The 144,179-nt window shown below is 43.7% G+C and overlaps 4 protein-coding genes across 4 annotated transcripts; 2 read left to right on the top strand and 2 right to left on the bottom strand.

Moving 5' to 3' along the window:
• Positions 1-53,582: 53,582 nt before the first annotated feature.
• On the bottom strand, positions 53,583-63,236 carry LOC149454763 (serine/threonine-protein kinase SBK1-like). The gene is made up of 6 exons (XM_089687085.1): positions 63,169-63,236; positions 58,536-58,652; positions 55,326-55,501; positions 54,681-54,753; positions 54,553-54,619; positions 53,583-54,164 (listed from the first exon to the last, which is right to left on the bottom strand). Exons 1-6 carry the CDS (start codon positions 63,234-63,236, stop codon positions 53,583-53,585), a joined length of 1,083 nt encoding a protein of 360 aa, XP_089543211.1.
• Positions 63,237-63,625: 389 nt separating this feature from the next.
• LOC149454762 (serine/threonine-protein kinase SBK1-like) lies at positions 63,626-64,693 on the top strand. The gene is made up of 3 exons (XM_089687083.1): positions 63,626-63,785; positions 63,909-64,111; positions 64,202-64,693. Exons 1-3 carry the CDS (start codon positions 63,626-63,628, stop codon positions 64,691-64,693), a joined length of 855 nt encoding a protein of 284 aa, XP_089543209.1.
• Positions 64,694-95,403: 30,710 nt separating this feature from the next.
• LOC149454761 (E3 ubiquitin/ISG15 ligase TRIM25-like) lies at positions 95,404-97,131 on the top strand. Its single transcript, XM_089687082.1, has one exon. It carries the CDS (start codon positions 95,404-95,406, stop codon positions 97,129-97,131), a length of 1,728 nt encoding a protein of 575 aa, XP_089543208.1.
• A 30,684-nt stretch (positions 97,132-127,815) lies between these two features.
• LOC149454760 (uncharacterized) lies at positions 127,816-139,796 on the bottom strand. Its single transcript, XM_089687081.1, has 3 exons — positions 139,584-139,796; positions 138,624-138,792; positions 127,816-129,132 (listed from the first exon to the last, which is right to left on the bottom strand). Exons 1-3 carry the CDS (start codon positions 139,794-139,796, stop codon positions 128,375-128,377), a joined length of 1,140 nt encoding a protein of 379 aa, XP_089543207.1. The 3' UTR covers positions 127,816-128,374.
• Positions 139,797-144,179: the final 4,383 nt, after the last annotated feature.

Here is a 144,179-nt window from a genome sequence, read left to right as displayed (position 1 = left end):
CTGCTTGTTTTCTGACTTTGGCCAATCTACTGGATTTCCTGTTGTTGTACTCTACTCATGTGAGTGGTCTCTGCATCCTCAGCTGGGTGTACCTGGGGGCTGTGACCTGGTTCCAGCTTGCTGCAAGTCCATCCCCACCATCAGGGGCCCTGGTGAAGAAGTAGGCTGGGGCTTAGATTCCACACCCTGGGGAACCCTGAGTCTGATCTACAAGGGCTCACTACCACTGATGCATGACAGAAGGTACAGATGGATTCTTGCTCTGTCTTCACTAATGGAATCTTTGTTAACTTCCCAACTTGTCATTTCTTGAAATAATTGCAATATGACAGTTGATCCCCCAACTCCCTTTTGGTTCACACAAGATCTCTGAAAGTAAGGACTGGAGGTCTGGTATAATGAGGGGAGAAAATGGATTTATTAATTGATGGGAGATTCTGATTGGCCAACACAGGAGATGGAGACTTTGGCATGAGCTCTAGAATGGTGGAACAGGTAGGCCCATATGGATGGGGTCTGTGTATTCTGTTGTGCTGAGGGTGGAAACTTCACCCTGAAACCATGGGGTGCAGGAAAGTGAATTGTTCAGTGTTGGAGGAATCCTTCCCACAGAGCCATAGTGTATAGCTGCTGGCAATAGTCACATGTACAAATCTGACATGCTGGTTGTACCCAACTGTGACCCTCTGATGTGGCATTTAGAGGGTTTATACAGGCAGTGAGGAGGCAACATATTGTCTTCTCATTATCAAATCCCTCTGAAAAGTGAGCTGAGTGTGGATTGCTTTTCAGAGGAGCAGGACTTAGTTGTCTAAATGAGCCCCTAAGGAAAAGCCTCTATGTTGTATTTATTGCAGTGAGGACTAAGTCCATTCCTAAAGTTTTTTTTTTTTTTTTTTTTTTTTATTAGTATTTTTCTTCTCACCTACTCATAATATTTTTGTGCCTGACTTTTAAAGTTGTATAAGTGGTTCAGTTTACATGTTGATCACAATTACTGAAGTCACAGGATAGCTGCAATTTGTTAATGCTGTTTGGAAAAAAATAGCTCTCCCCAAAAAAGTGTCACAATTTTATAAAAAAAACAAGGGGAAAGATTTCCTAAATCTGGTGCAGCTGTGCATAGTAACCAATCAGCTTCTTACTTCAACTTGTTCAGTGAAGCTTTGACAATAAAACCTGGAAACTGATTGGTTACTATGCAGAGCTGCACCAGATTGTGTGCTCCTGCTTTAGTCTATCCCCCAATGTTATAATCTACCTAAACCCCTCACATCATACTTTACATATGTCCGACTTTGCTTCAATCTATTGATTGCCCTAGATCAGCCAAAATGGATTGAAAACCTAAATATCCAAAGCTTGGCAATTGCCAAAGGTGTGACCTGGGGACAGTGGAGGAGATGAAAGGGGAAGACATGGATCTCTCCAGCATAGCTGTCCTGTCACCATATCCTAGAATCCCATTATGATATCTCACTTTTCCATCACCAAACATTCTATACTGAATACTTGTTGGGTCTATAGGAGCCCAGAACCCCTGTAGGAGTGACCACCATGCTCCATTATACAAATATAAATAAGGGAAGATATGTTCAGTGCTTCTATGTTATCGGGGACATAATTTAATCCTACCAACTCCTTTTCCCCAGACAATGACCAAACTTGTAATTGAAGAAAGCAAAGAAAGCTGATCCAAGAGACTTTACTGAATCAGCTGTAGCAAATTAAAAATTTGCCATGGAGGGTTGATCCAGAAGTTGGTGCAGCATGATCAGATCAGTGTTTCGGAACTTATTAGTGGACTGTAATTAGGATCCATGTTTGTTTTTATGTATGTGGACTTCAGATGCTGAGGTCCAAAAATCTGGACTGTGCAGACCATTAGGTGCCTAAACGGTCTCTTCAGAATACACTACCAAAAGCCCCAAATATTAAAGGAAATTACATATAAACCATTGTGTGTCCTAGTCTCACCGAGACCATGAGGTTATGTGATATCTCCATTAACAGATGTAAATTATCCTGTAATTAGAAATATATATTTTATTTAGTTTGTGGGTGTGTAATGTCTCCTTATCTGTTCATGTTCTGAGAATAGTTGGAAATGGTTTGATTTGTCTGTAAGCTGCCAAGCAGGGTATTCTATTCATTATGGGTGGTACTGTTTCATGAATGGCATGACAATAGGCTGAGGGCAATCTGGTGCCAGGATAGTGCTTATCTGAACAATGGATTTGAAGCAGATATCTGGAATTGATTCCTATTCAGAAACACTAAAGGTGGCTGACCTTTATCACACCCACACATGTATGATTTTCTCCAAAGGGGCCCACCTGCTGGACATAGAGTAATGGAAATTTAAATGATTCAGCAGGGACAGCTGAATTTTGATCTGTGTGACCCCCCTCCTGCTTCATAGAAGTTGATTTAATGATTGACTTCTGTTGGGTGGTTTTCCAAAATTCCCATTCAAGTTCCATGCAACGTGGTACTATGAGACAGCAAGTGCAGAGGTGCTGAACCTGCCCAATCTACTCTGGCTCACAATCCAGTATACCCTCTTCAATTGCTCATCCTTGCACATTTCATTATCACCAACATCTTCAGGGGTATGGAGGAAGGGGAATATAAGTGTATTTGTGTGTGTTGGCCCAGCTGTATGAGCGGCATCTGCATAACTGACTCACTGCTCAATCATCCAAGTGTAGATAGAAGCATATCTAGAGGACCATAGAGACAATATACAAAATAACTAGACTGTAAAAGTTAAGACAATGCATTGAGTGGTAGAACCTCCAACTCTAGAACAACTCCATATTTCCATTACTCTTGTAAATATATGAAATGTGTAAAACATTTAGACCAGAAAAATGTGTATATACAGTGCATCCAGAAAGTATTCACAGCGCTTAACTTTTTCCATGTTTTTGTTACAGCCTTATTCCAAATTTGATTCGATTCCTCAATTTTTAATGACAATGTGAAAGGTTTGTTTTGAAGTTTATTAAATAAAAAACCCCATGTACATAAGTGTTTACAGCCTTTGCCATGACACTCATAATTGATCTGTGGTGCATCCTGTTCCCACTGGTCTTCCTTGAGATGTTTCCACAACTTGATTGGGAGTCCACCTGTGGGGAATTCAGTTGATTGGACATGATTAGGAAAGACAAACATGTCTATAGAAGGTCCCACAGTTAACAGTGCATGTCAGAGCACAAACCAAGCCATGAAGTCCAAGGAATTCTGTATATCTCCAACACAGAACTGTATCAAGCCACAGATCTGGGGAAGGGTACAGAAACCTTTCTGCAGCATTGAAGGTCCCAATAAGCCAGGGAGGTAACCAAGCACCCGATGGTCCCTCTAAAAAGAGCTTCAGTGTTTCTCTGTGGAGAGAGAACATTCCAGAAGAACCCTCTCTGCAACACTCCACCAATCAGGCCTTTATGGTAGCGTGGCCAGACAGAAGGTAAATGGCAGTCCATCTGGTGTTTGCCAAAAGGCACCTGAGGGACTTGGGCCATGACCAACAACTCTCTGGTCTGAAATGAAACAAAGATTGAACTTTTGCCTAAATGCCAAGCGTCATGTCTGGAGGAAACCAGGCACCACTCACCACCTGGCCAATACCATCCCTACAGTGAAGCATGGTGGTGGCAGCATAATGCTGTGGGGATGTTTTTCAGTGGCAGGAACTGGGAGGTTAGTCAGGATCGAAGGAAAGGTGAATGCAATGTACAGAGACATCCCTGATAACCTGTTCCAGAGCACTTTGGACCTTAGACTGGGGCAACAGTTTATCTTTCAACAGAACAACCCTAAGCACACAGCCCAGAGTGGATACATGCCAATTCTGTGAATATCCTGGAGTGACTCAGCCAGAGGCAAGACTTGAACCCGACTGAACATCTCTGGAGAGATCTGAAAATGGCTCCCCTGACATTCCCATCCAACCTGAAGAAGCTTGAGGTACTGAATGGGAGAAACTGGCCAAAAATGTTGTGCTAAGCTTGTAGCATCATACTCCAAATGACTTGAGGCTGTAATTGGTGCTAAAGGTGCTTCAACAAAGTATTGCGCACAGACTGGGAATACCTATGTATTTTTAACTAATACATTGCAAAGATTTTAAAATTAACTTCTTTGACATTGTCATTATGGGGTATTTGTAGAATGTTGAGGGGGAAAAAAATAATCAATTTTGGAATAAAGCTGTAACATAGCAAAATGCGGCAAAAGTTAAGGTGAATTGTGGTTTAGGAGTAAGAATAGAAGTGGAGTTTTTGTGAATTTCCTCTAGTCAGCCAGTGAGGCCTAATTGGAAGACATACTGCAATATAGGAGATCGGACAAAACACCAAGTGTATGCTGGAATGGTTTCCATTTATTACAGATGTGACATAAGTATATAGAAACAGAAGATGCAAGGCATCCAGTCTTTGGTCAGTAGTCAGTGACAATGTTAAGATGCTGGTGACAATCAGGTGGTGGTGACTATCAGTGGTCATGTTTGACAGCTTTTGGGTCTTAATGGAATTTTTAATTTCCACGTTCATGATGTAATGTCTTGAGACTTGGCGCTGATGTTTGTGGTCCTCAGTTGTGACTCTCAAATGCATATTAACAATAAAACTAAGAGCTGAGATTAACTTGGGGGCTAGCTTATAAAGTCCTCAGTACATAAAATCATTAGTAATTTTAATGACATACAAAAACATATCAAGGTATGGGAGGAGTGAGGATGAAGATTATGGAAGAGGATAATATTTTGGGGCACCTTTTTGGAGGGGTCTTTTATTTCTATAAAAGAGTGCCATTTTTGGTTTATTTTAAAACAATTTTCTCAATGTGTATGAAAAATAGTCCTTGATCAAATAGTTTTGAATGTGTGAATTGTCCTTAGGACAGTGAGCCCTCCCCCCATGCTGTTCTTTTATAACCCTTTTACCTATTAACCCAGAAAATGGCTATTTTGATTCAGCTACCATTGATTTCAATGGGGTTCAAGTTCACCATCTGGTTTTCTTTGTAGTTTCCCAAACCCTGCTAGAACATATTCCAGGCTAGTTTGACTCCTCCCTAAAGCTGTTGCTCCCTTAAAATATATAATAAATGACCATAACAATCAAGCTAAAAAGTACAAGAAAGTGAGAATAAAAAAAAACTCCTACCCAAAACATTAAACCAAACTAACACCTTTTTTTGGCTTTGTGTAAAGGATTAAAAAAACTAACTAGTATTGACATAATGCTAAACACCCCAAACCAATCAGGTTAACCTCTTGCCGACCGCGCATAGCCGAATGACGGCTTCACCGCGGCTGGCCAGTTCTGGGTGGACGTCATGACGTCCTCCCAGAACGCGCTCTCCTGCGCACCCCAGGGGGCGCGCACCCGGCGATCTCCGTGATCGCTGTGTCCTACGGACACAGCTGATCACGTGATGTGGTAAAAGGCCAATCACAGCGGCCTTTTACCACGTGATCAGCGGTGTCCAATGACACGCTGATCACAGGGAAATGCAAGTGCCGGTTCTCGGCTGCACTTTCCTCACGCTGTCAGATCGTGAGGAAAGTACTGCCGAGAACCAGCAGTTGTCAGAGCGGGGATCAGCACTGATCAGTGCCCTGATGATCGGTGCCCACCAGTGCCGCCCACCAGTGCCGCCAGTCAGTGCCCAGGGGTGCCGCCTGTCAGTGCCGCCTACCAGTGCCCTTTAGTGCTGCCTCATCAACGCACATCAGTGAAGGAGAAAAAATACCTGTTTGAAAAATTTTATAAAAGAAACAAACTTTTTTTTTTTCAAATTTTTTGCACTTTTTTTATTTATAGCGCAAAAAGTAAAGCGCCCAGTGGCGATTAAATACCACCAAAAGAGAGCTCTATTTGTGAGAAAAAAATGATCAAAATTTCATATGGGTACAATGTTGCATGATCACGCAATTGTCAAAGTGCGGCAGCGCTGAAAGCTGAAAATTGGCCTGGTAAGGAAGGGGGTATAAGTGCCCGGTAGGCAAGTGGTTAAGGGGACTTAAGCTCAGATCTTCCTAGCCATAGATGACCATTCACTGCAAAAGTATCAATAGAAAAATATATACAGCACACAATATAGTAATACATATAGCAATGAATGCAGTTTATAGCACAATACTGGAAGCACATGACAATAACCGGTCTTTCCCTTCAACAAATGTCGCTCACACTAAATCCACCCACACTGGCAAATGGGTGCTGTGAAAGCAGCCTTAGTGTGGGGTGCAAACTTTACAGTGACCAACATTGGCCAATGTCTTGCTCCTAACTAGAGGTCAAGTATGACCTTGGCCAACGATGGCCCAAGCAATGCATTGTGGGACATTTGGTCAGGGGATTTTCGCCAAACAAAGTTCACGTTTTCTATGAACAGCCAAACTGCAAATGTTCAGTTTGAACCTATGCTAGGACCAAATGTTATTCTCCTCTCTACTTTTCATAAAGATTTGTCCACTATTAATTCCTAAAGCCTATCACTTCCAGGGCCATCTTCATATTATGATACACTGATCTATAATTCTAAAGACTGTAAACCATGTAAGCAAAAAATCAACAGTGTTCTAAGATGTAAGTGTTCAGCTAGGACAGGAGGCTTGTACAGTTCCCCAGAGTGGATTCAACAAGTTGTCTCTTGATTATTAGGTGGTTGAAAGGACATATGCAATTTCTACCTCAGCTCCAATAGTCAGGTTGTCTCATGGTCAGGTATAAGACATGCGGAAGCACTGGCTGTAGCTGTGGAATGGACATCACTTGCTCTATATGCCATATGTTCTGTATAACCGTACTTGTAAGGTCTTCTGAAAGCAATTCATCTTTCTATGGCAGATGAAGATATTAGAATGTCCCTGGATGAACACCTTTTGCTAGCTTTATATTCACAAACTAAGGGTAAACAATTTGTGTACACATGGCTTCAAAGTCGTCCTGTTTGTCTACAGGTAAGCAATTCTATTGATACCTCCTTGCTGCAGAGGTTCTGCTAGATCTGTAATTTCATTCACATGTGTTGCTGGTGTCTCTTTCCCTATGGGCGCCGCCTGCTCTACTGTGGATTTATATCCTTTTCCCTTCTATTACTTCCTGGGTCACTCCCAGTTTACTTCTATCTGTATGTATGTTCAGTGCAGTTAGCTTTGCTTGAGCAATGGCACAGTTTGAGCTCCTGGGTGGTTGCTGGTTCTGTAGCGGGTCATCTGTGTACAGATCCTGCCTCTGTCTGCTTGTTTTCTGACCTTGGTCAATCTACTGGATTGCCTTCTGTTCTACTCTACTCATGTGAGTGGTCTCTGCATCCTCAGCTGGGTGTACCTGGGGGCTGTGACCTGGTTCCAGCTTGCTGCAAGTCCATCCCCACCAACAGGGGCCCTGGTGAAGAAGCAGGCTGGGGCTTAGACTCCACACCCTGGGGTACCCTGAGTCTGTGATCTACAAGGGCTCACTACCACTGATGCTTGAACAGAAGGTACAGATGGATTCTTGCTCTCTTCGCTAATGGAATCTTTGTTAATGTCCATACTTGTCATTTCTTGAAATAATTGCAATCTGACAGTTAATCCCCCAACTCCCTTTTGCTTCACACAAGATCTCTGAAAGTAACAATTGGAGGTCTGGTATCAAGGGAGAAAATGGCTTTGCTAACTGATGGGAGATTCTGATTGGCCTACACACAGGAGATGGAGACTTTGGAATGAGCTCTAGAATGGTAGATCATGTACCCCCATATGAATGGGGGTCTGTGTATTCTGTTGTGTTGCCTGTATAGAGCCTCTGAGGCATTCTATACAGGCAGTAAGGAGGCAGCTCACTTTTCAAATCCCTCTGAAAAGTGAGCTGTGTGAATTTTCAGAGAAGCAGCACTTTTTAGTTTAAACGAGCCTCTAAGGAAAAGCTTCTATATTGTATTTATTGCAGTGAGGACTAAGTCCGTTCTAAAGTGTTAGTTTTTTTTGTTTTTTTTCTTCCCTCCTACTTTTAAATGTTTTTGTGCCTGACTTAAAGTTGTATAAAAGTGGTTCAGCTTACATGTTGATCACTATTACTGAAGTCACCGGATAGCTGTCATTTGCTAATGCAGTTTGGAAAAGCGAGAACCCTCCCAAAAAATTGTGTCAATTTATAAGAAAACGAGGGGAAATATTTACTAAAACTGGTGCAGTCTCTAGTGCAGCTGTGCATAGTAACCAATCGGCTTCTTACTTCAGCTTGTTCAATAAAGCTTTGACAATAAAATCTGGAAGCTGATTGGTTACTATGCAGAGCTGCACCAGATTGTGTGCTCCTGCTTTAGTATATCCCCCCCAATGTTATAATCTGTGCCTAAACCCCTCACATCATACTTTATACATGTCAGACTTTGCTTCAATCTATTGAGCAAAATGGATTAAAAACCTAAATATCCAAAGCTCGGCGATTGCCAAAGGTCTGACCTGGGGACAGTGGAGGAGATGAAAGGGGAAGACATGGATCTCTGCAGCATAGCTGTCCTGTCACCATATCCTAGAATGTATATAATATGTGCCATTGTTTACCTTCTCATTATGATATCTTACTTTTCCATCACCAAACATTCTATACTCCATACTGTGTCTATTGGAGCCCAGAGCCCCTGTAGGAGTGACCACCATGCTCCATTATACAAATATAAATAAGGGAAGTTATGTTCAGTGCTTCTATGTCAATGGGGACATCATTGAATCCTACCAACTCCCCTTTTTTCCCCATACAATGACCAAACCTATAATTCAAGAAAGATGATCCAAATGTCTTTACTGAATCAGCTGTACCAAATTAAAATTTTCCATGGAAGGTTGATCCAGAAGTTGGTGTAACATGATCAGATCAGCATTTTGGACTTTATTATTGGACTGTAATTAGGATGTGTGTATATGGATAGATATTACATCTAGAGTAAGTGATGGTCTTAAGATACTGAGATACAAAAATCTGGACTGTGCAGATCATTAGGTGCCTAAAGGGTCTCTTCAGAATACACTACCAAAATATATTAAAGGAGATGACATATAAACCATTGTGTGTCCTAGTCTCACCGAGACCATTAGGTTATGTGATATCTCCATTAACAGGTGTAAATTATCCTGTAATTAGAAATATATTTAGTTTGTGGGTGTGTAATGTCTCCTTATCTGTTCATGTTCTGAGAATAGTTGGAAATGGTTTGATTTGGCTGTAAACTGCCAAGCAGGGTATTCTATTCATTATGGGTGGTACTGTTTCTTGAATGGCATGACAATAGGCTGAGGGCAATCTGGTGCCAGGATAGTGCTTATCTGAACAATGGATTTGAAGCTGATATCTGGAATTGATTCCTATTCAGACAAGCACTAAGGGTGGCTGACCTTCATCACACCCGCACATGTGTGATTTTCTCCAAAGGGGCCCACTTGCTGGACATAGTAATGGAAATTTGACTGATTCGGCAGGGACCAGCTGAATTTTGATCTGTAACCTCTCCTGCTTCATAGAAGTTGATTTACAGATTGACTTCTGTTGAATGGGAATGTTGGAAAACCACCCAAGTTGCATGCAATGTTGTACTATGTAACAGCAAGTGCAGAGGTGCTGAACCTGCCCAATCTACTCTGGCTCACAATCCAGTATACCCTCTTCAATTGCTCATCCTTGCACATTTCATTATCACCAACATCCTCAGGGGTATGGAGGAAGGGTAACAGAAGTGTATTTGTGTGTTGGCCCAGCTGTATGAGCGGCGTCTGCATAACTGACTCACTGCTCTATCATCCAAGTATAGATAGAAGCATATCTAGAGGACCACGGAGGCAATATAAATAACTAGACTGTAAAAGTTGCTTATACAAAGCATTGAGTGGTAGAACCTCAACTGGGGAACTCCATATATCCATTACTCTTGTAAATATATGAAATATGTAAAACATTTAAATTTCAATGCTCTGAAGACCAGAAAAAACATATGAAATTATTAGAAAAATGTGTATATACAGAACATCCAGAAAGTATTCGCAGCTCTTCACTTTTGCCACATTTTGTTATGTTACAGCCTTATTCCAAAATGGATTAAATTCATTTTCCTCAACAATTTGACAACATGATGTAAACAATAAAAATATGAGCGCTGGGTGACAATGAGCAAGATACAGACGGGAGCAGCCAGTATAGGAGAGGAAACAACCTCAAATCCTCCAAGAGATGCCAAGAATAAAAGTACAAAATGCGGCGCTCTCTGATAATATTTACAATATGCAGATGGTATCAGAGTATTCAAACTTATTAGGTATAATACATATGAATTAATGTGACTGTTGTGATACAGTGAGCAATAATAAAACTTTTTGTGACTGTGGTACTAAATACCAGCAACAAAGCTTATTGGATATAGTTCATGCACGGTGATTGGACTATAGGTACACCAAAAATAAAGGCTGATATTTGCGACTGCTGTGGCTAGAAGCAAAAAGCATACTATGCACCAATTAGTGTCCCATAATAACAAACTTGTAGGATATAGTTCATGCGGAATAATGTGACTGTGGTGACACAGAACAGCGGATAACATTTGTGACTGCTGTGGCTGGAAACAATGAGCATACTATGCACTAACCAGATAGCACAGATTAATGTGCGTTGGAGTATATAAGACCTACTCCTCGGTACTCTGGGGATGGGAACTCGGCATGCGGATGTGATCATCAGGTGGAGGTAATTCACCAGCTGTCATCTCTCCAATGCAGGATTCCACATCTCAGGTCAACCGTGTCCAGCAGTACAATTTCCAACCATCAGGGGGATCATACAAGCAGGTGGGAACCTGGGAAGGATCCTTCAGGATGAGGACTCTCAGTGCCAGATAAATGAGCCCAGAGAAAAGAACTCCAATAGTGTAGTATGTTTAATGGTAATATGAGAATAACATCAAGGTACATGTAAATAAGCAGAGCCAGCACTTACCCTCTCTCATCGAATATTAAACTACATTACCTGCCAACTACCTCGGATGTATCTCCCTAACGCGTTTCATGTAATAACACATTTTTAAAGGGAGAGAACCCTGTCCCAAGAGCATCCTTAAATAGTAACAGACCAAATGAGTTCATTCTATGAATCTGCGGCATTGCGGGCTTCCCGCGCATGCGCACTAGCGCGAGTGGCTGCCATGTTTTTGGCTATATTGTCTAGAGGACAAATAGCAGTCGCGCATGCCCAGGGACCTCCGGCGGCCATTTTTCTGTGGATTAGAACAGCACAGTGATACAGGATACACACTTGAAGCAGAGAAAATATTCCTGAGTGTCAAAAGTTTGTCCGGGCATGTGGACATATAGCAATTACTTCTGGGTGGTGCAATAGAGCCTCTAATGCTAAAAGTATGATCTTTAATATTATACTGCAATCTAAATTGCTATGTAGAGATCTAATGAGGGCCGCAGCAACATCCCCACCTAGTGACCAAATGTGGAATAGATGGTATAGGAAAAGGATCTCTCCTTATAAAGCCATAATTCATATGTAAAGCAAAACCTCTGACACAATAAATAAGGTTTAGCGAAGAGATCTGATAATGACAACATTAAAAATAAAATACCTCGTGATGGCTGGATTAATAATAAGTTAAAAACAATTCAAAAAACAAGTATGATAAAAACATAAAAATTATGATAATCGTATTCCATAATGGTGAAACATATATAAAAAAGGTAAGAAGATGATGATCTATATCATAATGCTTAAAAAAACCAACAAAAGGCCATTAGAGCCCAATATGTATTAGATAGTGACATAGATGAATAATAAGAATATAATATACATGATAAGAATATAAACTAAAAAACACTCCTACGAGGGGTGAAAGGGATAATGATGACCATAAAAATCAGAAGAAAGGGCGTACTCTATTAGGGGATATGGGATTGTGTGATGTTGTTAACTGGTATCAATGAAGCAGTTAATATCAAGATCGATATTCAGGCCAGATGGTGACAGCGTTTGTAATAAGTAAATCCACTTTGTTTCTAGCTTAGATACAGCTCTTTTACTATATGTACCTCGCCATTGTTTTTTGATAACATCTATTCCTGTAAATTTCAGACAATGTGGGTTTCTGTGATGATGTTGTCTGAAATGCATGGATACAGAGTGTTCCCTAAACCCCTTTGTGATGTTCTTCAAGTGTTCACGCAACCTGTCTCTCAGCCTTTGGGTTGTTCTCCCAACGTATTGCTTCCCGCAGGAACACTCTAAGAGGTAGACCACATGTGTAGTGTTACATGTGATGGTATTTTCGATGTGGAAAGTTTTACCTGTGGTATTCGATCTGAATGATTTTACAGTACTCTTGTGTATGCCGTTATAAACGCACAACATGCATCTGTTACAGGGGTAGAAACCACTGCGGTTAAAGAAAAAGCTAGGTTGTTTGGGAGGGTTAATTATATTAGGTGCCAGTTTGTTCCTGAGTGTTGGTGCTCTACGGTAGGTGATTTCTGGTAAATCCGGTAACGTGTTGCCTAACACTGGGTCATTTTTGAGGATGGTCCAATTCTTCCTGATAATTTTGGCAATATCTTTGTATTGTGTTAAAGTTGGTGATGAAAGGACAAACTCTTTCAACTTGGACCTTTTGGTTTGATGGTTAAAAGGTCATTCCTATCCATATTGATTTTGTTAATTTCACTCTCTAATGAAGTGGCATTGTATCCTTTCTCTATAAACCTATTTTTGAGAATGTTGGATTGTATGATAAAATCTTCACGATTAGTACAGTTCCTGTGTATGCATAAAAATTTGTCCTCTAGGTATATTAGCTAGCCATCTTGGCAAATGGCAGCTGTCTTTGGGAATGAAGCTGTTCCTATCCGTTGGTTTAAAATAAGTCTTTGTAGAGATGGTGTTACCGGTGTTAAAGTGTAAGATCTAAAAAATTGATAGTAAAATAATCATACTGAAAAGATAACTTTATGTTTAATTCATTATAATTTAAAGTGGTAAAAAAATTCATTAATGTAAACTTGTCCCCCTCCCATAAAAGCAGGATGTCATCTATGTATCTGCGGTAAAAAATTAGTTTGGGCCAATCGCGAGAATAAATCAGGTCTTCCTCCCATCTTGCCATAAATAAGTTGGCATGGCTGGGTGTGAACTTCGCACCCATAGCAACTCCGGTCCTTTGCAGATAGTACTTATTGTTGAACCAGAAGTAGTTGTGACTCATAGAAAAATCAAGTAACTCCAGGATAAAGTGCTTTTGTATTAAAGGGATGTCATCAGCAGTGTCTAGATAGAACTCAACAGCTGCGTGGCCATCAGTATGTTTAATGTTGCTATATAAAGCTTCTACATCCGCTGTTACAAGATATGTAGGATTGCCGAGTGTGATGCTCTTAATGTCTCTTAGAGCTTGTTTAGTATCTTTTAGATAAGATGGTGTGTTACCAACTCAGCTGTGGTGCATTCTGTTCCCACTGATCATCCTTGAGATGTTTCCACAACTTGATTGGGAGTCCACCTGTGGGAAATTCAGTTGATTGGACATGATTAGGAAAGGCATAAACCTGTCTATAGAAGGTCCCACAGTTAACGGTGCATGTCAGAGCTCAAACCAAGCCATGAAATCCAAGGAATTGTCCGTAGATCTCTGAGACAGGATTGTATCAAGGCACAGATCTGGGGAAGGGTACAGAAACATTTCTGCAGCATTGAAGGTCCCAACGAGCACAGTGGCCTCCATCTGTAAATGGAAGAAGTTTGGAACCTCCAGGAAGCTTCCTGGAGCTGGCTGCCCAGCCAAAATGAGCGATCAAAGGGCCTTAGCCAGGGAGGTAACAAAGCACCTGGCGGTCCCTCTGAAAGAGCTTCAGTGTTTCTCGAGAAAAGAGAACCTTCCAGAAGAACCCTCTGCAGCACTCCACCAATCAGGCCTTTATGGTAGAGTGGCCAGACGGAAGGTAAATGGCAGCCCACTTGGTGTTTGCCAAAAGGCACGTGAGGGACTCGGGCCATGAGAAACAACTCTGGTCTGAAATGAAACAAAGATTGAACTCTGGCCTGAATGCCAAGCGTCATGTCTGGAGGAAACCAGACATCACCTGCCACCTGGCCAATACCATCCCTACAGAGAAGCATGGTGTTGGCAGCATCATGCTGTGGGGATGTTTTTCAGTGGCAGGAACTGGGAGGCTAGTCAGGATCAACTGAAAGATGAATTCAGTAATGTACAGAGACATCCTTGATAACCTGTTCCAGAGCACTCTGGACCTTTAAACTGGGGTGACAGTTCATCTTTCAACAGGACAACCTACGCACACAGCCCACATAACAACAAAGCAGTGGCTACATGCCAATTCTGTGAATGTCCTGGAGTGGCCCAGCCAGAGCCAAGACTTGAACCCGATTGAACATCTCTGGAGAGATCCAAAAATGTCTGCCCTGACATTCCCATGCAACCTGATGAAGCTTGAGGTACTGCATGGAAGAATGGGAGACATTGCCCAAAAAATGTGATAAGCTTGTAGCATCATACTCAAAATGGCTTGAGGCTATAATTGGTGCTAAAGGTGCTTCAACAAAGTATTGCGCAAAGGCTGTGAATACTTGTGTACATTTTTTTAAATTTGCCAAGATTTCAAACAAACTTCTTTCACATTTTCGTCATTTTGGGGTATTTTTAGAATGCTGGGGGGGGGGAAGAATAATCCATTTTCAAATAGAACTGTAATATCAAAATGTGGCAAGTTAAGGTGTCTGGATTAGTAATGAATGACTCGGTGCTCTCACCGTTAGTGGCTTATTCGGGACCCAAGATTTTTGGAGGTACAGAGTGATGTTTAGTGGAAAAGGACCTCCACTCCTGACTAGAGAGATTGGAGGACTAAGAATGGAAGAGGACTGAGACATGAGAATTGAGGTTTAGGAGTGAGGATAGAATTGGAGTTTTGTGGATTTCCCCTAGTCAGCTAATGAGGCCTAATTGGAAAACACATACCACAGTATAGGAGATCTGACAAAACACCAAGTGTATGCTGGAATGGTCTCCATTTATTACAGATGTGACGTGTATATAAAAACAGAAGATGCAAGGCATCCAGTCTTTGGTCATCAATCAGTAGTCTGTGACCCTTTTGATAGGGTGGTGGTGACTATCAGTGGAAATGTTTGACAGCTTGTGGGTCTTAGTGGAATTTTTCATTTCTACATTCATGATGTAATGTCCTGAGACGTGGCACTGTTTGTGGTCCTGGGTTGTGACTCTCAAATGTATCTTCAAAATAAGAAAGTAAGAGCAGAGGTTTGCTTAACCCCTTCACGCCTAAAGGGTAAACCAAATCTAAAGGCCTAAGCACAATTCTGCACCGTTGACATGTGATAGCAAAACCGTACATATCATCACAACTACTCTGCACATCCAGGTGGATTATACCTTGATTTTTTCAGGACAAATTGGGCTTTCATTTGGTGGTAAATGGTAATGGATATCTCCTGTTTTTTTTTTTTTTTTTTTTTCTTCAAAGGAAAACTGGCCAAAAATAGTAAAAAAAATGCTTTTTTTTTTTTTTATTTAGTTATGTGTTTCTTGTTATGACCATAACCTACCACCAAAGAGAAACCCAAAATAAATTCTCCAGCTCTTGACGATCGCAGTGATACCATATATGTGTATGTTATTTGTTGTTTGTACCCGTAGTACAGCCCAGAAACCATAGTGCGCATTTTGTTTTTTTGTTTTTTTTTACCTAAAACACACTAACACTAACTGACATTAACACTAACTGACACCAATTTTTCTAAATCCTGACCTTGACCTTTGACCCTGACCTAAACACTAACCCTGGCACTGAACTAGATCAAACCTTGATCTAGGTATTTTTTTTTATTTTTTCTTTTCTTTTTTTTTAATATTTATTTATTTTTTTACAAACTTTTTTTTTTTCTTCTCTCTGACAGGAGTTCGAGAGATACAATGTATCTCTCTTCTCCATTCATAGAGAGAAAAAAAACAAGGGCTCCGGGCTGCACAGTGACTGATCACTGTGATAGCCAATCAGAGGCGATCATGTGACCCGGGAGTCCCGGGTCCCGATCGTTAGAACGGGACCCGGTGCTCTCAGTGACACCGCGGTCTCGGTGCTGGGAGCGCGCTGAGGGGCGCGCTCCCAACACAAAGACAGGTACGCAAATATGCGGCCCCACGGAAAAAAGCCCAGGTCCATGAGGCCGCATATTTGTGTTACGTCGGCCTCAAGGGGTTAAGGAACTGGCTTATAAAGTCTTCAGTAAATAAAATCATTAGTAATTATATTAAAGACATGCAAAAATATATTCAGATATAGAAGAAAGGAAAATGGAGTGCTGAGAATGGAAATAGAGGAAGAGGATACTGTTTTGGGGGACATTTGGAGGTGTGTCCTATGAATGGTCCCTAGGACAGTGCCCCCCTCTCCCCCATGCTGTTTTTATAACCCTTTACCTATTAACCCAGAAAATGGCCATTTTGAGTTGGCTACCATTGATTTCAATGGGGTTTAAGTTCACCATCTGGTCTTTGTAGTTCCCAAAACCCGGGTTGTGACTCAGATCTTAAATAAGAGCAGAGGTTGGCTTCAGCAACTAGCTTATAAATCATTACATAAAACCATTTGTAATTTTAATGGCATGCAAAAATATATCCAGGTATAGGATGGGAGTGAGGATGAAGATTATGAAAGAGGATAATATTTTGGGGGACCCTTTTGCTTCATATAAAAAAAAATACCATTTTCCCTGAATGTGTATGGTAAGTCCTTGATCAAATAGTTTTGACTGTGATTGTCCTTAGCACAGTGAACTGCCCCCCCCCCCCCCATTGCTGGTGGGTTTTTCTTTTTTTTTTCCCAGAAAATGGCCATTTTGATTCAGCACAGGTTTTTTTCTTGTAGTTTCCCCAAACCCTGCTTGAACATACTCCAGGGTAGTTTACACCTCCCCAACACTGCTGGTCCCTTACAATTATATATGACCATAACCATCAAGCTAAAAACTACAAGAAAGTGGAAATAAAAATGTAACTCCTACCCAAATCATTAAACCAAATTAAAACCTTTTTGGCTTGGTGTAAAGGATAAAAAAACTACCTACTATTGACATAATGCTAAACACCCCAAACCAATCAGGTAAAGGGGGCTTAAACTCAGCTCTTCCTAGCCATAGATGACCATTCACTGCAAAAGTATCAATAGAAAAATATATACAGCACACAATATAGTAATACATATAGCCATGAATACAGTTTATAGCACAATACTGGAAGCACATGACACTAACCGGTCTTTCCCTTCAACAAATGTCACTCACACTAAATCAGTGTTTCTCAACTCCAGTCCTCATGGACCCCCAACAGGTCATGTTTTCAGGATTTCCATTATTTTGCACAGGTGATTTGATCATTTTCACTGCCTTGGTAATTACCACAGCTGTTTCATCTGAGGGAAATCCTGAAAACATGACCTGTTGGGGGTCCATGAGGACTGGAGTTGAGAAACACTGCACTAAATCCACCCACACTGATAAATGGGTGCTGTGAAAGCAGTCTTAGTGTGGGGGTGCTAACTTTAATGACAAACATTGGCAAATGTCTTGCTCTCCTAACTAGAGTTCAAGTATGACCTTGGCCAATGATGGCCCAACCAATGCATTGTGGGACATTTGGTCAGGGGATTCTAGCCAAACAAAGTTCACATTTTCTATGAACAGCCAAACTAAATGTTCAGTTTGAACCTATGCTAGGATCAAATGTTATCCTCATCTCCTTCATGAAGTTTTGTCTGCTATTCCTGAAGCCTCACTTCCAGGGCCATCTTCATATTATGATACACTGATCCATAATTATAAGGACTGTAAACCATGTAAGCAAAAGTTCAACAGTGTTCTAGAATTTTAGGTGTTCAGGTAGGACAGGATGCTTGTACAGTTCCCCAGAGTGGATTCAACAAGTTGGTCTCTTGATTAGGTGGTTGAAAGGACATATTCAATTTCTACCTCGGCTCCAATAGTCAGATTGTCTCATGGTCAGGTATAAGACATGCAGAAGCACTGGCAGTAGCTGTGGAATGGACATCACTTGCTCTATATGCCATATGTACTGTATAACAGTACTTTTCAGGTCTTCTGAAAGCAATTCTGCTTTCCAAGGCAGATGAAGATATATTAATGTCCCTGGATGAACACCTTTCAGAGACCCCAGGTCCCAGAACATTTATTTAGCTTCAAGACTTCTTCGACTTTGCTTGGTGGCAAGTCAAAGGATTTCACATTAGCACCAGAAAAGTCCCTATACATTGGGTCACAGCCCTCTACTCCTTTCCAAGGGAATGACCTAGTCATAGCTGTGTAAATGACACCAAAGGTCCATGCATTGAATACTTGGTGTAGATACAACTCTTCTCCTTGTTTAAGGCTACATTATTATAGAGCTGTGTACGGTATGAACCAGGACATAGATGATGCTTGCGTACATTGAATGTAATATGATCAAAGAGGCAGATTTTGGACTGGTGAGGCTCCAAAGTCCATTAGCAGAATAATGTCCAGCTTGACACGGATCATCCCTTTGCTGTTCATGTATTCCAATGTACTCGCTATCTGAGGAATGCATAACTTTACAGTATCTTCATTTAAACAACCTATTAAAAAAAGACAATTAGTCAAGATGCCAACATGACAAAGTATGGATAGCAACATGGAAAATGTAATCCAATAAATCCATCGTACCATCCTGAGACATAGAATATTTGCTCAAAAGGATGATTAAAGGAAACCTGTTTGTATACAATTGTGAGCCGCCATTGATGGTGCAAGATCCTCAAATACTTTAAGGACAGATTTAATTCTTAAAGATTATTCTTTTCATACAATTTACATTTGGCTTGGCCTCCTGGACAAACATATTCTCTGCTTATATGAAAGACAACTTCATGAGTCCTGATTATGTTTGGGTGGCTACTGAGGCTGACAGGCATCCCATATTCAACTAGTCCATTAGCAGAATATTGTCCAGCTTGACACGGTGGATCATCCCTTTGCTGTGCATGTATTCCAATGCACTCACTATCTGAGGAACACATCGCTTCACAGCAACTTCATTTAAAGCACCATGTAAAAAAACAGGACAAAAATTAGTCACAAGATGCCAACATGGCAAAATATGGACAGGAACATGGAAAAATGTAGTAATCGTACCATCATGAGACATAGAATATTTGAGGAACACATCGTTTCACTAGATCTCAATTTCAACCAACCTATGAAAAGTAAACTGGACAATTAGTCACTAGACACCATATGTACTGTATAACAGTACTTGTAAGGTTTTCTGAAACCAATTTTGCTTTCCATGGCAGATGAAGATATATTAGAATGTCCATGGCTCTGCACCTTTCAGAGGCAGAGGGCCAAAAGGTCCCAGAACATTTGCCTGGCTTTAAGAGAACTTCCACTTTTTTCTGGTGCTAACGTCAAGCCCTTTGACTTGCCACCAAGCAAAGTCCCTATACATTGGGTCACAGCCCTCTGCTCCTTTCCAAGGGAATGTCATAGCTGTGTAAATGACACCAAAGGCCCATGCATTGATGCTTGGGTGTAGATGCCTGAAACAAGAACATTTGCTACATTATTCTAGAGCTGTGTACAATATGATCCAGGACATAGATGGTGCTTCCGTACCTTGGAGCCTTGCCAGTCCAAAATCTGCCTCTTTGATCATATTACATTCAAAGTCCATTAGCAGAATAATGTCCAGCTCGACACGGATCATCCCTTTGCTGTTCATGTATTGCAATGTACTCGCTATCTGAGGAATGCATCGCTTCACAGTATCTTCATTTAACCACTAGCCTACTGGACACTTTCACCCCCTTCCTGCCCAAGCTAATTTCCAGCTTTCAGCGCTGTCACACTTTGAATGACAATTGTGCGGTCATGCAACACTGTACCATATGAAATTTTTATCATTTTTTTGTGACTAAGCTTTCTTTTGGTGGTATTTAATCACCTCCTGGGTTTTTTATTTTTTCTTAAACCAAAAACCACTGAATTTTGAAGAAAAACGTTTTTCTTAGTGGTTATAACATTTTGTAAAGTGATTTTTCTCCTTCACTGATGTGTGCTAATGAGGCTGCAGTGATTGGCACTGATTGGCATTGATGGATGACACTGAAAGGCAGCTCAGATGGGCACTGATAGGTGGCATTGATATGCACTGATGGGCACTGGCACATGGCACTGCTGGGGCTACACTGATCATCATTGCCCTGATGATCAGTGTACATGTCCCCTCCACAGAAAGCAGATTACCGGCTCTCCTCTCAAGCTGTGTCGAGGTCCTACCTTTTCCCTGAGGTTTTGTTACTCCATGTGCTGGCGTCCATCTTGGATTCTGCTGTGCATGGTGGGAATCTTTTTATGCCTTCAGGTCTCTGAGGTCCTTCCCCCAGAGGGGTGTGGCTGATGACATAAGCCTGTGACCCGCACATGCTCTTTGCACTTGTGTCTTGTGTCTTTGTCTTGCTACAGCTCTGTGTATACGCTCGTGACTCTTCTGGTATCTGACTCGGCTTGTGATTAAGACCATTCTCTGTGTTTTCCTTCGATCTGACCTTCCGTTGCTGAACCTGGCCCGTGACCTGTGATTCTGTCTACTGTTCTGTACCGTTTTGTCCCGTTGTTGTCGACCCGGCTTGCCTGACTACGCTATTGTCATTCTCACCAGCTACACGCCATTGGCGGCGGCCATTACCGCAGCCGGGGTGTCTCTGGGGCCGCGACCTGGTTCCTGGCTGCGTCAAGTCCATCCCCACCATCAGGGGCCCTGGTGAAGGGCAGCCTGGGACTTGGACTCCGCGCCCTGAGGGACTTCGGTCTGTTGGTGGTGGTTGTCATCAGCCAGTGCGTTACCCTGCCACTAGGCCTACCTGTCCATTCCACAGCCCTGCCCTGACAAGCTGTCAGCATGACAGCTCGAAAGGAGAGAAATGCTGATAACTGTCATTTCCGTGTTTACATGTGATCAACTGTGATTGGACACAGCTGCTCACATGACCGAGCCAACATCTTCGGCTCTTTCCATGATTGGTGATCCGCTGTGTCCGAGGGACACAGCGCATCGCCGCGCATGCGTGGCGAGAATGGGAGGACGTCATACGACGTCTTCTCAGAATGAGAGAACCACCTTGCACCCGTCATTGGACTATATGGTGGGTGGGAGGTGGTTTAAAGAGCCTATAAAAAAAGGACAAAATTAGTCAAGATGCCAACATGGCAAAGTATGGATAGGAACAGGGAAAATGTAATCCAATAAATCCATTGTACCATCCTGAGACATAGAATATTTGCTCAATACACTCAAAAGGATGATTAAAGGAAACCTGTTTATATACAATTGTGAGAGCCGCCATTGATGGTGCAAGATACTCAAATACTTTAAGGACACTAAGAACAGATTAATTCTTAAAGATTATTTTCATACAATTTACATTTCTCTTTATTAGAGTGCAGAGTTCCAGCTGTTGCCACCTCCTGGACAAACATTCTCTGCTTATATGAAAGGCAACTTCATGAGTCCTGATTGTTTGGATGGCCTCTGAGGCTGATGGACATCCCATATTCAACCAGGAAGTTGTACATTGGAACCTTTTCCTTGCTAAACAACTTTACAGCCACTAACTGAACTCTCAGAAGATAATTGGCAACATAAACCAGATGCAGAATCTTACTAAAAGCCCATTGAAGTGTGCTGAAAGCTTGATTAAATCAACAGCAGTGACCCATTAAGATCCATAATCATCACACCAAAACTGGAAGCGCGGGGGGGGGGGGGTGCTATAAGAACCTACAAGAATGCTGCTTAAAGGAAGGTTAATGCTTTGTAAATGCTTCCTGTACACAATGCTGAGGCTAAAGCTGTTCATAGATGGTTTGATTCTTGACCAGTTCAGCAGGGACCAGCCAAGATTCAAACCATGTATAGGCAGGCTGAATGTACCCAAGTTGATCAATCATTCAACTTGCGTACAACCAACCTGTCTAATTTTACATTTGATTATTGCTGGTGGTTATAGCTTCTAGAAATAACTGCTCCTGGGGACGGCACCCCCTGACCCCCACTGGGGGAGCTCAATGGCTCCACAGGAAGGAAATCAAATGATTGTGAATATAAAGCTGGCAATTTTCTCCTTGTAACAAACTAAGGGTAAACAATTTGTGTACACATGGCTTCAAAGTCACCCTGTTTGTCTACAGGTAAGCAATTCTATTGAATCTTGGATGTCAGATTCTGCATAATTTTTTTTTTTTTTTTTTTTCCCTTTTCCATAACAAACCTGCCTCTTCCAGAGACCTGCTGGCAATTTGGAATTAGAAAAATTTAATTATGAAATATTCACGAAATTATAAAAGCGTGAAATGATTTATATAATTACGGGCTTCACCCATGATGGGTGAAGAAGTATGGAGTGCTAGCAAAATGAGAGGAATGACTCCATGCGCTCAACATTAGTAGTGGCTTATTTGGGACCTGAGATTTTTGGAGGTACAGAGTGATATTTAGAGGAAAAGGACCTCCACTCCTGACTAGAGACTGGAGGAGGACTGAGACTGGAGGAGGAGACTTGAGGAGTAAGAATATAGGTGGGAGAATTGAGTATGCAGAGAGGAGAATGGAGGATTAGAAGTAAGAATAGAGGAGTTTTGTGGATTTTCCCTAGTCAGCCAGTGAGGCCTAATTGGAAGACCTACTGCAGTATAGGAGATCAGACAAAATGACAAGTGTATGCTGGAGTGTTCTCCATTTATTACAGATGTGACATAAATATATAAAACAGATGCAAGGCATCCTGGCTCTGGTCATCAGATGTTTGACAATCAGGTGGTGGTGATGATCAGCGGACATGTTTGACCGGTTTCGGGTCTTAGTGGAATTTGACTGTTTATAACATAATTTAACATGAAGACTGTTTATAGCACAAGTCACTAACCAGACTTTCCCTTAACAAATGTCATCCGTCCTTCACCCACACTAAATCCACCCACAGTGACAAATGGGTGCTGTGAAAGCAGACTTGGTGTGTGGGCACAAGTTTTACAGTGGCCAACACTGGCCAATGTCTTGCACCTAACTAGAGGTCAAGTATGACTTTGGCCAATGATAGCCTGAGCAATGCATTGGGGGACATTTGGTGGGGGGAATTCTAACCAAACATCCTTAAAGTTCACATCTTCTATGAACAGCCAAACTGCTAAGGTTCAGTGTGAACCTATGCTAGAACCAAGTTTGCCTCAACTCTACCTACAATATAAAGATTTGGCCACATTTTATTTTTGAAGCATATCACTTCCAGGTCCATCTTAAACTTGATACGTTGATCCATAATTATCAAAACTGTAGATAAGAAAAAAAGTGTTCTAGGTTTTAAATATTCATTCTTTCAACTAGGACAGGAGGCTTGTACAGTTCCCCAGAGTGCATTCAACAAGCTGATCTCTTGATTATTAGGCAGTCGAATGACTTATACAATTTCTACCTCAGCTCCAGCAGTCAGTGAGGTTGTCTCTTGGTCAGGTAGAAGACATGCGGCAGCTCCAAAATGGACGTCACTTGCTCTGTATGCCATTTGTATACCAGTACTCCATTTTTGTAAGGTTTTCTGAAAGCATTTCTGCTTTCCATGGCAGATGAAGATATATTTGAATGTCCATGGCTGAGCACCTTTCAGAGGCATTGTGGGCCAAAAGGTCCCAGAACATTTGCTGGCTTCAAGCAAACTTCCTCCACTTTTCTGGTGCTAAGGTCAAATCCTTTGACTTGCCACCAAGCAGAGTCCCTATACATTGGGTCTTGGCCCTCTTCTCCTTTCCAAGGGAATGTTCCAGTTATAGCTGTGCAAATCAGGACACCAAAGGCCCACACATCAGTGCTTGTGTGTAGAAGCAATTGTTCTTGTTTCAGGCTACAGTTCTGGAGCGGTATGAACCAGGACATGGGTGGTGCTGCAGCTACATTGATGCTTGCCAGTCCAAAATCTGCCACTTTGATCATATTACATTAAACATTCATTAGAGTTTTTTTGTCCAGTTTGCTGTCACGGTGGACCATCCCTTTTGCTGTTCATATATTCCAACGCACTCACTATCTGAGGAATTCATCGCTTCACAGTATCTACATTTAAACTGAAAAAAGAAATCTGACCAATTGGTCACTATGCGTCAATATGGCAAAATAGACACCGACATGGAAACATGTCATCAAATAAGAAGCCTCTTATCCATCATATAAACATATTAGTCACCATTGATGGTGCAAGATCTAGGACTATTGTCCATAACATTGCTTCACGGCTGAGAAAGTTACATGTCTATAAATCAAACCATCTCACCAACTTACTGTAATGAGTGGGGAGTTCTTAAAGCTCAAAAATACTTCCAGTCCGGACACTTCCCCCCCCCCCCCCCCCCCCCTTCCTGTCCAGGCCAATTTTCAGCTTTCAGCGCTATCACACTTTGAATGACAATTGCACGGTCATGCAACACTGTACCCATATTAAATGTTTGGATTTTTAGACTGATAAAACTTTATCTTTGGTATTATTCACCACTGGGATTTTTATTTTTGCAAATCTCATCATAAATCTTGGCCAAAATGTAATTTTAGTTAAACAAAAAACCCAAATTAGTTTATAACCAGAAATTTTGTAATTTTTTAAAATTTTCATATACCTTTTTAACAGTCACCCTAGCAGTACAGTGTAACCATAGTGACACTGTACTAATGGGTGATTTTTACTGCAAAAAAAAGCTATTCATCCATGGCTACATTCTTGCAACCATTTGAGAAATACTGAGAGCTGTGATTGGTCACAACTTATCACATGGTACAAGGCTGTTGATAGCCCTGTACCATGTGACCTCTGTGATCATTCACAGATTTCACTAGTAAGCAATGATGTCAGAAGTGATATCTTGCTTACTACTATTCATGTGATCAGTGACTGGGACCTCCCACAGAGGTTCCGTACAGCGAGCCCAGGGAGCACAGAACCTGAGAATGCAGGCACCATTTATGAATGGCAACCTGCTCCTGCACTTGTCCCGTCTGGCCATTTATGTACATGGGCCAGATGGGAAGTGATTAAGCACAGACATTAAATCTTTCATAACTTTTTTTTTTTTTTTTTTTTTTTTCTTTCTTACAAACTTACATTGGGCTTTATTAGGGAGTAGAATTCCAGCTGGTGCCACTTCCTGGACAAACTGTTTAAAGATCCAGCCGAAGTTAAAGGGGCACTCCACATAGGCTGCTGGTTCCAGGTGTGAGGCTTGTCCGATTTCAGCAAATTGAGACAAGAACTCACTGGTGAGCAGAGCTGATACAGATGACAGCCAGGTAGGCACTCAAACCAGATGCCATATGTACTTGTAAGGTCTTCTGAAAGCAATTCTGCTTTCCAAGGCAGATGAAGATATTAGAATGTCCCTGGATGAACACCTTTCAGAGACCCCAGGTCCCAGAACACTTGCTTGACTTCAAGAGACTTCTTCCACTTTTCTGGTGCTAATGTCAGATCCTTTGACTTGCCACCCAGCAAATTCCCTATACATTGGGTCACAGCCCTCTGCTCCTTTCCAAGGAAATGACCTAGTCATAGCTGTGTAAATGACACCAAAGGCCCATGCATCGTTTACTTTGGTGCAGATGCAACTGTTCTCCTTGTTTCAGGCTACATTATTCTAGAGCTGTGTACAGTATGAACCAGGACATAGATGGTGCTTCCGTACCTTGGAGCCTTGCCAGTCCAAAATCTGCCTCTTTGATCATATTACATTCAAAGTCCATTAGCAGAATAATGTCCAGCTCGACACGGATCATCCCTTTGCTGTGCATGTATTCCAATGTACTCGCTATCTGAGGAATGCATCGCTTCACAGTATCTTCATTTAAACAACCTATTAAAAAGACAAAATTAGTCACTAGATGCCAACACCGCAAAGTATGGATAGCAACAGGGAAAATGTAATCCAATAAATCCATCGTACCATCCTGAGACATAGAATATTTGCTCAATACACTCAAAAGGATTAAAGGAAACCTGTTTGTATACAATTGTGAGAGCCACCATTGATGGTGCAAGATCCTCAAATACTTTAAGGACAGATTTAATTCTTGAAGATTAATTCTTTTCATACAATTTACATTTGGCTTGGCCTCCAGGGCAAACATATTCTCTGCTTATATGAAAGGCAACTTCATGAGTCCTGATTATGTTTGGGTGGCCGCTGAGGCTGATGGACATCCCATATTCAACCAGGAAGTTGTGCATTGGAACCTTTTCCTTGCTAAACAACTTCACAGCCACTAACTGACCTCTCAGAAGATAATTAGCAACATAAACCCGATGCAGAATCTTACTAAAAGCCCATTGCATTGTACTGAAAGCTTGATTGAATCAACGGCAATGACCCAATAAGACCCATAATCATCACACCAAAACTGGAAGCGGGGGGGGGTGCTTTAAGAACTTACAAGAATGCTGCTTAAAGGAAGGTTAATGCTTTGTAAATGCTTCCTGTACACAATGCTGAGGCTAAAGCTGTTCATAGATGGTTTGAATCTTGGCCAGTTCAGCAGGGACTGCCCAAGATTTAAACCATGTATAGGCAGGTTGAATGTACCAAAGTTGATCGATCATTCAACTTGGGTACAACCAATCTGTCTAATTTTACACTTTATTATTGCTGGTGGTTTCTAGCTTCTAGAAAAAACTGTGCTCCTGGGGACAGCACCCCCTTCTCCCTGCTGGGAGAACTCAATGGATCCACAGGAAGGAAATCAAATGATTGTTACAGGGAGAAAATTGCTTCATCTATTGCCAGTTCTATATTCACAAACTAAGGGAAAACCATTTGTGTATACATGGCTTCAAAGTCATCGTGTCGGAATACACTACCAAAAGCCCCAAATATTAAAGGAGATGACCTATAAACAATTGTGTGTCCTAGTCTCACTGAGACCATGAGGTTATGTGATATCTCCATTAATGGATGTATATCTTGTAATTAGAAATATATTTAGTTTGTGAGTGTGTATGGTCTCCTTATCTGTTCATGTTCTCTGAATAGTTGGAAATGGTTTGATTTGGCTGTAAGCTGCCAAGCAGGGTAATCTATTCATTATGGGTGGCACTGTTTCATGAATGGCATGACAATAGGCTGAGGGCAATCTGGTGCCAGGATAGTGCTTATCTGAACGGATTTGAAGCTGATATCTGGAATTGATTCCTATTCAGACAAGCACTAAGGGTGGCTGACCTTCATCGCACCCGCACATGTGTGATTTTCTCCAAAGGGGCCCACCTGCTGGACATTGAGTAATGGAAAGTTGACTGATCCAGGAGGGACCAGCAGAATTTTGATCTGTGTGACCCCCCCCCCCCCCCCCCCCTCCTGCTTCATAAAAGTTGATTTACAGATTGACTTCTGTTGCATGGGAATGTTGGAAAACCACCCAAGTTGCATGCAATGTTGTACTATGTAACAGCAAGTGCAAAGGTGCTGAACCTGCCCAATCTACTCTGGCTCACAAACAAGTATACCCTCTTTAACCTCTTACTGCTCATCCTTGCACATTTCATTATCACCAACACCCTCAGGGGTATGGAGGAAGGGTAACATAAGTGTATTTGTGTGGGGTGACCCAGCTGTGTGAGCGGTGTCTGCATAACTGACTCACTGCTCTATCATCCAAGTATAGATAGAAGCATATCTAGAGGATCAAGGAGGCTATATAAAAAATAACTAGACTGTAAAAAAGTTGTTTAGACAATGCATTGAGTGGTAGAACCTCCAACTGGAGAACAACCCCATATATCCATTACTCTTGTAAATACATGGAATATGTAAAATTTTCAACTTCAATGCACTGAAGACCAGAGAAAAATATGAAGTTATTAGAAAATGTGTGTATACAGTGCATCCAGAAAGTATTCAGAGCTTAACGTTTTGCCACATTTTACGTTAGCCTTCTTCCAAAATGGATTAAATTACATTTTCCTCAATTTAATGACTTATGTACTTTATTTTATTAAATTGCAAAGATTAAAAAAAAGTATTTACAGCCTTTGCCATGACGCTCAAAATTGAGCCATGGTACATCCTGTTCCCACTGATCATCCTTTATGTTTCCACAACTTGATTGGGAGTCCACCTGTGGGAAATTCAGTTGATTGGACATGATTAGGAAAGGCATAAACCTGTCTATAGAAGGTCCCACAGTGAATGTCAGAGCACAAACCAAGGAGTTGTCTGTAGACCTCCGACAGGATTGTATCAAGGCACAGATTGCTAGGACCAAATGTTATCCTCATCGCTACTTATAAAGATTTGCCCCCACTATTTATTCCTGAAGCATCACTTCCAGAGCCATCTTAAAGATGTTCTAAGATTTAAGTGTTCAACTAGGACAGGAGGCTTGTACAGTTCCCCAGAGTGGATTCAACAAGTTGGTCTCTTGATTATTAGGTGGTTGAAAGGACATATGCAATTTCTACCTCAGCTCCAATAGTCAGGGAGGTTGTCTCATGGTCTGGTATAAGACATGCGGAAGCACTAGCGGTAGCTCTGGAATGGACATCACTTGCTCTGTATGCCATATGTATTACAGTAGGTCTTGTAAGGTATTCTGAAAGCATTTCTGCTTTCCATGGAAAATGAAGATATTTTAGAATATACATGGCTGAGCACCTCTCAGAGGCATTGAGGGCCAAAAGGTCCCAGAACATTTGCCTTAGAACTTCCTCCACTTTTCTGGTGCTGAAGTCAGATCCTTTAACTTGCCACCAAGCAAAGTCCCTATACATTGGGTCATGGTCCTCTGCTCCTTTTCAAGGGACTGATTCAGTCATGGCTGTGTAAATCATGACACCAAAGGCCCACACATCAATGCTTGGGTGTAGAATCAATTTTTCTCTTTTCAGGCTGCACAGTTCTGGAGCTGTGTAAAGTATGAACCAGGCCATAGATGGAGCTTCGGTACCCTGGAGCCTTGCCGGTCCAAAGTCTGCCACTTTGACCATATTACAATAAGTCCATTATTAGAATATTGTCCGGCTTGATGTCACGGTGGACCATTCCTCTGTTGTGCATGTATTCCAACGCACTCACTATCTGAGGAACACATCACTTTACAACATCTTCATTTAAACCAACCTATAAAAAAGAAACCAGGACAATTCGTCACTAGACACCGACATGGAAAAATGTAATCATATAAATGCCCATCTTGTCCATCATACAGGCTAATAGAATATTAGCTCACTACACTCAAAGATGCTTAAAGGAAACCTGTTCATATACAAACAGAGCTGCTGTTGGTGCAAGATCCTTAAAGACTTTAAAGAAACTAAAAATGAAGTCTCTTCTTAACTTAACGATAATTATTCTTTTCAAACTTGCATTTGGCTTTATTAGAGTGCAGAGTTCCAGCTGTTGCCACCTCCTGGACAAGTGCATATTCTCTGCTTCTATGAAAGGCAACTTCAGAGGTCCTGATGTTCGGATGGCCACTGAGGCTGACAGACATCCCATATTCAACTAGTCCATTAGCAGAATATTGTCCAGCTTGATGACACTGATCATCCCATTGCTGTGTATGTATTCCAACGCACTCGCTATCTGAGGAACACATCGCTTCACAGCAACTTCATTTAAAACAACATATAAAAAAACAGGACAAAATTAGTCACAAGATGCCAACATGGCAAAATATGGACTGGAACATGGAAAAATGTAGTAAAATCAATCATACCATCATGAGACATAAATTATTTGAGGAACACATCACTTCACTAGATCTTCATTTAAACCAACCTATAAAAAAGAACTGGACAAAATTAGTCACTAGTCGCCATATGTACTGTATAACAGTACTTGTAAGGTTTTCTGAAACCAATTCTGCTTTCCATGGCAGATGAAGATATATTAGAATGTCCATGGCTCTGCACCTTTCAGAAGGCATTGAGGGCCAAAAGGTCCCAGAACATTTGCCTGACTTCAAGAGAACTTCCTCCACTTTTCTGGTGCTAATGTCAAGTCCTTTGACTTGCCACCAAGCAAAGTCCCTATACATTGGGTCACAGCCCTCTGCTCCTTTCCAAGGGAATGACCTAGTCATATCTGTGTAAATGACACCAAAGGTCCATACATCCATGCTTGGGTGTAGATGCCTGAAACAAGAACAGTTGCTACATTATTCTAGAGCTGTGTATGGTATGAACCAGGACATGGATGGTGTTTCAGTACCTTGGAGCCTTGCCAGTCCAAAATATGCCTCTTTGATTACATTCAAAGTCCATTAGCAGAATAATGTCCAGCTCGACACGGATCATCCCTTTTGCTGTGCATGTATTCCAATGTACTCGCTATGAGGAATGCATCACTTTACAGTATCTTCATTTCAACAACCTATAAAAAAGGACAGGACAATTAGTCACTAGATGCCAACATGGCAAAGTATGGATAGTAACATGGAAAATGTAATCCAATAAATTAATCGTACCATCCTGAGACATAGAATATTTGCTCAAAAGTATGATTAAACCTGTTTATATACAATTTGTGAGAGCTGCCATTGTGCAAGATTCGCAAATACTTATAAGGACAGATTAATGCTTAGATTATTCTTTTCATACAATTTACATTCTGCTTTATTAGAGTGCAGAGTTCCAGCTGTTGCCACCTCCTGGACAAACCTATTCTCTGCTTATATGAAAGGCAACTTCATGAGTCCTGATGTTTGGGTGGCTACTGAGGCTGATGGACATCCCATATTCAACCAGGAAGTTGTGCATTGGAACCTTTTCCTTGCTAAACAACTTCACAGCCACTAACTGACCTGTCAGAAGATAATTAGCAACATAAACCCGATGCAGAATCTTACTAAAAGCCCATTGAAGTGTGCTGAAAGCTTGATTAAATCAACAGCAGTGACCCATTAAGATCCATAATCATCACACTAAAGCTTGAAGCGGGGGGGGGGGGGTGCTTTAAGAACTTACAAAGCGTTAACCTTCCTTTTTAAGCAGCTTTCTTGTAAATGCTTCCTGTACACAATGCTGAGGCTAAAGACGAACATGGTTTGAATCTTGGCCAGTTCAGCAGGGACCGGCCAAGATTCAAACCATGTATAGGCAGGCTGAATGTACATTGTATTTGTATGACATAGAAAACCTCCCTGCTACTTACAGCTTTTAATACACATTTTTAACATCTTTTTTTAAAGTGAAACTATATAAAATGTCTAAAGGAAACAGAGAAAAGTACTAGTTACACTTGGCAGTAACTGTTCCTGGGAAATCTTGCATGATGGCACACATGAGATGACGAGCTCCTCCTGACAGGATCATATTACATTCAAAGTCCATTAGCAGAATATTGTCCAGCTTGGTGTCACGGTGGACCATCCCATTGCTGTGCATATATTCCAACACTCTCACTATCTGAGGAACACATCGCTTTATAGTGCACTCTTTCAAACAAACTAAAAAATCACAATTAGTCACTAGACACCAACATGGGAACATGTAATCAAATACGCCTGTCTTATCCATCATATAGAGTAGACATATCAGTCACCATGGATGGTGCAAGATCTAGAACTATTGTCCTTAACATTGCTTCACAGCTGAGTCACATACCTAAAATCAATCTCACCAGTTTATAGTATTTGAGCGTTACGGGACTCCCCACTCATACAGTAAGGAAATTAAGAACCTATTAGATCTTTTCTAACCTAACTCCACATAGGTGCTGGTTCCAGGTATGAGGCTTGTCAGTTTACAGCAGACGTGAGACAAGAACGCACTGGTGAGCAGAGCTGATACAGATGACAGCCAGGTAGGCACTCTAACCAGATGCCAGAACAGAGCAAGGAACAGAAGAATGGTCACAGGGATAGCCAAGGTCAGCTGCAAGTTGGCAGCGAGGTACAGAATCATAAGGCAGAGATGTGGTCAGGAATGGATCCAGGGTCAAACTGGTGACAAGGCAGAATCCAAGTTCAGGACAGAGGCAAGCCGGATCTTCAAGGGAACTGTATATAAGAAATAATGTGAGCAAAAAAAATCTGTTCTAAGATTTACATGAGGTCAGGTAGAAGACATGCAGCAGCACTTGCTGTAGCTTTGGAATGGGCAACATTTGCTCTGTATGCCATATGTATAACAATACTTGTAAGGTTTTCTGAAAGAATTTGTGCTTTCCCTGGCAGGTGTATGTATGTGCCGCTCTCAGCTTGGGAGTGAGGTAGTGAGTTTACCTCAGGAGAGGCTGGGAGGCTTTACAGTTCAGGGCTTCTGGGGCCCTCCCACCCCTCCAGAAACCCAGAGAACTTTCTGAAAGAGGGGTGGAGGGGAGAAGGACCAAATCTGCATGTTTGCGGAAACTTGGTCACCATGCTCAGCCCCATCTGGGGATTGGCCAAGGACAGTCTTTAAATGTGTCACTCTGCAGCAGGGAAGTCAGGTGGAAGATGGACAGAGAAGGCTGGAGTGTGGAGCCTTGGATGCCCCAGGGAGGGGAGCCTACCTACAGCAGTATGCTGGAAATGAGTATCTCCACTGTCCAAGGTCTCTTGGGAAAGACATCCTGTGCAGTAGCAAATGAGCCAGCCTAGTGAAAGGCCTGAAAGCAGCTACTAACCCACCATGCTGACAGGACAGTGAGGACTTTTGCACCCCCTGCAACAGATGGAGGGAGAGGGTGGTCAGGTGCAATACCCAGCTAGTTCTCATCCAGGACTACTTCATTGGTCTTTACATTCCTTGCCCAGGTATACCCTCAGTGCAGCTGGGTGAAAAGGAAGATTCATCTGTGGTCTGAGGAGGTACACCAAGGGGACTATAGTGCTCCTAAGACAGTGCTATGCCATTTCTCTGGACCCACATGTTTGTACACTGTACAGATTGCAAAGTGTCCAGGTTTTCAGCTCATTGGGCATCCCATATACCCCCTAGACCCCATCAAAGTTGTTAACTCTTTAAGAAAAGCTAAACCCCAGCTCTAGTACTGTTTTACAGACTTGGTGTGGATATGTGGAAAATCCATGTTGCCTGGCCATGCAGAGCTTAGGGCAATCCAAACAAATCCAGCAGCCCTCAAGAGGGTAATGCTACAAATGTGATTGTTTACTTGGATTAAGCTACATTTACCTGAACCCCAATGTTGGGACAGGTTCATATGGAAAGGTTCTCCTATCCAAAGTTCTTGGATGGGGTCAAAGTATAACCATCTCCATCTTCAGGTTTGGAGGTCTGGGAGAGAGGTTTACTTGCCTTGTGCTGTATTTGGTCAATTTCTGGATGTTAGAATTCTGAAATCATGGCAAAGAATATTAGTTTCTCTTGACATTGTAATTCTGGAACACATTAAACATCCCTTTGAATATCTCTCAGCATCTAGGGTCAGGTTTTTAGAAGTATACTTATCCAAGTTATTAACATCTGACAAAGGTCACAAACCAGAAATGGGCTTAGTTGGAGCTGGTCTGTATACTACAGCACTTGTAGAGTTTCTGGTCAAAATAATCAACATTCTAGCCAGAAATAGAGGTGCTAATGTGTTATGGTCATTGTGAAAAAATGTATGGCAAGAGATTAAATAATGCTTTCATATAAATTAAAAATAGAAGGGAATGGTGGAATTTGGAACCCAAGCTACTGTTAAATGATTGGATTGTACTGTCACATCCAAGTGTTGGATCATGGAGAGGGCACAGTTTGATTTTACTTCTATAGATATGTGAAGACAGAACATCTCCATGTATAAAGTTTTTTGAAAATTAAGTGTAGGAAGATAATGTGGATGGTAAACAAATGGCAAGAAATCAAACACCCTAAATATAAAGAACATTAGTTTGTCCATTTAACTAGCTTATCTGTTCCAAAAAGAGTAGACTACTATTTTTAAACTATATATTTTTTTTTTTTAAAGAAACTGTTTTAAATGTGTTAAGTAACCTCAGAAAATGAAGGTGTCCTGGTCCATCCTGCAGAGTTTGGTTTGTATTTCTTACCTCCTTGCTGCAGTGGTTCTCCTAGACTTGTGATTTAATTCACATGTGCTGCTGGCTTCTCTGTTTACCTATGGGCGTCACCTGCTCTACTGTGGATTTATAACCTTTTCCCTTATATTAATTCTTGGGACACTCCCATTTTGTGTGTTCAGTGCAGTCTGCTTGAGCAATGTCAGTTCTGATAGCCTGGATCAATACATGGGAAGTCAGTCAGCCACCCAGGCATTGTCCATGGTCTGTGTGCTTTTCTGCCTGTCCTGATCCCAGCTTGTCTACTTGATTTCCTGTTTCCTGCTGTTGTACTCTGCTCACGTGAGTGGTCTCTGCATCCTCAGCTGGGTGTACCTGGGGGCCGTGACCTGGTTCCAGCTTGCTGCAAGTCCATCCCCACCATCAGGGGCCCTGGTGAAGAAGCAGGCTGGGGCTTAGGCTCCACGACCTGGGGAACCTTGAGTTGGCCATTGACAAGAGCTCACTACCACAGATGATTGACAGAAGGTACAGATGGCTTCTCAGCCAGTCTTCACTTATTATTATTATTATTATTATTATTATTAATTGAGTTTATATAGCGCCAAAGGGTTTGCTCAGCGCTGTACAATAGGGGGGACAATACATGGCACAGTACAACAAGAACAGACAGCGTATGAGGGGTAAGAGGGCCCTACTCTTTCAAGCTTACAATCTAGGAGGGAGGGGGTAGTGGAACAATAGGAAGTGGTGGGAGGAATGAGGGAGGATGGCTGTTAGGTGAGGGTGGGGTAGGCTTCCCTGAAGAGATGGGAATCTTTTGTAAACTTCCCAACTGGTCAGTTCTTCTTGAAATAATTGCAATATGACAGTTAATCCACCCACATGCTTGTATGCATGCCTGACCATATCTGGGTATGCTTCTGAGATGGTGTCTTGGGGTTGTTCCTCCCAGATCTGGACCAGGGCATCACTGAGCTCTTGGCCAGTCTGAGGCGCAACCTGGCGGCTTCAGTTGGACCTAAACATATCCCAGAAATGTTCTATTAGATTTAGGTCAGGTGAGCGTGGGGGCCATTCAATGGTATCAATTCCTTCATCCTCCAGGAACTGCCTGCATACTCTTGCCACATGAGGCCGGGTATTGTCATGCACCAGGAGGAACCCAGGACCCACTGCACAAGTGTAGGGTCTGACAATGGGTCCAAGGATATCATCCCGATACCAAATGGCAGTCAGGGTGCCACGGTCTCACCTGTAGAGGTCTGTGTCCCATGGATATGCCTCCCCAGACCATCACTGACCCGCCACCAAAACAGTCATAATGGATGTTACAGGCAGCATAACATTCTCCATGGCTTCTCTAGACCCTTTCATGTCTGTCACAATTTTTTTTCTCCCAGGGTGGGTAAACTTTTGAGCACAACTTTCATGTACCTGACCAGATCAATATCACAAGTTTAATTGACCTGATACTAGACTGATTAAAGTTCCTTAACTTTTTTGAGCAGTGTATATTTTTATATATGAGAGGGTAAGATCTAAAATTCTAAAAAAGGGGGAGATTTACTAAAACTGGTGCACACCATCTCTGGTGCAGCTGTGCATAACCAATCAGCTCCTTTCTTCAACTTGTTCACTGAAGCTTTGATAAAACCTGGAAGCTGATTGGTCTCTATGCAGAGCTGCTCCAGATTGTGTACTCCAGCTTTTAGTAAACCCCCAAATATTATAATCCATACCTAGAGTAAAACTCCTCACAGCCTACTTTTTTACATATATCCAAAGCTTGGTGATTGCCAAAGGTCTGACATGGAGGGGATGAAAGGGGAAGACCTGGATCTCTGCAGCATAGCTGTCCTGTCACAATATCCTAGAATGTATATACAATTACCATCCCATTATATCTCACTTTTCCATCAAACATTCTATATTCAATACTTGTTGTTTATAGGAGCCCAGAAACACTGTTGGAGTGACAACCATGCTCCATTATAGAAAACAAAAATCAGAAGGAAGATATGTTCTTCAGTGTTTCTCGTCATTGGTGACATCCATTTAATCCTACCAACTCCCCTTTTTCCCATACAGTGACCAAACCTATAATTCAGGAAAGCTGATCCAAAGGTCATTACTGAATTGGCTGTACCAAATTAAAACTTGAAATGGAAGGTTGATCCAGAAGCTGGTGCAGCATGATCAGATCAGCATTTTGGAATTCATTATTATTGGACTGTTGAGGATCCTTTTTATAACTTGTTAAATTTAGAGCCAGTAATGGATGTCAGATACTGAGATCCAGAGATCTGGTCTGTACAGATCATTAGGTGCTTAAAGGGTCTTTTCAGAATACACTACCAAAAGCTCCAAATGTTAAAGGAGACGACATATAAACCATTGTGTCCTAGTCTCAGACCATAAGGTGATCTGAAATCTCCATTAACAGATGTATTTCTTGTAATTAGAAATATTTTTTGTTTGAATGTGGCTGTGTAATGTCTTGCCTTATCTGTTCAATCCATTTCCAACTATCCCCAGAACATGGTTTGGCTGTAAAGCTGCCAAGCAGGGTAATCCATGATACTGTTGAATGGCATGACAATAGGCTGAGGGCAATCTGGTGCCAGGATAGTTTATCCAAACAATAGGAACCAACTCCAGATATCGGCTTAAAGGAATCCATTGTTCAGATAAGCACTAAAGCTGGCCATAGACGGGCCATTTATAGGCTGAATTGTCGGCCGATAAACAATCAGTTGTTGCCACCAATGCTTATGAAAAACTGATGTTTTATTCATGGATTTTCCAGCATGACCGATAAGAAAAACGAGAAGATGTATGAAAAACTGCCAATGGCATTGGCCCACTAACAGCGTGAATATCAGCAGATTTTTATTTTTTTTTCTTTAATACTTTATTTTTTACATAAGTATATAAAAGATCCTTTAGTTGGAGTATCTCGCCTGTACTGGATGCAGAGCTTAATGTACCACATGACAACACAGTTCCAATCGTACAATAAATACATTCACTCAGCAGTGTGATGTGCACAGCAAATTCCCCGGACCATGTGGTGGTTTATGTAATTTATTCTAAATACGTAGGGCGGTGTCCTCTCCCTTAAACAAAATATCACAGTGCCTCCAGCCGTTAAAATACGGCAAATATTTAATGAACCAATAATTTGGACACCTTAATAATTTGATCACCACTTATTATACCTTGAGTCCTTTTTAGCCAGTATGATTTCGTACCATATACACAAATTGTATTAATTTTGATACATTTATGTACAAAATGTATATATAAGGCAAACGCAAAATACTGGTGATAAATGTATTCTTGTACATATAATCAAAAATATAACAGGCTAATTTTCTATGATCCAATAATAGTAAAGAGATGGAAAAAAAAATCAAATTTCTGTATAAGTTGTAACCTTATAGTGCTTCAGAAATTATTTCTCACATTCTGTGGCCATAGAAATGTTAAAGTATTCTCTGATAAATTGCACTCTAACAAAACTACAATCAGTTACTATGTGATATCTAATTTCAATATCAAAATCCGTTTTTAGCGATAATTATATATAGATCCTAATATTTCTAAACACACAATACAAATGCTATCAGTCTTTGATAAAATCAAATACAATATCCTAGCAATCTCACCACTCCTAGAACCTTGATTTTGAGGTATTCCCCAGTGGAATGCAGTTGGGCCTTCAAATGGTCCACAAGACAAAATGGCAGCTGGACTCCTTCAGCAAAAGGGCCGCAGGTAGCAAGTGAGTGCAGTCTGGATTGTAGTGTTTAGAGTGGAGTTATTATGAGCAAAATAGATCAGAAGTATCATAGAAGTGTAGAAGTTTAGAGGTTCAGAAGTTTCAAAAGATTTAGAAGATCTTTAAGTTTCTCAGATGGTTCAGATTTCCGCTTCTTCAGTGTCCCCCCCGATCTCACCCTCTTTCAAGATTTTTCTCTATTTCAGCTTGATTTTTTTAGCTTTTTTTTTTTTTTTTTTTTTTGTGAGGTGCATGGCTTTTTATACCATCCAACCCTTATGTTTTAAAAGACCCTCCCAACAGGCTTGTTTGGCCGGTCGAGGTGTGTGTGTAGATAAGATATCTCTCACCTGTCCACTGGGGGACAGCTGGGGATCAGAAAACAACTTGTAGTAATGATGACTCATCCTTTGATTGAAATAACATGTCTTTAGGTATCAAATATATATGTATCCTATTCAAGTATAGTTGATATTACTCTTGAACGAGAACCACAAAGATTTTGGAAATGTATAATTGACACCAATTCACGAATCATCTTCTTCATCATTTCACACTTAATTGAGTGGTATGCAATACCTAATCTTCTCAAATTTCCCTTGATAAAAATTGTTAGTAATATGCCTTTGATAATGTCTCTGTGGGTAGATATCAAGTTCTTGGCTTTAGAATACCTAAGCTTCACCTTTTTGCTTAAGGAATGATGTTCCCATGAATAGGAAAGACCCTCTGTTTACCTGTTGATTGTGGGGGAGCTAGTGGAAACAGCCAGTTATATTTTTACCTCAGTGGATAATAGTGTATTGTCACATTTCAAGAAGTCTCCTCTGGGAATCCACACTTCCAAGGTTTTGTGTGAGCTCTCAGACAATCAGGTTTGGTTACCCTATTGTCACTTCCATACTTCCTATATGTTCACCTGCAGAAGTCCAAATAGTAGTGTCTGACTACCTATAATAGGGTTTCCTGCCATTGAAGTATCTCCTAGCTTTCCATAGACCATGGCATTTGTTTAGGAAACCTATATCTGCCAGGTCTTAGACTAACCAACATCAGATCCCCCATTGTCTTTTCTGGGACTTTGTTTGATCACCTGTAGGAATTTCAATAGTAGTGTGTGTCTCATTGTCTTTCAAACCAGTTTCTTTCACTCACTGGTTTTTGTGATAACCTCTTGAAATATCCCTTGAAATTCACTCTAGACTGTTAACCCCTAACAGTCAGCTGGGATTCCCAATTTTGGAATAAAATCCTTTTTTTTATACTCCCCCCAAAAGTCACTACAACCATCATAACATGCATGACACCACTTACCCCAAGACTGTTTGTGGCCCCCTAAGGGTCCACTGGAGTATCCTGGTTGTGCGTTGTCAGATGTGCAGTGCTTGGGTCAGACCCCTGTCCCACACATCCTACATGGCACCGCCACATAATCACAACATGTAGAAACCTTACTGAATAAACCAGTTCAAACAAGCATCAAGTGTGTTTTGGGGGGGAGGGGGGGCAGAGCTCACAGGCCCGAAGCTTTGTTTAAAGGACAAAGACACGCAAGGGAGAGTAAGGAGAGAGTATGTCTGAGGGTCTCCCCTTCCCCCTAAAGTCCAAGGTAAACTGAGGATCAGTCCTCAATGGACATCTCCTCCCACTGGTGGATGAGGCACTTCCTGGCACACTATAAAACTGCTTTGTAGGCCTTAAATTGTGTGCCAAAGTCAGCCCACTATACAGCCAATTCCTAATGCCGTGTGGGCTAAATATGTAATAGCCGTATTTGTAAGTGTTCTAAACATATGTATGGTTCTTGGCTGTCATTTGCAAAATATTTTGGTTGACAAATACACAATACTGTTATGTTAGACTGATATGTGATCTTCCATCACATAACTTCATTATTTTTAAAACCGGTTCAACCTTCAATTTAAGGACAGCATGCATAAACATAATTGAGAATATACTATCACACTATTCCTAACTAACTATATGACATTTCTAAGCTATAATATAGTTGGTTATATTCTTTATAAAAGACATATTGCTTGGCTCTTTACTGCATTCCAAGTGATATTATTTTATTATAAAGTATTTATATAGCGCCAACAGTTTGCTCAGCGTTGTACGTTATAATGGGAGACAGTACAGTAACAATTCAATACACGAGGGTTCGAGGGCCCTGCTCCTTGGAGCTTACAATCTAGGGGGGAGGGGATAGTGGTACAGTCATGTTGTGGAGGTGAAGTCTACATGAGTTTGCCAGCGATTGGGGCTGGAAGGACAGATTGGAGTCTAGGATGACACCTAGTACTCTGGCTTGAGGGGTGGGACTGATGGTGTTGGTCTTGATGGAGAAGCCGGGGGGGGGGGTGCAGGCTGGGGGGAGATCTAGCTCTGTTTTGGAAAGATTTAGTTTGAGGAAGTGGAGTGACATCCAATATGTCTCAGTAGGCTTGTGATACGGGAAGAGACTGAAGGGGTGAGGGGTAGAGATTTGCATGTCGTCGGCATAGAGATGGTGGTTGAAGCCGTGAGACTGTATCAATTGGCTAAGGGTGGAGGTGTAGATGGAGAAAAGGGGCCCAAGGACAGAACCTTGAGGGACCCCAACAGGGGGGGAGAGAAGAGGAGGTGGCAGCATTATAGGTAACACTGAAGGAGTGCTGTGATAGAATGGAGTCTGAGGCCAAGAGTGGTTTTTTTGAGGGGGTTGTTAACGTGTTGAAAGCCACGTAGAGGTTACGGAGTAGGAGCACTGAATAGTAGCCATTAGTTTTGGCGGTTAGCAGGTCGTTGGTGAGTTTGAGTAGGGTAGTTTCGGTGGAGTGTGGGGGGTAGAAGCCGGACTGTAGGGGCTCAAGGAGGTTGTCGGTGAGGTGGGAACTCAGGCGATTATAGACTAAGTGCTCAAGGAGTTTGGATGTAAATACAGCAGGGAGATGGGTCTAAGGTTGTTCAGGTCGGTGGGGTCCATGGAGGGTTTAAGTATGGGAGTAATGTGTGCATGCTTTAGAGGGGAGGGGAATGTGCCAGTAGAGAGGGAAAGATTAAATATGTGAGTGAAGGAGCATAGGATGGAGGAGGGTGATCATAGGAGTTGAGGGGACAGGGTCAAGAGGGCAGGTGGTGAGGAGGGCTTCTGAGAAGACTTTAGTGACCTCTTCAGTAGTAGCGAGGTCGAAGGAGTGGAGTGTTGAGGGGGTTTTAGTGTGAGGGATGCTAGGTGGGGCGGAAGTCTGAGCAGTGGCGATGTCCCTACGAATTGCGTCAATCTTGTTTTAGAAATGGTTGGCAATCTTGTGGGCGGTGAGTGAGGTACTGGGTGGAGGTGGGGGCAGAAAGTTAAAAGTAGAGAAGAGCCAGCGAGGACTGGAGAGGGTATTGAGGGTTACAAAGTAGTCTTGCTTGGCAGCGTGAAGGGAGGAAGTGTAGGTTAGGAAGGCAGGTTTATATTTGGTGAATGTTTGTGTAAGGGACCACCTGGCAGCACCTCTAGCAACCCACTGGTCAGGCCTCCCCGGAGCGCAGAGTCTAAGTCCCGGAGCACTTGTTCACCAGAGCCCCTGATGGTGGGGATGGACTTGGAGCGCTCTGAGACCAGGTCACGACTACCAGGTATACCCACCAGTGGTAGAGGAGTCTGCCAGAGGCTCCCGCTGGGTGAGAGTCTGATGTGAGGGGACCAGAAGATCCCAATTGGATGGATGAGCTAAAGCTAAGTCAAACAAGCCGAGTCAGTAACGGGGGTCGGTGCGGTGCAAAGAATGGTCGGGTCTCACGCTAGGTCAATAACAGGAGATCAGATCTAAAGGGGAACATCCAGGAGCGAAGTCAGAATAGCCAGAGGTCAGGCCAGGGAGAAGGCAGCAGAAGTCAAAACAATCCGGGTAGCAGTACTCAAACACAGGTAACAGGAATCGCAGACCATTTGGTAACAAGTGACAGCACAGGGCGATTTAAATACCGCGCCCTGCGCTGTCATTGGTGCCAGGCGTGCACTAGCGCACAGTGTGCATGCTCAAACTTCGCAGCGGGCCGGGCCCTAGCGCCCGCATCCCCGCCTGAGACGGCCTAATGCGCATGCGCCAGGACCAGCACCATGGCGATCCCTGACATTGCCCCCCCCCTTACGGGCAACCTCCGGATGCCCAACTGATCTCTCCACCGCAGATGGCTATGAAAAAACTCCCGGACAAGTCTCGGGGCATGGACATTTTGGGCTGGTTCACAAGAGTTTTTTCCTCTGGACCATAGCCTTTCCATTTTAACAAGAACTGGGTCTGGCCCTCTTTCGGCAATTTAGGATTGCTTCCACTTCGAATTCCTCTTGTTCCTCAATAGTGATGGCTTCAGGAGGTCTGGATTCTCGGTCCGGGAATGGGTCTGGTACAACTGGTTTTAGCAGAGAAACATGAAATACCGGGTGAATCCTAAAGGTTTCCGGAAGGATGAGTTTGTATGCCACCTTGTTAATCATGCGTTTCACATGGAAAGGGCCCAAAAATTTGGGGCCTAGTTTCTTTGAAGGACACATCTTCAGATTTGTTGTTGCCAACCAGACCTTATCCCCCGGTTGCAGCACCAGTTCCCCCCTACGCGTCTTGTCAAAGGCCTTCTTGTTGTCTTCCTGGGCCTTAGCCATGGCTTCCTGAAGCAATTTATTATTGTCTGAAAAAAACTGATAGTGCTTTGGGTAGCTGGGACTGCACTCTCAGCAACCAGATAGGGCAAGAAGGTGGGGTGAAACCTATAATTTGCAAAAAACGGGGATTGTCCTGTGGTTGAATGGTTTGCATTATTATAGGTGAATTCCGCCAAAGGCAGAAGCATCAGCCAATCATCCTGTAGGAAGGACGTGTAACCTCTTAAATATTGTTCTAAAGTCTGGTTGGTCCTTTGTCTGCCTGTTGGTCTGTGGATGAAATGCAGAGGAGAGAGACAATTTGATACCAAGTGCCTTACATAATGCCTTCCAGATTTTGGAGGTAAATTGAACTCCCCGATCTGAAACAATATCTTCCGGGACTCCGTGTAACCTAACCACTTCTCGAATGAAAATCTGAGCGGTTTCAGGCGCCGATGGGGTACTCTTCAGGGGTATGAAATGGGTCATTTTTGACAGGCGGTCAATGATCACGAATATCGCCATGTGTGGTCCAGGGAGGGAGAAAGTTCAACTATGAAGTCCATAGCAATCATTTGCCACGGTCGAACGGGTATAGGTAGTGGGTGTAGTAGCCCCCAGGCCTTGCTTCTAGGTGGCTTGTTCCTTTGGCAAGTAGTACATGACTTGACGTACCGTTCTCAGTCTCTGGCCATGTTGGGCCACCAAAAGGTGCATCTGAGCAGCTCAAGGGTCTTTGCTAGTCTGAAGTGTCCTACCATCGGATGATCATGACAATGTCCCAGGACCAGCGTCTGGACTTCCCCTGGCACCACGATCAACCCCTCTTTCCATATCAGTCCCCCTTTGTTCAAGAGTGGTAGCCCAGGTGGGGTGGGCATAGTTACTAATGCATCCTGCAGCTTAGAGCATAGTTCTATCTGGAGAGCCAGAAAGTTTCCTGATGAAAGGATGGTATTGGGCCTTGGTTCTTCCTTAGGGTCCTCAAACATGCACGAGAGGGCATCAGGCTTCGTGTTCTTGGAGCCTGGTCTGTAGGTGATGTGGAATTAGAATCGGGAGAAGAGTGCCCATCTCGCCTGGCGTGGTCGTAGGCGCTTTGCCGTTCTCAAGTACTCCAAGTTTTTATGGTCTGTGAAAATCAAGATTGGGTGCGTGGCCCCTTCTAACAAATATCTCCATTCCTCCAAAGCTGTCTTGATGGCCAATAATTCTCGGTCACCAATGTCATAATTTCTTTCGGCTGGAGTAAGCTTCCTTGAAAAGAGTGCCACTGGGTGCAGAAGTTCCTTCGCGCCCTTCCTCTGGGACAGGATCGACCCTACTGCATTCTCAGATGAGTCTACTTCTAGGACATAAGGTAGTACAGTGTCCGGACGGCCCAAAATGGGTGCCGTGGTGAACAAGCTCTTTAGGGACTCGAAGGCCGCCTAAGCCTCCGGCGTCCATTAAAGCGGATTCCTTGTTTGGTTATTTGCGTAATGGGGGAGACCAGACCTGAAAAGTTCCTGATAAATTTGCTATAGAAGTTGGCAAATCCAATGAACTGCTGGATGCCCTTATCGGTAGGAATTGGCCAATCGAGAGTTGCTGAGACTTTTTTGGGGATCCTTCGTGACCCCCGCGGTGGAGATGATCAAACCCAGAAAGGAGATACTGCGTTGTTCGAAGCTGCATTTGTCAGCCTTGGCGTACAGGCCATGCAGGCGTAAGCGTTCCAGGACCCTTGTCACATGATCCCTATGAGTCTCCAGTGAGGGTGAGAAACAATATGCTGTCCAGGTACACAATGACTAAAATGTCAAGGTAGTCTCTGAATATGTCATTGACAAAATGTTGGAAAGTGGCCGGGGCATTGCAGAGTCCGAAAGGCATGACCAAGTATTCGTAGTGGCCAAAACGAGTGCGAAATGCCGTCTTCCACTCCCCCTCCCTTATGCGAACCAAATTATATGCCCCCCTCAGGTCTAACTTGGGAAAGCAGGCTGCGGACTTTAAACTTTGAAAGCTCTGGGACCAGAGGCAAGGGATAGCAATTCTTAATCGTGATTCTATTCAATTCGTGGTAGTCGACACAAGGTCTTAGGGATTTATCTTTCTTTTCCATGAAGAAAATTCCTGCCCCTGCTGGTGAGGTGGAAGGGCGGATGAACCCCTTTTGAAGATTCTCATCAATATACTCTTTGAGAACCCCCAACTCCAATTCAGATGGGGAAGATTCGGGTGAAAGGAATTTTGGAACTGGGTAACAGATCGATGGGACAGTCGTATGGGCGGTGGGGAGGCAAGATGTCCGCCCCATGCTTGCTAAAGACATCCAGGTAGCCATGGTAGGCCGCCGGAATGACTTTCCTTAGACTGGGGTCTTCTGAGCACAGGAGGATCTAGGAGGTTCCGGGGCCCGGAGCGTGACAGTGTTCCTGGCAAGATGTCGAAAGGAACCTTATTGACCCGGTCTCCCAGTCGACTTTGGGGATGTGTGCCTGTAGCCATGGAAGCCCCAAGATAACTGGGAAAAGGGGTGACGCGATGGCGTCAAAACGTAAAAGTTCCCGGTGTTGACCTGCTATGGTGGTAAGGATAGGAGGGGTTTCCTGATCAACTACCCCTGATCTAATCTGGGAACCATCAGCTAGAAATTAAGACCCCACTTTCTGAGCTGTAGAGAAATCTCCTGTCGTGCGAAGTCAAGATCCAAAAAACTGCATGCCCCTGAGTCAATTATAGCCGTCGTTTCCACAGTTCTTCCTGGGAGCTGGAAGAAGGGTACAGCTAAGTAACTGGACTGACTAGTATTCCCAATAGAACAAGAAGGAAATAAAGAGGTTGCCTTCAGAGGACAGGACCGTACCATGTGACCGGCTTCTCCACAGTAGAGATTTTTTTATAGTCTTCCTCAGGAGACAGGGCATGCCGAGCCAGACCCAACTGCATGGGTTCCTGGGTGTCCACAGGAACAGGAGATCGGTTATCTCTTGAAACGGGCTGACCTGCCCCTCTGACCGGGGCCCATGTCATTACCTGACCCTGGCCAGACCTCTCGAACCTGCGTTCCCACAACCTGTGATCGATCTGGATCGCCAGGCCGATAAGATCTTCCTGGGACTCTGGTAGGCCCACTCGGGCCAATTGGTCTTTCAGGGCCTCCGAGAGTCCGACCCGGAATTGGTAACGCAGAGCAGCATCATTCCAGTGTGTCCCCCATCCATCGCCTAAATTCAGAAGCATATTCTTCTGCCGCCCGACGACCCTGTCTCAGAGAATATAGGGCTGATTCAGCAGAAGCTGCCCGCTGCGGGTCGTCAAAGTATGGCCATTGCTTCAAAAATTGTTTACAGATTTCAGATGGGAATCATGGTTTTCCATCAATCGATGGGCCCAGTCCTGGGGTTCGTCCTGAAGCAGTGAGATTATAAATCCCACTTTAACCGACTTGGTAGTGAATGTGCGGGGCTGTAAAAGTAAAGGAGGCATGAATTCTGTAAAGCCCGGGAACGTGCACGGTCTCCAAAAAATCGTTCCGGTAGAGGAACACGGGGTTCAGTCAGAGGGAGTGCAATGGCAGCTCCCATAGCGGGCTCAGGGGTCTCCCCGGATGTGGCGGTAGTGACCGGGGCCTGGGAGGTGGTGTCAGACATGGTCAGGGTCTCAAAACGGTTCTCTAGATGGGTGTATTTATCTTGTAATGCTGTGACGGCTTGTGTCAGGGCCAATAAGTGCCTGCATATGTCCTCCAGTGGGGAGGGCCCTCCAGACTCCGTCATGGCCAAATGGTACTGTAATAGACCACCTGGCAGCACCTCTAGCAACCCACTGGTCAGGCCTCCCCGGAGCGCGGAGTCTAAGTCCCGGAGAACTTGTTCACCAGAGCCCCTGATGGTGGGGATGGACTTGGAGCGCTCTGAGACCAGGTCGCGACTACCGGGTATACCCACCAGTGGTAGAGGAGTCTGCCAGAGGCTCCCGCTGGGTGAGAGTCTGATGTGAGGGGACCAGAAGATCCCAATTGGATGGATGAGCTAAAGCTAAGTCAAACAAACCGAGTCGGTAACAGGGGGGTCGGTGCGGTACAAAGCAGCAGGCAAAGAATGGTCGGGTCACATGCCAGGTCAATAACAGGAGATCAGATCTAAAGGGGAACATCCAGGAGCGAAGTTAGACAAGCCAGAGGTCAGGACAGGGAGAAGGCAGCAGAGGTCAAAACAATCCGGGTAGTAGTACTCAAACACAGGTAACAGGAATCATAGAAGACCATTTGGCAACAAGTGACAGCACAGGGCGATTTAAATACCGCGCCCTGTGCTGTCATTGGTGCCAGGTGTGCACTAGCCCACGCACAAACTTTGCCGCGGCGGGCCGGGTCCTAGCGCCCGCATCCCTTCCTGAGATGACCTAATGCGAGTGCGCCGGGACCAGCGCCGTGGCGATCCCTGACAGCTTGTTGGGATCTGGTTTTGCGCCATAGTTGCTCCAGCGCACGACTGCATCGTTTGAGATTTTTGGTATGGTCAGTTTGCCAGGGTTGTAGCGGTGGGGGTCTGATGCTTCGTGTTGGGGGTGCTAGCGAGTCTAGGGCGGCTGATGGCGAGTTGTTATAAACAGTAGTGGCCAGGGCAGGACAGGGGAAGGATACTGTCGTAAAGTTGGTCAGCTGCAGAGTGGAAGGGGCAGGGTTCAAGTTGTGGAGGATTCTGCTGGTGATAGTTTGATGTTTGGAAGGGTAGGTGTTTGATGATGAGGAGACTGAGAAGGTAATGAGGTTGTGATCAGAGAGAGCAAAGGGGGTGTTTGTGAGGTTGTGGGGAGTGCAGATGAGAGGACAAGGTCCAGGGTGTTCCTGTCGGAGTGGGTGGTGGACTGTATACACTGTGCGAGTGCAGAAGAAGAGGTTAAGTGGAGGAGTTGGGATGTTGAAGTCTCCAAGGATGATCTATTTTAGGATGTGAAGTCAATGACCTGCTGACCTCTTAGCCATGAAATACTATGGTACACTTGAACACCGGCTTACAGAGCCATTCACACGCACGGTTCATTTTAAGCTAGCTAATGCTGAGTTTCAATGTGGCTTTGGGGAGTCGGAAATATTAAAGAATACAGATGTCTGTTATGAGCGAAATTTTTAATTATATTCTATAATATTCCCCTAAATATAATGTATTCTATACATTCATGGCCCAACTACACACGCTCTGAATCAGTTGTTCCAGATGCACCACTTTCCATAACCAGGTCCATTAAGCCAGAGAATTCTCTGCCTAAAAATACCTGACCTGATTTCTTCACCGTTCATTAGTTTCTTGATCCATTTGTAAAATAGCTTCATTCTAATCACAATACAGATTTGAAATAAAATCATAATAAAAATTAATGGATGTAGTAATTTTCCAGGAGCTGCTGTTACTGAGGTTGTTTTCCCCACATTGATACAGTATTTTTAAACTTTGTCCACCGTGATGACCTGAAAATTCAGACCAATGTTTTATCTCTAGTAGATTTCCCTGTTCATGCTTGAATATAATTTCTGCTTTCTGAAGTTATTCAGGCAAAACATTTATCCCTTATCCTTTTGTATGTCTGCCCATTCTTTCCATGGAAACTCCTCTACTTGAGATATTATATTGTATCGGTGGAACACTTACATTTTTCATAAGCATATTAGTTAAATTTACTCTAATCCCATTTCTCCTGATTCCTGTAAGATCTCCTTCTATACAATACAAGGCCTCACTCAGGATATCTGTGTGCAGGATAGGAAGAAAGCTTTCAGTGTCTCATGACTTGAAAACAGACCTTCCTTTTACCTACAAGAGTGACTAAGTCAAATGAAGTCACTTTTTCTATTCTTGCTGTACATAATGAATGATGGAACCAAGAATGAAAAATACCTTTTTGTCCTGTTTAGGCAAACAAATTACAATGAATAGGAAATGTAAACACATCTAGTTCTAGATCAGATCTATTGGTATCCAAAGCAAAGTCTGCAAACTGTAGCTGATCCTATAACTGAGTATTACTAACTGGCAGTCCTAAGACTGTAATTGGAACTAATATTTGTTTCCCAGGTTATTACCCATAAATCTGTATGGGTGTTTTTTTTTTTTTTTTTTTTTAAATACATATTAATTGGGTAAACTTTGCAAAACACTTGGGCGTTCCACTTTGGAATGCTTGTGCAATTATTTTAAAATTGGTAGAATACGCTGCATCTCTAGACATGTCCTGGCTATGTGGGAATGTTCTGTCCATTAAATTTAAAGTAACATCTTGTAAATGGAACACAGATGGTCCTATAACTGTAGCTTTCTTAAAATTTTCTAATATTTGATTTAAATTTCTTTGAACTTTACTTTTACTTCCTACTAAGCCTGCTGTTTCCTGATCAATGTCGTCTATCAATGTATTAAAATCCATACTATTGGTAATACTTCCAATAGTACTAACTCCTCCTAGAATTCCTTCTACGATACCTCGCTTATTCCTGTTTTTTAATATTGGTTCCAAACCATTTATCCATACCCAATTCCATATTAAATATTCTTGACATTTTTGTAAATGTTTTGGATTCTATACTAGCTTGTATTCCAATAGTTACTATGAAAAAAATAGTTGTATACAACAAGTAGCTCCATAACCTATACAAACAAGTCCATACAAGTCTACGGCTGTCAGTGTCACTATCTTGGAAAATGTCTGGATAAAAGCAAGTCTTTTGTAGGGTCTTAGACTTGTTCTCTGCTGGGCTGGAAAAAGTCATACATTTTTATAAATAATGTCAATGAGAGCGTCCTGTGATCACAAAAGTTCTCCCTTTTTTTTTTTTTAATTGTTTATACTTTCTTTCTGTTCTGATATCAATATTTCTTCTTTGTGTTTGATGTTTCTCCATGTTTGTGCCAAAGTAATAATACTGCATTTCTTTGCCAGAAATGACATCTAAAACAAAACCGTTTACATTATCCTGGTATATTATTTTTTTTTTTTAACAAATGTTAATTATGGGACAATAGTTTTATGAATTTGGAACACTATGTGAAGCAACATTTCTTTTCACAGAAAACTTCTATATATCAAAGTACTGTCCTTGTCCTGTCTAAGATGACCTAAACTACAAAAGTGTGAAATCTAGGTATGACGGGACGCAACATCTTTTTGGACATGACTCAAAACTGTTTTTGCAAACAGTCCATTGTCATCTCTGGGGTGATACAAAACCTATGTCTTCTCTATAAAAATTAGAAATATGCGTAACTGTTTTCTGTGCTGATGTCATTCTGGTGTTGGACTGTTCTGAAGTAATACTGACTGGTTCCACACCACCTTCAGTTCTTGTGCTAAAAATGTGAGGTAAAGACTTTTCTGATACAGCCACACAAACATGTCGGTATGTGGGTTGTGTTTTTTTTTGTTTTTCCTGAAAATGTCTTCCTGTTATCTCTCAATGTGTTTGGCTGACATAGAGTACCTTTCATGACATTTTCTGAAATTGTATTTCTCACAAATTCCTCCTTGATGAGCAGTCAGTCTGCAATATAATCCTGTTTGACTTCACTAAGCTCTGATGCTTTGATTGCATAATAAACACTTAGCAGTTGTTGTACATTTGACACAAGGTTTTTCCAATGATCACTCTGGAGAAGTAGCTAATTATTTTTTCATTACTTTTTTAATTGAGACAGTTACTGAAATTGCATTCAGATGCATGAGTTTTCAAAAAAAGGGGCTTCAGAACAAACCTATTATATCTAATGTTGGAGCCTTCTGCAAATCTTTTTTTTTTTTTTTTTTTTCCCTCAAGAGTTCTAAAACCTTATTTGGACAATTTTGGTCAACTATATTATCTTTACTCCTCAAAAGATTAAATGGTTTAACTTTCTTAGCAAAACTCATGTATTAACTCTTTGCACTCTTTTTTTTTTTTATTCAAAAATTGCTGCAATGCTTTGAGTTGTTGGAATGGAAGTGATGGAGCTGACTGTTTATTACAATTTTCTCTTTCCTTGACTAATCTGCATGTGAAGGTTTTTCAACAGTTGAACTTTCTGTGTTTACTTTTGGGCCTTACACAACGCAGACAAAAGAGCAATATGTTCATCAATGTTCTGCATACTCAGCATAATCCTATCTACATGCTGAAAAATACATTGACTTTGATAGTATTTTCGCTATAGACTCATGGACTACACCATCACTGATATCTAGGCCAGCTATTAATCGAGTGAATGTATAGGTCTTTCTGGAACTTGAAAGCTAGCTTGTACTGACAACTGTTAGCTAAGGGGATGGAAGAATGGCTGTTAGCAACTTCCAGTACTGAGAACACTTTGGCCTCGGCATCCAAATGTAACTTCATATTAGAATGATCGGGAACAACTGATTTTTATTTGTAATATATATTCAGTGTCCTGAAGTCAATGGACAATATGAATTGTCAGCTTTTTTGATAGGCCAAATACAGTTATTTGCTGCTCACTGTGCTTTCTTTAACATGCCAAGTTGTACGAACTCTTGAATAATGGCAGAAAGCGGTCCAGTTGATTCTAGTGGTAACTCATACTGACTAAGAGGTATTGGTGCTTTTCCCTCCAATATTCAATTCTGTATTTTGAAAGTTCCTATGTCATTTGTAAACTTTGAGCACAAACTTGGAAAACTTTGTACCACTTCCTTTTTAAAGCACAATTACCATCAGTATCAGGCCATTTTTGTGTTGTAGACTTATTAGTCAGGGAAACATTACTGTATACAGAGGGATCAATTAACACTATTATTGATTACATCAATGCCAAGAATATTCTCTGCACCGTGACAAAACCAGATGTCAGTGTTGTCACTAGCCCAGGTACTTCTAATGTTACATTAGACACCTGTCTAGCAGTGGAATGACCTGTAATAAACCCTTTATATTACACATGGGTGAGTTAGGTTTCACAGGTATGATTTCTCTGGTTAGACTGATCTCAGATCCACTATCAACCAAAAATGTCATCTTTTTACCATTTAGTAAACCTTGTACATATGGTCTTCCAATGTCATCCAATACAATTGGAGCAACATATTCCAATGGTATTGGGGATGAATCTCAGTGTGTTTCTAATTTTGGCAATGGTAATAAACTATCGGTTAGTGACAGCCTTTTTCACCACCTTGAACCAGCAAACACAAATGCTCCTGCGCTTGGGGATGGACTCTATGCAGGCTACAACCACATTAAGAATGTCCTGGAACATGCACACCTTGCTGCCCTCAAATGGACCGGGGGAATCCAAATATACTGAATGAGGAAAGAACAAAGAGCCAGGCTCTGAGGAAGAGGCAAGTCCTTGAAACGTGTCACCCTATTGGATGTCTACACTCCCCAGAGCAGACTTACTCAGTGCGGTGTTGACCCAGCTGTTATTTTATGATGTGCCTTGACTTTATTCTCCTTTGTGAGTACAACACCTATTTTATTTCACACTTTTTTTTATGGTAATGTGCTACACCTGTTTCCCTTTGTTCTTTCCTTTTCACCATATTGTCTGACTAGTTGCTAATCAAATTACTAATCTGAGGCGTACAGCAATTCAGTCAAACTTTTTTTTTTTTTATCATGACAGAGCAGGTTGTACAAAAGCTGCTTTTTCATTTCCGATTTCCATAGTGTGTTTTTTTTTTTTTTTTTTTTTTTTTTATAATTTCCAGCACTGTCTTCTCACATGGCTTGGTCCATGATGGTAAAAACATGTGGTAGACGCTTTGACTCACCAGCACCTGTTGTCATTCTTACTGGGACCTGTAGTTCCTGACATAACTGCTGCATTTTTTTGTTTTGTCACATTGAATCATGGTTACCTCATAAATGAGATTGTTTCAACTGTCTCCTAATTTTATCAATGAAACTTGCTATCTGGTTCAGATTTTGTCATTCCTGTGCTATGGCTAATGTTGGGTCAAGGTACTTACATTTCTTTACAAAAGCTTTAATCATAGCAGTCTTCCTGATTTTCTACTTCAAATATCACTTTATATGCTTTGGAAATTTTAATTTTAGACTCAAATTGGTCTAATTCCGCAGTCCATACTGCAATAGAGTCATTAAAGTCTTCATTTATTATGACAATATTATACTTACCATATATGCCTTGTACAGAAGGATTGCAGAACACACATTCCAATACACTTGACAATGAACAAAAAAAGTGAAAAAACCAACAAAATTTAAAAACCATCAATTTGTTCTAATATAGTACACATGTTTAGGAGCTTTATTTAAATCTGTCTTTTTCTTGCTGGCCAGGCTGGACATATGATTGACATGTGTTTCCCATCCTCATCTATCCTCCAGCAGGGAACAGGTCCTGAATGCTGCTGCAGAGAACTGGGCTCATGTGATGCGGTGAGCTTGGCTCCCTGAATCATTTCCCTGTCAGCTCACAGAAGATGTTGCATAACATTGGGTGTCAAATCCTGGAAAAGACCGAATCTGGAGCAAAGACAATATGGGGCAGCACTAGAGCTTGAGGAGGGTGAACATTGCTTGTTTTTGTAAACAGGCCCCCCTCCTACCACATGAAAGAATAAAACTAGAAATGAGTTTTAAGGCCATTTAAGGAGAACAATAAAATCAATGGTGAGAAGAGGTGCAATGTAATTTCTATGTAGTATAACCATGCCATTAGCTGCTCTGTGGCCCTGGAGCAGAGGGTCCCGTAATTTGACCATATAATATTTTCTTAGGCAGGGGAAGCATTGGGAGACTAAAGCCAAATAGAATGAATGTGTAATTAGTGTAGGTACCATGTAAGCATACATCGGTGTTATAGCTTTAGAATGGTATATGTTTGAATAGTGAAATTTGTTTTTGAGAACTGTGGTGGAAAGAAGTGGACATGTGGTCCAATTAGATCTGTGCTTCTGTGGCTCATTATATACGGTTTTCCTACGCTAAGAGCTAGTATTTATGAGATCGGCAATTACAGTAGATAAGCAAACATGTGACCAGCTACAGAAAAAGCCAGCAGTCCTAAGATTTAGACACTTACCTTCCCCTAGGACATGAGTCTTGTATGAGGCAGAACTTGATGAGGCTCCACAATGGACAGCAGCACTCTGTTATATCACATGTATGACCGTTTTCCTGGTTAGATTCTCTGGAGGCATTTTTACTTTCCATGGCAGGTGGACATATTTTAAAATGTCCATAGCAGAACACCTCTCAGAAGCATTGAGGGACAACAAGTCCCAGAACATCTGCCTGGCTTCAATGGAGAATTGTTGCCACTTTCCTGGTGCCAAGGTCAGATCTTTATTTGTTTGCCACCAAGCAAACTCCCGATACATGGGGTCATGACTCCCTGCTTCTTCCCAAGGAAATGAGCCGGTCAGAACTGTGTACAACAAGACTCCAAACGCCCACACGTCAATGCTCGGGTGCAGCAGCAATTGATCCCCTTCTTTTAAGCTGCACAATTCCGGAGCAGTATATGGGATGGACCAGGCCATACATGGTGCTTGAGTGCCCTGGAGCCTCGTCAGTCCAAAATCTGCTAATTTGACTTCCTTACATTCAATGTCCATGAGCAAAATGTTGTCCAGTTTAATGTCCTGATGGATCATTCCTCTGCTGTGCATAAAGTCTAAGGCACTCGCTATCTGTGGAACAAAACCCTTTACAAGATCTTCATTTAAACCAACCTGTAGAAAAAAAAAAGAGAAAATTATTCACCAGACACAAATATAACACAATGTTACCCAACATATTGAACCCACCTTACCTCTTGTACAGGGAAACAAACATACATTAGCTGAATACACAAGGAGTATGATTAAAGGAAACCTGACAGCATACAAAATGTTGCCATTAATGGTGCAAGATCCATCTTAATCCATCTTACTCCATTTTTAAACCTTGCTTCATAACTTGAATGATACACATACCTAAAACAACAAGCGTATGCCAACTATACATCCTACCAACTCACTGCCCTGGGAAAGGAATCTTTAAAACTCAGAAATGCTTTAAAGTAACTATTGATCTTTTTAAATCACGATTTCTAGTTTTAAAGTTTTGATACAAACTTACATTTGACTTTACTATTGACTGAAGATTTCCAGCTGGTGCCACCTTCTGGACAAAGACATAGTCGTTGCTGGTTTGGAAAGCGATTTCATGGGTTGCGATGATATTTGGATGGCCGCTGAGACTAAGACATTCCGTATTCCACTAGAAAGTTGTCCATTGGAGTTGTCTCTTTACTCATCAGTTTCATAGCCACCAACTCATCTGTTGAAAAGAGAGACAAAAAAAGACAATGAGTATCATAAACCTAACATTAGAGAAATGATGAAGCTTGCTAAAAACCTACTAAAGTTAGTCAAAAGTTTATGTAAATCTAAAAGCTCTGACTTATTAAGATCCATAATCATCACTCAAAAACTGGAAGGGGGGCTTGGAAAACTTAGAAACTTAATAAATGCTGTTCAAAGCTTTGGAAATGTTCTGCAGCCGAAGCATTCTGTTGATTCTTAGATCTTGGATGTCACACTCATATCTCAGTTTAGAATTAAAGATCCTTTAGAGATCTGAGCTGTAAATAGAACTAAATCTGCAGAGGGCACCCAGAGCATTAACTAGAATATGTAAATATCAGACTTGTATATTATGGCAGACTTGTTCATTATAGTCTCCCCTCCTCTGGTGATGCAATATCTACAGTATGATCCCCCTTGTTGCACCATGCAACCGAAGAACCTTTACCTGCTAGTTACTCTTTTCCTTAGTTTATTTCCACTCATTCAGAAGCACAACTGATTCTGTAAATCATTCTCTTTACATGAATTAGGCTACAAATTTACCTGAACCCCGATGTTTGGCCAAGAGAACCTTTCCATACGATCCTGTCCCGAGCTCTTTGATGGGGTGGAAGTGGTCTGTGACTTCCATCATCCTCAGGTTTTCTGAGGTTTCGGCAATGAGCTCAAGAAGTTTCCTTGCAGTGTTCTTGGTTACTTCTACAATGCTAGAAGCCATTCTGGAATCACAACATCAAAACATACAAATTAGTTTCATTTGGCACTAATCATTAGTAAGCGGCATTAATCATCTCTCTGGATATCACCCAGTTACTGTTATTAATTGTCACCTTCATTAGAGGTGGGGGGTGGGGTAGTATTGTAACTAAAGACAGTTATTTTACATTTTAAAGCTGATATATGCTTACAATTCTTATTAAATACATGTTGGGCTTATGTTGATGAGCTTTTATTCACAGCAAGTGGATATTGCTTTCCTATATAAGTCTATGGTAATGCAAAACCCACTTGAAGCCCATCAAATTCACCTGTCAGTATACAGTATTATAAATTATTTTAGAAGGGTCTCAAATGGACATCAAACTGATTCTATGGACACGAACCCTTACTCTGATACATACAAGTTATATGTAAGAAGTCCAATTATTTTATAGATTCCAAAGAGAGAAAGGAGTGATGTAGAATGGCACTGGGCAAAGGACCGAGAGTGCCATCATTCCAAACCAACAAATGACTACAACAAGGTAACAAGCGGGGACTTCCTAGGATGGCAGCCAGGGATATCAATTCCAAACATAGGGATACAAATTCCAAATGTATTAGTCACATCATACAAAAGTTTTTGTATTGAACATCATGTGTGGATCTTTTAAACTTTTGCATGATATGACTAACATTTATGAAAATATCTTTTATAGCTGGGTGTTGACTTTCTGTCCTTAGATGCCATCCTAGGAAGTCCCTGGTTTTACTTTGCTGTAATACAGTAAAATTATTTACTAAAGATATGTGACTTCCTGAGACTTCAAGCACAAATCCAACCAAAGAATTTGGACAAAAACCGAAAAGGGTTAGAACATCTTTTAACTTTTTATTGCCATTTCTGACGTCCGATCTTCCCTCACTTCATGTGTGTGGTCAGCAAAACCTCCTTTAGGAGAACACAAGTGGGGGAAGAATGAAAACCTTTATTAGGTTTTGTAAGTTTTTTTTGTCCCATGATATTTTTATTAAAGATTAATAACAGGTACATAAACGGAAGGTTTGGCAGCTATTTCCAAAGGTGACCAATATCAATTCACAATAGGAAATATACCAGAGTCAGGTATAACTGGACAATGAAAAACTGCATTCTAGCATTATATAGTAACAGGGAAATACAAGGGGTCCCTCATCATGGACCTATACTGGTCTTGCTATGCATACACCATAGATGAGTGTTTCTCAACCTTTTTTTAGCCAACGTGCCCTTTAAAATTCCACACAAGCAAATAAATGGGATATGCTGGAGTTGGCCTCTAGCTACAGCCATTGTATTGAGTTGCTGGTCAGAGTTGCCAACATTCTAGTCAATGTTATGTAAGCTTGTCATTGTAACAATATAGTGGAAGAGAAAATAGAACCCCACATGTACTAAATATGACAAATGGGAATAGTGGAATTTGGAACCCGATTACTATGAAAACATTTTTTTGCTGGATTGTGATTTCAAACCAAACTGAAAATTGCCTAACAGACAATCTAGGATGACCTAAGAAGACCTGTATAATTTTACTTCTAGGATACATGAAGAAAGAGAATCTCAATGTATGTATGAGGTTGGTTATATTCTAAAAAAATTTAATCAATACACAGACCTCTAAACAAAAGAAAATAATGTATTCGTACTTGTAGGGCAATAACAGGCAATTTAGATAAAAGGTAAAAAATCTAATTGAGGGAACATAAAAACGTTTGTCTATTTAACTTACTGATAAAACGGGTTCTTATTGTAAAATTTGGAAAAGCAAAGAAAATTAGGGGGGAACATAGTTGCATGTACAAAAAGATAGACAGGAATGGTGAGAAACTTTTGATGGTGAATTGTTGTTTAACACACAACTACTAATCTACAATCTCTCAGACAACCTCGGATGGAACGGTTTCATTTTATTTCAAGGGAAGATGAAGAAAACATCTGAATGTAATGCATGAGGTTGGGTAGATTGTAAAAATAAAATATTGCAAGTTAATGTGGATATTCCATCAATCTATGGATCGCTCAACAAAAGGCAATCATTTAATCCTTCTTGTAGGGTAATAACAGGCAAGGGAAATAAAGATAAAATAATCTAAATTCAGGGAACATTAAAACATTCTTTTATTTAATCTTTTTGCTACGACATTTGTATTGCTGGGTTGTCATTGTAAAATATGATGAATGAGAAATATAGGAAAACAATGGCGTGTACAAAAAGACAGACAGGAATGGCAACATATGAAATTTGGGGAAATAAAAAATCTTTTGGTACTGAATTGTTTAGCATGCAATTGCTAATCTACAACCTACCAGACAACCTAGGATGGAACGGTTTCATTTTATTTCAAGGATACATGAAGAAAGAACATCTGAATGTAATGCATGAGGTTGGGTAGATTGTAGAAATTACATATTGCAAGATAATGTGGATATTCCATCAATCTATGGATCTCTAACCAAAGACAATCATTGAATCCCTTTTGTATGGCAATTTAACCTTCTGCTAAGAAATCTGTATTGTTAGGTTGTCATTGTAAAATATGATGACAAAGAAAATTAGGAAAACACTTGTATGTATGAAAAAGTCAGACAGGAATGGCAAAATTATAGGAATGGCAAAATTTTGAACTCAGTAAAAAAAAATTGATTTTGAATTGTGTTTTAACAAGCAACTGCTAATCTACCATCTAACAGACAACCTGAGGAGTAATTGTTTGTTTTTTTAACTATTTCAAGTGTACATGAAGAATGAATATCTGAATGTAAAGATTAATGATGAATATATTTTAAAAATAAATGATCACAATATCATGTGGATATTTAATCAATATATCAATCTCTAAAATAAAAGGCCTATTTGTCTGACAATAAATAACAGGTAAGTGAAAAAATAGAGAACATTCTACATTTTTACTATTTAAATTTCTGCTAAGTACATCTCTTAATAGTAGAGATAAATGCTAGCTAAGGATAAAACTGAGGATTATAAAACTATGAAGTTCTATATGACTTACTTTGGAAAATGAAGGTATAGATGGTCTCCAAGTCGGTCTTCACGGAGGAAATCTATGCGGTCTTCTGAAAAGCAATTCTGGCGGGAAGCAGTCAATGGAGGAAATGAATCACTTTTGCTACAAACAAAATGAGAGTCACTGAAAGTAAGAACTGGAGGTCTGGTATATATGTGAGGAGAAAAAGGAATTTGTTAAATGAGATTCTGATTGGCCAACGCAGAGGAGCTGCTCATTAACATATGATTGGTGACTTTGGAATGGGCTCCTGAAGGGTGGAGCAGGTAGGTCCATATGAATGGGGATTGTTTATGCTGTGCCAGTGTGATGAGGGCGGGAAATTACCCTGAAACTAATTTTAAATGATTTAATTAACCAAGGAAACCGTTTTTAGTTGAAAAGTCTTATAGAGACAATGTATAAAATGTCTTAATATTCTTTTAATAATAATATATTTTTATTAAATTGCTCAACATAAATTTACAAAAATGCAAAATATCACATTGACCCAATTTAACCATGAAAAGTTTATGTATAAAATATCTGTCTAAATAAATGAAATATAAACATGCATCCATATATAAATCATAAATATACAATCTAAAATCAACATAGAACTCCTCCCACCTGAGACTATAAAGTGGGCAATATATATGAACTGACAAAGGCTGGAATGCTGAGCTGTGATTGGACCCTGAAAGGAAAGTTATTCTTTAAAGGTTTTAACAAAGATGTTCCATCACTAAAAGCTTCAAAAATCTTCTGCAGATTCTTACGATATATACTAATCTTTTACAAGCAGAGGATTTACATATAAAGTTTGAGGGCCAAAATACATTTTTCTGCTATGGGGCTTCATCACTAGTCATTTTTAGTAATGTGGAACTGCTCAGACTCAGCACTGCGCTCATACACATATATGTTCATTGGGGGGATGAAGGAACTTTCCTTGAGATGGTGAAATGTATGTCTTTATTGTCATGTTTGCTTTGTATTTGTTGTATTTTGTCTCCACAATCTACTTTATTTTCGGTTTTGTGACCTCAAAGTGAACATTTAAAGTACTCCATTGTGACAAGTCCAGATCACATTGGGGGCCAAATGTTTTTTAACTGAAAAGGTTAATAAACCCCCTGATGTTGGTAAAATCCAGATTTTCTTCTCTCCTAAGAGTAATGAAGTGTTTTGGGGTGCCATAGTAAAGGTAAGGAGGTGGCCTCACCAGTGTGTCCCATACTTCCAGTACTTTATTGAGCAAGGCATAGGGAATCATAGACCAAATGTGGAGGAAATGCAGGAAATAAGCAGCTACTCTGCATTAGGTTGGATAGTAGAACATGCTTGATAATTACCTTCTATATTACTAGATTGCTGGATTGCCATATTCAGGAAAAGGATGTTGGAAGAAATATTTGAAGCTGGTCAATTTAATAGAGATAATAGCAAACTGAAGAGGAAATTTTTTTTGCTTGTTTGATTTTATTTTTTTTGGTTTATTTTATTAAAAAGGTAAAAAAAATCATGAATTGATAGATTTTTAATCTTTAAAAACTTGTTTTATTGAAATGCATTGTATTTGTATGAAATTAAAGCTAAATGTAGCAGGGTGGATGTTTGGTAATGCACACATTTTAGCATCCTCATTTTTGGAAAAGTAGAACTTTGTGGAAGATGAATAAAGTGAATACAGATGTTGCAGATAAATTATAGCTTTATTTTTTCTCTTTACATTGTAAAAACTTTCTAGTGTATAAAGCTGTGTGTGGTCAGTGGACCAGAGTATGGAGTATTTTTAGGTTCTTTTGGTATACACTACAAAACATTGTTGTTGGGGGAAATGGTAGCCATTGTCATTGTCAATTGTTTCTGCTGAGTGTCTGGGTGTTCACCTCTATTATTGTTTGTTTACTGTAATTACCAAATCCCATCACCATTGCCTTCAGTCACTCCTCTGTGTATTGTCTGTTGGGTGTAGGCTGAAACCATTCAGGGTAGATCTTATTGTTCTGGTAAATTTCTGTGCTCCAACACCTTGGGTGTACTGAATATTGTAGTCTCAGACTAAAGGCTTGTCATTGTGTCATTTAGTTTTCTAGCACTTATTTTCTTGCATTTTCTCAACTTGTTAGTGGAGTTTTGAAATATTTTAAGGTAATTACTTGGAAACTGTGGGCACCATCTGCTGGAAACGGCTGCCATATCTAGTATGGAAAGCTTTGTAACTAAAGCCGGCCATAGAAGGTTCGAATCTCGGATGGTTCAAGGCCAAGATTTAACCTATGTATAGGCAGGCTGAATGTACCTAAGTTGATTGATTGGTCAAATTGAGTACAACCAACCTGTTGGGTTTTCCATGTGATCATTGCTAGAGGCTAATATAGCCACTAGCAGAAATCACTGTGTTCTCCCAGTGGGGATGACTTCCCCACCCCCTATCCCCACCGAGAGAACACAATAGCTCCATGGAAGGGATTCTTCCATCAACACTGATTGTGTTAATATGGGAATCAATTTTCTTTCCTGAAACCCGTGGTTGCAGGAAAATGTATTAACAAAATATTAGAGCATCGGAGAATGAAAACAAAAGAGTAAATGTAAAGGGTTTTTACCTGGTATTGTTAAAGTATTATTATTGTTAAGGCCTCCCAGGAGGAAAGTCTTAAAAATTAAGAATTACAAATCTGAAGGTGACACAAAACAAGGAATTGATAGCAAAAGCGAAGACTGAGCAAACATCATAGGTTCATACAAAGTGGTCCCAGTCCAACCCCGGGCGAAAACGGAAACATTACAGATTATGCACAATGCAAACCATTTCAATTTTCAATGGTCAGGCTGCCATAGCCGAGAGGTTGGGACATATTGTTACATCTGCTTCTATCTGTGCCTATGATGTAGGGAGGGGTGAGGGATGTGAGGAGTATTGGGAAGAGAAGGATACAGATCTAAATGATCCTTTTCCAGTGGTTATGGAAGAAACTGCTGACCGAAAGGTATATTAGTGTAGATGTGGAGGCGTATAAAGCAGTCATGACTCTAGGTGTCCTCATTTGGTTTGGTCAGCTTGTAGTGACTATCTATGGATCAGTATGTGTCTGTGGTTGGCTGACCTTGTCCCCGAGTTAGTGTATGGGGGTTGGGGGCCGAACAGAAGGAACTTGTTCCATAGACACAGGGATTGTGTTTTGTTCCTGGGGTGTCTTCAAGGATGGGAAGTGGTTTCTGGGAACTACATTGGTGGTGTTTTTGGCCTGATCATGAATGCATTCCTTATAAATGGTCTGTATCTAACAAATTCTGTCAGGGGTATGTAAACTTATCGGCACGACCCGAATCATTCCTATGGATGAAGCCGAAATGAGTAAAGGAAATAAGGGCATGGACTGCAATTTGCCGTAAACGCGGGCCACAGCAAGAGCTGTTTATTGCACATTCTGAGCAGGGCCACATAATAAAAATCATTGGATGGGTCTCATGTTAGGTATTTTACAGAGGGAAGAAATTAAACACCCAGTTTAACCGCTTCGTGACCGCCCTATAGACGAATTACTGCTGCAGGGCGGCATGGGTGCACATAATCACACTAATATATATATATATATATATATATATATATATATATATATATACTGTGTATATATATATACACACATACATACACACATATATACATACATACACACCTATACACACGATTTTGCATTTCCAGGTAGGGGCCGCGACTGTCAATCACCAGGTCCTGGCCGGTGATTACTCGCTGGCACCCAATGATTACTGAGGATCTCTGCCGGGGAGGAGAACTGTTTTGTTTACTAACAGTTCTCTTTCCTGTCAGCTCGTGTGATTACAGTGACGCGCACACACACAGCCCCATAGTAAAACACTCTCAGCACACAGTTAACCCTTTGATTTGATTACTTTAACTGACAATGGCGCGGTCATGCAACACTGCACCCAAATAAAATTTACGTCCTTTTTTCCCCATGAATTGAGCTTTCTTTCGGTGGTATTTGATTTTACGCACGTGCCGCCCTGTAGCAGTATTTCTACTATAGGGCAGTCGGGAAGCGGTTAAACTTACTAAGATCCTTTGCTTTGATAAATGTTACCATTCACTTTGTAGTTATCCTAAACTAACAATATATCTAAAAATCCGATACCAGAAGATTCCTGCTTATGTCTTTTCCACCTTCTAGGATTTTGCTGTGGCCGGAAAGTCGCAGAACCTGAGTTCACCTTCACACACCGAACCTTCTCACCAGGAGCTCCACAGCAAAATGAAAAATGTCATTTCATATTCCAGTAGAATGGAATACTGTATATAAAGTGATCATCTATAGCCCAGCAAACGCTGATACTCCTGAACCTCAAGTCTTCCTTGTTTCTTTGTATTCATTCTCACATTCTGATTACAGTCTACAAGTGATCAGTTCAAATGCAAATTGGCAAAAACAATGTTGGCTTACTTTTACAACCTATGTAAATTCTTAGGCAGCCAATCAGAATGCTTCAACTTTACAACCCCCCCCCCCCCCCCTCATTTAAACTTCCATTTAAAGGTGACCTTCTCTTCCCTCTTTCGTTCTTCTCCAACACCAGATCTAGGGTGACATTGTAGAATAGCTGAAGATCTCACCTGGAAATCAGTGGAGCCTGATAACAGAGGAACACTTTGCAGGATACATTGAAGAGTGATCTCAACATTTCCTAAGGTAAGTCATTATATTTGTACTATTATAAGGAATATTTTGTTACTTCCTTACTATTATAGAATGACACTTGTCAATCAATACACAAATATAACTGAGCTGTATATAGTAATGTTGTAATTTTATATCGGCCCTCAGTTGTATGCGTTTATGAAAATCAGAATTGAATTTGAACTTTTTCTATCAACCACATTTTCCATCTCATTCCCTATCAGCCTGTACATATAGTTGGTACAAATGAAGACTTTAAGTCAATATTTTAGTATGTTTTATTATGTTGTGTGTTTGGTTGTATTACAAGAAGGATATTTTACATGTTATTTGGGGGGGTTTAGGTGTTATTTGAATAAGGGCTAAAAACTGTTCTGTCTTCTCCAGATCAAAATGGCTTCTGTTGCCCACGAGGTGAAGATCCTTCTGAAAGGACTTGTCTCCTCATCACAAGGTCTACAGGAGATAGACTTACAGGAGAGATTCCACCTCATAAAGGAACTTGGAAGTGGAGGACATGGTTCAGTGCTGCTGGTGGAGGACAAAGAAACAAGTAAGTGCCCAGTTATACAGGATGTTTTAATTTTATACATCTCTCCATACCCATAACATGATTTAAATATAAATGCACACAAATGCTGTGCTTAATATCAATCTAATCATGTCCTATTTACAGATCAGAAGATGGCTTTGAAGATCATGGAAAAGAAAAGAACAAGTAAAAGGCAATTTCTGATAGAGTTCAGTGTGTCCTCCTACCTTTCTTCTCATCCCAACATCATCAGGAGTTTTGACATGGCCTTCAAGACCCAAGACCACTTCGTATTTGGCCTAGAGGCGGCCCCAATTGGTGACCTGTCCTCTATAATTGTACGCAATGTAAGTCTGATTCCAGCTGATTCTGAATTTTAGCAATTTTCTGGATCATTCTTTTTCAGGGTAATAACTTTTTTTTTTTCTATATCTCAGGTTGGACTTCCAGAAGTCAGTGTTAAGAGATGTGCCATGCAGATTTCCAGTGCTCTGGAATTTATTGCCGAGAAAGGACTGGTGCACATGGACATAAAATGTAAAAATATTTTGGTATTCGACCAGGAGTGTCATTGTGTAAACACTGACTTTGGCCTTACTCGTATGAAAGGAACAGTGATTAGATCGAAGTCTGGCAGCACCTCCTACAGGGCCCCTGAGATGTGTGAACTCACTGGACAGGAAGAACTGGCTGTAGATCCCACTCTGGATGTATGGAGTTTTGGAGTGCTCCTCTACTGCCTGATCACAGGAAAATTTCCCTGGAAGGTGGCCACAGATAAAGACAAAAGATTCAGCAGATTTGTTGCCTGGCAAAACAATCATTGTGATGACCCCCCCAGCATCATGGAACAAACTGCCCTCATGTCTGCAGAGAATGTTCAGATGTCTCTTAGCTGTGGACTACAGTCAGAGGAGCAAACCGACTGAAGTCTTGTGTTATATGGAGGAGAGATGGAAAACAGATTCAACCTATTCAACAGATTGAACCTAAATGGCATCCCTTCCAGCTAATCTACAAGATCTAATGACTCCTTCAGACACTTCCAGTTCACTCACCAGATCTAAGGACTCTTTCAGCCATTACACAACTTGTTTAATCAACCACCTTGACAGAAGTGTTGGTTCTCACCTCCATATCTTCCGATTTCTGGATCTCAGTTCAGGCGGTTACCAAGTCAAAGGCAGGATAATACCTTATATCCAGTAATTCCGATGGATGATGAAATGTCCATCAAATGGGCACACTGCTATCTGGGTCATTGTGGATTCCTTAGGTAAAATGATGTAAGAAATGCCCATCACCAATATGTAATATGTTTTATATATGTTATATGGGAATAATAGGATATTTGGGAATACATAGTGATATGACTATGAAAGTAGCTGGTTTAAAGTAAGTTTGTAAACCATATGGGACAAAATGTCTTCCTGATTCTCAAAAGAACTAACTGTCCATGACTTTATTAGTATGTCAAAGCCAAATGCTAGACATTGTAATGAAGATGGCCATTTTTCTCTCTAGGGCCTGCTGAAAGGTGGTGGTCAGACACTGGGTCTCCATTTTGTTAAAGGGCTTTAGCATGTTAATATGGGGTCTGTTTATCTAAAATTCTAGGGTGATGGCAGATTTAATGAATGCATACATCCTGTAGACATCTTGTCACCAACTAGTAGGCAGAGGTGTTAACATTGGACAGCCATCACATTAAAGTAGGACTTGAGCTCCATCCAATCGCTTTCTCCAGAAAGATATGATTGTACCACTTAGAAATTCCTTGATGATGGTGAATGGAGGGAACTAGTATAAGAATAGCCAGACTGGATATTAAAGGGGGGGGCTTTATTGACGAGCTCTACTGGAGACTTGATGGGGGAGCTTGACTGGACAGTTGCCTGGAGACCTTGAGTGGAGGCTGACTATGGAGAGTGGTAATATGTGATATACTTGCTAGCTAGATATCTTGTTGGCTAGCTAAATAAATTTACTGGACTTTTGTCTTATTTTGGGGATTTGTTTTCCATGATGCAGAGGTTGTATTGCTTGAAGGTATTGGGTCATATTGCTGCTAATCCTTGTCTATAATTTATATGCCACTTGGTTATATTTCTATGTAATTAAAGTAAGATTTTCTTGTCTGCAGTAAAGCTGTTCATGTTTATTCTTTGTACAATACAATCTTTTTCACCTACAGTGTTTGTTTCCTTGCTGTCCTACCCCTGGAAGAACAGTGAGAGGTGGGTGGGGGTCAATAACAATTATATTATTAATAATGTCTGTATTATTTGTTTAATCACACTCCCCATTACCTTACAATGGCCCACGCAATTCTATTTCTTAAGCTTTCCTTTTTATATTTTAATATTTTATTGAATTTTTGTCTTCCTGGGGGGTCCACCTGTACTATTGTTCATTCCATGCTTACTATATGTACAGGATCCCATCACCATTGTTCATCATGTCCCCTCTGTCTATTGACTATCAGGTGTTGGCTATTCAAAGTAGACACCATTGTTATTCTAAATTTTGTGTCTCAATCCTGTGTATGGAATATTCCAGTCTTAGAACATTGTGGGATACGTTTTTTTTTATTTGGTGGTGGTGTATTGTTGAATAGCTACCAAAACTTTTGAGCTTTATGGAGAAGTTGATGGACAAGATTGGTAAAGTTGAAGAAAGGACTGAAATGATAAAAGTAATGAAGGAAGCCCATGGCACCAGACACAGGAGGATGTGAAATTAAGGCTTATCGATAAAATTCAAATGTGATGGAAAGACAAGGCTAACATTTGCTGCTGTTGGTTGGTTGAGCAATGTGAACATTTAAAGGTTCAAAAAGAAGAACTTTGAATGAGTATCTTTGGATACCCGGGCCTCCTATCCCTCTTGCATTGAACTGTATTGTTGCTGTATTGTCTCCATTATATTGTAAAGCGCTGAGCAAACTGTTGGCACCATATAAATCCTGTATAATAATAATTTGTGCTCACGTTAATAAAGTATAATTTCAGGAAGCCAGGAAAGCTGATCCAAAGGACTTTACTAAGTCAGCTTTACCAAATTAAAAACATTATGAAAGAATGTTCAAGAAACAAGTACAACATGATCAGATCGCATTTCAGACTTATTTATTATTGGACTACTGAGAACTGTGATCTGTGATTTTTTTTTTCTTTTGTGATTATGAACTTAGTACATCCAGAGCAAATGATGGACTACAGATTTTGAGATCCAGATCTATGGAAGAGAGATAACAGAGCTGTACTGGAGTCTACCTCCATGCTGCCTGCCAATGGGGTCCGATCTGCCTCCATTCTGCCTGGCTATGGGGTCTAGTCCCTTTCCCTGCTGCCTTCCAAAGGGGTCCAATGGGTCAGTAGACATCATTTTGTACAAAGAGTCTTCAGAATACAAAGGCAAAAAACTTTAAATCTTAAAGGAGATTGCATATAAACCATTATTACATGTGTGGTCTGGTTTTACTGGCTACAAGGGGGTGACTGTTACAATAGGAGTTTATGTGAAATCTCCATTGGTAGATATCAATAGTTCTTGTACTGAGAAATATATATTAGCTAGAGTTTGATCAATGTGGTTGTGTAATACGTCTTATATTGTATGTCCGGGTTCTGAAGATAGAAGGGAATTGTTTGATTTAAATGTAAGCTGCCAAGGGGCGATATTCTATTAATTACAGGTGATACTGTATGACATAACAATAGACCGGGGTGCAGGAAGGTAGTCATATTGGCTCATTATAAGGAGAATCTGATTCCATCTTATCATATTTGTTGTAATTCACCTCTTCTCATTATTGTTCTACCTGTCTGAGCAGACTGAATACAATCAATACACTTGCTGTGTAGCTTCCCCCTCATGTCAGCTGTTGTTCATCAAGGAGGCCTACTGCATGGAGATGGTCACTAAAAGAAGCACCTAAAATCTGAAATGTAGTGAAAAATATAAAAACAAATTTTACAATTTAGGTAAATGTAACAATACAACAGAGATTGTGATATTCACTAGAATATGCTTTTGGTTTTTCCTCATTCTATGACAATGACTATGTAGTTGCAGAATAAAGAGAGAAATGTCACCCCCAGGACAGAACTGATCATCTCAATGGTGATGGGTTTGTGAATTGATGTTAAAGAGGAGGTAGAACACCTGGCTGAGATACAACTGATTATACTGTTTCTATCACAATGGCCTTGTTTATGGAAGCCAATCTCCATTGTTGGGACTAGGGGTGCCGCACTTAGGGGCGGACTGACAACTCATGGGGCCCCCAGGCAATAGGGGATCATGGGGCCCGTGTCCTTGCCCAAATTCAAAAAAGCCTATGAAAAAAAAAAAAAAACTGTACCGGGGCATCTCATGAGGCCCCTACTGACCCCGGGCCCTCAGGCAGTGCTCGAGTTTCCAAATGGTCAGTCCACCGCTGGTCCCACCGTGGACCTCTGGTAATGACAAATTTGCATGATAATCTCAGTATAGGAATTAGCAACTGCTACAAGAGTTGCCATAAACATAAACAACCCAACTATTATCAGATCAAATGTGTTGTGCTAGCCCTGTAACATCTCAATGAATTCAGGGATGCATATAATCAATTCATGAAAATGACACATTTGTATTAAACCATATAAATGATACTTATAAATAATTCATTGCATATCCTTGTGGGGGTGGAGAAAACACTAATACCAGCTGCGTTTTTGGCTGGATTCCTGGAAGTGGATCCTTTGTACTAAGTCACTTTTTTGCACAGAGCAGTTATATTTTATTGATCACAAGGATATGTAATGGTTTAACTATAAGTATAATTTATAGGAATTGATGAGAATTTGTCACCTTCATGAATTATATGCCTCACTGCTGAGGCTTGAATCTTGATGAAAAATGATGGGTGAATCCTCTTTGAATTTAAACGAGATGGACAAATCTTAATTTCAGTTAAATCTATTATGTTGTATGTAGATGACGGTTAAACATGGTTTATCTTTCTCAAATAAGATTCATCCATCTGATGCATTTTTCCAAAAGAAAAAAAAAAATCCCCCGTTAGTGGCATAAAATACAGATGAATGAATGTCCAGAAAACCTTTGCAGTAAATCCTTTATAAATAGCCACAGATTTGGTTTTGTTATAATACAGCATTTCTAAACATGTTAAAAGAGAAGTTTAAGTGCCGCAAAAAAAAAAAAAATTGTATCAAACTTAATTCAGTTTATTTTTTGTTTATAAACATTTTTATTGAAAGACTACAAAAACTGCACATCATACATGAGATAGAATGAACAGCAGGAAAAATGCACATAAAATTTACAATGAAATAAAGATAATTACAAAAAAATGAAAGATCAAATACATGAAAGAGGAAGTCATCATTGTAGGCGGATTAACCACATAACTGACAAGAATCAAAGACAAATAATGGTACAGCAGAGATTTAATCTATCATTAAGTGCCAATGCACCATCCAACCATCCCATTTTCTGTTGAATGAATGCATCCTGTCCAGTAATGTGTACTGAATACGTTCCATGAGCATTACCATATCAACTCTCCACAATACAGAGACCAGAGGGACTACTGGGGACTTCCAATGGCCCATAGGGTGGAAATGCAAATACTATCCTATTTCTGTTCGCTGGAATCCTCCTCATCATCATCATCATATTGATTGGACACAAGGATTTCCCATTCTTTACCTTTGTAGTAGGTCATGAGGATTAAAAAAAAAAAAAAAAAAAAAAAAAAAAGCACAAAAAAGAAAAAAATTAAGTTAATTATGCACATGTATAATAATGCAATTCCCAATATATAAAACATACAGACTTGTGGTTGGGCAGAAGGAATTTAAAGGATTCTGAATTCAGCCTTTTAAAAATTATGTAAAATTTTGTAGAGAAAAGGGTCTTTTTTTGGCACGTACAATCTTTTGAAAATTACATCAAAGAGGATATCAATCCCTTTGGACCGAGTTCAAATCTTTATACCTTGGAAAAAAAAATGTCAGTTCAACTTTGGAGGAATGAGAAAAAAAAAAAAATATATCAATATATGCTCTAAAAATATTATTATTTTTATTATTATTATACAGTATTTATAAAGCGCCAATAGTTCGCTCAGCGCTGTACATTACAAAGGGAGACAGAACATGTGACAGAACAATACCAATACAATGCAAAACATGAGGGGATCAAGGGCCCTGCTCTTTCGAGCTTACAATCTACAATATGATGTCTCGATTGATGAGTAGAATCGTTAAAAGAAATTGATAAAGAAATTGATGATATACATGCAAAGTTATTTACTAAACAATCATTCTAAATGTGTTCAATTTGAAAGCGATCTTGAAACACACAGAACATGCCAAAGAAATTTTAATTGGTAAGGAGAGAAAATTTTGTAGGGATAAAAACTAACATTTTGTGATCATAAAGCGAATAATGGTATTCAAACCCTAGGATTGGTAGAACTAACTTTGACTCCTCTTTGGCCTCATCTAATTTTTCCAACATTTCACAAAATTCAAACAGGTTAAAAAAAAAAAAGTCCCCCTGGTGATGTGCTGATCAAACAATCTAAGAAAATGCATTACTGATCAAGCACCTTCTAATGTTCCAAATAGGGACCGGATCAGGTGGAAATGTAAATGGTGATGATTGCATTGCTACTCCATCTACTGCACATGCACTCAATACCTCACATTCAGCCCCATGTACTCCAGGAAATACTTCATATACACCCAAGGAAGGTTTTTTTTTTTTTTTTTTTAAGAACCAAACCACAATTATGCCAACATAGGTCACAGAAATTGATTGCTGATGATTCCAGCATATCAGTTAAGGACAATGAAATGTTCAGATAAACTATAACCTGTAAGATTGATGCTCATGAAATTGGTATCCTTAACAAGGGTCTTGGCTTCTGTCCTAACACCAACATGGACAAATTTGAAGCAAAAAAAAAAAAAAAAAAAAAAAAAAAAAAAAAAAAAAAAAAAAAGAAAAGAAGAGGCCTAGGGGTACCAGATATTACCAAATACTATTCAGCCACTCATTTGAGACAAACTCTATCATGGTTCACCCAAACACCCCAGAATAGATGGGCAGAGATTGAATTAGGATATCTGAATCTGATCTACACTTTCATTGTTACGCCCTTTTCATTATGCATTACCCCTGTCTCCCCCCTCCTCCCCCCATGCTCTAATCTATGAAATTCACCCACAAAATTTGGTCAGCCTGTGTGAAATCCCAGCAGTTATTGTCTGTGTGCTCCTCATTATTGAAGGTTTTGTATAATCCGGAGCTCCCAGATAGTCTGTCTTACCCACAGATGAGTTCTTGGGCAACCAATGGGATATTTCAACTCAGTCATCTGATCAATCCGGTTTTGCATAGGAATCGGTCATTTGAGGAGATTAGGGTGTGGAAATCCACAATACCTGTATCAGCCAGATATACCCATTTACAGTTCCATCACTTTCCATGCCTTGAACTCAAACACTAGACCGACTTAAAGATTGCGAGAGGATCGCTGCTAAAGGTCCAACCCAACAACATCTTATTACCTCTTTATATAAAAACTACTCAATACAGGTTCTCTTGTCGATAACCCTCACCGGTATATGAAGAGATGGAAAGATGAACTTCAATGCCCAATCTCTTTGAAATGTTGGCAGATGATTTGTGACTCTGTTACTAAGACCTCTTGTTGTGTACAAAGGAAATGTATATAAAATATGGATACATTGGTACAAGACCCCTGAAGTGCTTCATATGATCAACCCAAATCTGTCTGACAAGTGCATGAGAGGAGTAGGCACCTTGGCACACATCTTTTGGGCTTGTCCAGATTGCGGGGAACTTGCTGATCTCAGGCTCGGTAATGTAACATCATTCCATCAATGTATCCAAGGATTCCTCAGTCCATACTGCAATAGAGTCATTAAAGTCTTCATTTATTATGACAATATTATACTTACCATATATGCCTTGTACAGAAGGATTGCAGAACACATTCCAATACACTTGACAATAAAAGTAAAACAATTTTAAAAATGTCAATTAGTTTTAATATATATCTGGCAGTGCACAGCAATGTTTGTGTGTTTGGTGGCATTTAGAATGAATGATCCGGCACCAACACCAAACATGCGGCTTCACTCTGAATTACTGCAACACGAGTGTAAGTGTACCTTAAAGTCCAATTCCAGTACCACCCACACATGTGGGGAGGAGCTTTATTTTAAGCTTTTTTTCTTGCTGGCTGGGCAGGACATATGATTCACATGCGTTTCCCATCCTCATCTATCCTCCAGCAAGAAACAGGTCCTGAATGTTGCTGCAGAGAACTAGGATTATGTGGCGAGGGAAACTTGGCTCCCTGAATTATTTCCCTGTGAGCTCAAAGATTTTGAACAATATTGGGTGTCAAATCATGGAAAAGATCGGCTCCTGAGGCCCCCCTCATATCAAAGTGTAATGTAATTTTTTTATGAAGTATAACCACGCCATTTAGATGCTCTGTGGCCCTGGGACAGAGTGTTCCATAATTGGACCTTTTTTAATGCAGGGGAGGCATTTGGAGACTATAGCCAAATATAATGAATGTATAATTACGATGTAAGACTACATCGGTGTTATAGCTTTAGAATATATATATTTGAATAGTGAAATTACTTTTGATTACTGTGGTGGAAAAGACATGTGGTCCAATTAGAACGGATTCTGTGGCTTATATGGTTTTCCTACACAGTTTTTGTTCCTGAAAACAATTACAATTAAGTCACCAGTTACAGAAAAAGCCAGCAGTCTTAAGATTCTTACCGTCACCTAGGATGTGAGTCTTGTATGAGGCAGCACTTGAGGCTCCACAATGGACATCATGCACTCTGTTATATCACATGTATGACCGGTTTCCTGGTTAGATTATCTGGAGGCATTTTTGCTTTCCATGGCAGGTGGACAGATTTTAAAATGTCCATAGCAGAACATCTCTCAGAGGCACTAAGGGCCAACAAGTCCCAGAACATCTGCCTGGCTTCAATGGAGGATTGTCACTTTCCTGGTGCCAATATTAAATCTTTATTTGCCACCAAGCAAAGTCCTGATACATGGGGTCAAGACTGCTTCTTTCCAAGGGAATGAGCTGGTCATAGCTGCGTACAACAGGACTCCAAAAAGGCCCACACGTCAATGCTCAGGTGCAGCAGCAATTGATCCCCTTCTTTTAGGCTGCACAGTTCTGGAGCAGTGATGGTATGAAAGCGAATATAGGTGGTGCTTGAGTGCCCCGGAGCCTCGGTCAGTCCAAAATCTGCTACTTTTACCTCATTACATGCAATGTCCATGAGCAGAATGTTGTCCAGTTTAATGTCCCATTCCTCCGCTGTGCATAAAGTCCAATGCACTCACTACCTGTGGAACAAAGCGCTTCACAACATTTTCATTTAAAACCAACCTGTAGGAAAAAAAAATAAATAAATAAAAACAAAATTAGTCACTAGACACAAATATATCACAATGTTACCCAACATATTAGACCCACCTTACCTGAACACCAGAACAACTAAGAAAGGTTTCCCAGACATGTAGTAGTACTAGTTGTAAGAAATAGTAAAAGCAATAGTATTGCAGGTAAAACACATTCAACTAATATTTCATAAACCAGAAGTGGAGATACACAAGAGCACCACCCTATGCACAGGAGGAGTAACTGCAGAATAGTAGAAGTTACTACACTATGCAGCTGGTGGGGGACTTGCTGATCTCAGGCTCGGTAGTGAACCATCATTCCATCAATGCATTCAAGGATTCCTCAGTCCATCCTGCAATAGGGTACCTAAGGTCTTTATTTCATGTTTTTTTTTTTTTTTAGTTTTTTGGCTGCGTATAGATCTGCGTTTGTCCCAAGCATGTTTGAAGCCATTTACTGTTGACTGGCTCACTACCTCTGCTGGAAGTCTATTCCAAGCATCAGCTACTCTCAGTAAAAATACTACTTTGTGGGATTAGTTTTGACCTTTCCTCCAGTTAGTTTAAGGTCATGTCCCTGTGTTCTAGATTTTGGTTTCATGTTGAAAATACTGCTCTCCTGAACCATATTCATAGGTTTCAACCATGTCTCCCCTTTCCCTTATTTCCTCCAGACTGTACATGTTACGTTCCTGAAGTCGCTCTTGATATGTTTTATCCCCCCTGACCTGTCACCATTTTTGTTACCAGTTTCTGGACTTGTTCTATCTTATCGATGTCTTTTTGTAAGTGAGGTCTCCAGAACTGGACACAGTATTCTAAATGAGGTTTAACTAAAGATCAATATTGGGGAATCAGGACCTCCTTCCTGCTGGTGATCCCTCTAGCGATGCATCCTAGAATTCTATTCAGTTTTGGTTACCAAATCTCAGGAAAGATGTTGAATTAGAAAGGGTTCAGTGAAGGGCAACAAAATGAATGAGGAGGACCTCAGCTATGGTGGGATGGAGAAGATAAACTATGGAGGACTGATGACAGATTACAGTTCTTCACTTTGGAGAAGAGGTGCTTAAGAGGAGATATGATTATAATGTACATAACAAAAGGTCTGTCACCACCAGACCATTAAGAAATCAGACTTTTCTTCTACCCCGGGCCCACTTTCATCCATTACTATGAACCCGGACTTCCCCCCGGGTTTGTCAAATGCATTTCTTGCAGGATCCAGCCACCCAAATAATCTGAGTATGCACCAACTCTTTAAAGATGGGACATTTCTATCTAGAGACATCATTTTAAACAAGTGGCCACTCCTGACCTTGACGCCATGGATGTATAGACAACTACACCATTTCATTCATAGTTCTTCGCACATAAACAAATATACTAGACATCTTACCTCATTCGAAAAACTCTGTTCTACAGACTCTCCCAAGAGACATGTTATATCCCAGCTTTACTCTTGCCTTGAAAATACTATTGAGATTCAGTCTAGGAAAGCCTGAATAGCCTGGAGCTCTGACCTACAACAACTAATGCCGGAAGACTGGGATCACATCTACGCACTTATTCACAAGGGCTCCATATGTGTTTCCACACAGAAAAGCAACTTCAAACTATACTCTAGATGGTACAGAGTTCCAGCCCTGCTTCACCAATTCAATCCCAGTGTCTCGGACTCTTGTTGGAGATGTCACTTGGCTAAGGGTACGCTCAGACACATTTGGTGGGACTGCCCACTGCTGCAGCCTTTTTGGGGGAAGAGTTCAATGCACAATTGCACGTGTGACCACGTATAGCCTGGAGCTCACCCCTGCACAATTTCTACTGCATCACTCCTCACTCCCATTCTGGACATACCGTAAATCACTAGCCATGCATATGGTGAACGCTGCAAAACAGTGTGTCCCAGTCCACTGGCGCTTGACAAATATTCCCACTATCTGCAAATGTTTTGCGAGGATCAGTAGAATTGAAGAAACTGATCTGTTGCCAAGGAAAATCCCGAGAGATTCAGGGGAACTTGGGCCTGTTGGAGGCACTTTAAAACCACCCCTACCTACCACCTACTAATGCAGCAATGATTGACCAGACATATCCTGATACTGGGGATACCACTGGAGTATCCTCTTGGTCAGGTGAGCATGATGGCCATTCAGTGGTATGAATTCCCTCCAGGAAATGCTTGCATGCTCTTGCAACATGAGGTCAGGCATAGTCGTGCACCAGGAGGAACCCAGGACCCACTGCACTAGTGTAGGGTCTAACAATGGGTCCAAGGATTTCATCCCAATACCTAATGGCAGTCAGGGTGCCATTGTCTAGCCTGTAGAGGTCTGCACGTCCCTCCATGGATATGACTCCCCAGACCATCACTGGCCCACCACCAAAACTGTCATGTCGAATAATTTTACACGTAGCATAACATTCACCATGGCTTCTCCAGACACTTTCACATGTGCACAGGGTGAACCTGAGCTCATCTGTGAAAAGCACAGGGCGCCAGTGGCAGACCTGCCAATTCTGGTGTTCAATGGAAAATGCCAGTCGAGCTCTGTGGTGCTAGGCAGTGAGCACAGGGCCCACCAGAGGACATCAAGTCCCCCTCATGAAGTTTCTTTTTGATTGTTTGGTCAGCCATTCATACCAATGGCCTTCTGGAGGTCATTTTTAAGGCTGACAATGCTCATCTTGTCCCTTATTGCACAAAGGAGTAGATACTGGTCCTGCCGATTGGTTAAAGACTTTCTATGGCCCTGTCCAGCTCTGCTAGAGTAACTGCCTGTCTCCTGGAATCTCATCCATGCTCTTGAGACTGCTAGGAGAAGCAGCAAACCTGGCAATGGCACGTATTGATTTGCTATGCTGGAGAAGTTGGCTTGTCTGTGCAACCTCTGTAGGGTCCAGGTATTGCATCATGCTACCAGTGGTGACTTGCATCCTAGCCAAATGCAAAACTAGTGACAAACAGTCAGAAAAGATGTGTAGGGGTTGTCTCATTGTTGGCCCATTTACTGCGCCTGTTAATTTAATAAACACCAAAGCAGCTGAAATGGATTACCAACACCCTCTGCTACTTAACTGACCATATCAACATCCCAGGAGTTTGGCTTGATGCTAGACTCAGATTTAAAAAACCAAAAAAAAAAAAAAAAAAAAAGTGTTCCTTTAATTTTTTTGAGCAGTGCATTTCTAATCTACGATAGGTGCCTGGGTAGCTTCCATCCATGGAATAATGTATACCACATTCTAGAGCAGGGGGTGTCCAATTCCATTTCATAGTGGGACGCATTAGAATTATGGTTTCTGTCAAATCATCTGTAAGACTAGATGTTCAGAGCCCCCTCCCCCCGTACATCAGAAGTCAAGGGCACCCAACCATCAGAATTCCATTACTACACCTCAACCCATCCTGCAGATATATCTATGATAGGAACCTAGGTAGCTTCCATGCATGCAATAATGTATACTACATTCTAGAGCAGGGGTGTCAAACGCAATTTGATAGCGGGTTGCATAAGCATTATGGTTGCTGTCAAAGGGCCAGTTTTATCTGTAAGTCTAGATGTCCAGAGTACCCCACCCCCTTAAGATGTCAAGAGAACTCCCATCATCAGAATCCAAGAGTCCCCCACCCTCCATTTCTTCACAGTGCACCCCCTCATGTTGTGATGCTGGGGGGCAGAGCTGTGAAGCAGAAAGTGCAGGGTCTGGAGAAGGACCAGAGAAAGGCTTGAGTCAGCTGTTGGAGTCTGCTGAATGCTGAGACCAGAGGGAGGTTAAAATAATGGGGTGCTGCAACTGCAGGAAGTACATAGGATCTGTAGGAAGTGTTTGGTCCTCCTCTGCTGCTGACACCAGGGGATATGGAGATGGGGGGGGGGGGGGGGGGTGTTGCAACTGCACATAGAGGCACAGGATTTGTAGACGTTCTGTCCTCTCTGGTGATGACTGCTGAGACAAGATGGGGGCAGAGACCAGAGGGGGTGCTGCAGTTGCAGGAGAGCTGCAAAGGTCACGTGAAATTATCTTCCGGGCTGGATTTGGCCCACAAGCCTTGTGTTTGACGTGTTCTAGACCCTTCCTTAAAAACTCCTTTTCCCAACACATAAACTTACCCCTTCCCCCTTCCCCCTTAAAATACCAGTGACGGACCCTGGAGGAGTTTCTGATTGTCATTAAACGTGAAAGTACCAATCAGTGATCACATGAGCAGGATCTCACACAGAGGTCCCTTACAATGATCAATGTTCCGCTGTGTCCACGCACTCCCAGGGGGCGTGCACAATCCAAAATGGTGGGCGCCGTTTATAAACAGCAACCATCCCCTGCACTGCCACCATCCTGCTGTTTATATACAGTGGCCGGACGGCACGTGGTGAAGTACAATTTTGGAGAGGACTCGAAGGATATTTAAAAAAAAAAAAAAAAAAAAAAGAGAAAAAAAAAAATCACATCAAGTATTAACCAAATATCAACCAGTTTCCAATAACAGGCTAGGGATGGCGATTCTCAGGTGGACCATTTGAAAAAATACTAAAATAAAAAAAATGATTTACTAGCAATGCGTACCTACAAATCAGAATGTAAAATGATGAGGTATATTCTGATGGACTGAAACAGCACCTTTGCATCATGTGATAAAGTGCCATGACAAATGTCAGGAACATTCTTCTGAAATAGCAGCCATCGTCATAATTTATAACCGCAGAGATTTCCCATCTAACAAGGATGGTTCACAATGTCTAACCCAACGCAAACCAATGGACCTTAAGGATATCTATGAAAGCCGCGCTGATATTTCATCATGACAGACCTTCCATGCAATATTAATTACATTTCATAGAAGTCTTCCTGACAGTAAAATCAAAATCTCCATTCATGGAACATGACCGCCTCTAGTGGACAGGTACAATCTAACAACGTATCCTGACTGTCCAAACTGAAAGAGTCAAACTTATACTATGGGGGATCCAACAGACAATGGATCCCCACAGACAATGGATCCCCACAGTATTTACACGAAAAAAAAAAAAAAAAAAAAAGCCTAAAACAGCCGCTGTAAAAACACCCCGTGTGCAGGAGGACTAAAGATTGACCTATACTGCAAGTTATTGTGGGTTATTCCTTTGATCATGTGTAGGAAATACTAATCCCCAGTAATTTGTATTAAAATGCATTTTTTTTAATTAGTCAAATTGGAGATATTTGTATATCTGGTTAGAAATCACATTGTAGTAAAATACTCAGGAAAATGACATTGTGGGGGTAGATTTTACCAAGGGGTCTGTAGTAAAGTGATTTTGCTGTAATGGCTGGAGACCCCATCATAATTATATACAGGAGTCAGACTCCGCCCATTTCATTATAGATATTGATGACTGTTACACAAAAGCAAAAACCACCACATTTCCCCAACACATTACAAGAACTTGGAGGGGGAGGGTAGGTCTGCTGGGTGTTGTAGTGCAGGGCAGTGATTGTCAGCTGTGAAGTTCCCAAACCGCACATACCCCCCCTTGTCTCGCCAACATATAAAACACCCCTGTTTAAAAAAACAACTCCTTCTAAAAAGATAGAGCTCTAATAGGAGGATGTGGACCCAAAACAGGAAGGGGGGGGGGGGGGGGGACAAATTTAGTTGGAGGGGCACTTTATTTAAATCTTGCCTAGAGGAGTAAAAAAACCAAAATACACCACTGGGTGTGCTGCTGTGTTTTGTTACTGAAAGTTTGTGCATTGTGGGAAAGTTGATGGCAGATTGCAAAAAGTTAGAGAGAATTCTACAAATATAAAAGTAATGGGGGAATCTAAAAGCCCGTGGCACCAGACACAGGAGGAGGTGAAATGAAAACTCACTGAGAACAAATACAGCAAGTATGAGGGGAGGGCTGCACTAATATCGCTGTCTGTCGGATGGCTGAGCAATATGAACATTTAAAGTTGCAAAAAGTATCCCTAATAGAGGATCTTGAAATAGCCAGCGGGGATATAACAAGTTTAAAGTCTTCTGTAATTCTGATTCCAGCCCCCAGAACTAGACATTATAGAGGTTTTTTCAGCCAGAGTTCTGTGGAACCTTAGAGTTCCTCCAGAGATTGCTATGGGTTCCTCGAGCAAGGAGCTCCCAACCACGACCATCACCAATGTAAAGTCGGCCATAAGTGGATAGATTCTCAGATTGTTTAGCAGGGACTGGCCGAGATTCAATCCGTCTATGGGCAGGCTGGTTGTCCTGCAGTAGATCCATTGGTTGACTTCAGCACAAAGAGCCTTAGGGTCCGTTCACACAGGTATTGCAATTTTTTTCCATCAGTTCAGTCACACACACACACGTGTCATCTGGACAGATGAAAAACAGACATAAGGAACAACCATGAGAAAGGGGCCTTAGAAAGTATTATTTTACCAAAAGAATAGTTAATGCTTGGAAGAGACCTCCAGCAGAGGTAGTCATTACCAGGAGGAGGAAGTAGAATTTAACTCAAAATAGGTCAGACTGAAACCATTTAGTCATTTTCTGTTGTCCTGCTTCTATATTTGTACAAAAGGGATGATCATTTTTTAAGAGGACAGAAGCAGCAAAAAATAAAAACGTATGCAGTTACAATGCCGTGTTCCTATGTGAAACCTTATTGTAAGCAGCCGTGCCAACAATCCAATGAACAGCCAAAAAAAAATGCACTATGCTGGATCAAAACCCAACGACTGAGCCATATAACCCCTAAAAAAGATACTGAAAATACAATACATAAAAAAAATATACATGATAGATATATATATAGATATATATATATATATATATATATATATATATATATATATATATATATATATATATATATATATATATATATATATATTGAAGGACACATCTTCAAGAGTATTCATAAATCTTCCCAAACCCAAAGTGGTGCTTCTCTTGTGCAGGAACCACAAATGGGCTCCACAAAGCTGAAAAAATGTCATCCACCCCAAATTATAACTAGACTTTAGACTAAGGGGCACATGGACGGGTTTTATAGAAAACAGAACATAGTTCCAGCACACTGACCAGCAATCCAATAACACCAAACTGTCCAACCAAATGCTTTCATTTCACAACATCCACAAATTTCACCAGCAGCCTTGCCATGACCACTCTGTATAGCCCAGACTCCAGTCTATGAGCTCCTCCATGTTGGAGGATATATAACAATGGATCAATTGAGGACGGGTGTGTCTAAAGGAAGAGGCTGCCTGCAAAGATACAGGGACATGGAGGAAGCCCAGCAAAGCCCAATGGCAGCTGAAGGCATCTTCAAAGTCAAACAAAAAATGTCATCCACCCTAATTTATAACTAGCTTCCAGGTGCCCATGGAAGAGCTTTGCACAACACAAACTCCATTCCCCAGTGCACTCAGCAGCTTGACAACAAAAAAACAAAACAAACAGACAAAAAAACACCACAAAAACAAATGACTTATTCCAACAATTTCCATAAAAACAGAGGTTTAGTTGCACAAAATCTGCAATTATACAGAATATCCACTTGCTGCCCAAACCTATCTGGACACTTCTCACATAAATGTAAAAATCAGGTGTTTTTTTTCTATAAAATGACTTAGAACCCCAAAACATTATATATATTTTTTTTCTAAGCAGAGGCCCTAGAGAGTAAAATGGTGGGTGTTGCAATGTTTTATGTCACACAGTATTTGTGCAGTGGTTTTTCAAACACATTTTTTTGAGGGGGAAAAAATACACTTTAATGAATTTTAATGCACAAACCCGATATAATAGTCAATTGTGTGGTAAAGGATGGTGTTACACCGAGTAACTAGATATCTGTCACGCTTTACAATTGTGCGCACTCATGGAATGGAGACAAACCGCACTACTTTATAATCTCCATAGGAAACATTTTAAAAGCCTTTTCAGGTCACCAGTTTAGAGTCACACAGGAGGCTTTATGCTGGAATTATTGCTTTCTCTCTGACGATCACTGCGATCCTCTCATGTGCGGTGTGAACACTGTTTATATATGTGGGCGGGACTTCTGTATGCGTTCACCTTTGTGCACAAGCACAGGGGTGCTTTAACCCCTTCCCAACTGTGCTATAGCCAAAAGATGGTCCGGAATCATCCAGTTCTGGGAGGGTGTCTATAGATCTGATCACAAATCATGGTAAAGGGCCAATCACAGTGGCCTTTGCCATGTGATCAGCTGTGTCCAATCACAGCTGATCACATTGTAAACTCATTTGCTGGTTATCGACAATCTTTTCCAGTAACCAGCGATTTTGACGGATATTTACACTGATCATCAGTGCCTGATTATTAGTGCAGCTCAATCAGTACTGCCTTTCAGTACCTCCTCATCAGTGCCTCCTATCAGTACCCATCAGTACCTCCTCATCAGTGCCGCCTATCAGTACCCATCAGTACCTCCTCATCAGTGCCACCTATCAGTGCCTATCAGTACCTCCTCATCAGTGCCGCCTATCAGTACCTCCTCATCAGTACCTCCTCATCAGTGCCGCCTATCAGTACCCATCAGTACCTCCTCATCAGTACCTCCTCATCAGTGCCGCCTATCAGTGCCGCCTATCAGTGCCGCCTATCAGTGCCTCCTCATCAGTGCCGCCTATCAGTACACATCAGTGCAGCCTCATCAGCAAACATCAATGAGGGAGAAAAATCACTTATTTGTAAAATGTTACAACAGAAACTAAGAAAATTTTTTTGCCAAAATTTTCGGTATTTTTTCATTTGTTTAGAAAAAAATAAAAACAGTGGTGATTAAATACTACCAAAAGAAAGCTGTATCTGTCTAAAAAAAAGTTTCTTATGACTACATTGTTGCAAGGCCCCTTCTTCAGGCATGTGACCTTTTTTTGCATAATATTTTATTGATCAGAATTTAAGAGATTACAAAATACAGTACAAAGAATACAAGATACAAAAATAACTTCGGACAAATCAACAAGAAATTAAAAAAGGAAAAAAAAAAAATCAGATAACTGGGTGTCACGTACCTGATGGGAGACTGAATTGATGAGGTCGGCCTCACTTGTGTCACTAATCCTGAGCCCGCTGAGGCTGGAACAGAAGGCATCTGAGGACCAGGGGGACAAGAGCGCCAGGGTTTTGCTTGTGGCTCTTGCAGATGATGACCTTGATAAGCAGGATATCCTCTGATTTGGGTACTGTGGAGATAGACCAGGCAGGTACAGTGGATTGGCAGATGCACAGCAGAGCCAGGTATGTAGCCAGGACACAGCACTGGAATGGAGTCATAGGATAGCCAGAGTCATAACAGTCGGGCAGCGCGGTACAGGATCAGAAGGAAATGCCAGAGTCAGGAACAGAGCTGAAGTCAGGAACGGGGGGGCAGGAAAGTACTCAGAGTCGGGTCAGGAACAAGACGGGTCAGAACCAAAGGAAATCGCACAGGAAACAAGCAGGACACGGGGGAAGCTGAAGACCAGTCAGCACTGAATGAGCACCAAGGTGCTCTTTAAATAGCCCTCCCAGCACTGACAGACGCGCCTGGGTCCTAGTGCCCGCCTGCCTGTATGCCTTGTCCGGATCCTGCACATGCGCAGAATCATGTGCTGCGGCGATCTTCTTGTTCCCTGACACTGAGTTTACAATAAACAATGCAAATTAGAAATACAAAAATCTTAACCCTAATGGATAGGAAGATAGAGGACCTCCTTAGGATAATCTAGGAAGCAAGTTCTCCCTCTGTGGCACCAGCCTTGGCAGCTGCATGTGTGGTTCACAACCTGGATGTTTGGACTGGCAACTTGGGTCAGCACATTGAGGGGAAAAAAATGTCTTTGTAGGAAATAGTGGATAACCCTTAGCTGGCAACCAAGAATGTGTATTATAAAACAGACACACCCATGAAGTCAGTAAGAGCCTCCACCAGATCAGATCCTTTTCCGAATTTGGCCAGAAGGGCCATCTGGCACAGCATGCAATACACTGGTATTTGTGACTTGGTAAAGGGCGAGATCAGTGGGCACAGCTGCTTCTGGGAATGTGGGCAAACAAGGAACAGGACTAGAAGCCAACACTGATGCTGTTACTGCTGAAACCATCAGACCCTCATGCTGTGATCCCAGGACACAGCCCAGACACAACCGTCATGGGACAATAAACTACAAAATGGGAATGCCCTGGCAAATAGGGAATGGTTGGAAAGTATCAATCAGTGGAGCCCATCATTTCTCCTCCTAGGTAATAGAGTGTAAAGTTTTCAAAATGATGTTAGTAGGAAAAAAAGAACATGACTACCCATATTCCACGACTACCATGTCATAATATGGCCCTTCATGAAACATGGCACAAGTCACATGCTGAAAAGGAGTCATGGGAGTGGCTTACTGAGACGATGACATGGCTGATGGGAGTCTGGATGGGGAACTCAATGGATTTACCTTCTGAAAGAGGGATTCCAGCATACATTGTGCTTGGAGCTCGGTATAGGGAGTGTTTAACCCCGCGGGGTCCCAGGAGGACACATTGTAATGTCAGTGGATACATATTGGGTGAAATAAAGGCTATTTCTGGTAGACATACTACACTATATTCAGCGTTTTCTACATGAATGCGGAGTGGATTGGATCTACATAAAAGTGCCGGCAGAGAGTGGGAAGATCTGGGTACCATGATACCTACCCGGGATACAAGGGAAAAGTCCAGTCTGACCCGTCATTATGGGTCCAACTTGGAGGTGAGCGCAGAAGTGTGTTGGAGGTGGAAAAGCACTGAGGGGGGATACAGGAGCACCGGACACTGGTATACAGCAGTGTGACAACACCGCTCCACGGGAAGGTACTGCCGATTTAAAGGGACAGTGCACTATAACTGCCATTGTATGAAGTTGCAGCATTTCTGTTGTATTTCTATCACAAAGCACTGCTGATGTTCTAGAATTTATGGGGTTTATATGTACTTATCGGAATAGATGATGAGTAGCATATATTGACCATCACAAGCACAGAAGAGTGTTCCTGATTGTCACTACTGAAAGACGCACTTAGGAGGATGCAGGTAACACAACAAGCGCCATTCTATTCATCTCATTGCTGCGCTGCATTTTATTACTATTGGACTTTGTTATATGTGGGAACACATCACATGCTAGCTGCACATTCATTAGGAGGCATTTATTGTGCTGAAGGTTTTCTATACAGGGAGGCAGCTTACTCCAGTCCAGCAGTGTTCATTTCATCCACAAAAACATTTGTGTCATAATTCTCATGAGCGGCATATTTCCAGTGACGGAAATGAAATGAAAATTACCCCATATTTATGTCAATTGATGAAAACTATGAGGAAAAACAATTCCATTTTCATCAACAAACGAAAACGGAATGAAAATGTGAGGGAGGGATGTTTACCCACGTGGACTTCCAGTTTCCTTGGAGCTCCGTCTGTAAAGCCTGTGAGGGCTTCCCCTCCCAGCAAGCAAGGTAGTGACTGTAGCATGCTTAGTGGTGTGGGGTGCTTAGCACTGTGTGCATTACAGGCCTCCTCAGACGACCATCCAGAAGACTGTGTGCATTACAGGCCTCCTCAGACCATCATCCAGAGCACTGTGTGCATTACAGGCCTCCTCAGTTGACCATCCAGAACACTGTGTGCATTACAGGCCTCCTCAGACCATCATCCAGAGCACTGTGTGCATTACAGGCCTCCTCAGATGACCATCCGGAGCACTGTGTGCATTACAGGCCTCCTCAGACCACCATCCAGAGCACTGTGTGCATTACAGGCCTCCTCAGACCATCATCCAGAGCACTGTGTGCATTACAGGCCTCCTCAGATGACCATCCGGAGCACTGTGTGCATTACAGGCCTCCTCAGGTGACCATCCGGAGCACTGTGTGCATTACAGGCCTCCTCAGGTGACCATCCGGAGCACTGTGTGCATTACAGGCCTCCTAGGATGACCATCCAGAGCACTGTGTGTATTACAGGCCTCCTCAGACCACCATCCGGAGCACTGTGTTCATTACAGGCCTCCTCAGACCACCATCCAGAGCACTGTGTGCATTACAGGCCTCCTCAGACCACCATCCAGAGCACTGTGTGCATTACAGGCCTCCTCAGACCACCATCCAGAGCACTGTGTGCATTACAGGCCTCCTCAGACCACCATCCAGAACACTGTGTGTATTACAGGCTTCCTCAGACCACCATCCGGAGCACTGTGTTCATTACAAGCCTCCTCAGACCACCATCCAGAGCACTGTGTGCATTACAGGCCTCCTCAGATGACTATCCGGAGCACTGTGTGCATTACAGGCCTCCTCAGACCACCATCCAGAGCGCTGTGTGCATTACAGGCCTCCTAATACCACTGTCCAGAGCATTGTGTGTATTACAAGCCCTCTCAGACCACCGGCCAGAGCACTGTGCGTTACAGGCCTCCTCAGATCAGGTGGTCTGAGAGGACTGTTATGCCCACAGTGCTTTGGACTGTAGTCTGAGGAGGCTTGTAATACACACAGTGCTCTGGTTGGTCTGAGGAGACCTGTAATGCACAGAGTGCTCTTGGTGGTCTGAGGAGGTCCTGAATGCACACAGTTCTCTGGTTGGTCTGAGGAGGTCTGGAATGCACACAGTTCTCTGGTTGGTCTGAGGAGGTCTGTAATGCATACAGTTCTCTGGTTGGTCTGAGGAGATCCTGAATGCACACAGTGCTCTGGGTGGTCTGAGGAGGTCCTGAATGCATACAGTGCTCTGGGTGGTCTGAGGAGGTCCTGAATGCACACAGTATTAGGCACACCACACCACTAAGCACACTACGGTCAATACTTTGCTTGCTGGGAGGGGAAGCACTCATGGGATTTACAGGTGGAGCTCCAAGGACCCCGGAAGTCCCCATAGGTAAACGTCCCTCCCTCACAATTTCATTACCTTTTCATTCATTGGTGAAAATTAAATTGATTTTCCTCATAGTTTTCCTCCATTGATGAATGTCGGGTCATTTTCATTTTGTTTTCATCATTGGAAAAATGCTGCTGAGGAAAATTATGGGTGAAAATGTTTTTGTTGATGAAATTACCACTGCATGCTGGGATTATTTTCCTTGCACCTGATTGGATGCTTTTCACAAAGTGAAGCTTCACCACATTCACTAAGCTCTGGGGAAAATGAGGCAACTGCACTTGCAGAGTGCCCAGTCTATTTGCCTTTGGTATGCTGTCACGGTGTGCCCCCCCCCTTGCCTGCTGTCCCTTCACCCCTCCCTCCCCCCTTGCAGACTCCTCACATCCTGTCACAGCCTACTTCAAAAGGCTGTACAGGATGGGAGGAAGCGGCCCCTGTGGTGCGGGTCTCACCTCTCCCAGCAATGTCACTGGAGAGTCACGTCCCCCCACCAGGAGAGCCCTGGCGCAGGCCGCTGGGATGTCTCAGCGTGCCCCCCCCCAGTGGGCGCACCATGGGCACAAGGCTTCCCACACTCTGCGCTCACCGGAGACAAAGGCCACGCTCACGAGAGCACGGCCCGAGTCAGGGAGGCGTGCCTTTTTGCCCCGGAAACGCGGCGCTGGGCCAATGTTGCCAGGGCAACCGGGAAGCATCCTACTCCAGCTTTAAAAAAGTCAGAGCGGAACCCAGCCTGTGCCTTTCTTCCCGCTGGTCCCTGGATCTCCTGCCGGGAGGTCTGGGCTGAGGCCAGACCCCAGTAGCCATCCCCACTGAGCACTCTGCCAATCCCTGTGCCCAGAAATACTCTGCTGTCGTTGTGTACCCAGTAATACTCTGCTGTCGCTGGTGCCAAGAAATACTCTGCTGTCACTGGTGCTCAGAAATACTCTGCTGTCACTGGTGCTCAGAAATACTCTGCTGTCGCTGGTGCCAAGAAATACTCTGCTGTCGCTGTGTGCTCAGAAATACTCTGCTGTCGCTGGTGCCAAGAAATACTCTGCTGTCGCTGGTGCTCAGAAATACTCTGCTGTCGCTGGTGCCAAGAAATACTCTGCTGTCGCTGGTGCTCAGAAATACTCTGCTGTCGCTGTGTGCCCAGAAATACTCTGCTGTCACTGTGTTCCCAGAAATACTCTGCTGTCACTGGTGCCCAGAAATACTCTGCTGTCACTGTGGGCCCAGAAATACTCTGCTGTCGCTGTGTTCCCAGAAATACTCTGCTGTCGCTGTGTGCCCAGAAACACTCTGCTGTCGCTGTGTTCCCAGAAATACTCTGCTGTCGCTGTGTTCCCAGAAATACTCTGCTGTCACTGTGGGCCCAGAAATACTCTGCTGTCACTGTGGGCCCAGAAATACTCTGTTGCCGATTCCTGTGCCCAGAAATACTCTTCTGGAAGTACCCGCTGTGTGTCCAGAAATACTTGTTGGATTACCTGCTGTGTGACAAGGAGTATCATTGCCTGCTGCCGGCTGTGTGTGCCAGAGGTGACCCCTGCCAGAACTGTGAGTGTGCACACCCCCCCTTGTTTGCCCTGCCTGGACTATCCGTGAATCTCCCTGTTTGCCCTGCCTGGACTATCCGTGAATCTCCCCGTTTGCCCTGCCTGGACTATCCGTGAATCTCCCTGTTTGCCCTGCCTGGACTATCCGTGAATCACCCCGTTTGCCCTGCCTGGACTATCCGTGAATCCCTCAATTTGCCCTATCGTGGGCCGGATTACAATTATTATTATTCACTCTCTTGGCCCCCGAGATTCTCTCTCCTCTTTCTGTAGGGGTCCCTCAAGGTTCCGTCCTTGGACCCCTACTCTTCTTAACCTCGGAAACTACTAAGCAACTTACTCACACCCTTGTTATCTCTTGCCTTGACTATTGTAACTCCCTCCTCATCGGCTGACCTCATCGCAGGCTATCCCCTCTTCAGTCAATCATGAATGCTGCTGCCAGACTCATCCACCTTACTAACTGTTCTGTATCTGCCACCCCTCTCTGCCAATCGCTCCACTGGCCTCTATTCAGTGTCCTCCACCCCTCTCTGCCAATCCCTCCACTGGTCTCCATTCAGTGTCCTCCACCCCTCTCTGCCAATCCCTCCACTGACCTTCATTCAGTGTCCTCCATCCCTCTCTGCCGATCCCTCCACTGGCCTCCACTCAGCGTCCTCCACCCCTCTCTGCTAATCCCTCCACTGGCCTCCACTCAGCGTCCTCCACCCCTCTCTGCCAATCCCTCCACTGGCCTCCACTCAGCGTCCTCCACCCCTCTCTGCCAATCCCTCCACTGGCCTCCACTCAGTGTCCTCCACCCCTCTCTGCCAATCCCTCCACTGGCCTCCACTCAGCGTCCTCCACCCCTCTCTGCCAATCTCTCCACTGGCCTCCACTCAGCGTCCTCCACCCCTCTCTGCCAATCCCTCCACTGGCCTCCACTCAGTGTCCTCCACCCCTCTCTGCCAATCCCTCCACTGGCCTCCACTCAGTGTCCTCCACCCCTCTTCCAATCCCTCCACTGGCCTCCACTCAGTGTCCTCCACCTCTCTTCCAATCCCTCCACTGGCCTCCACTCAGTGTCCTCCACCTCTCTTCCAATCTCTCCACTGGCTTCCCATTGCCCAACGGATAAAATTCAAAACATTAACAATAACATATAAAGCCATTTATAACTCTGCCCCAAATTATATCAGCAATCTTGTCTCCAAATATCACCCAAACTGTACTCTCCGCTCCTCGCACGACCTCCTACTCTCTAGCTCCCTTGTCTCCTCCTCCCATGCTTGTCTCCAGGACTTCTCCAGAGCTTCCCCCATCCTCTGGAATTCTCTACCCCAATCTATCAGACTATCGCCTACTCTGCTCACTTTTAGGCAATCTCTGAAAACCTCTATCTTCAGGGAAGCCTATCCTGCCCTCACCTAATGCTGGAATCCTCTACTCTACCTACCAGTCCATCCCCCACAGTTACTACTATTTGTACCACCAGCCCCTCCCTCTTAGATTGTAAGCTCCCAGGATCAGGCCCTCCTATCTCTCTTGTATTGAACTGCATTGTTGCTGTATTGTCTCCCGTAATATTGTAAAGCGCTGAGCAAACTGTTGGTGCCATAAATCCTGTATAATAATAATAATCAGGACTGAGGAATAGGATAGGCAGCATAGGCAGTCTTCAAGGGATCCCAGATCCCTAACAAATGGAATCAGTTACATCAGCATCAGGGACAAGATAGTTGCTGTTGATCCAGGACTGATTCATGTTGATAAATGTCAGCTGGTCAGCGGAGTCTGTGGACAGACGCACTCTTTTATCCATCACAAATCCTCCAGCAGCACTGAATGTCCGTTCGGAAAGCACGCTGGGTGCAGGACAGGTCAGTAGCTGGATGGCATATTGAGCAAGTTCTGGCCAGTGATCCATCCTCAAGACCCAGTAACCCAGTGGATGTTCAGCTGGAAAGGTCTCCAAGTCTGCTCTTGCCCCTAGATAATCCTGCACCATATGATGCAGACCCTGCCAATGGGTGCTTAAACCTAACATCCCTGTACACAAGACTAATGCCAGCCATAGACAGTTAAAAAATCGTCTGATTTTTAATCCGAAAGAATAATCGGCGGATTTTCGCTCTGTTAGTGGGTTAATTGGTCAGCCAATTTTCAGGTATTTTGCACTTTTGGATTATCGGTCATGTTGGAAAATTTGTGTAAAACAGACGATTTTAGCGGCAATGATGGCCAAATCGGACGATCGTTTTAACGAAAAAAAATATGCTCATGAGCCGTGACCTGCAAGGAACAGAAGTTTGGCTGTTATATGGGGTTATCTTCATGACTTAGTCAGCCGATTTGTGTAAGTGGTGGTGGTAACGTCAGCTTAACGAACGACCGATTTCTCATTTATAGTTCGAAAAAGCAGCCTATTTTTGACCCGTCTGTGGCCTGTATAAAGAACTGTTTGAAGGCTGTGACCCCGCCCCATCTGTGACCCCGCCCTGTCTGTGACCCCGCCCCAGCTGTGACCCCACCCTGGCTGTGGCCCCGCCCCAGCTGTGACCTCCCTCCATGAGCTGATCTAAATTTATAACACAACACAACTCTTCTCCGCCCCAATTAGGAACTGATAAGGATCACATGAATTGGGGGGATGTTTCTCCAACACAGACCAGAGTGAAGAGCAACAAGAGGTGAGAATCAACCAACACAAACAGACCAAAATATATACACTATTTGTTCTGAGGTTTGTAGAAGTCTATGCGTTGCTGAAGTTCCAGTTTGGAGTGGAGATGAGAGCAGCAATTTCCCCAGAGATGGCAGAAGTCTATGCGTTGCTGAAGTTCCAGTTTGGAGTGGAGATGAGAGCAGCAATTTCCCCAGAGATGGCAGAAGTCTATGCGTTGCTGAAGTTCCAGTTTGGAGCGGAGATGAGAGCAGCAATTTCCCCAGAGATGGCAGAAGTCTATGCGTTGCTGAAGTTCCAGTTTGGAGTGGAGATGAGAGCAGCAATTTCCCCAGAGATGGCAGAAGTCTATGCGTTGCTGAAGTTTCAGTTTGGAGTGGAGACGAGAGCAGCAATTTCCCCAGAGATGGCAGAAGTCTATGCCTTGCTGAAGTTCCAGTTTGGAGTGGAGATGAGAGCAGCAATTTCCCCAGAGATAGTAGAAGTCTATGCGTTGGTGAAGTTCCAGTTTGGAGTGGAGATGAGAGCAGCAATTTCCCCAGAGATAGCAGAAGTCTATGCGTTGCTGAAGTTCCAGTTTAGACTTCCACTGATTTTGGTCGCTGCCAACAATTGTTTGGTTTAGGGCCCCACCAACACTCAAGGCACTATTTTATTTATTTTGTACCCCTTACGCATTCACAAGGGAGGGCAGCATCAGGGCGCCCCCTTTTATATAAAGGGGTACACTTTTGCTAATGACTCCCCTGCCTGCAGACCCCCACCAGGCCAGGATTGTGGGGAAGAGGCCCTTGTCCCCATGCTGAGAGCACATGGCCTGGTAAGGCCCAGGGAGGGGAGGGCCGCTCGTTCATCCCCCCCCCCTTTCTGGCCTGCCAGGCCTGCGCTCGGATAAAGGGTCTGGTAGGAGGTTAGGAGGGACCCCACACTTTTTCCACCTATTTTTTGGGGGGTGTGGTTCCCCTTAAGGCCTAAAGTGCTTGGTATGGCTTTTAGGGGGAACCTCATGCACATTAAAAAATAAATTTCACTTTGGGGTCCTTCCTAACCTTCCCACCAGACCCAAAGGGTCTGGTAACGATTAGGAGGGACCCCACACTTTTTTTTTTTTAATATAAATGTCAGTCGTGCTGCAGCAGGCTCTATACATTGTACAGATGTGCAACTTTGCAGGTAGTTTATGGGGACCCCCCAGGAATGATAATAAAGTTTTTAATTTGTTTTGTTTTTTTTACTTTAAGCAATGAAAAAATGACTGTCCTTTTAAAACGGTACTTTTTGAAAAAATTTTTCACCGGTTCCTGTCCCTCAGGGCCGTCCCCGAGTCCCCATACCTCTTCTGGGGCCAATAACTGGCATAAAAGCCTTCAGAATGGTCACTTTTCAATGTACAACTTCCAGTCCCATAGACTTGCATTGAGTTCAAAGTTTGCAGTTGAACTTTCCTCAAGTTCGAATGTTTGACCGCGAACTGAACAGGGGGGGTGTTGGACCCGTCACTACTTATTACATGTCTGTGTCCTTCTGTACAAGAATTCTAAGTCCTCATGCACACGGGACGTTGTTACAGCGGCTGTTTTTGGCTTTTGATGATTTTTTCTCCAGCCAGTAAACCCCCAGCATGTTCTCCTCGGTGTCCATACACACAGAGACTGGAATCAGCGTTTTCTGGCTGGAAATAAAACCCGGAACTAGCGGGCTTCTAGATACATTTTTTAGCTGTAAACACGCTCTAATGCTGAATAACGTAGAAAAATTCAGCAAAATGCAGTAAATCGCGGCAAACCAGTGTTTTTTGAACTTTTTTTTTTTTTTTTACCAAAAAAACCTTGAAAAACAGCAAAACGTTGCTAAACGCTAATGCAAAAACGCTAAAAAAACTCTGGTATTTAAAGTGACTTTACACAGCTAATGTTACCAGCGTTATCACCCCCCCCCCCATGTGCATGGAGCCTTCTAGCTATGTGTCTCAGTCCCAGCCTCGCCCCGTGTAGGAATGTACACCTCGCCCCGTGTAGGAGGGTACAGAACGGGTCACACTGGTTATTATTATTATTATTATTACATGGAGTTTATATAGCGCCAAAGGGTTTGCTCAGCGCTGTACAATAGGGGGGGACAATACATGGCACAGTACAACAATAACAAACAACGTACGAGGGGTAAGAGGGCCCTACTCTTTCGAGCTTACAATCTAGGAGGGAGGGGTTAGTGGTACAGTAGGGAGTGGCTGAGAGGAATAGAGTGGTGGAAGGAATGAGGGAGAATGGCCGTTAGGTGGGGGTGGGGTAGGCTTCCCTGAAGAGGTGGGGTTTCAGGGAGCGCCTGAATGTGGGGGGGGAAGGCGACAGTCTGATGGATTGGGGCAGTGAGTTCCAGAGGATGGGGGAGGACCTGGAGAAGTCTTGCAGTCGCGCATGGGAGGCGGAGACCAGGGAGCAGGATAGAAGGAGGTCCAGTGAGGAGCGAAGGGTACGGGTAGGGTGGTACTTGGGGATCAGGTTGGTGAGGTAGTCAGGGGCAGTGTTGTGAACGGCTTTGTAGGTCAGGGTTAGAAGTTTAAATTTGATGCGTTGGGCAATCGGGAGCCACTGGAGGGAGAGGCAGAGGGGGGTGGCAGAGGTGGAGCGGTTGGTGAGGTGGATGAGTCTAGCCGCTGAGTTCAGGATGGTCTGAAGCGGGGAGAGCTTGCACTGGGGTAGGCCGGTGAGGAGGGAGTTGCAGTAGTCCAGGCGTGAAATAATCAGGGAGTGTACGAGTAGTTTAGTGGTGTCTGGGGTAAGGAAGGAGCGTATCTTGGCGATGTTGCGGAGGTGGAGCCTGCATGTGTTTGTAAGTGATTTGACATGAGGTTGGAAGGAGAGATTCGAGTCAAGAATGACGCCAAGGACTTTGGCTTGCGGGGCAGGAATGATAGTGGAGTTGTTGGTGATGATGGATAGGATGGGGGGGCTGCAGGGTGGGGGAAAAACAAGGAGCTCGGTTTTGGAGAGGTTAAGCTTGAAGAAATGGAGCGACATCCAGTCTGAGATGTCGTTTAGGAGGTGAGTGATGCGGGCGGAGATGGTGGGGGTGAGGAGAGGGGTGGAGAGGTAAATTTGAGTGTCGTCAGCGTAGAGGTATGAGTTTGCCCAGGGAGGAGGTGTAGATGGAGAAGAGAAGGGGTCCAAGGACAGAGCCTTGGGGGACCCCAACAGAGAGGGGGAGGGAGGGGGAGGTGGCACAGTTGTAGGTGACGCTGAAGGAGCGTCGGGATAGGTAAGATGAGAACCAGGAGAGAGAGCGGTATCTCTGAAGCCAAGGGAGAGTAGTTTAAGGAGGAGGGGGTGGTCAACTGTGTCGAAGGCCACAGAAAGGTCCAGGAGAAGGAAGACAGAGTAGTCGCCCTTGGCTTTGGCGTTTAGAAGGTTGTTAGTGATTTTGAGGAGGGTGGTTTCGGTGGAGTGTAGGGGACAGAAGCCGGACTGTAGTGGGTCAAGGAGGTTATTTTCAGTAAGGTGGGCACTTAGGCGATCGTAGACTATGCGCTCAAGGAGCTTGGATGTGAGTGGCAGCAGGGAGATGGGTCTGAGGTTGTTGGAGTCCGCGGGATCCAGGGAGGGCTTTTTGAGGATGGGGGTAATATGCGCGTGCTTTAGGGGGGAGGGGAATGCGCCAGTAGAGAGGAAGAGATTGAAGATGTGGGTGAGGGAGTGGATGAGGGAAGAGGGGGGTGACCGGAGGAGTTGAGAGGGGATAGGGTCCAGGGGGCAGGTAGTGAGTTGGGCTTCTGAGAGGACCTTGGCGACTTCCTCAGTGGTGACAGGGCTTAGGGAGTGCAGTGCATGGGGGGTTATGGTGGGCGGGGCCTTGGGAGAAGTGGGAGGCAGTGTGGTTGTGAGGGCAGAGGAGGGGGGAGATGAGGGGGTGACGGGGGTGGGGAGGTAGATTGCGAGTTGACAATGTCCTTACGGATAGCGTCAATCTTGTTGTGGAAATGGGTGGCAATCTCGTGGACGGGGAGTGAGGTACTGAGTGGAGGAGGGAGGGGAGAGAGCAGGGAGTTGAAGGTGGAGAAGAGTCGGCAAGGGCAGGAGGAGAGGGTGTTGATTAGGTTAACAAAATAGGCCTGCTTGGCGGCGTGGAGGGAAGAGGTGTAAGTGAGGAAGGCAGATTTGTAGAGGGAGAATGCATGAGGGGACCTGGTTTTGTGCCATAGTCTCTCTAGTGTGCGACTGCGACGTTTGAGGCATTTAGTGCTGTCATTCTGCCATGGTTGAAGCGGCCTAGGTTTGATGATGCGTGTGGTTAGGGGTGCCAGAGAGTCTAGGGCAGCTGACAGTGAGTCGTTGTACAAGGTGGTGGCTATGTCAGGACATGACAGTGAGAGGATGCTGTCGGGTAGGCGGTCGGCGGCCGGGTTCAGGTTGCGGCTGGTGATGGTTTGGTGTTTTTTGGGGGGGGGGGAGTTGGGGGAAGGGGAGATGGAGAATGTGATGAGGTGGTGGTCGGAGAGAGGGAAGGGGGTGTTAGAGAACTGGTTGAGGGTACAGAGGTGGGAGAAGACGAGGTCCAGGGTGTTCCCTTCAATGTGGGTGGAAAATTGCATGTGCTGTGTGAGCGCGAAGGAGGAGGTTAGGTGGAGGAATTGGGAAGTAGCCGGGGTGTTGTCGTTGATGGGGATATTGAAGTCCCCGAGGATGATGGTCGGTAGCTCAGAGGAGAGGAAGAAGGGAAGCCAGGTGGTGAAGTTGTCCAGGAAGAGGGGTATGCACCCAGGAGGTCTGTAGATCACTGAGATCCTTAGGGGGGTGGGTGAGAAAAGTCGGATGCAGTTGGCCTCAAAGGAGGTAAAGGAAAGAGAGGGTGGGTTAGGGAGGACCAGGAAGGTGCTCAGCGGAGATAGGAGCAAGCCGACACCACCACCTCTGCGACCGCTCAGTCTTGGCGAATGGGTCCAGATGAGACCTCCATGGGTGAGTGCCGCAGGGGAAGTGGAGTCAGTGGCCTGTACACAGGTTTCGGTACGGAGTGTCAGACTTTCACTTTCGTTTCTCTCTTCCACTCTCAGCGATGTCGTCTTCTGATCTGAGGAAGGAGCTGGAATGTTCCGTCTGTCTGGAATTTTATACAGATCCTGTAACCCTGAGATGTGGACACAACTTCTGCCGGGACTGTATTGGCCGTGTGTTGGATACACAGGAGGAGTCTGGAAGTTATTTCTGTCCTGAATGTAATCAAAGCTTCAAGAAACGTCCCGTCCTTCAGAAGCATCTGAAGCTACGTAACATAGTGGAGAACTTCCAGTCTACCCATCCAGAGCAGCAGGAGTCCGGGGTCTTCTGTACTTACTGTATTCACACTCCTGTACCGGCTGTGAAATCCTGTCTGATGTGTGAAGCTTCTCTGTGTGACAACCACCTGAGAGTCCACAGCAAGTCACCAGAACACGTCCTATGTGCTCCCACCACTTCCCTGAAGGACAGGAAATGCTCCATCCATAAGAAGATCTTGGAGTATTACTGCACTGAGGACTCCACCTGTATCTGTGTGTCCTGCAGCCTGGATGGAGAACATCGGGGACACCAGGTGGAGACTCTGGAAGAGGCCTCTGAGATGAAGAAAAAGAAACTGAGGAATGTTCTGCAGAAACTGATGACAGAGAGAAAGGAGATGGAGAAAAGAGTCCAGAGTCTGCAGGAACGCAGGAGGAAAGTACAAGGAAAAGCAGATGATGAAACCAAGAGAGTCACTGCCTTGTTCAGAGACCTCAGGAGACATCTGGAAGACCTGGAGAAGAGAGTCCTGAGGGACATCTCCGGGTGGGCAGAGCGGGTCTCCCGTCCCATGTTGGATTATATTCGGGATCTGGAAATAAAGAAGGAGGAGCTGTCCAGGAAGATGAGGGACATTGAGGAGCTGTGTAACACGACGGATCCACTGACTGTACTACAGGAATCAGACACAGGTGACTTGTGTGATACTGAGGGTGGAGATGAGGACAGAGAGAGACATGAAAACCTCCTCCATGATGGAGGGGATGGGGATGTGGGGGGGATCTCGCACACATTACACACGGGTTTATCTGATATCATGTCTGGGGTCAATGTACAGAAATGTACAGGCACACATGTCTCTCCACATTCTACTACAAAGGGCGAAGGTCCCATCAATGCTCAACCACCCAGGGATGACCCCCAACCCTCCCCCACTGGAGGACCAAATATTGGGGCTGTACAGCAAACATGGGGGGTGTTGAGGGTTACAGACATATTACTGGATGTGAGGACAGCTGGTAATCATCTACATATATCAGATGACGGGAAAACTGCATCCTCATCATCAGATCAGAATCGGCCAGAAAGACCAGAGAGGTTCCGGGATTGTCCTCAGGTGATGAGCAGTCAGAGCTTCTCCTCCGGGAGACATTACTGGGAAGTGGATGTCGGGGGGTCAGAGTACTGGAGAGTCGGGATGTGTTACCCCAATATAGACAGGAGAGGAGGTCAGTCAGCGATTGGATGTAATAAGAAGTCCTGGGGGTTGGAGAGGGTGGGGTGGTTTGGGGGTAAGCAGTACTCAGTGATACATGACAGTAATTGGACCCCATTCCCCGGCGGTGTCTCCAGTACCAGAGTTAGGATAGATCTGGATTATGAGGCCGGGCGGATCTCCTTCTATGATCTGTGTGACCCGATCCGACACCTCCACACCTTCACCACCACCTTCACTCAGCCCCTCCATGCCGGGGTATGGGTATGGGAAGGTTGTATAAAGATATGTGGGAGGAGCCAGAAGTGAGAGATCTGCCCAGAGACATCACAAGGGGGATGGTCTGATTGGTGATTGGTGCAATACTCAGCCAATAGGAGGAAGGGCAGGAAACGGGAGTGATTTGTGGAGAAAGCTGCAGGTTCCAGGGCCGTCATCTTCATCCTAAACCTCACTTCACTCCCTAGTGTGTCACTGACCAGGAACAAGCATGCAGGAGGTCCGAGTGTTCCGCCTTCACTGGCTGCATGCTTGTTCTGGGTCAGTGACACCCTAAGTAGTGTAGCCAGGATGGAGATGATAGCCCTGGAGCCGGAACCTTCCCAGTGTATCTGTAGCCACAATGTGTGTTTTCAGTTTTGGATGGAGTGTGGAAGGATTAGAGCCCCTGTCAGTTTTTCCTGCTATCCAGGACTCTGTCAGAATGGTTTCCTTTCACTTCCTGTCCTGCTGACAACAATTTCCCCGACAGGAAGTGAGGGGAAGTCTCTCTGTATTGGAGCCCTGCATAGCAGGACCGTCCTGGCTAGACATGTGACCACCAACACATTTCTTTTCCTTCACTTCCTTATGGAGATCATTTCACTTCCCTCCATTTTCCGGTTTTGGAATTTGTTTTGTTTTGTTTCAAATTCAGAAAATTCAAATCTAATTCAAAAAGTATTGAATCAACATTCAGATGTATTCTATTCTATTCAACTAAATTCAGAAATATAAAGTAATAAATTGATGATCAAATTTATTCTAAACGAAATTTGAATTTCAGTGCACAGTTATATTCTATTTTTATTCTATTCTATTTATTCTATTCTTTTATTTCCTATTCTTTTCTAAATTTGGATTTTGGAAAATGGCTATATTCTATTTTGTTTTCTATTCTATTATCTATTCTATTCTTTTTATTTTATTCAACTCCATTCTATTCTTTTCAAAATCTGAATTTCCGAAGATAGCCATATTCTATTTTATTGTATTCTAATATTTAATTTACAGTTCTATGCTTTTCTATTCTATATTCTTTTTTATCCCTTTATTTCATATTCTATTCTGTTTTACTCTATTATTTTTTTCTATTCTGAATTTTGATTTGGAATGCAAGGAACCGCACCTGCCTAGTCCTGGGAGACAATGTATGTCACAGGATTGGTTTCCTCTCTGTGTCTCACCTGAGGCCACGCCAATCACTGGGTGTATGGAGGGCGTACAGCCACTGGAATGCTCCACACAGAACCCCGCCCCTCCTCTTTATTCCAAGCTAAGACTCTGCCTCCCTCCATTCTGAGATGGATCTTTGTAACGATCGATGTGCACCCAGCATGCTGATCCTTCGTCTATATTCCAATGGCGGCTCATTCTTCTCATCTCTATTCATTGTCACAAATATTTCCTATAACCAGGAAGTGATGCAGCGCTACTCTGATAATGAGATTGATACGGATACTATATAAATATATCCATAGAAATGACACCATGTATAAAGGTGACACCATGTGCAACAAACACACAAACCGTGACCTCCGGGGATCTATAATCGGTGACCCGATCCTCCGGGGATCTATAATCGGTGACCCGGTCCTCCGGGGATCTATAATGGGTGACCCGATCCTCCGGGGATCTATAATCGGTGACCCGGTCCTCCGGGGATCTATAATCGGTGACCCGACCCTCCGGGGATCTATAATCGGTGACCCGGTCCTCCGGGGATCTATAATCGGTGACCCGGTCCTCCGGGGATCTATAATCGGCGACCCGATCCTCCGGGGATCTATAATCGGCGACCCGATCCTCCGGGGATCTATAATCGGCGACCCGATCCTCCGGGGATCTATAATCGGCGACCCGATCCTCCGGGGATCTATAATCGGCGTCCCGATCCTCCGGGGATCTATAATCGGTGACCCGATCCTCATTGGATCCCAAGTGTACACAGTGAATATTGAACCCCTCAGAAGATGGGAATGTCAGATGGAAGCAATACTAATGGTACGGTATAATTGTGCAGACATCCAAAATGAGGATCCAAAGTGATGGTGGAAAACAAATCAAACAAACAAATATGTAAACTTCCCCCAAATCGGACTAGATGGTGATCCGTCCGAGATTAAACCTCAAGGAAACGCATGAAAAGTGCATAAACCTGTAACAATAAAATATCCAAATCCCAAAAAGATATAAAGTGTTTTTATCCACAATCAATGTATATGCAAACCAAACCCAATCAATACTACAAACAATCGTGATCCTATATTCTGGAAAACGCAGGACTCCAAATTAGAGGGAAAACATAGTGAGAGTCCAAATGTGGCCCCACACCACTGTATATTCAACATACACAAATGGCAGTGGTGCCCGTGGATGGTGAAGGTGAGTGATCACAGAAGGGGATCCATCAGAGGCCGGATTGGCCGCTCACCTCCTTCCACCCACAGGGGGTCCAAACACTTTTGTATCACTAACACAGATCCTCCATGTATAGGATTCCTCTACTCCTGGATCTCTCCCCTCAGCAATCTCACTCTCAGGGATGTACATAGAAGTCGCAGAATCCTCGCCAGGTAAACGCATGAGGACGCGGCTGTTTGTTGTGAGTTCCTGTTGAGAACGACGTGTGCAGCATCATGATATTGGCCCGTACCATATGCATTTACCAGCCAATCTTCCTATACACCGTCCAATCTCGATGGTACAACCAGATCTACACAATCAGGAGATAACGATGCGTTTATATCAGCACTACAGCACCATAAAGATGGCTACAAAGCTCTAACAATGACTTTGGTATGAATACAAATGATGATCCTCGGCCACCATATCTCCCCACTCCCAGGTACGCCGTTCTCTGAGATTTGTGGCCGGAACACTCGGCAGGTAAAGATGTTCCTCGTCCAGCAGCAGTCTCTCCGACCAGCAGAAGTTCTCCTCTGTTTAGTAAGCCAGCAAACTTGTTTCTTCGCAGGAAAAAGGTTTTTCCAAATTAAAGATTGTTTTTCTTTTCAAGCCAAAAGTGTGTTTGTCTCATCAAAGGGATTCTCTCCAGAAAAAGTTTTTTTTTTTATCAACCAAAAAGTTCTGTTTTCTCAAACAAAAAGTTAAGGTTTTTTTTTCCTTTTTCTTTTCTCTCCTCCTGTATAAATACTGTGGGGATCCATTGTCTGTTGGGTCCACCCGTAGTACATGTCGATTGGACGATCCGAGTATGCCGTCTATTCTAGATGTTCTTTACCTGTCCACTAGAGGCAGTCATGTTCCAGGAATGAAATTTGGATTTCCTGTTTATGTGAATTGTGAAGTAGTGCTGCATTCATGAAATACGGGTCATGATGAAATGTCAAAGTGGCTCTCATTTCTATCCCTCTTGGTGACGTCCATTTGGTTGAGTTGGTGTAAGTATTGTGGGCCGTCCTTATTAGATGAGGATTATATTTCTGTGGTTATCAAGTATTATGAAAATGGTTGATACTGAGAAGAATGTTGCGGTCATTTGTCATGGTACTTCATCAGATGACGCACATGCATTATATCAGGCCATCATCTCACATATCTCATATCTTTGTGAACTCTGATATGTAGCTATGTATTGTTAGTAAATCATTTGTGTTTGTATTTCTCAAACGGTCTCCCCATAATCTCCATCCATAGCACGTCATTGGAGACTGGCTGATATTTGCTTCATACTTCATGTGGTTTTGCAGCTGAGAAATGAATGTGATTGCATCATGTGACCAGAATATGTAGATATGGAGAAGTCTGCTTAACCCTCCAACAGCGGAGTATATGGCTTAGTGAAGGAGTTTGGTTCCCATGAATTGCAGAATTTACAGTCTGTGTAAACACCTGAGGATTGGAGGTGTGGCTGAATCTATTCATCCTTCAGAGGGCCGTTGTCTATGGGGCTCATTGGCCGTTGTCTCTGGGACTCATTGGCCATTGTCTTTGGGGCTCATTGGCCGTTGTCTCTGGGACTCATTGGCCATTGTCTATGGGGCTCATTGGCCGTTGTCTCTGGGACTCATTGGCCATTGTCTGTGGGGCTCATTGGCCATTGTCTGTGGGGCTCATTGGCCAGTGTCTGTGGGGCTCATTGGCCAGTGTCTGTGGGGCTCATTGGCCATTGTCTGTGGGGCTCATTGGCCAGTGTCTGTGGGGCTCATTGGCCAGTGTCTGTGGGGCTCATTGGCCAGTGTCTGTGGGACTGACTATGGCAAACACGCAGTTGTTATCCCAGCAGATTTTACTCTGTTGATAATAAGTGTTAAAGTTCCTGACACGTTCCTCTCCCAGTCCCGACACGTTCCTCTCCCAGTCCCGACACGTTCCTCTCCCCGTCCCGACACGTTCCTCTCCCCGTCCCGACACGTTCCTCTCCTCGTCTGGTTTAACAATTGTAAGAATGTATTGGAAGCTTTACTTGGTTATGATGTGATTTGGGGAGAACCATCTCAAGGTCCCGTATTGTCTTTCCGTGTTATTCCTCTCATCATCCAGGTCCATACATGCTGTGGCTTCACAATGAACATTTAGGACTTTTGGCCAACACTGGCCCGGTGATTTATGCTCAGGGCTGTGTGAACTCTTTGTGTTTCTTCTTCTCAATCCTGAGGGATAAATCGGCCATTTAGATTCAGTCAGCATAGTGTTTGGTGAACATCACCTTGTTCTTATGAGCACCTGGGGGGTCAGCAATTGTGAGCGTTTCTTGTATAAATGGTCTATTGTAAAGGAAAGACACTTCACTTCTCCCGACACTGCTGGTGATTGTTACATGTCACATTGAGTGATATTTTGCTGTAAATTATGGATATTGATGTATCAAAATCATAACTCTGCATACTGGCGGTCGGTCACTATGTATACTGGAGGTCTGTCTCTCTGTATACTGGAGGTCTGTCTTTCTGTATACTGGAGGTCTGTTTCTCTGTATACTGGAGGTCTGTCTCTCTGTATACTGGCGGTCTGTCGCTCTGTATACTGGCGGTCTGTCGCTCTGTATACTGGCGGTCTGTCGCTCTGTATACTGGCGGTCATTACAATGCAGAGATCAGGGCTGCACTACATACAAGATCCATGACTTGTTTCTGGAGTGTGGGATACAGAGGGTTAGTAGAACGTCGGCCAACATTCTTCCTGTATTGTGACACCAACAATGTTTATGTTAATGTTAAAGCAAGCAGATGGATGGATGGACTGATGGATATACATAACACACATACATCCTGCATTGTCTTTCCCTGGCAGAGTCTCTGTAAGAACCATGACTTGTGCTGGCAGAGAGGAATGCAGGATGTGTGCGTTCTGTCCGTCCCATGGAGGATCTTTTAGTTAAAGCCTTGCTGGGGTCGGAATACAGCCTGGATAGATGGATCCATCCAGCCAGTAAACCCCCCAGCATGTTCTCCTCGGTGTCCATACACACAGACTGGAATCAGCGTTTTCTGGCTGGAAATAAAACCCAGAACTAGCGGGTTTCTAGAGCAATTTTGTAGCTCTAGACACGCTCTAATGCTGAAAAACACAGCAAAACGCAGTAAACCGCTGTAAACTGGCATTTTTGTACTTTTTTTTTTTTTACTAAAAAAATTTTTTGGTAACAAAAAAATTTGAAAAAACACCACTAAATGCTAATGCAAAAACCCTAAAAAAAACTCTGGTATTTAAAGTGACTTTACAAAGCTAATGTTACCAATATTATCACCCCCCCCCCCCCCCCCAGTGTACATGGAGCCTTCTAGCTATGTGTCTCAGTCCCAGCCTCCCCCTGTGTAGGAATGTACACCTCGCCCCCTGTAGGAGTGTACAGAACGGGTCACACTGGTTACGGAGTGTCAGACTTTCACTTTCGTTTCTCTCTCCTGCTCTCAGCGATGGCGTCTTCTGATCTGAAGAAGGAGCTGGAATGTTCCGTCTGTCTGGACTTTTATACAGATCCTGTAACCCTGAGATGTGGACACAACTTCTGCCGGGACTGTATTGGCCTTGTGTTGGATACACAGGAGGAGTCTGGAGATTTTTCCTGTCCTAAATGTAATCAAAGCTTCAAGAAACGTCCTGTCCTTCAGAAGAATCTGAAGCTACGTAACATAGTGGAGAACTTCCAGTCTACCTATCCAGAGCAGGAGGAGTTCGGGGTCTTCTGTACTCACTGTATTCACACTCCTGTACCGGCTGAGAAATCCTGTCTGCATTGTGAAGCTTCTCTGTGTGACAACCACCTGAGAGTCCACAGCAAGTCACCAGAACACGTCCTATGTGACCCCACCACTTCCCTGAAGGACAGGAAATGCTCCATCCATAAGAAGATCCTGGAGTATTACTGCACTGAGGACTCCACCTGTATCTGTGTGTCCTGCGGGTTCATTGGAGATCACCGCGGACACCATGTGGAGACTCTGGAGGAGGCCTCTGAGATGAAGAAGAAGAAACTGAGGAATTTTCTGCAGAAACTGATGACTGAGAGAGAGGAGATGGAGAAAAGAGTCCAGAGTCTGCAGGAACACAGAAGGAAAGTACAAGAAAAAGCCGATGATGAAACCAAGAGAGTCACTGCTCTGTTCAGAGACCTCAGGAGACATCTGGAAGACCTGGAGAAGAAAGTCATTAGGGACATCTCCGGGTGGGCAGAGCGGGTCTCCCGTCCCATGTTGGATTATATTCGGGATCTGGAAATAAAGAAGGAGCTATCCAGGAAGATGAGGGACATTGAGGAGCTGTGTAACACGACGGATTCACTGACTGTCCTACAGGAATTAGACACAGGTGACTTGTGTGATACTGAGGATGGAGATGATGAGGACAGAGAGAGACATGAGAACCCTCTCCATGATGGAGGGGATGGGGATGTGGGGGGGATCTCGCACACCTTACACACGAGTTTATCTGATATCATGTCGGGGGTCAATGTACAGAAATGTACAGGCACACATCTCTCCACATTCTACTACAAAGGGCAAAGGTCCCATCAATGGTCCACCATCCAGGCCAGACCCCCAACCCTCCCCCACTGGAGGACCAAATATTGGGGCTGTACAGCAAACATGGGGGGTGTCGGGGGTTACAGACATATTACTGGATGTGAGGACAGCTGGTAATGATCTACATCTATCACATGATGGGAAAACTGCATCCTCATCATCAGATCAGAATCGGCCAGAAACACCAGCGAGGTTTTTCTGTCCTCAGGTGATGAGCAGTCAGAGCTTCTCCTCCGGGAGACATTACTGGGACATGGATGTTGGGGGGTCAGAGTACTGGAGAGTCAGGATGTGTTACCCCAATATAGACAGGAGAGGAGATCAGTCATGGATTGGATGTAATAATAAGTCCTGGGGGTTGGAGGGGTGGTTGGGGGGTAATCAGTACTCAGTGATATATGACAGTAATTGGACCCGATTACCCGGCGGTGTCTCCAGTACCAGAGTCAGGATAGATCTGGATTAGGAGGCCGGGCGGATCTCCTTCTATGATCTGTGTGACCCGATCCGACACCTCCACACCATCACCACCACCTTCACTCAGCCCCTCCATGCCGGGGTATGGGAAGGTTGTATAAAGATATGTGGGAGGAGCCAGAAGTGAAAGATCCACCCAGAGACCTCACAAGGGGGGTGATCTGATTGGTGATTGGTGCAATGCTCAGCCAATAGGAGGAAGGGCAGGAACCAAGAATGATTTGTGGAGAAAGCTGCAGGTTCCGGGGCCGTCATCTTCATTCTAAACCTCCCTTCACTCCCTAGTGTGTCACTGACCAGGAACAAGCATGCAGGAGGTCCGAGTGTTCCGCCTTCACTGGCTGCATGCTTGTTCTGGGCCAGTGACACCCTAAGTAGTGTAGCCAGGATGGAGATGATAGCCCTGGAGCCGGAACCTTCCCAGTGTATCTATAGCCACAATGTGTGTTTTCAGTTTTGGATGGCGTGTGGAAGGATTAGAGCCCCTGTCAGTTTTTCCTGCTATCCAGGACTCTGTCAGAATGGTTTCCTTTCACTTCCTGTCCTGCTGACAACAATTTCCTCGACAGGAAGTGAGGGGAAGTCTCTCTGTATTGGAGCCCTGCATAGCAGGACCGTCCTGGCTAGAGATGTGCACCACCAACACATTTCTTTTCCTTCACTTCCTTATGGAAACCATTTCATTTCCCTCCATTTTCCAGTTTTGGAATTTTTGTTTTGTTTCATTTCAAATTCAGAAAATTCAAATCTAATTCAAAAAGTAATGAATCAGCATTTAGGTGTATTCTATTCCAAATTCCAATTTTGGTAAACGGTTATTATAATTTTTGGGCAGTCTGATGTTTGTAAATATTTCTCATTCATGTATAAAATTGGGCGGAGTCTGGTTCCCGTATATAATTATGGCGCGGCACCTCCAACCGTTGCGGCAGAATAACTGAATGAATAATAATAATAATATGGACACCTGAATACAATACACCACACAATGTCATCTTCCTGAATTCTTCTACCAATGGGATTTCTTACCGAATATACAAATCTCACCAATCTGATTCATAAACAAATCCTTGATTTCTATACAGAACTCTTTGGATCTATTTGAATACAAACGAATGTTCTGGTGACGAGTATTTCCTACACACAATGGAAGAATAATCCACAATGTCGCTCATACAATGTACACAGAGCAACGTAAAATAACAAAACCTCAATTTCTCAGCGATTTACAAAATACGATCTGTCAGCATCCAGTATACAGTGAAGGAAATGTGTATTTGCTCCCCGGCTGATGTTGAATGTTCGCCCCTCACACAGAAATGATCGGTCTAACAATGGAATGTTCGGTGTAACACTGAGAGACAGAATACAACAACAAATTCAGCAGAAATGCGTCTAACAAATGATGACTGATCTGCATGTTCATGAGGGAAAGAAGGATTTGATCCCCTATCATTCAGCAGGATTTCTGGCTACCAGGTGTCTTTCATACAGGTAACAAACTGAGATTAGAAGCAGTCTCTTAAAGGGAGTGCTGCTAATCTCATTGTGTTATCTGTATAAAAGACACCTGGCCACAGGAGCAATCAAACCATCAGATTCCAAACTCTCCACCATGGCAAAGACCAAAGAGCTGTCCAAGGATGTCAGGGACAAGATGGTAGACCTACACAAGGCTGGACTGGGCTACCAAACTATGGCCAAGCAGCTTGGTGAGAAGGTGACAACAGTTGGTGCAATCATTCACAAATGGAAGAAACACAAAACAACTGTCAGTCTCCCTAAGTCTGGTGCACCATGCAAGATCTCCATCCGGAGCGCTGTGTCCTTTACAGACCTCCTCAGATGACCACCCGGAGCTCTGGGTAGTCAGAGGAGGCCTTTAATGCACACAGTGCTCTGGGTGGTCTGAGGAGGCCTGTAATACACACAGTGATCTGGACAGTGGTCTGAGGTGGCCTGTAATGCACACAGTGCTCTAGGTGGTCTGAGGAGGCCTGTAATGCCCACAGTTCTGTGGGTGGTCTGAGGAGACCTGTAATGTCCACAGTGCTCTGGGTGGTCTGGGGAGGTCTATAATGCTACACAGCACTCTGAGGAGCCCTGTAATGCACAGTTCTCTGGGTGGTCTGAGGAGGCCTGTAATGCACACAGTTCTCTGGGTGGTCTGAGGAGGCCTGTAATACACACAGTGCTCTAGGTGGTCTGAGGACGCATGTAATGCTACACAGTGCTCTGGGTGGTCTGAGGAGGCCTGTAATGCACACAGTGCTTTGGACTGGTGGTCTGAGGAGGCCTGTAATGCACACAGTTCTATGGGTGGTCTGAGGAGGTCCTGAATGCAAACAGTTCTCTGGTTGGTCTGAGGAGGCCTGTAATGCACACAGTGCTTTGGACTGGTGGTCTGAGGATGCATGTAATGCTACACAGTGCACTGGGTGGTCTGAGGAGGCCTGTAATGTACACCGTGCTTTGGATTGGTGGTCTGAGGAGGCCTGTAATGCTACACAGTGCTCTAGGTGGTCTGAGGAAGTCCTGAATGCAAACAGTTCTCTGGTTGGTCTGAGGAGGCCTGTAATGCACACAGTTCTCTGGGTGGTCTGAGGCGGTCCTGATTGCAAACAGTTCTCTGGTTGGTCTGAGGAGGTCCTGATGCATACAGTTCTCTGGGTGGTCTGAGGAGATCCTGAATGCACACAGTGCTCTGGTTGGTCTGAGGAGGTCCTGAATGCATACAGTTCTCTGGGTGGCCTGAGGAGGTCCTGAATGCACACAGTGCTCTGGTTGGTCTGAGGAGGTCCTGAATGCATACAGTTCTCTAGGTGGTCTGAGGAGGTCCTGAATGCACACAGTATTAGGCACACCACACCACTAAGCACACTATGGTCAATACCTTGCTTGCTGGGAGGGGAAGCACTCACGGTATTTACAGGTGGAGCTCCAAGGACCCCAGAAGTCCCCATAGGTAAACGTCCCTCCCTCACAATTTCATTACCTTTTCATTCATTGGTGAAAATTAAATTGATTTCCTCATAGTTTTCCTCCATTGATGAATGTCGGGTCATTTTCATTTTGTTTTCATCATTGGAAAAATGCCGCTGAGGAAAATTATGGGTGAAAATGTTTTTGTCGATGAAATTACCACTGCATGCTGGGATTATTTTCCTTGCACCTGATTGGATGCTTTTTACAAAGTGAAGCTTCACCACATTCCCTAAGCTCTGGGGAAAATGAGGGAACTGCACTTGCAGAGTGCCCAGTCTATTTGGCTTTAGTAAGCCACTGACGTCATTCCGCACCCGCCTGCTGTACACATCTGTGGGCGGGGCCAGGTGATTGGCACCCAGAGAGGAGAGAATACACATGGAGACCAGAGATTGCAGTAACGTGTATTGGTAGAAACGTTCTGACAAGGTGGGAACAGAGACAATGTAACACGGCTGAACTGGCCCAGCAGCACTAACACATTGCAGAGGATTCCCAAAACAACTTATAATGCCGACAGCCTCTGACAGAGGAGGTGGATGGAAGGTGGTCTGACAACAAGGAACTTGGATGTGGAAGGGCTCCTGGCTGGTGATACAGGTGAGTGGTCCCTAGTCTGTCCCTCCCCCACTGGAACCTTTCCCTGTGCTAGACACACTGTCCCTGACCAGCAAGTACCGGTTCCTGACCTAGTCACTTCACTATTTGGGGAATTGTGAACATGGCGGCAGTCAGGCTCCAGTCCTGGTGGTCATGGGTGTGTTCCCTCAGCCCCTCCTACCTTGTAGGGGGTTAAACCAGAATGTGTTGAGGTGTGAAAGGTTTAGTATGTTATGTGGGAGCAAGGAAGAGCGACTAGGAGAGACTCGGGGATCTTCCACCAAGTGACCTTGTTCTGGCTGAGCAATGAGATGAGGTGTGGTGGTGGAACAAGCTCCATCACTGAACCCTGTCCTGCATCCTTCCCAGCAGCTAGTAGAGTTACCCAGTGTGCCGTGAAGGATATGTAATGTCCCTGACCATGCCTGCTGGAGCACGTGTCATCAGTAATGTGGACCTTGCTGCTGACTGCCCTATCCAATGAGGCCAAAACATTGCCTTCCACATGATGGTACAGAGCTGGAATGGCCTTATTGAAAAAAATTGTCTTTTCAGAACCTGTCCCTGTGTTACAGCACATTCTGCAAATTCACGGAAGGGGGCAGAGTCCAGCAGATGGAAAGGCAGCAGTTGTAACGCAGCAATTTGGCCAGGCTAGCATTTAGATCAGTGGTGGGCAAACTTTTTGACTTGAGGGCCGCAATGGGTTCATATATTGGACCCGGGGGCCGGGCCAAGAGTAGATGAATGATGTGTATGTGTCATCCATAGTAAGTATAGTAATATTCCCCCATAGTAAGCATAGTAATTAATCCCCCATATAGTAATTCATCCCATATAGTAATTCATCCCCCATAGTAGTTCATCCCCCCCATAGTAATTCATTCCCCATATAGTAATTCATCCCCCATATAGTAATTCATTCCCCATATTAATTCATGCCCCATATAGTAATTCATCCCCCATATAGTAATTCATTCCCCATATAGTAATTCATTCCCCATATAGTAATTCATCCCCCATATAGTAATTCATCCCCCATAGTAATTCATCCCCCATATAGTAATTCATGCCCCATATTAAGTCCCCCCTGTGTCAATTTACTTACCTTTGCTCCGCGCATTCCTCTTGCCGTGTTCCCTCGCCGTTCCGGTCTTCAGGGCAGACTGTGAGAGGAGCCTAGCTCCCCTCCCCTCACGTTCGTCACGCTGCCCCGCCTACACCCATCCTTTTTTTTTTTTAATTCAAATATTTATTAATTTTTTATATTTATAAATACATATAAAAAGGGAAGAAGGAAAAAAGGACGTGACAAAACATTTCCCCAACAATCTCATATATCATATACAATTCTTATCCCTTCTATTTCCCCCTTTTTATTTCCCGTACCTCTACCCCTATTCCCATACCACATCCCGCCACCCTCCCACTCTGCTTTCCTCTCTTACATTCTTTCCTAAAGTGTCAAAAAGAAATTTCACTTATCACTTCCCATTGCTTCACATATACTCGTTTGTTGTATAAAATCTTCCCATTGTCTCCATCTCCTATTGTAAATCTCCATCTTGTCTTCTTGGATATAATACAATTTCTCCATCCTACTAATCTGATTTACTCTCTCTACCCAATCCTTTTCTCTCGGCACCTCTGGACTATGCCAGAATTTAGGTATCAAACCCTTTGCTGCATTTACATAGTACCATATACCCAAGTCTTTATATTTATTCACTGGTAAATCCGTACTATGTAACAGGCACGCTTCTGGATCTAGTCCTATCTTTATCCCTGAGATTTTCCTTATTAAGTTGACTATTGTCTCCCAGTACCTTTGGATCTTTGGACACTCCCACCACATATGAAACCACGTACCAATCCCTGCACATCCCCGCCAACACTCCTGTGTTTTTTCTACATCTATTTTATGTTCAACACTCGGTGTAATGTGCCATCTTGCCAAACATTTATAATTTACCTCCACCTCTCTCATACTGACATTTTCATGTGTAAGTCTATATATTTTCCTCTGTTTATCTTCATCTATCTCTATCCCCAGGTCTTTTTCCCATTTATCTATATAGATTGGTTTTACTTCCATGACTAACTCAGTGAGAATCTTATAGATTTTTGCCGTACCCCGTTTCCCATCTCCCCGTGATTCCAACAACCTCTCAAACAAATTCCACTCCTTTTTTCCTCTCATAGGTTTCGGAAGCCCTTCTACAAAGTGTTTTAATTGGTGATATTTCCACTCATCAATCTTAATAAAAAGTTCCCCTCCACCTTTCTTTAAATCCTTCAGTGTTTTCAATTTATGTCCATCCATAATATCTCTCAATTGAATATCTTCCTTTTTAATCCATTTTCCTACATTTCCCTCTATACCTGGTGGAAAATATTCCATATTCCTTAGTGACATTAATTGTGAATTAAAATCCCATTTCATATATTTATGTAAATTATCCCAAACTTTTAAAACATTCAGTGTATATACACTTGTGGTGTCTTTTAAACCTCTATATTGTGAAGGTGCCCATATGCTTCTACTCAAATCCACACCACTCAAATCTTCCTCTATCTTGACCCATCTTTTCCCCTCTACATTGTGTGTCCAATCATAAATTCTTGTTAGAACTACAGCATTATAATATCTCTTAAGGTCTGGCACTCCCAATCCCCCTCTCTCTTTACTTCTAGTCATCAGGTCATATGATATTCTAGGTTTTTTATTTTTCCATATAAATTTTGTTATCTTTTTAATTTCTTTAAAAAAGGCCTCTGGGAGTCTAATTGGGATCATCTTAAATTTATACAGGACTTTGGGTACGATTATCATTTTTAGCAGATTTATACGTCCTAACCAAGATGGGTTTCCTCCTCCCAATTTCTTCAATTCCTCTTTGATCTCATTTAGAAGAGCAATATAATTTAATTTATACAATTTTGTATATGAAGCAGTTAGTTTAACCCCAAATATTTTATCTCTTTATCTCTCCATATAAAAGGGAATTCTTTTTGTATCTTTTCTTTCTCACTATTCGGAAGATTTACATTTAAGATCTCAGTTTTTGTTGGGTTGATTTTTAAGTTTGATAATTTCCCATACTCCTTTAAGCTTTTTATTAAGTTCGGGAGTGTTATCCTAGGATTTCCCACATAAAACAACAAGTCGTCCGCAAAGGATGCCACTTTATGTTCAGTTTCCCCTATCTGTATTCCCTTTATGTCTACGTTCTTCCTGATTGTTTCCAACAAAGGTTCCAATGATAACACATATAGCAATGGGGACAATGGACATCCCTGTCTTGTCCCATTTGACATCTCTATGGGGTCAGATTTTTCACCATTTACCAAGATTACCGCAGAGGGCGCTCTATATAACTTTCCTATCCACTCCCTCATCCTACTACCTACTCCCATGATCTCTAAGGTATCCATCATAAAGCCTTTTCAGCATCACTCGAGAGCACCACTACCGGGGTTTTCCCCTTCCTAGCTTTCTGGATCAATAGCATAGTTCTGATTCCATTATCTCTACCCTCTCTTCCCGACACAAAGCCCACCTGGTCTCCATGGATCCAATCTGGCATTAAATCTTTAATTCTATTTGCTAGGACCTTTGCGTATAACTTCGTATCTATATTTAGCAGTGCAATTGGTCTATAATTGGAGCATTGAGTAGCGTCCTTCCCTTCCTTATGTATAAGTGTTACATGGGCTTGTAGGGATTCCTGTCTAACCTCCATTTCTCCACCCAGGGCATTCATATAATCTTTCAATTTAGGTATTAGCAGTTCACTATATTTTTTATAATACCTCACGGTATATCCATCTGGGCCTGGACTTTTCCCCACCTTAGTATTTTTTAATGCTATTTTTATTTCCTCCTGCGTGATTTCTACTTCCAGGGATTTCAATAAGTCTGCATCTACCTTTGGTAGTCCTGCATTTTTTAAGTATATTCTTCTTTTTTCTCTACTCTCATTTTCACCTTCATTCTCAACATCCTGGGAATTAATATTATACAACTTACTATAATATTCCTTGAACACCTTTACGATCTCTTTAGTGGAGTGAGCCATTTCTCCCTTGGGATTTCTTATTTTTTCTATATAATTTCTATTTTTCTTTTTCCTTAGGGCTTTCATTAAATATTTTCCTGGTCGATCTCCCCATCTATATCTCTCTCCTGCTACTTTATTAAGTACTCTCCCCCCTCTTCCTCCATTAATAACTCCAATTCTTTCTTCTTTTTTATTACCTTCTGTCTTATCTCGCTTGTTGTTCTATTTTTATGGATCTGTTCCAGGTCATATATTTCTTTTAATAGCCCCGTTAATTTCTTACTTCTTTCCCTTTTCTTTTTTACCCCTAACGCAATCAGTATACCTCTAATATATGCCTTATGGGACTCCCAAACTGTGGCCACTGACACATCCCCTATTTCCATCTCCTTTCTGATCTTCTGATCAATCTCTTGGTCTTGTAGAACAGCCTCATTTAACCTCCATCCTATCCCCCTTGTTAACTTCCTCCCCCATCTTACTTTCATTATAACTGGGGCATGGTCTGAGAGTGTCATTGTCTCTATTTCTACTTCAGCCACCCTCTCAATAAGTTGATGGTCTACCATTATATAATCTAATCTCGAGTATATCTCATGTGCATTAGAGAAGAAGGTATAGTCTCTTTCCTTTCCATGCATTATTCTCCATATGTCCACTAACTGACATTCGTGTATCTCTTTCTTTAAATTTCTCAGAGACCTACCTCCCTCTCTCTGCACAGAAGAGGTTGTGTCCATCTGTGGATCCAAGCATAGATTCAAATCCCCTGCTATTATCAATCTTCCCTTTTTGAAATCCATCAGTTTTCTTAATATCCCTTTTAGGTATACCTCTGGTTTTTTATTTGGGCAGTAGATATATATTCGCTATTGTACATTCCATTTCCTGCAATCTACCTCTCAAAAACAAGAATCTCCCCTCAGGATCCGTTTCTCTCTCCTCCATCTCCCACCTTGCGTTTTTAGCAAACCCAGTTGCCACCCCCTTAGCTCTCTTAATTGGGGAATCCGCATAGAACCATGTTGGATAATTTCTGGTGTTTAATTTTATATTTGACTTAATCTCAAGATGTGTCTCCTGTAAAAAAAACTACCAAAGCTTCTCTATGTTGTAATTCTTTAAATAGTTTAAATCTCTTCCCGGGACTATTCAACCCCTTTACATTATATGTTATAAATTGTATATCTTCCATATTTCTTGCATACATCTCCTCCCTCTGCAGAGTGTTTTTAAAAACTTCCCCCTATACCATCCTCCTCCCCCTCTCCCACTACACCCTGCCCCTCTCTCCTCCCCCCTCCCTACCATCCACCCCCCCTCCCCCATCTCCCCTCCCGTCCCCACTCCCCCTCCGTCTCCCCCCTCCCCCATTGGGCCTATTTTTTTTCCATCTAATCCTTTTGTGAGCCTAATGCACATTTGGATCTTGACCCTGAGGTAGAACTCTAACCTTGTACGGTTCACCTACCCTCCATTTCCCCCGATGTTCCCCTAACTATTCATTCTCTATTCCTTCTTCTAACTTGCTGCCACTCCTCTTTTCCCTCAGCATATATCCCTCCCTCTTCTTCTTCTTCCTCCCAACCTGGAATCTCTATTCTTTGAATATTAAGTTTATCAAAAAAGTCTCTTAACCACTTCCAGACCGGACACTTTTACCCCCTTCCTGACCAGGGCAATTTTCAGCTTTTAGCGCTATCACACTTTGAATGACAATTGCGCGGTCATGCAACACTGTACACAAATGAATTTTTTACCATTTTTTTTAGATAGATAAAGCTTTATTTTGGTGGTATTTATTCACCACTGGGATTTGTATTTTTTTTGCTATGTAAATGAAATGTCCAAAAATTTTTTAAAAAAGTGTTTTTTTTATAAAATTTTGCAAATAAATAATATTTCATCATAAATCTTAGCCAAAATTTATTCCGTTATTTTTTTAGTAAAAAAAAAAAATCCAAATTAGTTTATAAGCAAAAATTATAATTTTTAAACATTTTTTTTTACATTTTTATTTTATTTTTTTACATACTGTCACCCTAGCAGTACAGTGTCACCATGGTGACACTGTACTACTTGTGGGGGGTGATAAAGATTTTTTTTTTTTTTTTTACACTGATTGCTTTTACACCCATATAGGATGTAAAAGCAATCATTTCTCTTTCTCTCTGTGTGCATTCCTGCACTCATTGAGAAATACAGAGTGAGCTGTGATTGGTCAAAGCTTGTCACATGGTACAAGGCTTTTGTGAATAGCCTTGTACCATGTGACCTCTGTGATCATTCACAGATTTCACACATAGTAAGCAATGATGTCAGAAGTGACATCTTGCTTACTACTTTGCATGTGATCACTGATTCGCCAATCAGTGATCACATGATCGGAACCTCGTACAGAGGTCCCGTCCGACGATCGGTGTTTCACTGTGTCCGGAGGACACAGCGGGCACCGGATCGCGGTGCTGCGCGCTCCCAGGGAGCGCGCACAAGCAGGGTGCGGGGAGGCCATTTATAGACGGCCACCCGACCCTGCAGTGCCACCGTCCGGCCGTTTTATATACAACGGCCGGTCGGGAAGTGGTTAATTCCTCTGGAAATCTAAGGTATGCAGTAACTCCATTCTTCCATCCGATTTGACACATCGAGCTACTCCATCTATATTGTATGTTTTGTTTTTTCATCTGTTCTATTAGTGGTCTCAATGATCTTTTTCTCGTTAATGTCTCAGGTGTCAAGTCTGCAAAAATTTGCAAATTTTTTCCTTCATACTCAATACTAGCTCTTCCTTTTATCTTCTTCCATACTTCTTCTCTCTCTCCATTTTTATTAAAGTGTACCACTACGTCTCTCGGTCTCCCTTCCATCCGATCTCGTTGGAACCTTCCTAACCTGTATATATTGTCCAATACAAATGTCTCAGTTCTAGGTCTACCCATGATGGAGTTTAGAATTTTTTGTATTGTCTCTCTTAAGTCTTCTTCTTGTGCAAGCTCCGGAATTCCCTTCATCCTGAGGTTATTTTTCCTATACATGTTACCTTGTATCTCCAACTTATATCCCAGCTTTTTCTGTTCTTGCCTAATCTCCATTATCTGATTTCTCAGTTCAGGAATGGCTTGAGCATGTTTTTTAATTTTTTCTTCTGTTTCTTCTACTCTGGACAAAAGATGTCCCAAGTCTTTCCGAATAATTCCCATCTCTTGTTTAATTGATTTTTCCAAATTTCCAAACATTTCTGCCATCTTTTTTATTTGGGATTTGTAGTTCTCCTTCATTTTCTCTTAGCTCTATTCCTCCTATTATTTGTTGGCTATTATTATCCATTTCCCCAGATGATCTGGCACTCTTATCCATACTGTTTTCCATTATACTTTTTTCAGCTACCCCCTGAGTTCTTTCTGGGGTCACATTACCTTGAGACGTAAATTTTCTAATTGTTCCAGATTGGGAATGCTTGGAACCACTCCCTTTGCTATTTTTACTCTTCATTTTTTCTATATGTGTCCAAACCCTCTTCTTTAAGGCTTTAGGGTATATGCTGTAATGGGTCCTTTAGAGAGGTTCTAATTTCTTCGATCTACTTGGTATTACCCCCCTTTTTTTTTTCTATAAATACTTCTGCTGCTTTAATAAACTGACAGCCATCCTGACAGTATCACGCTCCACGGGCCGGATTAAAAGGTCCACCGGGCCGTAGTTTGCCCATTGCTGATTTAGATGCTGAGCATGTGGACGGGCTGGACATGTGGATGAGTGGGACATCATTTTTTTTCACGGTTCAGCAAATAGGGTAGTGAAATTTTCCTGCTGAAATCAACAGGTGGTGTACTGCTATCAGATGGGGGGCCGGGACCTGTGGCATCCATTGCTGTACCATCACTCCTCTCAGTGGAGGCTGTTGAGAAAACCTGACATTTTACAGAGGAGGCAGAGAGCCCAGATGAGGAGCAAGAAGAAGTCTGCACTGTTTTCGGATGTGGGCCTTTCAGGTGCTGTTACCAATGGGTTGCATGGCAGCTCTTCATATGTCTTGTCCAGCATGTGGTGCCCAAGCGGCTGGTGTTTTGGCCACGCTTGATCTGCTTCAGACAGAGACTACAAATAGCAATGCTGCGATCTGCTGCACATGTGTTGGAATAAGCCCACACCAGAGAACTTGTGGAAGTCTGCATGGAGTCAGCAGTGCCCGGCACCTGTGGAGTTTTGTCATGTAATGCCATCGGTTGGCTGTCCTTACACCTGTCCATGGAGGACATCCTGCCTCGTTGGAGTTCTGCCTCCTCCTCCTCACTGTCCTCCTCTGTTCTCTCACCCAAGTACAGGCAGTGACCTCATCATCCCCATCCTCCTTATCACTGGACCCAACTTGGCAGTGTGCTGCGGCTGGGGGAACATGACTGCCAATTTATTTTCCCTCACTGGCGCCCCCTCTCTCTAGGCTCACGTCACCCTTTACCTCATCCTGGGAACCAACATCGGAGCATTCAAATTGCTGCGCATCCTCCAGCAGCATGGGACTGACACCAGGATCACATGATTGAGGTGACTCCTCCATGCATGATGGTGGGGCTACAGAAGGAGCAGCTGTGGTGGACAAGGAGCCTGTGGAACAGGCCACTTTGGCAGCTGTAGTGGAAGGCAAAATATTATGATCCTGGGTGACAGAGGATGAGGATGGCTGAGTTATCCCCTCCCCCACCTCTTCTGCATGTTGTGGCTCAATAATACAGCCAGCACCAGAAACAAAGGACAAGTGTGCCCTGCCTGCAGAGGATCCACCATGTCCACGGCCACCACTGGTCACTGTGGACACAGAGGCTGCTTGCTCTCTCTTAGCTGCCTGTGAGAATCTGCCTCTCCTTCTTGGCCTTTCCGCCATGATAGGGATTTTTTAGGCAATTTTTCTACTTTATTTTTCTTTGTGGGATGGGGTTTTGGTTCTGGGGTGCAATATGTTTGTGCTTGGTGCACTTTAAACTGTTTTATTGTTTTTTGGGGGTTTTTTTTACAGAAAATAGGGGCTACAGTAACTAGGGATACATTAATTTTTTTGGCCACAGCAGTAATAAAATAAAAAGGTAAAAAATTAAGAGAGCCAAAAAAAAATGGTGATGCAGCAGGAAGAACACTTGTGACTGAGAAGGGGGAACAGCAATTATGCCCTCAATAGTTTGGCTGCTGTGGCAACAAAAAATAAATAAAAAAATTCAGAAAGCCAAAAAAAAAAAAAACGGGATCTACGGCTGATGCAGAAGGAGGAACACTTGCGACTCAGAAGGGGGAACAACAATTATGCCATAAATGGTTTAAGTGCTGCAGCCAATAAATAAAAATAAAATTAAAAATAATAAATTACAAAAAATACAAAAAAAAAAAAAAAGGATACCAGTGCTGACAGAAAAGGGGAACACTAAAGATGCAGCAACAGGGGGCATGGCTGTGACACAGACGGAGATGGCCGCCCAATCCACTCGCTCCAACACACAGGTCTGCTGATACTTCTGCACGGGACACCCGATGCTCAGACTATGGGGAAATCAGAGCGCAACTCCGCCCCTCGGTCCCGCTCTCCGCGGGACACGGGCACCCAGCTCACATTTTCAGGATCTATCCCATATAACTTTACAGCATAGGAAACATCTCCACCCCCTACTTGAGCTCCTTCGATCCAGAGGAATCACATACAGGTGGAAGTTCAAAACCCTGATGAAGTCACGAGGCACGTGACGCAACGCGTCGGTATGCCATTTCCGGTTACGAGGTGATGCATTTCCGGGCGCAGCGGCCATATTGCTCTACCCAGTTATCAGGCATTACACCCATAGGATGTGGTGACAGGCGGTTTATACTGGGAATACATGTGAGTGCAATATCGGTTATACCTTTTTCCTAATAAATGCTTCCTGCACTATGGAAGGATCTTTGCTTTGTGTCTCACTTACATGGCCTTGAGTGGAGGTGGAGTGGATAAGGTGCATTTGAGAGGAGTCTAAGTCTCATCTTACTGTCCCTTTGATGAAGAAACATCTAAAAGTATTTGTTATTGGGGTGACTATTAGCTTTTGGGCCCTGTGTGGGTCAGTGTGTGGAGGTGAGCAGGCATTGCTGCCATTTCAGGATTTTTTTACACCAGAGTGAAGATCACCTTGGCACTATCACTAGCATGAATTTTTTTTTTCAGATCACAGATGTTTATGTATGGAATTTTTATATTATTTATTGTTTTTTTTAGTATCCAGTCAGGTCCATAAATATTGGGACATCGACAAAAATCTAACATTTTTGGCTCTATACACCACCACAATGGATTTGAAATGAAATGAACAAGATGTGCTTTAACTGCAAACTATCAGATTTAATTTGAGGGTATTTACATCCAAATCAGGTGAACGGTGTAGGAATTACAACAGTTTGCATATGTGCCTCCCACTTGTTAAGGGACCAAAAGTAATGGGACAATTGGCTTCTCAGCTTTTCCACGGCCAGGTGTGTGTTATTCCCTCATTATCCCAATTACAATGAGCAGATAAAAGGTCCAGAGTTCATTTCAAGTGTGCTATTTGCATTTGGAATCTGTTGCTGTCAACTCTCAAGATGAGATCCAAAGAGCTGTCACTATCAGTGAAGCCATCATTAGGCTGAAAAAACAAAACAAACCCATCAGAGAGATAGCAAAAACATTAGGCGTGGCCAAAACAACTGTTTGGAACATTCTTAAAAAGAAGGAACGCAGCGGTGAGCTCAGCAACACCAAAAGACCCGGAAGACCACGGAAAACAACTGTGGTGGATGAGCGAAGAATTCTTTCCCTGGTGAAGAAAACACCCTTCACAACAGTTGGCCAGATCAAGAACACTCTCCAGGAGGTAGGTGTATGTGTGTCAAAGTCACCAATCAAGAGAAGACTTCACCAGAGTGAATACAGAGGGTTCACCACAAGATGGAAACCATTGGTGAGCCTCAAAAACAAGAAGGCCAGATTAGAGTTTGCCAAACGACATGTAAAAAAGCCTTCACAGTTCTGGAACAACATCCTATGGACAGATGAGACCGACATCAACTTGTACCAGAGTGATGGGAAGAGAAGAGTATGGAGAAGGAACTGCTCATGGTCCTCAGCATACCACCTCATCAGTGAAGCATGGTGGTGGTAGTGTCATGGCGTGGGCATGTATGGCTGCCAATGGAACTGCTTCTCTTGTATTTATTGATGATGCGACTGCTGACAGAAGCAGCCGGATGAATTCTGAAGTGTTTTGGGAATATTATCTGCTCATATTCAGCCAAATGCTTCACAACTCATTGGATGCTTCACAGTGCAGATGGACAATGACCCAAAGCAGACTGCAAAAGCAACCAAAGAAGTGGAATGTTCTGCAATGGCCAAGTCCATCACCTGACCTGAATCCGATTGAGCATGCATTTCACTTGCTGAAGACAAAACTGAAGGGAAAATGCCCCAAGAACAAGCAGGAACTGAAGACAGTTGCAGTAAAGGCCTGGCAGAGCATCACCAGGGATGAAACCCAGCGTCTGGTGATGTCTATGCATTCCACACTGCAGGCTGTCATTGACTGCAAAGGATTTGCAACCAAGTATTAAAAAGTGAAAGTTTGATTTATGATGATTATTCTGTCCCATTACTTTTGGTCCCTTAACAAGTAGGGTGCACATATGCAAACTGTTATAATTCCTACACCGTTCACCTGATTTGGATGTAAATACCCTCAAATTAAAGTTGACAGTCTGCAGATAAAGCACATCTTGTTCGTTTCATTTCAAATCCATTGTGGTGTATAGAGCCAAAAATGTTAGAATTGTGTCCATGTCCCAATATTTATGGACCTGACTGTAGTCCAAAACTGATAGACACAGAAGTGGCCCGTAAACTGAACAATCCTCTGACTATGGAAGAAATTATCTCTACAGTGAAACAATTGAAATCCGGAAAGAGTCCAGGGCCAGATGGATACTCTGCCGTTTATTATAAAACATTCTCTGAAATGCTGGCACGTCCCTTTTTGAAAGCCTTTAACTCTCTTGAACACCCAGAGGTGGATATGACCCATCTTTCGGAGGCACAAATAACGGTCATCCCTAAACCAGGGAAAGATACTACACTAGTTTCCAACTATCGCCCAATTTCACTACTCAATGTAGATCTGAAAATTTACGCAAAAATTCTAACAAATCGGCTTTTAACAATCATACACTCTATCATCGCCAGAGATCAAGTGGGATTCGTTCTGGGCAGGGAAGCTAGAGACAACACAATGAAGGCAGTAATCATTCACCATTGGCTCACTACCTCTCAACAACAAGGCTTTTTTTTCTCTCTTTGGATGCGGAGAAAACGTTTGACAGACTAGCCTGGGACTACTTGCAATCGGTTCTCCAGAGGTTGGGTTTGGGAACCCAATGAATACATATTGTTATGGCCCTATATGTGAACCCCACAGCAAGAGTATGTGTTACCGGGAGTCTGTCGAGCGCCTTCTCCATCCACAATGGGACACGGCAGGGTTGTTCCTTCTCCATCCACAATGGGACACGGCAGGGTTGCTCCATCCCCACTGCTCTTCATACTCACGCTAGAACCTTTCATTAACTGCATTCGGCAGTCATATGATGTCCTCCCATTCTCACCATGCATGTGCGGCTCCGGGAATGCACAGCGTGGCGATCGGCGGTGTGCGGTGTCCCTCGGACACAGCGGATCACTGATCCACGGAAAGAGCCGAAGATGTCAGCTCGATCATGTGATCAGCTGTGTCCAATCACAGCTGATCGCATAGTAAATATGGAAATGCCGGTTATTGGCATTTCTCTCCTCTCAAGCTGTCACGCTGACAGAGGAGAGCCGGTAATCGGCATTCCTCGGAGGGGACATGTACACCGATCATCAAGGCACTGATGATCAGTGTGCCCTGATGATCTGTGTAGCCCTAGCAGTGCCACCTGTCAGTGTCCATCAGTGCCAGCTGTCAGTGCTCATCCATGCCACATATCAGTGCCTACCAGTGCACATCAATGCCACATATCAGTGCCCATATGAGCTGCCTTTCAGTGTCACCCATCAGTGCCAGTCAGTGCCACCTATCACTGCCAATCAATGCTGTCAATCAGTGCCACCTATCAGTGCTGCCTATCAGTGCCGCCTATCAGTGCCAGTGCCATATATGAGTGTTGCCTTTCAGTGCCCATCAGTGACACCTACCAGTGCCTCATCAGTGTCCATCACTGCCACCTATCAGTGTCCATCAGTGCAGCCTATCAGTGCCTATCACTGCATCCTCATTAGCGCACATCAGTGTAGGAGAAAAATCACTTATTTACAAAATATAACAAAAACTAAGAAAAGTTTTTTCAAAATTTTCATTGGTTTTTGGTTTGTTTAAGAAAAATAAAAAACCCAGAAGTGATTAAATACCACCAAAATAAATCTGTCAAAAAAAATGATAAAAATTTCATATGGGTACAATGTTGCATGACCGCGCAATTGTCATTCAAAGTGTGACAGCGCTGAAAGCTGGAAATTGGCCTGGGGTAGAAGTGTCCTGTAGGGTAGGGGTTAAAATCAATTTCGGCATATCTCATGCTGTGAACATTACCCTGCCAGCGGCCATGGTTAAGCTTTGCAGAGACAATTTCCCCTTCTCTTGGCAACCGGAGGCCATCATGTACCTTGGTATCCAGTTGCCAAAATGCCTCAATGAATTATTCACAAGAAATCATGTTCTGCTTTTATGCACTGTGACAGAAGATCTTAAAAGATGAGACAAACCCAAGTTTTCCTGGTTTGGGAGAGCGGCAATTTTTAAAATGAATGTGCTTCTGCGCCTTTTGTATATCCTACAGACCGTACCAATTGGAATCCCCCAGAGCTTCCTAAAAGCCTACCAGAGGATATGCTCACGGTTCCTTTGGTGTGGGAAAACCCCACGTATTAGCTATAGCCAGCTGACACTACCCAAGCAGTTAGGAGGAATAGGACTCCCCAATCTTACGAAATTCTACTGGGCGTGCCATATATCCAGAATAGTAGACTGGCATGTCCATGGTACAATAAAAGATTGGATTAGTCCGGAAGCCTCCTTTATGGATGTACCCTTGCAGGCGATTCCATGCCTAGCTAGCAAACACCTTCTTTCTGCTATCCAAGCGCCCCCTTTGATCAAACCGACCATTCTCACCTTTCACGCAGCATGTAAGCGTACTGAAATCTCCTCGATCCCGGGCCCTATGACCCCTATCAGAATGAATCCAGATTTTCAACCAGGTATGACACCAAGATTTATACCGGACCTCTCATCAAATTCAGTCATCCGGGCCCATCAGTGCTTTCATGCCAGAAAGCTAAGGGATCGAGCGTACTTCACTTCACAACAGCCGGCAATAAAACTCTCCCCGTGGACATACCCTCCAGCTTCACCACTTTCTCACATCTGCTCCATACTTGATGTCTATGTCTTGTAGTCTGACAACACTCGAAAAACTTTGCTTGAAAACCGCTACACGACAACATGTCATTTCCACTGTGCATACTCTCCTAGATGCTCATATATCGGCCGATTCAGGGTTAGCGTGTCCAAAGTGGTCTACAGACCTACAAACTGAACTTTCTCCTGAGAAATGGGAACAAATCTTTCACACAGCGCACAAAGGAACAGTCAATGTATCGACCCAGGAAACGAATTACAAACTGTTGTCCAGATGGTACAGAACACCAGATAGATTACACAAAATGAATCCGATGGTTCCAGACAAATGTTGGCGATGTCAACAATCCCTAGGAACTCTCTTACATATCTGGTGGAAATGCTCAAAAATTCTAACTTTCTGGATGAAAGTTCACACACTGATTCACCAAGTTACCTCTGACTCACTAGAGTACTTACCTGCTGAATACCTACTGCACTCCTCCTCCTCATCTAGTCGGGCCTACCATAAGTCACTAGTGATGGATCTGGTGAACGCAGCAAGGGCCTGTATACCGGCACACTGGGGTTCCCCACTCGTCCCCTCACTAAAAGAATGGTTCAGATGTATAAACAGAACAGAGGGAATGGAGGAGCTGATACCTACAGCTAAGGAATCTCCATCTACATTTATAAGTATTGGGCTTGGCTGGGATCATTTCATATCTACCGAGATTTACCGTGTAATAGTAGACTAATGACATCATCTATTCATCATCAATACATTTCCAGACTTTTCTACAATTTCTAGTGACTCGAGCAACGGATTATTACCCTCTCTTTATTACTTATGCTACATATGCCCCTCTCCACTCCCAAGTGAATCCACTTCTACTGCAAAGCTCTCCCTCCTGGGATTGTGTAGATTGGGAGGGGTGGGGGGGTCGTGGTTGGGGTGACCAGACCCATAAGGTTTCTTTACTCACTATGCAATAAATGGAATCAGTGATCGCTTAATAATATAGAAGTTATGGCACAAAAAAGGTCACCACAATAACACCTCATAAAATACACAATTATAAAGTGCAGAGCTAAAAGATATATACTTCAGTCTGGTAATAAATGATAAATGATAAAATAATAGTAAAATAATAGTAAAATAATAGATCAGTAAAATAATATAATAATGATATAATTGGTGACAGTTGGTGGTAGGTGCTAGGTACAGGAGTTGACTTCACGTTCCGGTGGCGTGGTGATAAATAGTAAAAATACACACTCACCAGATGCGTATCTTTCATATCATCAATATAACCAGAGGTCCCCCTCATGGGATGGGATGGATGAGCTGGGCAGTCTTAATGGACTCTCCCCCTCTGGGTATTGGGCAGCCAAACAATCGTCTCCCTTGGTGTTAAACACCGGGCATCAATGTAGAAGCCTCTTAGGTGGATGGGCAGGATCCTGGTCAGCTCACAGCGGAACTAGTGTTCTCCTCTGGACTGGTGGACTGGTGTCATAAGTGATGTGGCTCCTATGCCTTGAAATATGGGCTCTAGAAATTAATGTTGGCTCACTGGGGAGCCAACATAAAATGGCCCATAGTGTAGTATTTTTAAAATTAATTTATTAATCCACGTGGTTAAGGACATAAAAAAGTATACAGGCAAAGGTATACTGACCATATACAATAAAAATATGGCCACCGGACCTATGATAGGAGCCAGTAGAAAGACGTCACGGCGTAATGGCCCCTCTGAAGTTGTACAATTGTACTTCCTCAGAAAGGGATAGTCATCACGCCAGTGCCGTGTGTCATGTCTAATATATATATATATACATACACAGTGTCAATGGAAACGATCATAAGACGCTGGCACATGTGCAGTGAGCTCGCACCATCTTCCTGCACTTCGCGCATGCGCGGTACGTGCGGCTTGTTAGGTAATGGCTGACGCATGCGTGGTTCGCCCATGCCACATTGCCGGAGAGTGGAAATGGCCGTGAGCGCCATTTTGCCATAGTCCGGTAAATATATGTACAGTCTGAAGACCTGTCACTGGAATGATTGTGACAGTTGGCAAACCTCATATAAGTGAGGAAAAAAACAAAGCAGCGATGCGGCAGGGTGCATAGTGGGCATGCTGATGGGGTCATTTGCTGATCTATATGCAGAATGCCCAAACATAGTGATTTCTCAGTGGGGAAAGATAATGTGCATATACCGCTCTATGGCAAAAAAACATCATATTAATAATGGGGCATACAATATTCTAAAACAGGTCAGTAAAAGAATAAACAGCATAATAAGAATATCATAATGAAATATAGAGAACAAAATTAAAAACCCCATGAGATAAATGATTAGCATGAAATAAAAATGAATAGAATGACATTAAAAATTGAATAAAATACACTAAAAGCCATTAAAATGCATATAGGATACTAAATACTGCTTAAACAGGGCTAAAATCCAATATAATGCATATTAATATAGGATACTAAACAGGAATAAATGAAAATACCTAAAAATACTCAAGAAAAATGATAAAAATGATAAAAAAAATATTTATTTTAATATGGAGAAGTCATGGGTGGGGGTACGGGCTGGAGGAAATACTAAGAGCTCAGTTTTGGAAAGATTGAGGACGTGGAGTGACATCCATGCCGATATGTTACTTAGTAGGTTAGTAATGTGAGAGGAGACTGAAGAGATGAGGTGAGGAGGAGACTGGAGGGGCAAGGTGAGGAGGAGACTGAAGGGGCGAGGTGAGGAGGAGACTGAAGGGGCGAGGTGAGGAGGAGACTGAAAGGGGGAGGTGAGGAGGAGACTGAAGGGGGGAGGTGAGGAGGAGACTGAAGGGGGGAGGTGAGGAGGAGACTGAAGGGGGGAGGTGAGGAGGAGACTGAAGGGCGAGGTGAGGAGGAGACTGAAGGGGCGAGGTGAGGAGGAGACTGAAGGAGACTGAAGGGGTGAGGTGAGGAGGCGGCCCTAGTGGACATGACGTTGGAATGTTCCTCCCAGCTGTCGGCTGTGTGATCGCGGTGCAGGAGGTCCGTCCCTTGGTTTTTCCCTCGTGGATGTGGCATTATAGAGGTGTCATTGCTGGTGTCGGCTGTGTGATCGCGGTGCAGGAGGTTCCTCCCTTGGTTTTTCCCTCGTGGATGTGGCATTATAGAGGTGTCATTGCTGGTGTCGGCTGTGTGATCGCGGTGCAGGAGGTTCATCCCTTGGTTTTTCCCTCGTGGATGTGGCATTATAGAGGTGTCATTGCTGGTGTCGGCTGTGTGATCGCGGTGCAGGAGGTTCGTCCCTTGGTTTTTCCCTTGTGGATGTGGCATTATAGAGGTGTCATTGCTGGTGTCGGCTGGACACCTTCCTGGTGAGTGTTATACGTTACTAATAACATTTTACTGGTATTAAACGTCCTGCACCATCATATCTCTTCTGATTCCTCCAGCTTTGCCCATGTTATTGGAAGATCATTTGCTGCTTAGCTGTTCCCTATGTGCTGATTGGATCACTATTGGTTGCTGTTCCTGGGATATCCTGCAGATCATCGCTCCCAGAGCAACATGCCATCATGCTGGTTTATAATATAATCAGCATATAGCTCTGGTGAGGGGATTCCCGTCATCTGGTGTCGGATTTGCACACGGGGGGGGGGGGGGGGTTGTTTTCAAGATTGACATTAAGTTGTATTGGACTATCACTGTTATGGGGGCCGGACTTATGTTTATATTTATGAATTTATTTATATTCTTATTATTTATCCTTGCATGTTTTGTGAATAATTAGCGCACTTTTTATTTGTACACTATTTTACCTTTTTTGGTTAGAGGTGCTGCTTATTATGTGATTTGTTTTGTATTTTCTGTGGCGCTTCTTATATCTGCTACAATTATACCGTACCATTAGTATTGCTTCCATCTGACATTCCCATCTTCTGAGGGGTTCAACATTCACTGCGTACACTTGGGATCCATTGAGGATCGGGTCACTGATCATAGATCCCCAGAGGATTGGGTCACCGATTATAGATCCCCGGGGATCGGGTCACCGATCATAGATCCCCGGAGGATCGGGTCACCGATTATAGATCCCCGGAGGATCGGGTCACCGATTATAGATCCCTGGAGGATCGGGTCACTGATCATAGATCCCCGGAGGATCGGGTCACCGATTAGAGATCCCCGGAGGGTCGGGTCACCGATTAGAGATCCCCGGAGGGTCGGGTCACCGATTAGAGATCCCCGGAGGGTCGGGTCACCGATTAGAGATCCCCGGAGGGTCGGGTCACCGATTAGAGATCCCCGGAGGATCGGGTCACCGATTAGAGATCCCCGGAGGGTCGGGTCACCGATTAGAGATCCCCGGAGGGTCGGGTCACCGATTATAGATCCCTGGAGGGTCGGGTCACCGATTCTAGATCCCTGGAGGTCACGGTTTGTGTGTTTGTTGCACATGGTGTCACCTTTATACATGGTGTCATTTCTATGGATATATTTATATAGTATCCGTATCAATCTCATTATCAGAGTAGCGCTGCATCACTTCCTGGTTATAGGAAATATTTGTGACATTCAATAGAGATGAGAAGAATGAGCCGTCATTGGAATATAGAGGAAGGATCAGCATGCTGGGTGCACATCGATCGTTACAAAGATCCATCTCAGAATGGAGGGAGGCGGAGTCTTAGCTTGGATTAGAGAGGAGGGGCGGGGTTCTGTGTGGAGCATTCCAGTGGCTGTATGCCCTCCATACACCCAGTGATTGGCGTGGCCTCAGGTGAGACACCGAGAGCAAACCAATCCTGTGACATACATTGTCTCCCAGGACTAGGCAGGTGCGCTTCCTTGCATTCCAAATCAAAGTTCAGAATAAATGAAAAAATAATAGAGTAAAACAGAATAGAATATAAAATAAAAGGATAAAATAGAAAGGAATATGAAATAAAAGAAAAGAATAAATAGAATATAACTGTGCTCTGAAATTCAAATTTTGTTTAGAATAAATTTTCTCAAATTTATTACTTTATATTTCTGAATTTAGTTGAATAGAATACAACGAATATAACAGTTTTCCAACATTAGAATTTTGAATAGAATACATCTGAATGCTGATTCAATACTTTTTGAATTAGATTTGAATTTTCTGAATTTGAAACAAAACAAAACTAAACAAATTCCAAAACCGGAAAATGGAGGGAAATGAAATGAAAGGAAGTGAAGGAAAAGAAATGTGTTGGTGGTGCTCATGTCTAGCCAGGATGGTCCTGCTATGCAGGGCTCCAATACAGAGAGACTTCCCCTCACTTCCTGTCGGGGAAATTGTTATCAGCAGGACAGGAAGTGAAAGGAAACCATTCTGACAGAGTCCTGGATAGCAGGAAAAACTGACAGGGGCTCTAATCCTTCCACACTCCATCCAAAACTGAAAACACACATTGTGGCTACAGATACACTGGGAAGGTGTCGGCTCCAGGGCTATCATCTCCATCCAGGCTACACTACTTAGGGTGTCACTGATCCACAACAAGCAATCAGCCAGTGAAGGCAGAACACTCGGACCTCCTGCATGCTTGTTCCTGGTCAGTGACACACTAGGAAGTGAAGTGAGGTTTAGGATGAAGATGACAGCCCCGGAACCTGCAGCTTTCTCCACAACTCACTCCTGTTTCCTGCCCTTCCTCCTATTGGCTGAGTATTGCACCAATCACCAATCAGATCATCCCCCTTGTGATGTCTCTGGGCGGATCTCTCACTCCTGGCTCCTCCCACATATGTTTATACAACCTACCCATACACCTACCCCAGCATGGAGGGGCTGAGTGAAGGTGGTGGTGATGGTGTGGAGGTGTCGGATCGGGTCACACAGATCATAGAAGGAGATCCGCCCGGCCTCATAATCCAGATCTATCCTGACTCTGGTACTGGAGACACCGCCAGGGAATGGGGTCCTATTACTGTCATGTATCACTGAGTACTCATCATTCCACAACACCTCCAACCCCCAGGACTTCTTATTACATCCAATCACTGACTGACCTCCTCTCCTGTCTATATTGGTGTAACACATCCCGACTCTCCAGTACTCTGACCCCCCGACATCCACGTCCCAGTAATGTCTCCCGGAGGAGAAGCTCTGACTGCTCATCACCTGAGGACAATCCTGGAACCTCTCTGGTGTTTCTGGCTGATTCTGATGTGATGATGACCAGGATGCAGTTTTCCCGTCATCTGATATATGTAGATGATTACCAGCTGTCCTCACATCCAGTAATATGTCTGTAACCCCTGACACCCCCCATGTTTGCTGTACAGCCCCAATATTTGGTCCTCCAGTGGGGGAGGGTTGGGGGTCTGGCCTGGATGGTGGAGCATTGATGGGACCTTTGCCCTTTGTAGTAGAATGTGGAGCAACATATGTGCCTGTACATTTCTGTACATTGACCCCAGACATGATATCAGATAAACCCGTGTGTAATGTGTGTAAGATCCCCCCCACATCCCCATCCCCTCCATCATGGAGGAGGTTCTCATGTCTCTCTCTGTCCTCATCTCCACCCTCAGTATCACACAAGTCACCTGTGTCTGATTCCTGTAGGACAGTCAGTGGATCCGTCATGTTACACAGCTCCTCAATGTCCCTCATCTTCCTGGACAGCTCCTCCTTCTTTATTTCCAGATCCCGAATATAATAAAACATGGGACGGGAGACCCGCTCTGCCCACCTGGAGATGTCCCTCAGGACTCTTTTCTCCAGGTCTTCCAGACGTCTCCTGAGGTCTCTGAACAAGGCAGGGACTCTCTTGGTTTCATCATATGCTTTTCCTTGTACTTTCCTCCTGCGTTCCTGCAGACTCTGGACTCTTTTCTCCGTCTCCGCTCTCTCTGTCATCAGTTTCTGCAGAACATTCCTCAGTTTCTTCTTCTTCATCTCAGAGGCCTGCTCCAGAATCTCCACCTGGTGTCCCCGATGTTCTCCATCCAGGCTGCAGGACACACAGATACAGGTGGAGTCCTCAGTGCAGTAATACTCCAAGATCTTCTTATGGATGGAGCATTTCCTGTCCTTCAGGGAAGTAGTGGGATCACATAGGACGTGTTCTGGTGACTTGCTGTGGACTCTCAGGTGGTTGTCACACAGAGAAGCTTTACACATCAGACAGGATTTCACAGCCGGTACAGGAGTGTGAATACAGCGAGTACAGAAGACCCCAGGCTCCTGCTGCTCTGGATGGGTAGACTGGAAGTTCTCCACTATATTACGTAGCTTCCAATTCTTCTGAAGGACAGGACGTTTCTTGAAGCTTTGATTACATTCAGGACAGGAATAACCTCCAGACCCCTTCTGTGTATCCAACACACGGCCAATACAGTCCCGACAGAAGTTGTGTCCACATCTCAGGGTTACAGGATCTGTATAAAATTCCAGACAGATGGAACATTCCAGCTCCTTCCTCAGATCAGAAGACGCCATCGCTGAGAGCGGAAGAGAGAAATGAAAGTGAAAGTCTTACACTCCGTACCAAAACCTGGGTACGGTACAGGCCACTGACTCCACTTCCCCTGTGGCACTCACCCATGGAGGTCTCATCTGGACCCATTCGCCAAGACTGAGCGATCGCAGAGGAGGTGGTGTCAGCTTGCTCCTATCACCGCTGAGCACCTTCCTGGTTCTCCCTAACCCACCCTCTCTATCCTTTATCTCCTTTGAGGCGCACTGCATCCAACTCTTCTCACCCACCCCCCTAAAGGATCGCAGTGATCTACAGACCTCCTGGGTCCATACCCCTCTTCCTGGACAACTTCACCGCCTGGCTTCCCTTCTTCCTCTCCTCTGAGCTACCGACCATCATCCTTGGGGACTTCAATATCCCCATCAATGACAACAACCCGGATACTTCCCAATTCCTCCACCAGCATCCTCTCACTGTCATGTCCTGACATAGCCACCACCTTGTACAACGACTCACTGTCAGCTGCCCTAGACTCTCTGGCACCCCTAACACGCATCATCAAACCTAGGCCACTTCAACCATGGCAGAATGACAGCACTAAATGCCCCAAACGTCGCAGTCGCGTGCTAGAGAGACTATGGCGCAAAACCAGGTCCCCTCATGCATTCTCCCTCTACAAATCTGCCTTCCTCACTTACACCTCCTCCCTCCACGCCACCAAGCAGGCCTACTTTGTTAACCTGATCAACACCCTCTCCTCCTGCCCTCGCCGACTCTTCTCCTCCTTCAACTCCCTGCTCTCTCCCCTCCCTCCTCCGCTCAGTACCTCACTCACTGCCCACGAGATTGCCACCCATTTCCACAACAAGATTGACGCTATGCGTAAGGACATTGTCAACTCGCAATATACCTCCCCACCTAGCCTCCCCCCCATCACCCCCTCATCTCCCTCCTCCTCTTCCCTCACAACCGCACTGCCTCCCACCTCTCCCAAGGCCCCGCCCACCATAACCCCCCCTGCACTGCACTCCCTCAGCCCTGTCACCACTGAGGAAGTTGCCAAGGTCCTCTCAGAAGCCTGCCTCACTACCTGCCCCCTGGACCCTATCCCCTCTCAACTCCTCCGGTCACCCCCCTCTTCCCTCATCCACTCCCTCACCCACATCTTCAATCTCTCCCTCTCTACTGGCGCATTCCCCTCCCCCCTAAAGTACGAGCATATCTCCCCCATCCTCAAAAAGCCCTCCCTGGATCCCGCGGACCCCAACAACCTCAGACCCATCTCCCTGCTGCCACTCACCTCCAAGCTCCTTGAGTACATAGTCTTTGATCGCCTAAGCGCCCACCTTATTGACAAGAACCTCCTTGACCCATTACAGTCCGGCTTCCGTCCCCTACACTCCACTGAAACTGCCCTCCTCAAAATCACTAACGACCTTCTAAACGCCAAAGCCAAGGGCGACTACTCTGTCTTCCTTCTCCTGGACTTCTCCGCGGCCTTCAACACAGTTGACCACCCCCTCCTCCTTAATAAACTACTCTCCCTTGACTTCAGAGATACCGCTCTCTCCTGGTTCTCATCCTACCTATCCCTATGCTCCTTCAGCGTCACCTACAACGGTGCCACCTCCCCCTCTCTGTTGGGGTCCCCCAAGGCTCTGTCCTTGGACCCCTTCTCTTCTCCATCTACACCTCCTCCCTGGGCAAACTCATACACTCCCACGGCTTCAACTACCACCTCTACGCTGACGACACTCAAATTTACCTCTTCACCCCCCACCTCACCCCCACTATCTCCGCCCGCATCACTCACCTCCTAAACGACATCTCAGACTGGATGTCGCTACATTTCCTCAAGCTTAACCTCTCCAAAACAGAGCCCCTCGTCTTTCCCCCTGCCCACACCCCCTCCCCCCATCCTATCCATCATCACCAACAACTCCACTATCATTCCCGCCCCGCAAGCTAAAGTCCTTGGCGTCATTCTTGACTCGAATCTCTCCTTCCAACCTCATGTCAAATCACTTACAAACACATGCAGGCTCCACCTCCGCAACATCGCCAAAATATGCACCTCCCTTACCCCAGACACCACTAAACTACTCGTACACTCCCTGATTATCTCACGCCTGGACTACTGCAACTCCCTCCTCACCGGCCTACCCCAGTGCAAGCTCTCCCCGCTTCAGACCATCCTGAACTCAGCGGCTAGACTCATCCACCTCACCAACCGCTCCACCTCTGCCACCCCCCTCTGCCTCTCCCTCCAGTGGCTCCCAATTGCCCAACGCATCAAATTTAAACTTCTAACCCTGACCTACAAAGCCGTTCACAACACTGCCCCTGACTACCTCACCAACCTGATCCCCAAGTACCGCCCTACCCGTACCCTTCGCTCCTCACTGGACCTCCTTCTATCCTGCTCCCTGGTCTCCGCCTCCCATGCACGACTGCAAGACTTCTCCAGGTCCTCCCCCATCCTCTGGAACTCACTGCCCCAATCCAGACTGTCGCCTTCCCCCCCACATTCAGGCGCTCCCTCAAAACCCATCTCTTCAGGGAAGCCTACCCCACCCTCACCTAACGGCCATTCTCCCTCATTCCTCCCACCACTCCATTCCCCACAGCCACTCCCTACTGTACCACTACCCCCTCCCTCCTAGATTGTAAGCTTGAAAGAGTAGGGCCCTCTTACCCCTCGTACGTTGTTTGTTATTGTTGTACTGTGCCATGTATTGTCCCCCCCTCTATTGTACAGCGCTGAGCAAACCCTTTGGCGCTATATAAACTCCATGTAATAATAATAATAATAATAACCAGTGTGACCCGTTCTGTACCCTCCTACACGGGGCGAGGTGTACATTCCTACACGGGGGGAGGCTGGGACTGAGACACATAGCTAGAAGGCTCCATGCACACTGGGGGGGGGGGGGGGTGATAACGCTGGTAACATTAGCTGTGTAAAGTCACTTTAAATACCGGAGTTTTTTTAGCGTTTTTGCATTAGCATTTAGCAACGTTTTGCTGTTTTTCAAGGTTTTTTTGGTAAAAAAAAAAAGTTCAAAAAACACTGGTTTGCTGCAATTTACTGCATTTTTCTACGTTTTTCAGCATTAGAGCGTTTTTACAGCTAAAACATTTATCTAGAAGCCCGCTAGTTTTGATTTTATTTCCAGCCAGAAAACGCTGATTCCAGTCTCTGTGTGTACGGACACCGAGGAGAACATGCTGGGGGGTTTACTGGATGGAGAAAAAATCATCAAAAGCCAAAAACAGCCGCTGTAACAACGTCCCGTGTGCATGAGGACTTAGAATTCTTGTACAGAAGGACACAGACATGTAATAAGTAGTGACGGGTCCAACACCCCCCTGTTCAGTTCGCGGTCAAACATTCAAACTTGAGGAAAGTTGAACCGCCATCTTTGAACTCAATGCAAGTCTATGGGACTGGAAGTTGTACATTGAAAAGTGACCATTCTGAAGGCTTTTATGCCAGTTATTGGCCCCAGAAGTGGTATGGGGACTCGGGGACGGCCCTGAGGGACAGGAATCAGTGAAAAAAAAATTCAAAAAGTACCGTTTTAAAAGGACAGTCATTTTTTCATTGCTTAAAGTAAAAAAAACAAAACAAATTAAAAACTTTATTATCATTCCTGGGGGGTCCCCATAATCTACCTGCAAAGTTGCACATCTGTACAATGTATAGAGCCTGCCGCAGCACAACTGACATTTATATTAAAAAAAAAAAAAAAAAAAAAAAAAAAAAAAAAAGTGTGGGGTCCCCCTAATCCTTACCAGACCCTTTGGGTCTGGTGGGAAGGTTAGGAAGGACCCCAAAGTGAAATTTATTTTTTAATGTGCATGAGGTTCCCTCTAAAAGCCATACCAAGCACTTAGGCCTTAAAGGGAACCCCACCCCCAAAAAAATAGGTGGAAAAAGTGTGGGGTCCCTCCTAACCTCCTACCAGACCCTTTATCTGAGCGCAGGCCTGGCAGGCCAGAAAGGGGGGGATGGATGAGCGGCCCTCCCCTCTCTGGGCCTTACCAGGCCATGTGCTCTCAGCATGGGGACAAGGGCCTCTTCCCCACAATCCTGGCCTGATGGGTGTCTGCGGGCAGGGGGGTCATTAGCATAAGTGTACCCCTTTATATAAAAGGGAGCGCCCTGATGCTGCCCCCCCTTGTGAATGAGTAAAGGGTACAAAATAAATAAAATAGTGCCTTGAGTGTTGGTGGGGCCCTAAACCAAACAATTGTTGGAAGCGACCAAAATCAGTGGAAGTCTAAACTGGAACTTCAGCAACGCATAGACTTCTGCCATCTCTGGGGAAATTGCTGCTCTCATCTCCACTCCAAACTGGAACTTCAGCAACGCATAGACTTCTGCCATCTCTGAGGAAATTGCTGCTCTCATCTCCACTCCAAACTGGAACTTCAGCAACGCATAGACTTCTGCCATCTCTGGTGAAATTGCTGCTCTCATCTCCACTCTAAACTGGAACTTCATCAACGCATAGACTTCTGCTATCTCTGGGGAAACTGCTGCTCTCATCTCCACTCCAAACTGGAACTTCAGCAACGCAAAGACTTCTGCCATCTCTGGGGAAATTTCTGCTCTCGTCTCCACTCCAAACTGGAACTTCAGCAACGCATAGACTTCTGCCATCTCTGGGGAAATTGCTGCTCTCATCTCCACTCGAAACTGGAACTTCAGCAACGCATAGACTTCTGCTATCTCTGGGGAAATTGCTGCTCTCATCTCCACTCCAAACTGGAACTTCAGCAACGCATAGACTTCTGCCATCTCTGGGGAAATTGCTGCTCTCATCTCCACTCCAAACTGGAACTTCAGCAACGCATAGACTTCTGCCATCTCTGGGGAAATTGCTGCTCTCATCTCCACTCCAAACTGGAACTTCAGCAACGCATAGACTTCTACAAACCTCAGAACAAATAGTGTATATATTTTGGTCTGTTTGTGTTGGTTGATTCTCACCTCTTGTTGCTCTTCACTCTGGTCTGTGTTGGAGAAACATCCCCCCAATTCATGTGATCCTTATCAGTTCCTAATTGGGGCGGAGAAGAGTTGTGTTGTGTTATACATTTAGATCAGCTCATGGAGGGAGGTCACAGATGGGGCGGGGTCACAGATGGGGCGAGGTCACAGATGGGGCGGGGTCACAGCCTTCAAACAGTTCTTTATACCGGCCATACACGAGTTGAAAATCAAGTGATTTAACAAACGATAAACAAAAAATCGTTTGTTCGTTAAGCTGACGTTACCACCACCACTTACACAAATCGGCTGACTAAGTCATGAAGATAACCCCATATAACAGCCAGACTTCTGCTCCTTGCAGGTCACGGCTCATGAGCATATTTTTTTTGTTAAAACGATCGTCCGATTTGGCCATCATTGCCGCAAAAATCGTCCGTTTTCCACAAATTTTCCAACATGGCTGATAATCCAAAAGTGCAAAAAACCCGAACATCGGCCGACCAATTAACCCACTAACAGAGCGAAAATCCGCCGATTTTCAAACCGTCTATGGCCGGCATTAGTCCTCAGTGCCCAGGACTGTTAGGTTTAAGCACCCATCGGCAGGGTCTGCATCATATGGTGCAGGATTATCTAGGGGCAAGAGCAGACTTGGAGACCTTTCCAACTGAACATCCACTGGGTTACTGGGTCTTGAGGATGGATCACTGGCCAGAACTTTCTCAATATGCCATCCAGCTACTGACCTGTCCTGCACCCAGCGTGCTTTCCGAACGGACATTCAGTGCTGCTGGAGGTTTTGTGACGGATAAAAGAGTGCGTCTGTCCACAGACTCCGCTGACCAGCTGGCATTTATCAACATGAATCAGTCCTGGATCAACAGCAACTATCTTGTCCCTGATGCTGATGTAACTGATTCCATTTGTTAGGGATCTGGGATCCCTTGAAGACTGCCTATGCTGCCTATCCTATTCCTCAGTCCTGATTATTATTATTATACAGGATTTATGGCGCCAACAGTTTGCTCAGCACTTTACAATATAACAAGGAAAAATGTCACCAGCACACCGAGGATCACCAATACGGGTCCAAAGGTTTTAATAAACCATCACATAGTCACAGCAAGGCAACGTTTCAGAGTCTCGCAGGACCCCTTAATCAGGTATGTGACATCGCATGCCTGATGAAGGGGTCCTGCGAGACTCCAAAGCATCCCATGCCTGATGAAGGGGTCCTGCGAGGCTCAGAAGCATCACATGCCTGATGAAGGGGTCCTGCAAGGCTCAGAAGTGTCCCATGCCTGATGAAGGGGTCCTGCGAGGCTCAGAAGCGTCACATGCCTGATGAAGGGGTCCTGCAAGGCTCAGAAGTGTCCCATGCCTGATGAAGGGGTCCTGCGAGGCTCAGAAGCGTCACATGCCTGATGAAGGGGTCCTGCGAGGCTCAGAAGCGTCACATGCCTGATGAAGGGGTCCTGCGAGGCTCAGAAGCGTCACATGCCTGATGAAGGGGTCCTACGAGGCTCAGAAGCGTCACATGCCTGATGAAGGTGTCCTACGAGGCTCAGAAGCGTCCCATGCCTGATGAAGGGGTCCTACGAGGCTCAGAAGCGTCCCATGCCTGATGAAGGGGTCCTGCAAGACTCAGAAGCATCACATGCCTGATTGAGGGGTCCTATGAGGCTCAGAAGCGTCCCATGCCTGATGAAGGGGTCCTACGAGGCTCAGAATCGTCACATGCCTGATGAAGGGGTCCTGCAAGACTCAGAAGCGCCCCATGCCTGATGAAGGGGTCCTACGAGGCTCAGAAGCGTCCCATGCCTGATGAAGGGGTCCTACGAGGCTCAGAAGCGTCACATACCTGATGAAGGGGTCCTACAAGCCTCAGAAGCGTCACATGCCTGATGAAGGGGTCCTGCGAGGCTCAGAAGTGTCACATGCCTGATGAAGGGGTCCAACGAGGCTCAGAAGCGTCACATGCCTGATGAAGGGGTCCTGCGAGACTCAGAAGCATCACATGCCTGATGAAGGGGTCCTACGAGGCTCAGAAGCGTCCCATGCCTGATGAAGGGGTCCTACGAGGCTTAGAAGCGTCACATGCCTGATGAAGGGGTCCTGCGAGGCTCAGAAGCGTCACATGCCTGATGAAGGGGTCCTACGAGGCTCAGAAGCTTCCCATGCCTGATGAAGGGGTCCTGCGAGGCTCAGAAGCGTCCCATGCCTGATGAAGGGGTCCTGCGAGGCTCAGAAGCATCCCATGCCTGATGAAGGGGTCCTGCGAGACTCTGAAGCATCCCATGCCTGATGAAGGGGTCCTACGAGGCTCAGAACCGTCCCATGCCTGATGAAGGGGTCCTGCGAGAGTCTGAAGCGTCCCATGCCTGATGAAGGGGTCCTATGAGGCTCAGAACTGTCCCATGCCTGATGAAGGGGTCCTGCGAGACTCTGAAGCGTCCCATGCCTGATGAAGGGGTCCTGCGAGAGTCTGAAGCGTCCCATGCCTGATGAAGAGGTCCTATGAGGCTCAGAACCGTCCCATGCCTGATGAAGGGGTCCTGCGAGACTCCGAAGCGTCCCATGCCTGATGAAGGGGTCCTGCGAGACTCTGAAGCGTCCCATGGCTCATGAAGGTGTCCTGCAAGACTCTGAAGCATCCCATGCCTGATGAAAGGGTCCTACGGGGCTCAGAAGCGTCCCATGCCTGATGAAGGGGTCCTGCGAGACTCCAAAGCGTCCCATGCCTGATGAAGGGGTCCTGCGAGACTCCAAAGCGTCCCATGCCTGATGAAGGGGTCCTGCGAGACTCTGAAGTGTCACATCTGATCACATAGTCACAGCAAGGCAACGTTTCAGAGTCTCGCAGGACCCCTTCATCAGGCATGAGACAAATTGTGAGAGAAACTAGAGAACTATTTAAGAAAACCATCCACCAATCAGAGTGAAGTGAAATGAGCTTGGCCCCGCCCCATGATGTCATGTTCCCTTCAAAAATGTATTCAAATCAATGAAAACAGAAACATTACAAACTGCAAAAATAAATAAAACAATCATCAGATGTACATAAACTGCATTCCCGGGGATATAAACATGGTGGTCACATGTGGATCATGGTACTCCCCGGATTGTAATAAAGTGTCAGCTGAAAGCAGCGCTGGGTTCTGGAAACAACAACCAGCAGCATATATGTCCCTGACAGCAGATAAAGACTGATGCCTAGAGATGTGGGGGGGTGTCTCCGACTGCCAAGTGAGCTGCAATGGGGACACCTACAGTGTGTCAGGACAGTATTCAAGTTCTCAGAAAGACAAGGTTGCTACAAGTGTTAACAATGTAATGTATGCAACTCATTGATCTGTGGGGAATATTTCACACCCCCCACAGTGGGAAACGTTACCAGATACAGGGTTTCCTGAACTGTAACACCGATCACTGCGTTTATATTCTGAAATGCCCGGCTCACCAGTTTATGTGGGGAAAACGTTTGGTCCCTTTAAGCGGAGATTTCAGAAACACAGGAGTGACATGAGGACAGCTCTAGTCAAGAGTACCAAAGGTGAACCCATTGATTTGAGCAAACCCGTAGCAGTCCATTTTATTTCGGCAGGACACCAGGGAAATGAATTGAGGGGCATGACCATCGAACACGTCAGTCGATCGGCGAGAGGAGGAGATCGTGACAACTTCATCCTCCGTCATGAAGCTGATTGGATCCATAACCTGGACACAACACAACCGAGGGGACTTAATGCTAACACATCATATTTGTGGTTTTTGGATCGCAGATGAACTTTGGTTCGGATGATTCCTCATGATTGAAGTGTATATAGTTTTGTAGATAACTTTTGGTTTGGATTTTTCACATTCGCACTATTCACAGCGGCTTTCTCCTTCTCTCTGCAAGCTGGTGAGCTGCCTCACCTACACATTCCTTCTTTTCCATTTTATCACTCCCTTTTCTTCCACCTCTCCCCAGCTCCATTCATGGACTGATTATCATCATTCTCAGGGCCGGTTCGTACTATGAAGACATAGTAGAGATGCGTTCCAGATGCATTTTTGCCTGTGCGTTTTGACATGGTTTTTAGCACATCTGGTGCGTTTTTGATGCTTTTTATGCATTCTAGTCTGTTTTTTCCCCCTCTGTTTTTCAATTTAGATGGGAATGTGTGCTACGGTGCATTTTTGGTGCATTTTGATGCGTTTTGCCGTGTTCCAGTGCAGCTCTGTATGAGTGAGATGCGTCCTGTTCTGCTTTTTATCTGCAGCTGGAACACACTGGAACTGCGAGCGCTGGTGTGAACTATGACATTGACCACCATGTACAGTATAATACTTTATCTTTGGATGCAGATGGAGGGTAACTGAAACGCATGTGGTGTGAACTGGCCCTAAATCTATTTCCTTTCTGTTCTTCTTTTTCTTCACAGCTCATCTCTGCAACCCCACCCGCCCATCCATTGGTTTGTGTGGCGTCGGCCCCATGTGTTTCTATGACGCCGGTAACTTACCTCCGCCTTGTCCTTCCCGGCACCGACGTCATGGGTTTCCATGATAATGGCGGTCGGTGCAGGAATGTCTTTGAGCGCATGCGTGAGTAGTGAACTCTCATGGTGCATGCAGGTGACATGTGTCGCTATGAAACTGTCGGCCGCTGCACTAATAGGACCACTGTAGGTGTCCCCATTGCAGCTCACTTGGCAGTCGGAGACACCCCCCCACATCTCTAGGCATCAGTCTTTATCTTCTGTCAGGGACATATATGCTGCTGGTGGTTGTTTCCAGAACCCAGCGCTGCTTTCAGCTGACACTTTATTCCAATCTGGGGAGTACCATGATCCACATGTGACCACCATGTTTATATCCCCGGGAATGCAGTTTATGTACATCTGATTATTGTTTTATTTATTTTCTCAGTTTGTAATGTTTCTGTTTCCATTGATTTGAATACATTTTTGGAGGGAACATGACATCATGGGGCGGGGCCAAGCTCATTTCACTTCACTCTGATTGGTGGATGGTTTTCTTAAATAGTTCTCCAGTTTCTATCACAATTTGTCACATGCCTGATGAAGAGGTCCTGCGAGACTCCGAAACGTTGCCTTGCTGTAACTATGTGATGGTTTATTAAAACCTTTGGCCCCGTATTGGTGATCCTCGGTGTGCTGGGGACATTTTATCCTCGCTGATTTTGTTCAGTTCCAGCCGACGGTCGCTGCAGCACCCACTTATACACACCGCCATTTTTAACACAGGAACGTGTGCGTTTGGATTGTACACTTACAATATAACGGGAGACAATACAGCAACAATACAGTTCAATACAAGAGGGATAGGAGGGCCTGATCCTGGGCGCTTACAAGGAGGGAGGGGCTAGTGGTACAAAAGGTAGTAACTGTGGGGGATGGACTGGTAGGAGGAGTAGAAGATTCCATTATTAGCTGAGGGCAGGATAGGCTTCCCTGAAGAGATAGTTTTTCAGAGATCGCCTAAAAGTGAGCAGAGTAGGCGATAGTCTGATAAATTGGGGTAGAGAGTTGCAGAGGATGGGGGAAGCTCTGGAGAAGTCCTGGAGACAAGCATGGGAGAAGGAGACAAGCATGGGAGAAGGAGGCAAGGGAGCTAGAGAACATGAGGTCATGGGAGGAGCGGAGAGTACAGTTTGGGTGATATTTGGAGACAAGATTGCTGATGTAATTTGGGGCAGAGTTATAAAAGGCTTTATATGTTATTGTTAATGTTTTGACTTTTATCCATTGGGCAATGGGAAGCCAGTGGAGGGATTGGAAGAGGGGTGGAGGACACGGAGTGGAGAACAATGGAGGGATTGGCAGAGAGGGGCGGAGGTCACTGAGTGGAGGCCAGTGGAGGGATTAGAAGAGAGGGGTTGAGGACACTGAGTGGAGGCCAGTGGAGGGATTGGCAGAGAGGGGTGGAGGACACTGAGTGAAGGACAGTGGAGGGATTGGCAGAGAGGGGTGGAAGGACACTGAGTGGAGGCCAGTGGAGGGATTGGCAGAGAGGGGTGGAAGGACACTGAGTGGAGGCCAGTGGAGGGATTGGCAGAGAGGGGTGGAGGCCAGTGGAGGGATTGGCAGAGAGGGGTGGCAGATACAGAATGGTTAGTAAGGTGGATGAATCTGGGAGCAGCATTCATGAAAGACTGAAGAGTTGATAGCCTGCGATCAGATCAGCCAATGAGGAGGGAGTTACAATAGTCAAGGTGAGATATAACAAGGGAGTTAATAAGTTGCTTAGTAGTTTCCGAGGTTAGGAACGGCCGTATCTTGGAGATGTTGTGGAGGTGAAGTCTACAAGATTTGGACAGTGATTGGATTTGGGGGTGAAAGGACAAATTGAAGTCTAGGATTACACCCAGTACCCTGGCATGAGGAGAGTAACTGATGGTTGTGTTATTGATCTTGATGGAGAAGTCAGGGGAGGGGCACGGGCTGGGGGGAATACTAAGAGCTCAGTTTTGGAAAGATTGAGTTTGAGGAAGTGGAGTGACATCCATGCCGATATGTCACTTAGTAGGTTAGTAATGCGAGAGGAGACTGAAGGGGTGAGGTGAGGGGTAGAAAGATAGATTTGTGTGTCATCAGCATAGAGATGGTACTTAAAGCCGTGGGAGTTTATCAAGTAACCAAGGGAGGAGGTGTAGATGGAGAAGAGTAGGGGTCCAAGAACGGAACCTTGAGGGACCCCTACAGAATGTAGCAATATGTTATATGCTTTGTATGGCCTCTAGGGGTCTCACTACTTAGATACTGGTACAACTGTGTTATTGCCTCTCTTTGGTTGTAGTTCTAGGGCAGACACATGTATAATGGCAGCTAGAAGCACCTAATAAAATGTCTCCTGTTAACTACAGTGTGTGAGCATCTGAGCAGGATCGACTAACAGAACATGGTGGCAGCTGGGCACTGAACCTCTGAATAGCAAGTCTTCTGTCTACAAATACAGATTGTGTGACACTGGAACTGTACAGAGAATCAGCAACTGTAAGTACAGAGTCCCTATCAGACTGCACTATGGAGAGCGGCCTGAAACCCCCTCAGAGACTGGATGTCACTTCTTCCAATCTCTCACAGACATGGAGACACTGGAAGGAAGAGTTTACTCTGTATGTGGACCTGACAGTGGCACCCAGAGATGAGCAGAGGGAAGTAAAGCTGTTTTATTACTTGATTGGGGAAAAAGGCAGAGAACTAGCCGAGACCCTGCTCACAGACAGCATGGCACTGACAGACATACTGCAAGCATTTGATAAGCACTGTGACCCCAAAAAGAATGAGACGGTGGAGAGATACAAGTTCTTCTCAAGGAATCAGGAGATTGGGGACCGTGTGGACAGATATGTGACAGAGCTGAGGAGACTGGCTGCAACCTGTGGATTTGGGGACATCAGGGACTCCCTTATCCGAGACAGGATAGTGTGTGGCATCAGAGACTCCCACCTCAGAGAAAGATTACTGAGGGAGGAAGAGCTGGCGCTGGAGAAATGTATACAAATCTGCAGGGCTGCAGAGCTGACTAAAGACAGGCTGAAGATGATGGAGGGCACCAGTGATGCCTCAGTACATGCAGTATCTGTGAAAGGCAGAGCAAGGTCCAGGCTCCCTGTGAGCTCAGTCCAGTGTAAATACTGTGGCAAAAGACATGAAAGAGACAAAGAGAAATGTCCAGCGTATGGGGAGTCCTGCAGGACTTGTGGCAAGATGAACCACTTTTCAGCTGTGTGCAGATTCAAAACCAGCAAACAGTACAGACAAGTCCACACAGTGACCCAGGACACAGACGAGGACAGCACAGAGGGCATCACATGGCTGCAGCTGCAGTCTGCAACAGAGAACGTCAATGTAGTCAAACAGCCAGTAGCCAATGATGCAAAGCAGCTCTTTGCCATATTTATGGTGGATGAACAGCCCATAAGATTTCAGCTGGATTGTGGAGCACGTTGCAATGTCATTCCATTTACTCTGCTTAACAAACAGGTTCCCATTGAGCCCACTGATAAGGTACTGGTCATGTACAACAAAAGTGTTCTGAAACCCATGGGAACATGCAAGCTAAAATTAAGAAATCCACGTAACAGAAAGAGCTACAGAGTGGAGTTTACTGTGTTGCAGGAGGACGATCACATTCCTTTGCTGGGAGTTAAAGCAGTTCAGGCTATGGACTTAATAAAGGTGCAGTCCCATAACATCATGGCTCTGGAAGTTTCTGACAATACTCAAAATCCTACACAAAAGGCAGAATACATTTTGGATTTTCACCACATAAAAACAGAGTATGCTGATTTATTTGAAGGTGATGGGTGCCTGGAAGGTAAACACAAACTAGAAATTGATCACACAATACAGCCTACCAGACTGCCTACAAGAAGAGTACCTGTAGCCTTAATGCAACCGCTTAAAGAGGAACTGCAGGATTTGCACAGCAGAGGTATGATAGCACCAGTACAGGAAAGCACTGCAGGATCTGCACAGCAGAGGTGTGATAGCACCAGTACAGGAAAGCACTGCAGGATCTGCACAGCAGAGGTATGATAGCACCAGTACAGGAAAGCACAGACTGGATAAGCAGTTTGGTGATAGTGAAAAAACCATCAGGCAAGTTAAGAATATGCATTGATCCTAAGCCACTGAACAAGGCCCTTAAAAGAAATCACTATCCAATGCCAACAATAGAAGATATTCTACCAGATCTATCAAAGGCTAAAATATTTTCGGTATGTGATGTGAAAAATGGGTTCTGGCACGTGGAACTGGATAAAGAATCAAGTTTATTAATAGCATTTTCTTCCCCATTTGGACGCTATAAGTGGCTTAGAATGCCAATGGGAGTAAGCCCGGCTCCAGAAGTGTTCCAACAAAAATTGATGCAAGCTTTGGAAGGACTGTCTGGAGTAAAAATAATAGCAGATGATATACTAATAGTTGGGGAAGGTGATGATCTAGAATCCGCAACAAAGGAACACGATAAAAAGATGATACAATTCTTAGACAGATGTAGAAAAAAACAAATCAAACTGAACCTGGAAAAATTCAAACTAAAAATGACAGAAGTACCATATATTGGACATCTTCTTACCTCAAATGGTG

This window comes from Staurois parvus, unplaced genomic scaffold, assembly GCF_062004578.1.
Source record: "Staurois parvus isolate SC_StPar_1 unplaced genomic scaffold, SC_StPar_1.0 ptg000417l, whole genome shotgun sequence".
Taxonomy (NCBI): Eukaryota; Metazoa; Chordata; class Amphibia; order Anura; family Ranidae; genus Staurois; species Staurois parvus.
The sequence above is the reverse complement of the archived record's forward strand: the minus strand, read 5'-3'. Positions and strand labels throughout refer to the sequence as shown.

What these genes read in the sequence shown, in the direction of transcription:
- LOC149454763 (XM_089687085.1), bottom strand. Translation starts at nt 63,236, where the DNA reads ATGTTGAGATCACTCTTCAATGTATCCTGCAAAGTGTTCCTCTGTTAT. An exon ending in CTATACCTTCATTTTCCAAA is followed by an intron (nt 55,502 to 58,535) that starts GTAAGTCATATA and finishes TTGTGATTCCAG; the next exon opens with AATGGCTTCTAGCATTGTAG. An exon ending in TTTCTAGTGGAATACGGAAT is followed by an intron (nt 54,620 to 54,680) that starts GTCTTAGTCTCA and finishes TTTCCAAACCAG; the next exon opens with CAACGACTATGTCTTTGTCC.
- LOC149454762 (XM_089687083.1), top strand. Translation starts at nt 63,626, where the DNA reads ATGGCTTCTGTTGCCCACGAGGTGAAGATCCTTCTGAAAGGACTTGTC. An exon ending in GGTGGAGGACAAAGAAACAA is followed by an intron (nt 63,786 to 63,908) that starts GTAAGTGCCCAG and finishes TCCTATTTACAG; the next exon opens with ATCAGAAGATGGCTTTGAAG. An exon ending in CCTCTATAATTGTACGCAAT is followed by an intron (nt 64,112 to 64,201) that starts GTAAGTCTGATT and finishes TCTATATCTCAG; the next exon opens with GTTGGACTTCCAGAAGTCAG.
- LOC149454761 (XM_089687082.1), top strand. Translation starts at nt 95,404, where the DNA reads ATGTCGTCTTCTGATCTGAGGAAGGAGCTGGAATGTTCCGTCTGTCTG.
- LOC149454760 (XM_089687081.1), bottom strand. Translation starts at nt 139,796, where the DNA reads ATGTGGGGGGGTGTCTCCGACTGCCAAGTGAGCTGCAATGGGGACACC. An exon ending in CCGGGAAGGACAAGGCGGAG is followed by an intron (nt 138,793 to 139,583) that starts GTAAGTTACCGG and finishes TGTTGTGTCCAG; the next exon opens with GTTATGGATCCAATCAGCTT. An exon ending in AATCAATGGGTTCACCTTTG is followed by an intron (nt 129,133 to 138,623) that starts GTACTCTTGACT and finishes TCCATGATGGAG; the next exon opens with GGGATGGGGATGTGGGGGGG.